The sequence below is a fragment of the Periophthalmus magnuspinnatus genome, chromosome 15 (genome assembly GCF_009829125.3).
Source record: "Periophthalmus magnuspinnatus isolate fPerMag1 chromosome 15, fPerMag1.2.pri, whole genome shotgun sequence".
Taxonomy (NCBI): Eukaryota; Metazoa; Chordata; class Actinopteri; order Gobiiformes; family Gobiidae; genus Periophthalmus; species Periophthalmus magnuspinnatus.
The window spans coordinates 8526112-8648995 of NC_047140.1; the positions used below are offsets into that span (position 1 = coordinate 8526112).

The 122884-nt window shown below is 40.5% G+C and overlaps 3 protein-coding genes across 3 annotated transcripts; 2 read left to right on the forward strand and 1 right to left on the reverse strand.

Annotated features, from left to right (window-relative positions):
- Positions 1-20602: 20602 nt before the first annotated feature.
- On the reverse strand, positions 20603-71340 carry slc30a6 (solute carrier family 30 member 6). The gene is made up of 15 exons (XM_033979959.2): positions 71132-71340; positions 68391-68440; positions 67091-67177; positions 60488-60572; positions 44654-44696; positions 43662-43727; positions 40224-40304; positions 38715-38750; positions 36864-36958; positions 33081-33129; positions 25217-25336; positions 24669-24771; positions 24535-24582; positions 23373-23441; positions 20603-21601 (listed from the first exon to the last, which is right to left on the reverse strand). The coding sequence occupies exons 1-15, from the start codon at positions 71322-71324 to the stop codon at positions 21014-21016; spliced, it is 1713 nt and encodes a 570-aa protein (XP_033835850.1). The 5' UTR covers positions 71325-71340; the 3' UTR covers positions 20603-21013.
- Positions 71341-81066: 9726 nt separating this feature from the next.
- Positions 81067-95147, forward strand: sult6b1 (sulfotransferase family, cytosolic, 6b, member 1). The gene is made up of 7 exons (XM_033980233.2): positions 81067-81262; positions 86100-86212; positions 88915-89004; positions 89609-89735; positions 93169-93263; positions 93338-93494; positions 94051-95147. The coding sequence occupies exons 1-7, from the start codon at positions 81067-81069 to the stop codon at positions 94176-94178; spliced, it is 906 nt and encodes a 301-aa protein (XP_033836124.1). The 3' UTR covers positions 94179-95147.
- A 3531-nt stretch (positions 95148-98678) lies between these two features.
- LOC117382897 (protein ZNF365) lies at positions 98679-105200 on the forward strand. The gene is made up of 7 exons (XM_033980138.1): positions 98679-98911; positions 100044-100136; positions 100814-101064; positions 102010-102319; positions 102546-102717; positions 102796-102845; positions 104978-105200. Exons 1-7 carry the CDS (start codon positions 98679-98681, stop codon positions 105198-105200), a joined length of 1332 nt encoding a protein of 443 aa, XP_033836029.1.
- The last annotated feature ends 17684 nt before the right edge of the window (positions 105201-122884 follow it).

Sequence of the window (122884 nt, forward strand, 5' to 3'; positions counted from 1 at the left end):
CTCACCCTGACAGACTCTGCTCTCACTTGACCCTGCCTTTAACCTGACTGTATTGCTGTAATCGACAATAAAAATCTACGGAACGATCCCCGTACCTCTGCACCTGTTCTTCATGCAACAGAACAGAAACCGACAGTACGCAAAAAGCATAATGTGTATGTACCGTCCACACAGCACACATAAGCCCGGCGTGTGTGTGTGGATTACTCTCTTGTTGAAGTGTGAGGGCCGACCTAATCCTCAGGTCTTTGTCAACACATGCAATGATCCAGGCGCTCTGCACACGGCGCGCACACACACAACGCAAACACACCAAACGCTGATTCTCCATGCTTTTTGGGGACATTACATTGACTTAAATTCATTTCCTGGAGACTGATCTTAACTTTCACCATAGGCACTACTTGTCTTGTGTTACTAGAGCCTTAACCTGCAGATAGAAAACACATAGTCACAAGTGTGTCTCATCCTCATGTGAAAGCTCAGAACCTCCAGAATTCACTCTCTGAGCTGCAGAGGCTGCACTAGAGCTAATTCATGCTTGGCTGCAGGTGCTGAGGTTTAAGTAGTGACCATTCAGATCAGAGAGTCATTTTAGGTTTAAACCAACTGGATTTCAGCATTCAACCTAAATGAGACTCATATGAGGTTCATTCTACTTTCTGATTGGATCGTCTTCAAACTAAAACTCCAAATTATAACAAACTTTCATCACGTGTGTGTTTTTGTAGTTAAGACTAAATCAGCATTAGAATTGTAACCTGTTAGAGCAATATTTGATGTGAACATATCTATCTTTCTCTTATATCTGAACTTTAAATCATATTGTTGATCTAATAATAATTTTTTTGTCCATATAAGAAATTTAGGTCCCTATGATCGGAATGTGTGTACAGACTTTAATCCCCACAATGCGATAAATACCCGCTCACACACACTGTACACACACTGCTCCCTCGTACATTATGGCCCTATATGTTTACATAGATATCATTAGCTTTGGCAGGCAGGCTATGCTCCACCCCCTCGTTTTTCTGCTCTACTTAATGCGGTGGAAGCAGACGCCACGACCTCATGCACCCTCCGACACGGCTGCCTGACCTCATCGCGCCGGAGCAGCAGATTACGCGGCACATGGCTCGTTGGATTCGGATTTGAGGTTATTTGGGAAAGACAAATTATGAGTGCGTGCCAACAGCGGTGAAAGTCTGGAAAAGAAGCAGGGTTTTTAAACAAAGAGAGTTCTGCTGTCACCTGCAGGACACAGGTTATAATTAAAGTGATGTGGTACAGGCCTGTGGGAGAGAGTACGAAAACATAATGTACTGTACAGCATTTACTAATTTAATTACATATTATATTACAGAGTGACTACAGCCTACGGTTTCTGTCTACAAGCACCACTCACTCCACAAGTATAAGAGGATGGCAAGAGTTCACAGTGGTTACAAAATGATATAGATGGTGTATGTTATCTTGAGAGGCTTTGTCAAGGCAATGGACTCCAGCCTTTTTTCAGCTGTGGCTATTCAAAAACAGAAGTTGTAGATGTAACTAAGTTCTATGAGTCTCTGTACTGACCACTGACGCTGGGTGTACACTGACTGCAAGTGTTGTGCGGTTTGGGACTGACACAGGTCCTGCAAGATTTAGAAAGTCATTCAAATTAATGCACCTTACCACACTGACCTCTGAACTCTACAGCCTGCCACAAGAAGTCTATTTTTCCCGGACACCACAGTCTGGTGGTTTTCAGGGTATTTTATGTGTTACTGTCTTGGTCAGGTGCGTACTGCAGAACAATGTAGTTAGTGTAACAGACAATCTGTAAGTAACCCGCTCAAAGTACATGCAAAACCCGCCCCCAACAGTTAATGTGCTCTGGGTGGGATTTGTGCACAGATTACACAGCCTCTACCAAATTAGTTTTGTAACAATCATGTGGGGTCAGCACTAATGCCACTGCACACCCAGCGCTGGACTTGGAAATGCCAGGGGACCGTTTGGAAGATTATAGCCGTGAGGGGCCAGAGGACTTCTTTGATTGTTTAAAATGTCACCCCAAAGCCAGTGCACTAAAACACTGGGGTGATTATTCTCTGCGAACATACAAAAGGGCATTTTTATGATCAGGCACTTAAAGATGCTGTACATGATTTTGACTGTCTTAAAAAATGTGAAAAACAGAACTAGTTCATTTTAAACTGTTCGCAGTGGTCCAAAGATATTTCTCCCTTACCTTATACACTGCCTGGCCCAAAAAAAAGCCTGGATTTCAATAAGCAAATATGTCCGAGCCTCCTGCAGCTTGTCAGCTCTAGTTTCAGTCTGCGCTCAAAGAATGAGGTCAGCTGACACCTGAATATACTGAATGACCAGGTTATTCCATCAACGGATTTTTCCTTCCCTGATGGAATGGGCATATTCCAAGATCACACTGCCAGGATTCATCGGGCTCAAACTGTGAGAGTGGTTCAGGAGCATGAGACGTCATTTTCACACATGGATTGTCCACCACAGAGTCCAGACCTTAACCCCATTGAGAATCTTTGGGATGTGCTGGAGAAGCTTTGTGCAGAGGTCAGACTCTAACATCATCAATGCAACATCTTGGTGAAAAATTAATGTAACACTGAATGGAAAAAAATCTTGAGTGAGCCGCAATCAGAATCAGAAGAATCAAAGCTAAAGGTGGTCCAACAAAATATTAGAGTGTATGACCTTTTTTTTGGTGGCAACTTTATTTTTTGGTGTATAATTAGAGCATAATTATTCACCACGATGAGTTGCTTATCACTTTTCACAAATGTCAAAGGCCAGTGTGGAGTTTGGCAGTAACAATAAAGCAGAAAAATTCATGCTAATGCGCCCTTCCTGACTGTTGGACAATGAAACAAGGAGAATGGACCTGTATATTAGGTGCATTATTGCTTTGTTTGGAATTCCGTAGTATGGCATTACAGCTTGCAATATTGTAAAATTTCATTATTTCTAAAAAAAAAAAAAAAAAAAAAAAAAAAAAAAATATATATATATATATATATATATATATATATATATATATATATATATATATATATATATATATATATATATATATATATATATATATATATATATATATATATTCCCGACTGTGAGCAGAGTATCCTCTCCACAGATTTGACCTATACTGTAGGTCATGTCAGGACATGCAAAAAAAAAAAAAAAAAATGATATTATGTCCCAGCCCAAACCCCTACAGGAATTCGGCCATATTGGATCAAACCAGGAATGAACAAAATCACTCATCATAATCTTTGGACATCTCCTTTAACAGTTTCCATCAAAAACACTTTAAATCTGGCCAAAAGACACAAAATACTTGTGCAATAAAAGGTTATAAATTACATTTTAAATAAAATGTTGGCCATGGTCAAGGTGATTTTTCAAAAAAGTTTTTTTTTTTTCAAACTTTATCTTAAAATATTCATGAAAGCCAATCTATTTCACCTACACTTGTGAAAGAATTTAGATAGAGGTTCTTCATGAAGGGGAACAATGTGAATAAAGTGACATCATTCTAACTTTTAGCATTTGAGCATAAAAAAAAAGGAATTCCTTTCCGCTAAGTAAATTGTTCCTGAGAGAAAGAAAAAAAATGCTCAACAATTCTTGAAAATCAGCACAAAATTAAAGATTGACACAAATTGAATGTACATAACGTTGTCAAGAATCTACATTGCAAGACGGCTCAGTGGTGCCCCCTGGAAAATGTAAACACATTACGAGCTAGGAGGGGGTGGAGCCTGTTTTTTCATTATGGGCACATAAAACTTGGCAGATAGAGCATCCCGAGATAGACAAAAAAGTATATTATTAAACCAGCATTTGTGTGTTCTGATGATATTGACATAATGAAATTAAACTTGTATCTTAGCAAAGTTAAAATGGGAAGGAAGAATTTAGTTTGTCGTAGGCTAATGAAATTTGGTACACAAACAGTTTAAGTTATTCTGAATATCCACATTCGCATGACCACACCTCGAAAAAATCAATGAGAAGTGGAAAAAATGAATTGTAATCTAATGAAAATGGGTACATGCATTGTTTATCTGACCCTGAGCAAAAAGGTCTATGGGGACCACATCCATCTTCCGCTTTATCCGGGGCCGGGTCGCGGAGGCAGCAGTTTCAGCAGGGAGCCCCAGACTTCTCTCTCCACACACACACGCTTCCTCCTGCTTTTCCGGGAGGATCCCGAGGCGTTCCCAGGCCACCCGAGAGACATAGTCCCTCCAGCGTGAGCCTTGCCACCGAGGAGCTTGCCAACCACCTCAGTGACTTCAGCCAGGGTGATGGACGAGTCCGCCTCTGGGTCCTCAAACTCTGTTTCCTCCTCGGAAGACGTGACAGTGGGATTGAGGAGATCCTCAAAGTATTCTTTCCACTGCCCAACAGCGTCCCCAGTTGAGGAAAGCAGCTCTCCACCCGCACTGTAAACAGTGTTGGTGAAGCACTGCTTCCCCCTCCTGAGGCGTTGGACGGTTTGCCAGAATTTCTTTGAGGCCGGCCGATAGTCCTCCTCCATGGCCTCCCCGAACTCCTCCGAGCCCCGTGTTTTTGCCTCTGCGACTGCATGGGCTGCGGCACACTTGGCCTGACGGTACCTGTCGGCCCATGCTGGCGTTGAAGTCCCCCAGTAGAACAATGGAGTCCCCAGTAGGTGCACTGTCTAGTACCCCTCCCAGGGACTCTAAGAAGGCCGGGTACTCTGCACTGCTGTTTGGCCCGTAGGCCGACACAACAGTGAGAGACCTGTCCCCGACCCGAAGGCGCAGGGACGCCACCCTCTCGTTCACCAGGGTGATCTCCAACACGTGACAGCTGAGCTGAGGTGTGGGCTTGCTCATTGCTGTGGGGCAATGAGCAAGCCCACACCAGCTCGCCGCCTCTCCCAATGGGCAACACCAGAGAAGTGGAGGGTCCAACCCCTCTCAAGGAGTTGGGTACTGTGAGATCAATGTTTTATGTAACATGATATTATTATACTTGATATATTATACTTTGACCTGTATGTTTTTGTGGGAGCCAGTGTGGCACGATGATGTCATAATGTACTTGGAACATACATGGACGTGGAAGTGCTATGTGCATTTTTGTACCAAGACGTGCAAGACGTGTGTTTCTTAAGAAAGACCAGATCAGCATGCTGACTTTGTCTTCATTGAACCCAGATAACATGTACATGTCTGTATATTCTAAGATAATCATTAAGAGAATGTGACGTGTGCTACTAGTATATAGAGCCCACTCTGGAGATGTAAAATTAGGAGAGATCGTGTCGAATCAGTTTGAATGATGCCTCTGCCGAAATAAAGAACCTGGTTTATGGATCTACTTGAGCCTACTGGACTTTTGTTTGTGGTGTGCCTCCGGGAAAAGCTGACAGTACCAGAGCCAAGCTGTGCGTGGAGGTGAGCCCAACTATATCTCACTGGTACCTCTCAACCTCCTGCACAAGCTCAGGTTCCTTCCCCCTCTAGCGAGGTGACATTCCACGTCGCTACAGCCAGATGCTGTGTCCGTGGACCACATCTTATCTTTAATATGAATTTTGAATCAAAATGTGCAGATGGACAAAATGTAGCCCTCGTACATTAATGAAGTTGTCCAAGGTTTTTATCTGACAGACTTCTACCTAAGGACATATCTAGGATCAAAAGTTATTAAAACAATTGACATAAGTCTCAGGGTGTGGTCATGATAAGCTCTTAACGAAGCAGCCATTTTGAAAACATAAGAATTCTTGTAACTTTTGCAAACATCATTGGTTTATCACTGCTTGCAGCTTCAATATTATTATTCTTTCCGCCAAGTAAACTGTTCCTGAGAGAAAGAAGAAATGCTCAAAAGCTCAGCAAAAAATTAGAGATCAATTTTAAATTTATTTTACATTATTCAATTCAATTCATTTAATTTTGTAACGCCCAAAATCACAGGATTTTGGGCATTACAAAAATAAATGTAACGCCCAAAAAGCACAGTTGTCTCGAAGGGCGTTCATGTTTTGGTTGATGGGGGAAACCGGAGTACCCGGAGGAAACCCATCCAGACACGGGGAGAAACATGAAAAACTCCACACAGAAAGGCCTGGGCGACCCGGGGATCGAACCAAACCCTCTTGCTGTGAGGCATGAGTGTTGCCACTCAGCCACCGTGCTGCCTACACACAAAAACAAAACAACAGGAAAATCAGACAAAACAAATGTCGCCAAGAATCTACGGTGCAGGATGTATGTACCTGTATATTAAGTATATACAGGTACATACATCCTACATGTGGCGGCCACATGTGGTCCCCGCAACAAGTGAAACCTGAATAGCACAGAACTGCTATTCGTGTTCCACATAAACTCAGTTACATTAGCCAGATCCTACGACGTGACCTGCACCTCCTACAATCACAAGCGGATGTGGCAGGCTGATTTAAAACCCCACAAAGAACAAAATCAGGGTACCGGTAATTACAAAGAACAAGACGACGTAGAACAAATACTTGTACGATAATAACCTGTAGGTTGTACGTGAGATTCTAGCCTTCAGCGAAGCCCAAAATAATCTCCATCTGAATGGTGGTCGGAAGTCAGCATCAAAGTAGTCCTCTGCAGTGGGCATGTAGAAATGCCTTGGAGGATCCTCGTCTGATGTTTGGGGCTCAGGAACGCCAAATGATGAGGAGGATGACGAGGATGATGAAGATGGAGATGCCTTCCAGTAAGGTTCATAAAAATAACCTGGAGCTTCATCACCTCTGTGAACTGTGTCCTCTGCAGGTTCATGAGAGGAGGGAGGAAGTTCACTTTTCTTTTTAGATTTCTTAGATTTTTTAAAGAATTTCCATATTGAACTAAATCTACTTCTGCTGGAATTACTCTCAGCAAGTGGAGATTTTCTGTCAAGTCTGTCGTTGTCCATACTGTCCTCTGTGAAGTACTCAATAAGAACTATTCTAACAAGTTTTGTGAATATTGCGTTTCAGCTCAAGTATTTCTGTTATTTGTAGCTTTTTGCTGTGGTATATATCTTATGCCTCTGTGGGCAGCACCCCTTACAATCTTTTTGATCAATTGTCTATATGACATCACAAAGAAAATGGTAACCATGGTAACAATGTGCTTTGTCATGGAGTAGTTAAGTGATGATGTCACTTCCTGGTCCAACTGGCTGATTTCTAGCATTATAGCTTTGTTTACTTTTAAACATTTTTTGCTACAATTCTGCCTGCCTTGGACCCGGAAGTGACAATGCATTTTCAATGGGAAACATCACAAACTATGAATAAACAGGGCTAGTTTGGCGACTCCACCACACGAGAGTAACACCAGAGCCTTGTTTGGAAAACATCACTGCATGCAGCGCTGTTTTACTTAGATAATGAATGTTAGCGGATAGCCAAAATGATCATAAGTGCTAACGACCACGTAATAAACATTTCTTCATAACAGTTTGACAATAAAATGTTACTTCTATTTCATCAAGCACCACAAATCCTACAATTAGTGAATTTTTGAAAAATGGAGCTGGACGTTTGATATTGACTGTTATTACTCGATGCCAAATCTAACAAACATATAAGCAACATGCACTGGTCTGCGTTGCTAACAAATGTTTTACTTTCAGTGATTCGGCCGCCTCACACTCGTGCGAGAGGCCTACTCTATTTGTACAATTTTGAGGAAAATGGCAAAAAGCAGAGAACAATAATGTATAGACAATTAAGTGGTAGAGAAAATTTGAGTTTAGTGAGTTCTAATTTTGAGTGAAGTCCCTGAGAGAAAATTTTGAAGGATGATTCAGTAGCGCCACCTCAAAAATGTATTTGTATTGCCCCTATGAGGGGCCGGCCCAGAAAAATGTCATTGAAGACAAATGAAACTTGGCATCAAAAATAAGTCATGTCAGGAAATGCAAAAAAATTTGATATTATGCCTCCACCCTAAAGCCTACAGCAGGGATCGGCAACCTTTAGCACCCAAAGAGCCATTTGGACCCGGTTTCCTCAGCAAAAAACACTGGGAGCCACAAATACATTTTGATATCTAAAATGGAGGTAACACTATATATGTCTATATTTATTTGTTTTAACTTTACGCTTTCTTTAAACAACAATAGTGTGTTTCTTATAAAATTCATGAAGCGCTACAGAGACTTCTGTTCCTGAACTTTTACCAACAGCATCTGCAAATCAGGGCTGTATCTTTACGCAAGACTGTAAGCTGTCGTCTGTGAGGCATGACTGCTGTTTTTTTGTGTGTGTGTTTTTACATGAGAGTGTGATGCTTATTTTGAGTAACGAAAAGTAATAAAACATAATTAGATTTTATATTTCAAGATCACAATAATCTTCCAATTTAAACTAACATTTAAAAAAGAACTAACACAAATAAAATATACTTCGATTAAATACTTATAATTTATTTTCCCAAGCTATGCGGAGCCGCATATAAGAATGAAAGAGCCGCGGGTCGCCGACCGCCGCCCTACAGGAATTCAGCCATATTGGATCAAACCAGAAATTGACAAAATCACTCGTCATAATCTTTTGATATCTACTTTAACAGTTTTTATCTAAAACACTTTAAACTTGGCCAAATGACACAAAATCCATGTGCAATAAAAGGTTATGAATTACATTTTAAATAAAATGTGTCAGGAGCACCACATCAAAAATCGAGTTACATTGCCCCTGTGGGAGCCTATGTCTATGGGGACCACATCCTATCCCTAATATGAATTTTGAATCTAAATATGCAGATGGACAAAATGTAGCCCTCGTACATTAATGAAGTTGTCCAAGGTTTTTATCTGACAGACTTCTACCTAAGGACATATCTAGGATCAAAAGTTATTAAAACAATTGACATAAGTCTCAGGGTGTGGTCATGATAAGCTCTTAACGAAGCAGCCATTTTGAAAACATAAGAATTCTTGTAACTTTTGCAAACATCATTGGTTTATCACTGCTTGCAGCTTCAATATTATTATTCTTTCCGCCAAGTAAACTGTTCCTGAGAGAAAGAAGAAATGCTCAAAAGCTCAGCAAAAAATTAGAGATCAATTTTAAATTTATTTTACATTATTCAATTCAATTCATTTAATTTTGTAATGCCCAAAATCACAGGATTTTGGGCATTACAAAAATAAATGTAACGCCCAAAATCACAGTTGTCTCGAAGGGCGTTCATGTTTTGGTTGATGGGGGAAACCGGAGTACCCGGAGGAAACCCATCCAGACATGGGGAGAAACATGAAAAACTCCACACAGAAAGGCCTGGGCGACCCGGGGATCGAACCAAACCCTCTTGCTGTGAGGCATGAGTGTTGCCACTGAGCCACCGTGCTGCCTACACACAAAAACAAAACAACAGGAAAATCAGACAAAACAAATGTCGCCAAGAATCTACGGTGCAGGATGTATGTACCTGTATATTAAGTATATACAGGTACATACATCCTACATGTGGCGGCCACATGTGGCCCCCGCAACAAGTGAAACCTGAATAGCACAGAACTGCTATTCGTGTTCCACATAAACTCAGTTACATTAGCCAGATCCTACGACGTGACCTGCACCTCCTACAATCACAAGTGGATGTGGCAGGCTGATTTACATCCCCACAAAGATGAGGAAAATCAGGGTACCGGAAATTCCAAAGAACAAGACGATGTAGAACACCCACTTGTCGTACCAGAGCCATAACCTGTGGCCTGTACGCAAGATTTTAGCCTTCAGCCAAGCCCAAGGTGATCTCCATCTGAATGGTGGTAGGCCGTCATCATCAAAGTAGTCCTCTGCAGTGGGCATGTAGAAATGCCTTGGAGGATCCTCGTCTGATGTTTGGGGCTCAGGAACGCCAAATGATGAGGAGGATGACGAGGATGATGAAGATGGAGATGCCTTCCAGTAAGGTTCATAAAAATAACCTGGAGCTTCATCACCTCTGTGAACTGTGTCCTCTGCAGGTTCATGAGAGGAGGGAGGAAGTTCACTTTTCTTTTTAGATTTCTTAGATTTTTTAAAGAATTTCCATATTGAACTAAATCTACTTCTGCTGGAATTACTCTCAGCAAGTGGAGATTTTCTGTCAAGTCTGTCGTTGTCCATACTGTCCTCTGTGAAGTACTCAATAAGAACTATTCTAACAAGTTTTGTGAATATTGCGTTTCAGCTCAAGTATTTCAGTTATTTCTAGCTTTTTGCTGTGGTATATATCTTATGCCTCTGTGGGCAGCACCCCTTACAATCTTTTTGATCAATTGTCTATATGACATCACAAAGAAAATGGTAACCATGGTAACAATGTGCTTTGTCATGGAGTAGTTAAGTGATGATGTCACTTCCTGGTCCAACTGGCTGATTTCTAGCATTATAGCTTTGTTTACTTTTAAACATTTTTTGCTACAATTCTGCCTGCCTTGGACCCAGAAGTAACAATGCATTTTCAATGGGAAACATCACAAACTATGAATAAACAGGGCTAGTTTGGCGACTCCACCACACGAGAGTAACACCAGAGCCTTGTTTGGAAAACATCACTGCATGCAGCGCTGTTTTACTTAGATAATGAATGTTAGCGGATAGCCAAAATGATCATAAGTGCTAACGACCACGTAATAAACATTTCTTCATAACAGTTTGACAATAAAATGTTACTTCTATTTCATCAAGCACCACAAATCCTACAATTAGTGAATTTTTGAAAAATGGAGCTGGACGTTTGATATTGACTGTTATTACTCGATGCCAAATCTAACAAACATATAAGCAACATGCACTGGTCTGCGTTGCTAACAAATGTTTTACTTTCAGTGATTCGGCCGCCTCACACTCGTGCGAGAGGCCTACTCTATTTGTACAATTTTGAGGAAAATGGCAAAAAGCAGAGAACAATAATGTATAGACAATTAAGTGGTAGAGAAAATTTGAGTTTAGTGAGTTCTAATTTTGAGTGAAGTCCCTGAGAGAAAATTTTGAAGGATGATTCAGTAGCGCCACCTCAAAAATGTATTTGTATTGCCCCTATGAGGGGCCGGCCCAGAAAAATGTCATTGAAGACAAATGAAACTTGGCATCAAAAATAAGTCATGTCAGGAAATGCAAAAAAATTTGATATTATGCCTCCACCCTAAAGCCTACAGCAGAGATCGGCAACCTTTAGCACCCAAAGAGCCATTTGGACCCGGTTTCCTCAGCAAAAAACACTGGGAGCCACAAATACATTTTGATATCTAAAATGGAGGTAACACTATATATGTCTATATTTATTTGTTTTAACTTTACGCTTTCTTTAAACAACAATAGTGTGTTTCTTATAAAATTCATGAAGCGCTACAGAGACTTCTGCTCCTGAACTTTTACCAACAGCATCTGCAAATCAGGGCTGTATCTTTACGCAAGACTGTAAGCTGTCGTCTGTGAGGCATGACTGCTGTTTTTTTGTGTGTGTGTTTTTACATGAGAGTGTGATGCTTATTTTGAGTAACGAAAAGTAATAAAACATAATTAGATTTTATATTTCAAGATCACAATAATCTTCCAATTTAAACTAACATTTAAAAAAGAACTAACACAAATAAAATATACTTTGATTAAATACTTATAATTTATTTTCCCAAGCTATGCGGAGCCGCATATAAGAATGAAAGAGCCGCGGGTCGCCGACCGCCGCCCTACAGGAATTCAGCCATATTGGATCAAACCAGAAATTGACAAAATCACTCATCATAATCTTTTGATATCTACTTTAACAGTTTTTATCTAAAACACTTTAAACTTGGCCAAATGACACAAAATCCATGTGCAATAAAAGGTTATGAATTACATTTTAAATAAAATGTGTCAGGAGCACCACATATAAAATCGAGTTACATTGCCCCTGTGGGAGCCTATGTCTATGGGGACCACATCCTATCCCTAATATGAATTTTGAATCAAAATATGCAGATGGACAAAATGTAGCCCTCGTACATTAATGAAGTTGTCCAAGGTTTTTATCTGACAGACTTCTACCTAAGGACATATCTAGGATCAAAAGTTATTAAAACAATTGACATAAGTCTCAGGGTGTGGTCATGATAAGCTCTTAACGAAGCAGCCATTTTGAAAACATAAGAATTCTTGTAACTTTTGCAAACATCATTGGTTTATCACTGCTTGCAGCTTCAATATTATTATTCTTTCCGCCAAGTAAACTGTTCCTGAGAGAAAGAAGAAATGCTCAAAAGCTCAGCAAAAAATTAGAGATCAATTTTAAATTTATTTTACATTATTCAATTCAATTCATTTAATTTTGTAATGCCCAAAATCACAAGATTTTGGGCGTCACAAAAATAAATGTAACTTCCAAAATCACAGTTGTCTCGAAGGGCGTTCATGTTTTGGTTGATGGGGGAAACCGGAGTACCCGGAGGAAACCCATCCAGACACGGGGAGAAACATGAAAAACTCCACACAGAAAGGCCTGGGCGACCCGGGGATCGAACCAAACCCTCTTGCTGTGAGGCATGAGTGTTGCCACTCAGCCACCGTGCTGCCTACACACAAAAACAAAACAACAGGAAAATCAGACAAAACAAATGTCGCCAAGAATCTACGGTGCAGGATGTATGTACCTGTATATTAAGTATATACAGGTACATACATCCTACATGTGGCGGCCACATGTGGCCCCCGCAACAAGTGAAACCTGAATAGCACAGAACTGCTATTCGTGTTCCACATAAACTCAGTTACATTAGCCAGATCCTACGACGTGACCTGCACCTCCTACAATCACAAGTGGATGTGGCAGGCTGATTTACATCCCCACAAAGATGAGGAAAATCAGGGTACCGGAAATTCCAAAGAACAAGACGATGTAGAACACCCACTTGTCGTACCAGAGCCATAACCTGTGGCCTGTACGCAAGATTTTAGCCTTCAGCCAAGCCCAAGGTGATCTCCATCTGAATGGTGGTAGGCCGTCATCATCAAAGTAGTCCTCTGCAGTGGGCATGTAGAAATGCCTTGGAGGATCCTCGTCTGATGTTTGGGGCTCAGGAACGCCAAATGATGAGGAGGATGACGAGGATGATGAAGATGGAGATGCCTTCCAGTAAGGTTCATAAAAATAACCTGGAGCTTCATCACCTCTGTGAACTGTGTCCTCTGCAGGTTCATGAGAGGAGGGAGGAAGTTCACTTTTCTTTTTAGATTTCTTAGATTTTTTAAAGAATTTCCATATTGAACTAAATCTACTTCTGCTGGAATTACTCTCAGCAAGTGGAGATTTTCTGTCAAGTCTGTCGTTGTCCATACTGTCCTCTGTGAAGTACTCAATAAGAACTATTCTAACAAGTTTTGTGAATATTGCGTTTCAGCTCAAGTATTTCAGTTATTTCTAGCTTTTTGCTGTGGTATATATCTTATGCCTCTGTGGGCAGCACCCCTTACAATCTTTTTGATCAATTGTCTATATGACATCACAAAGAAAATGGTAACCATGGTAACAATGTGCTTTGTCATGGAGTAGTTAAGTGATGATGTCACTTCCTGGTCCAACTGGCTGATTTCTAGCATTATAGCTTTGTTTACTTTTAAACATTTTTTGCTACAATTCTGCCTGCCTTGGACCCGGAAGTGACAATGCATTTTCAATGGGAAACATCACAAACTATGAATAAACAGGGCTAGTTTGGCGACTCCACCACACGAGAGTAACACCAGAGCCTTGTTTGGAAAACATCACTGCATGCAGCGCTGTTTTACTTAGATAATGAATGTTAGCGGATAGCCAAAATGATCATAAGTGCTAACGACCACGTAATAAACATTTCTTCATAACAGTTTGACAATAAAATGTTACTTCTATTTCATCAAGCACCACAAATCCTACAATTAGTGAATTTTTGAAAAATGGAGCTGGACGTTTGATATTGACTGTTATTACTCGATGCCAAATCTAACAAACATATAAGCAACATGCACTGGTCTGCGTTGCTAACAAATGTTTTACTTTCAGTGATTCGGCCGCCTCACACTCGTGCGAGAGGCCTACTCTATTTGTACAATTTTGAGGAAAATGGCAAAAAGCAGAGAACAATAATGTATAGACAATTAAGTGGTAGAGAAAATTTGAGTTTAGTGAGTTCTAATTTTGAGTGAAGTCCCTGAGAGAAAATTTTGAAGGATGATTCAGTAGGGCCACCTCAAAAATGTATTTGTATTGCCCCTATGAGGGGCCGGCCCAGAAAAATGTCATTGAAGACAAATGAAACTTGGCATCAAAAATAAGTCATGTCAGGAAATGCAAAAAAATTTGATATTATGCCTCCACCCTAAAGCCTACAGCAGAGATCGGCAACCTTTAGCACCCAAAGAGCCATTTGGACCCGGTTTCCTCAGCAAAAAACACTGGGAGCCACAAATACATTTTGATATCTAAAATGGAGGTAACACTATATATGTCTATATTTATTTGTTTTAACTTTACGCTTTCTTTAAACAACAATAGTGTGTTTCTTATAAAATTCATGAAGCGCTACAGAGACTTCTGTTCCTGAACTTTTACCAACAGCATCTGCAAATCAGGGCTGTATCTTTACGCAAGACTGTAAGCTGTCGTCTGTGAGGCATGACTGCTGTTTTTTTGTGTGTGTGTTTTTACATGAGAGTGTGATGCTTATTTTGAGTAACGAAAAGTAATAAAACATAATTAGATTTTATATTTCAAGATCACAATAATCTTCCAATTTAAACTAACATTTAAAAAAGAACTAACACAAATAAAATATACTTCGATTAAATACTTATAATTTATTTTCCCAAGCTATGCGGAGCCGCATATAAGAATGAAAGAGCCGCGGGTCGCCGACCGCCGCCCTACAGGAATTCAGCCATATTGGATCAAACCAGAAATTGACAAAATCACTCATCATAATCTTTTGATATCTACTTTAACAGTTTTTATCTAAAACACTTTAAACTTGGCCAAATGACACAAAATCCATGTGCAATAAAAGGTTATGAATTACATTTTAAATAAAATGTGTCAGGAGCACCACATCAAAAATCGAGTTACATTGCCCCTGTGGGAGCCTATGTCTATGGGGACCACATCCTATCCCTAATATGAATTTTGAATCTAAATATGCAGATGGACAAAATGTAGCCCTCGTACATTAATGAAGTTGTCCAAGGTTTTTATCTGACAGACTTCTACCTAAGGACATATCTAGGATCAAAAGTTATTAAAACAATTGACATAAGTCTCAGGGTGTGGTCATGATAAGCTCTTAACGAAGCAGCCATTTTGAAAACATAAGAATTCTTGTAACTTTTGCAAACATCATTGGTTTATCACTGCTTGCAGCTTCAATATTATTATTCTTTCCGCCAAGTAAACTGTTCCTGAGAGAAAGAAGAAATGCTCAAAAGCTCAGCAAAAAATTAGAGATCAATTTTAAATTTATTTTACATTATTCAATTCAATTCAATTCATTTAATTTTGTAACGCCCAAAATCACAGGATTTTGGGCATTACAAAAATAAATGTAACGCCCAAAAAGCACAGTTGTCTCGGAGGGCGTTCATGTTTTGGTTGATGGGGGAAACCGGAGTACCCGGAGGAAACCCATCCAGACACGGGGAGAAACATGAAAAACTCCACACAGAAAGGCCTGGGCGACCCGGGGATCGAACCAAACCCTCTTGCTGTGAGGCATGAGTGTTGCCACTCAGCCACCGTGCTGCCTACACACAAAAACAAAACAACAGGAAAATCAGACAAAACAAATGTCGCCAAGAATCTACGGTGCAGGATGTATGTACCTGTATATTAAGTATATACAGGTACATACATCCTACATGTGGCGGCCACATGTGGCCCCCGCAACAAGTGAAACCTGAATAGCACAGAACTGCTATTCGTGTTCCACATAAACTCAGTTACATTAGCCAGATCCTACGACGTGACCTGCACCTCCTACAATCACAAGCGGATGTGGCAGGCTGATTTAAAACCCCACAAAGAACAAAATCAGGGTACCGGTAATTACAAAGAACAAGACGACGTAGAACAAATACTTGTACGATAATAACCTGTAGGTTGTACGTGAGATTCTAGCCTTCAGCGAAGCCCAAAATAATCTCCATCTGAATGGTGGTCGGAAGTCAGCATCAAAGTAGTCCTCTGCAGTGGGCATGTAGAAATGCCTTGGAGGATCCTCGTCTGATGTTTGGGGCTCAGGAACGCCAAATGATGAGGAGGATGACGAGGATGATGAAGATGGAGATGCCTTCCAGTAAGGTTCATAAAAATAACCTGGAGCTTCATCACCTCTGTGAACTGTGTCCTCTGCAGGTTCATGAGAGGAGGGAGGAAGTTCACTTTTCTTTTTAGATTTCTTAGATTTCTTAAAGAATTTCCATATTGAACTAAATCTACTTCTGCTGGAATTACTCTCAGCAAGTGGAGATTTTCGGTCAAGTCTGTCGTTGTCCATACTGTCCTCTGTGAAGTACTCAATAAGAACTATTCTAACAAGTTTTGTGAATATTGCGTTTCAGCTCAAGTATTTCAGTTATTTCTAGCTTTTTTCTGTGGTATATATCTTATGCCTCCGTGGGCAGCACCCCTTACAATCTTTTTGATCAATTGTCTATATGACATCACAAAGAAAATGGTAACCATGGTAACAATGTGCGTTGTCATGGAGTAGTTAAGTGATGATGTCCCTTCCTGGTCCAACTGGCTGATTTCTAGCATTATAGCTTTGTTTACTTTTAAACATTTTTTGCTACAATTCTGCCTGCCTTGGACCCGGAAGTGACAATGCATTTTCAATGGGAAACATCACAAACTATGAATAAACAGGGCTAGTTTGGCGACTCCACCACACGAGAGTAACACCAGAGCCTTGTTTGGAAAACATCACTGCATGCAGCGCTGTTTTACTTAGATAATGAATGTTAGCGGATAGCCAAAATGATCATAAGTGCTAACGACCACGTAATAAACATTTCTTCATAACAGTTTGACAATAAAATGTTACTTCTATTTCATCAAGCACCACAAATCCTACAATTAGTGAATTTTTGAAAAATGGAGCTGGACGTTTGATATTGACTGTTATTACTCGATGCCAAATCTAACAAATATATAAGCAACATGCACTGGTCTGCGTTGCTAACAAATGTTTTACTTTCAGTGATTCGGCCGCCTCACACTCGTGCGAGAGGCCTACTCTATTTGTACAATTTTGAGGAAAATGGCAAAAAGCAGAGAACAATAATGTATAGACAATTAAGTGGTAGAGAAAATTTGAGTTTAGTTCAATTAAATTAAATTAAATTAAATTCATTTATTTTTGTAACGCCCAAAATCACAACAACAGTTGTCTCGAAGGGCGTTCATGTTTTGGTTGATGGGGGAAACCGGAGTACCCGGAGGAAACCCATCCAGACACGGGGAGAAACATGAAAAACTCCACACAGAAAGGCCTGGGCGACCCGGGGATCGAACCAAACCCTCTTGCTGTGAGGCATGAGTGTTGCCACTCAGCCACCGTGCTGCCTACACACAAAAACAGGTTTAGTGAGTTCTAATTTTGAGTGAAGACCCTGAGAGAAAATTTTGAAGCCTAAAAAAATCTATTTGCATTGCCCCAATGGGAGGCCGGCCCAGAAAACTGTCATTGAAGACAAATGAAACTTAGCATCTATAATACACCGTGTTCCAAATTATTATGCAAATCGTGTTTAAGTGTCATAAAGGTAAATTTTTTCGCTTTTCACTGAAACTCATGGATGGTTTTGTGTGTCAGGGCTCTTTGGGTCATTGAAATCAGTCTCAGACACCTGTTCCAATTTGTTTGCCAGGTAAGTCCAATTAAAGGAAAAACTACTTAAGGACGTTACTACATTATTAAGCAGAAAGAGAAAATGATTTCTCCAGTGCCAAAAAGCGTGAAATAGCTGAATACCTTGGACAAGATATGAAAATCTTAGATATTTCACGAAAATGTAAGCATGAGCATTGTACTATTGAGAGATTTGTAGCCGATTCAGATAAAGGCACAATGAGGAAGGTTTGTGCCAGACAAATTCATTGGATTAAGAGAGCAGCTGCTAAAATGGCATTGCAAAGTAGCAAACAGGTATTTGAAGCTGCTGGTGTCTCTTGAGTCCCATGAACATCAAGGTGTAGGTTCCTCCAGGGGCTTACAGTTATGCATAAACCTTCTATTTGGCCCTTAACCAAAGCTCACAAGCAGAAACAGCTCCAGCGGGCCCTGGAATACATGAAGACTAATTTTCAAACAGTCTTGTTCACCGAGTGCTGTGAAACCCTGTATGGTCCAGATAGATGGAGCGTTGGATAGTTAGTGAATGGCCACCATGTCCCAACATCAGCAAGGAGGTGAAACTAATGGTGTGGCCCTCATCCTCTTCTGACCTCAACCCCATTGAGAAAGGTTCTCAATAGGATCCATCCTCAATTGAAAGATCTATGAGGGCAGGAGGCAGTTCACATCCAAACTGCAATTTTTTTGCAGGATGTCAGGAGGCTATTCTAACATCCTGCAAAGAAATTCAAGCAGAATCTCTCCACAAACTCACAAGTTCAATGAATGCAAGAATGGTGAAGTTCCTCGCAAATAAGGGGTCCCATGTTAAAATGTAACTTGACCTGTTAAGATATTTTGATTGAAATAGCTTTTGATTTCAGTAATATGCTAATGCTTCTAACTGAAAAATAAACAACTGGCCATTTTCAGTTCTTTACAACAATAACATGGTTTGAAACTCTGTTTATAATAATTTGGAACAGTGCATTTTACGTTTTTTATGTTTGAAAAAATACTGTTTTCATTGGGAGGTTTGTTCAATAACATTCAAATTGTACTCTAAAAGTTGATGACTTGAAAATTATGATAACTGTCATTTATACTGACAATTTGGCAAAATCAGAAAAATATCATTAGCAAAATGTGAATGAAATTATGCTTTTATTTTTTATCATTAATGAATTGTATGCTTATATTGTGTTACGGGACTAACCAGGTGTGATGGAAAACTACACTGGGATGTTGTTCTATGGCAGAAGAAGACCTCATGTGCTCCTTCCCTCTGATCCTCTCTGATCAGAGTAAGAGAAAGTCTTAATACCTGTTTTCAGTCTTTTTTGGTAAAACAGCGCTTCGAGAACAGTTTTCTTGACACAAAATTTGGAACGCAGTGTAGTGGTCATCTGTCTCAAATGAGTTGCTGTGGCAGATCCTCCACCAGGAAAGTTATAAAGAATATTCATATGTATCAGGACAACACATACCTGATGGTTTGTTTTATTCAAAAGAGTTTAAACCGAGAAGTGTTTCATAATAGATATATTGAAAGCATCTCTTAAGTTTAAAAATGAAATAGTGTGTTGTCAGCATCCAATTATGATGCATTTTGTTGTCCGCAAACCAGGAAGTGCATGTTAGTCGTTGTTAGCATTACAGTTAAAAGAACAACTCTGATGCAGTGAAGGCAAACTGGGAATAACATGGGCACACAGAGGCACACAGTGGGGCAGCTTACCGGCGCTATATATCAGGGATTTCTTTTGTTGATACCACAGACTTTATAAAGATGTGGACTGAGGGACTGTGACGTCACCCACAGAGTTCTCCATCAGCCAAATGAAGCTAATTGAGGCTAGCAATTATACCAGCTAATTTGGGGAAACAAAAATTAAAAAATCAATATTTAGAATTCTGAGTGGGTGTATCATAGCAACCAAAGAGCCAATCAGGAGCAAGGTTGTTGAAGGTACCCGCAACTTCCTGCCCCTTCCTGGGGTTGACAACACTATTAATCTAAACCTTTTCCTAATGTTCAAAGAGAGAAGGCACCCAATTATTCTGTTATTAATGTTCATATCCTGAATTATGGAAAAATAGTGAAATAATAAAACCAGGATCATGTAGAGCAGGTTAAAACAAACATTTTAAGACCAAAATGAGAAGTCTCTCCCTTGGTCAGACTCAAAGTTCCCATGAGCAGTGTCTTTAGCTGCGCAGGCGTTAGCTCTGGTGTGGGGCTCAGCAGTCTGTTAGCCTTCCAACACATCCATGTCCTGTCTGCTCCTGTCAGTGTCTCCACGCACTGGAGGACTAAAGGGGAGAGTGAGGGGAGAGGAAGGGCAGGGTCTGGAGGACTAAAGGGGAGGGTGTGAGAGGGAGGAGGGCCAAAGACTGGAGAACTAAAGGAGAGACGTTAGGGACAAGAGGGATGAGGTTTGGAAGACTAAAGGAGAAAGAAAGGGTGAGAAGCTGTGGGCTTTGGAGGACTAAAGAGGAGTGTGAGAGGATGGGTGGGGTCTGGAGGACTAAAGGGGAGAGGACGGGCGGGGGTTTGGTGTCATTTTGCTGTGTATACTATTTTGATTGGTTTATGACCTGAACCAATGCTTAAAAATCACCGCTTAATCAAAATCCTTCATTTGAGTTTGCAGTGAAGCTATGACATAATAACTATTACTCTGTACCAGACAAGCTGAACGTATGGAGTAGGTTATACATAACAAGACTATTATGCCAGAGTTTAGAGAAAAAGTTTTACTTACAATAAAAACATGTGATGTGCACATTGTAATGCATTTAAAACCATAGGTACATGTCTCTCTATAACAAGAGGAGTAGTGTGTGCCGCTTCATATTTTGGTCACAAAGCCCTGTTTTAGTGAAGCAGGTGATATTCAAACGAGATGGAATGATTGTATAGAGTATAAAGAGGAATACAGGGGAATGTAGCGCCTCACTTAAAAATAGATTCCTTTATAACAAAGCTATGTCAGACCTCACACTGAGATCAGCTCGCAACATCCCGGTAAAAAAAAAGACAAAAAGCATTGAACAATCCATACACAGGTCTTTTCAGGTCCCCCTTGCACCCAAATAAATAGCACTAAGTCCACTGTGTGTCCATTAGAAACACTAGAGTCCATGTTCAAGGTCTGTATGGTCTGTATGGAGCCTGTGGGCCCAGAGGAGCAGAGCCGCTGAACCTAAGAGGAGCAGTGGGCCCTCCATAAGCAGTTCTGTAGCTCTGAGAGGTGGCCCCCAGCCCAAAACCCATGCCTCCAGTGCCCCCAGTGCCCAGAGAGCCCATAGTGCCCAGTGGGCGGGTGAGGCCCTGTCCCAGGGCCCCTGTGTAGGAGGAGCCTGTGTAGCCCAAGCCCACACTGTAGGGCCGCTGTAGGTGGTGTCCAGGGGCTGGCAGCACCACAGGCTGGACATTTTTGCCCGGGGTGTTGAAGGAGAACTCTGGAGGGGGGCTGGTGGGTTTGGCTGGGGTGGAGGTCAGAGGGTCCAGCTCCAGAGAGGTGACAGAGGGCAGGGGGCCGTACCCCTCCGTGAGCCCAAGAGGAGACATAGAGGGAGAGGACAGAGCCCCAGAGAGCAGGGGTCGGCTCCAGTCATCTTTAAAGATCTGCACTGTCAAAGTGGACACCAGCGGCATCAGGCGGTTGGTAACATGGGCTAGGACCAGCTGCTCGTTGGCATCACGGCGAATGCGGACGTGGGCGGAGCCAGCCTGAAGGAGAGGGAGGGTAACAAGGACAGACATAAATATCAGATTTTATGCATTCAAGTTACTTTTCCTGGTATGAAATAGGAGAACAAGGATGGTCAATTTGTTTAAAGCTCTAGGTAGTATATAATGCTAATGTTAATGTTTGGAGAACTAAAGTTTTCTGGGAATCAACCTTGAAATTTTTTAATGGTATAAAAATCAGTGAAGTTTAGCTAGTACCACTCCATCTGCCTGAGCTGAATACACAGTGTGATATAAAATGTACCAGACTCCTCTCTTTACACTCCCCTCCCCTCTCCGCCTTTTAAACGTGCTGGCTCGGGGTCAGACAGGGTTAAAGCAGCCTGCTCTCTCTGCACTGTGGAGCAGTGTGGGGGAGCATGGAAGAGTGTGGAGGGGAGAGGGCTGGCTGCTCTCAGAGCTCCCCAGGGCCATGGTGCAGTCATCGGGTCAGATCAGTTTGGACAGCCCTCCCACAATGGGCCAACAACCAACACTGTGCCAGTACAACAACAACAGAGGCTGCACTGATACCAAAGCAACAACAGGTCACGCAGGCAGAGGGCAGGGGACAGGCAGAGCGCCACCTTCAGGCAGCTGCACAGTTCATGTAGAATGCATGCATTCTTTGTAGTAATTCAGGGAAAACAGTCATGTTGTCTAAAAATAGCACAGTAGAAATCAATAACTACACATATGTCTGTATTTTTATTCCAGCACTGATCACACAAGTGTGAACAATGTACGCAATACATTTGGACTGGGCCGATCTCAAACCAAACGATGGGAAATGAAAATAACATCAGTAAGTCATTTCTATTCCACTTATACTATATAAAGACATTTTCAAGTTATAATGCTTTTGTGTCTGGCTGTTAATTTCAAATGAACTTTGAAATCATCACTTGATATGTTTGATTTAATTAAACTGGTCACATACTAGATGAGGAGTAATTAGTTTAGTTCTGGTGTCAGTTGTGAAGAATTGTTTATTTTGCTTCTGTTTATTTAAGATTTTCAGGCTTTTTCAGACATGGGACAGATGCAGTGCAAAATGGGGAGAGAATGGGTGGAGACATTCGGCAAATAATTATGACTCCTTGTTGCATTGTTATGATCACTGTTTTAGTAATAAATGAAGCAAAGTGACTAACTAAAGACATGATTATGAAACTAGGTCCTTTGTTCTTGAATGGAAATTTAGTGGCTGTAGATAAGTGCTTGAATGATTTGCTCTGTGTGTCCATGTGAACGAGCAGACAGAAAACAGGAGATGCTCTGACTCAGGCCAGTGGGGATCAGAGGGTCCAGCCCAAACAGCCTCTCTGTGTATAGATTTTAGTCCCCACTCTGTGATGACTTACTTCCTCACGTTGTGCTTTGAAGGGACCAAAAATCAGCTAAAAACTTCTATATTGAACCAACATGATTTAAAGTTAAAGGGGCTGTACGCATTTTTTCCTGTTTTGCCACAGTACAGATCAATTGTAAAAGTAGCTCTTAGTGTCCAAATGAGACCACGATCAGCGTTGTTAGCATGCTAGTTGTTAGCATTAGCATGATGGCAAAGTGAATAATTAGGATGTTAGGAATAACTCTGGACCACTTCAAACCCTTTAAAATTAAATAGTTCTGTTTTTCATGGTTTTAAGAGAGTTAAAATCTGATTCAGTCTAAGTAATAATTATAGTAAAGGTCTCCAGGAAAAGAATGAAAGTCAATGTAATGTTCCTACAAAGCATGAAATCCCTGTATGTGTGTGTGAATTTACCAAAGAGCCAAAGCCAACAGTCCAGAAGTGTTCGTTCCTGACCTCCAGTACCCCATCCAGAGTCGACACCTGATCGGATACAGACAGATACATAACGTAAACCTTAGACAGACAATACAATGTGGTGATGTCCCTCTGTCAAATGGGGACAAGTAATCCTGTATTACTCTGATGGTATTTTAATAGGAAACCTGTATTCCCTCTTCTGTGTCGTGGCATATCAAGCAGTTTGGCTGAAATATCTTTCCTCTCAAACTTGAAAAAAAGCCTGTATATGTAATCACTTGTTCTCTCTCTGGCTCTGACCCGGGGCAGCTCTGTGCGCGTGCGGCTGGAGCAGGGGGCGGAGCCATGGAATCAGTGTACTTTGGTCTTCTAATTATCTGATTGAATTATCGGTAAAAATTATTGTAATTATCGGTTTGACATCATAAATGCTATTATTGACCAATATTTATAGGTGACTAATATTATCGTGCCTCCCAAGTGAAAAGGGCCACAGACCTAAATTTATCCAAACACTGATTCAGCCTCCCAAATCTATTAAACATTATGAGCAGAACATGGTTTGTACTTTCACATTTAAAGAGGGGCTATTACACTTTCATGGGGTCTTAATTGTTAACACATAACATATTTAAAGCACCGTTTCATTTTTGACCGGTGTGCCTCCCGCTAATGAAACTACTGCATCACATCAGGTTTGTGAAGTTGCAGTGTAATATTTTTGATCATGCTTTTGTATATTTATGAAAAAAACTACTGTGGGAGCATGGGTGATGTGGGCTGAACATTGGACAGGATTGTACTGGAGGGTTCGAATAGGGCCCGGGAGAGAACGCAAGATCTAAAACCTCTTCAGGCATATTTCTGATGAGCGAACAACCCTATAACATGCTAGAAAACAAAACCCCCTCTTTAACCAACATGGTCAGCTGTAGGTTCACGATTGTATGAGTTGTGGGGTTTTTTGCTTGTTTTTTCCCCAAAGTTGACTTAAAGATACATAAATGAAACAACTCCAACTATGTTTTAATAAAGTCATAACTTTATAACACATTTAAATCTTAAAATTGCAGATTATACAGATTGACTGATGTATATAGATTGTAGATGCATTTAAACAGTGGTCTAAGGCTAGTGAAGAGTATTGATAACTCACCTCTCTGAGCAGTTTGTCCAGCTGTCCAATGATGTGCGAGGGCGTGGTCTGAAGAAGAGGATACAGAAATACTCAGTACTTTATATTTTATAGTAGAACACTGATATATAGATACAGGTTATTGTAGGTCCCACCTGTAGCAGTACTTTTCCACTATACACACTCATAGGATACATGGTCCCAAAGGTCATGAGAGCGATGGCCATGGCTGACGCTGTGTCCACGGCGTTGTAGTTACTGAACAAACACAAACACACTTGAGACGAGTAAAAAAAAAAAAAAAATCTAATTGTGCAAAAATGACTTATGCCATGACAATTGTTTTAAACCTTTTAACTTAGAGCTGTTAAAGCGGTGTTCGTTTAGAGAGGACATAAAATTAGTGCTGAGTACTTTTCATTTTTATATAGCACTTAAATACGTATTTCGTGGTTAGCTGAATATATTCGAAGTGTTCATAGTGTTCACATCAGGTACCAACGACAATAACTATTCATAAATGTAATGAATTCATAAAAAAAAAAAAATGAAGGTGTTGGGGGAAACCAGTCAGCTGTCTCTGGAGATATACAAACTTGACCACATAGTAAAATATACATAACACATATTTAACAAGACCCAGGCGTCCTTAAAATGATTTCTTTGGCTTATCGTCTAGGCCTGCAGGTCAAAAAGTCCTTACTTGATCTCTATGAGCATGTAGGTGATGCAGAGGGACAGCGCTCCGGCCATGTTGATCAGGACAAAAGGGTTCATGCGAGGCAGCAGCACACTGCTCAGACCTGGGATGATGCCGCACAAACTGAGAAAGACAAAAACACACAACTTCAGAATCAGGAAATATAGTTCCTAGACTGGAAGTTTGTTGGGTGCAAAGAGAAAGTGGGAAACCATTAAAAGGATCATAGTGCTTTGACTGTAGAGGTGGGATAATTTTCAAAAAGTAGATTATATTGTAAATGTTGTTTTAAAGAAATGTAAATTTTACATCAGAACCTCCAGAATTCACTCACTGAGCTGCAGAGGCTGCACTAGCACCGATTCATGATTGTCTACAGGTGCTGGGCTTTAGGTAGTGACCATTCAGATCAGAGAGGGGCATTTAGGTTCAAACAGACTAGATTTCTGCATTCAAACTGTCTAGTCAGAAAGCAGAATGAGTGTCTCATTTGGTTTGCCAATCGTTTTGAGAAGCAAAACAACAAATTATAACAAATAAATGCTGCATCATGTCCAATGTTTTTGTAATTAAGAATAAATCATCATTACAGTTGTTATGTTTAACTCGTATCTGGGGACAGGTTTATGATATTTTAAATCTAAATATTTCAGTTCTTTCAAACCTCTAATACATTCAAAGACATTTTTCTTGGACTGATCCATTATTATACCGTTTGAACTACTCCACATGAACACTGATATTCAGTTTTGTCAATATCGCCCCCTATCTCCCTACTGGACTGACAGGTTCACAGTTTTCTACTTCCATAGAACTGAGCGCTGGTTAACGACTGAGTGCGTATAGCCCTGGCGGCGGATCCTTCCTCCCCACTGTGTGTCAGATTGAATTTCCAACATGTGGAGGGCCACACACACGCGCACACATTCACAAGCACACACATGAGCACACACACAGGAACACTCACACACACAAAAGCACCCATACGAGTAAGGGGAGAGAGGAGATTGGAGAGGGCCAGGGCCTGGAGCTGTTGTCATAGGATAATGTTCAGAAGGTAAACACAAGCAAACATGTCAGGCAAATCAGGTCAAACGCATCATTCATACTACAGCAAATTACAACTACGGCTAACAACCATTTTGTTACGTTATCAGAGAGATCGAGACAATATGTCACGAAATAAGGCTGCAAAAAGAATCACAAATGAAATTTTACATTTTGGTCTTGTATTTAGATAATCCTCCCAAATTGTTCAACTTTATTGGAAAAAAGAACCAAATATTGCATATTTACCATCGCAACAACTGATATAAGGTTGGTTTTATTAAAGAGGGGTATTTTACTTCAATGGGGTATAAACTGCTAACACAATATGTTATCTTTTAGTGTGGCTATATGCTATATTCACCAAAAAACAATGAATTAACATTGTTAATACGTTTTGACGGTAACTAGGAAGTGCATATTAGTATGCTAGTTGTTGTTAGCTTTACCATGATGACAAAACACCACTCTGGTGTCTCTTTGAAAGCTGTAAAAAGGGATTACAAGTTAAAGTTAAGGTACATTTTACTGTCCCTGAAGGGAAATTTGTCCTCTGTATTTGACCCATCCTTCAATGCAGTTTATAAACTCATTTGAGTGAATAATTAGGATGGTCAAATGCATAAGGTAAGAGAGGAATAATTTTGTTCATTTTAAATATTTTGGAGTGGTTCAAAATGCACTGTCACAAAAACAAGTTTTGAAGGACGATATATTGCTACAGATAAATACTGCGATAAATGATAGTATTGAAACTACCTTATGGCACTGACACAGCAAAATAATCCCAGGTTTATTTGAATAAACCTGGGATTATAATTCAAAAGGCATGAGCTGCAACCATCGTCTGTATAAAGCAGTGGACTAAGTGAGTGTGATGTCACCCACAGCGTTCAACTCCAGTCAAATGAAGCTCATCGAGACCAGAGCAGTTATAGGGGCCAATTTGGAGCAGAGTTCTGACCACGAGACTCATAGCAACCAAAGCGAGACTGTTGAAGGCAATGCCCCGTCCCGTCTGCACCGCTGGTTTAGCAAGAAGCGGGTGCTTAGCAACACTGCCACTCAAATCTGTTGCTAATGCTAGCGGGAGCGACCTCAGGGAAAGACGGTGCCTGATTTGTGTGTTATTAATATAGTGCATGCATATCTTGATTTACAAACACAATAGGAAAATAAAAACACCAAGAGAATGTAGAGTGGATTAATACAAACATTTTAAGACCAAAATGATGAGCCTGACAGAAAGAGGGCCGACAGTTTTCCAATGTAAAATGAATTGGAGTCGATGGAGCTGGAAGCACGTCCATGTTCACTTCCTATGTGAAACGCAGCAGCTAGCAGGTTAGCTATGTCCATTTATATATACAGTCTATGGTTGAAACATATAAATAATAGCATTAATCAAAAGTTAGCCATTGAAGTGTCTTATTCAACTCTCCATGGCTCAAATCTTATCGTATTGCAACAAAAATAACAACAACAAAAACCTAAAGAAAAGAAATTATATATATATGATAAATATTGCGCCCAAAAATAGATTGTTCCAGCTTTCATATATTAAAAAAAACAATTTGAATTATTGTGACGGTCCAGGTACAGCAGCTTTAATGTCTGTATCACATGTCTCTGTGTTTTCCAGTATGGTCCAGCCCTGTTATTGGTGTCTCTTCTACAGGGCCAGAATCAAAGGGAACACTGTGAACTCAAACACAAAGCGCCCTGGGTGTAATAGAAAGTGGAATGACCTCTCAGCCAGAAGTTCAGCCAAATCTTTTCACAGCTCATTTGCTAGTGCCCAGTCAAACCAGCAAACTGCAACATAGAGACTGTCAACAAAGATCTGATAAAATCCACACAAAACCAAGCGTCTCTGGCATGGGAAAGGCACAGACACGGAGGGGGGCAATACTGACAAAAGGGTTGATATTTTCCAGATAATTTCATTTAGATAATATATTAAGAGTGCCTCAAAAATGTGTTAAAATGTGTCCCTTATAAATGTATTCGTTGAGGTTTAAGCGTGAGATTCACTCTACACCCGGTCGTGGTAAACTACTACTGTAGTCACAGCTGCCCTAGGGTAGACTTATGAAAGCAAGTCTGCCAATCGGCACCATCGGCCCCTTCCACCACCACCAACACTCACACACACCACTTCCATACAAGACAAAGTGGGTCAAGTGTCTTGCTTAAGAACACAATGACCTACTGTGGCTCCTGGTATTTTCAGTGGTCTCCCATCCATGTACTAACCAGGCCCGGCCCTGCTGAGCTTCTGAGATCTGACGAGATCAGGCTTTGACAAGGAGTTTTTTTCAACTTATTCAAGTGCCGATATTATTATTATTACTTTATTTTATATTTCTTCAAATCAGGTTCTTTGTTTTCAAATGTTTACTGCTGCACAATAAAATAAAATAAAAAAAGGCAGAATTGTGTTTTTTCTGACAGATATTATGATTGTGACTAAATTTGCAACATATGTTTAAACAGTAGGATTCTGTTCAGAGCGCACACTGTAAACAACTTATTATTATTATTATTATTATTATTATTATTATATTACTATTACATTCAACACTAGCGTTAATATTTGAAAGACTGAAACATGACAAGAACGAACACGAATCCCATGCATTTAAGAACATGTGTGTAAAGGTCTAAGCTACACGACAGAGGACATTCTATGTATAGTAGTTGCACCAACACAATGTTCAATACAGATTTTGATCCCCAGATGATCAATTTAAAAACTTTTTTTAGACAATATTGTAATTTTCAACACAAAATAAGTAGTATTTGTTTATTACACCATGGGGTTTTACATCAGCTCTGATGAAACTCCAATTGGTCTTATTTGATCCAGTTTTTCAGCGCCAGTACTAACAAAAATGAGTATCAAAAATACATACTCATTTGAGCATCATTTAATATTTGATTTTCAATTCTTTTGATGACCCAACAACATCCACATTATTATCAGTGTTTTCCATAATCTACCAACGTCTACATCAGGCAGAAGCATTTTTGTGGAAGATATTTCAATTTGGCCAACATGCTGGACTTGGGTGCCAAACAGTCTAATCCATGCACTGGTAGACAAAAGGCTGTCCACATGGTGTGTGCTGGAGCTGTGTGTGGGAGCTAGTGTCTGGTGAAGCAGCTTTATATAACCCCGCTGCCCCCATATCGCAGGAGGTTAAGTGGGGACGCGCACACACACACGCACAATTAAAACGTGCACTCTTACACAAACGTTCTGCTCTCTCTCTCACACACACACACACACCCCCCCCCCACCCACACACACACACACACACCGAGAAACTAGGCTGGGACGTCCTGTTCGTCTCGTCTCCCTCGGCCAATCAGAGCGCAGTAATGCAGTGGAGGTCTCTGTGCTGTCGCCCCGAGTAACCGACCCCGCCTGACTGCTGACTCCGAGCCCGAGTGTGCATACAGTGTGTGTTTTTGCGTACAAGTGTGTATAATGTGTGTGTAGTGTGTGTTATACTGGTGAGTGTAGATGTGGGATTACACAGAGGATGTAATATTCATCGGCAGACACGACGTGGTCTGCTTTGTATCACATATTCACCTCTAGATAACACACAGTATCACAAACTCTGGTGTGGTGCTATATATACGAGTGTATTAACAAGTGCATAATCCTTCAGTGCAACAATAACACAAATGCTTTTATAAAGTACTTTTACCAGCACAAATATGACTGAGATGTTAAAATGGGAGCTCACGATGCACAAAAGTGGGTCATTCCATCTGAACTGTTATGTGTGATCAAAATGAACCTTGCACTGTGGCTGAACTAACAAGAATCCATCTTGTACAACTCCTGCTGATCTGTTTCCAGTCACAACTTTTGGTGCAGAGCAGAATGAGTTTTTCCGACAAAAAGCAACAATAAGCAAAGGCATGTTACTACATTTATTTATTTCGCTGAAAACTATATAAATTCACATATGATGCATTCTTGTGGCTTTAATTCCCTTAGGAAAAGTATTTCACATTTTCCAAGTTAAGCTAAGGTTAAGGGAAACATGATTTTTAAACTACACCTTTGTTTCCAATTAGACATTTAGGCATTGGAGCTCCCCCTGCTGTCAGCAAGGGGAAAGTAAATTTGTTTCCTTTCCCCTTGCTGACAGCAAAGGGAGCTCCCCTGTGAATGCTAATAGACCCCTACAGAGCATTAAAACAGATCTATTAAAGTAACTGGATAGCTTAGAGCTGTCTTAAGTTGGATTAGTGGCCACTCATCGGTACTACAGTGAAAAAATCCCTCCTGCCCAGAAAGAAATTTTCTCATAGTGCACAATTTATTCACAAAGTGGTCATGTTCGGCTGACATGGACCTACAGCTTTCAAAAAGATCAGATTTTGTGTACATTTTGACCTATTTTCAGTTCATAAACTTTTTCACAGTTCAGTCCTTCATTTGTCTTAAAAACTACTTTTTAATCGTTTTCTTCAACTTGAGGTACTCCACTCTACTGCCGATCTAGCAACTCACGCTCTCAACTCACGACTGGTCAGTACGGTCATGTGGTACATGAGACTGTGCTCCTGAAGTGTGCTCACATGGGAGAAGATCACTACTGCTGGTCAATGGGCAAGAGAGACACCAGACGCACCTAGCCACTAAAGGTTAATCTAGAGACATTCACTTTAGGCCTTGGGGCTTGCCACAGGGCCATGGTTTGCCACAGTTTGACCACAGAATGAGTCCGGTGATATCTATGATGCAACAAAACTGGCAATATGCAAACAAACCATTTCTGAGTGCTCAGTGATTTTGAAATAAGTATGAATGAAACAAAAATACAATTTCAGGTATGTTTTTGATGAGGGGACAATGATATAACATGGGTAAAAGGTCCAAAAAAGTCAATTTAGCATAATACGTGTTATAAATATAGTAGCATATCATTGCTCAACTCAAAACAGCCCCTACTTTTCTTTCAGCTTCTTCCAACATTAATCCAACTTAAAAAAAAAATAAAGCAATCTAGGGTTAGAAATGTACCAATTTAAAAGTTATAGTTTGAATGACATAGAAATCACTTTACTGGAACATCATAGTGAAGTTGGTTCACTTGTTAAACACATTAATCCTGCAGTAAAACCAGATGATCACATTCACTTTCACTTTTGATTTGTGGTTTGTCAGGAAAACTGTTTTGCGAGATATTCATTTCGACACGACTGATTTGGGAGCAAAGTTTCATCTTACAACCGCGCAGATCCAATACCCACAAAGCACTTAGCTCTGGTAGCACTAAAGTTGCACTTATAGTATCACATCATCAGGAAGTCACACATCCACAGACAGCCACTGACCTATGACCTTTGAACCCATTTCTAGTCCACAGTTAGTAAAATAGAGGAGCAGAATGAGGAGGGTGGAGGAGGAGGAAGTGGAAGAAAGGTGGTGGAGGAGAAGGAAGAGGAAGAAGAGCAGCATGAAAAGGAGTAGAGAGACAAGGAGGAGGAGGTCCAGAAGGGAGAAGAGGAGGAAGAGAAGGAGGAGAAAAGGAGGAGGAGAAAGGGGAGGAACAAAAGGAAGAGGAAGAAAGAAGAGCAGGAAGGAATTTTAAAACCCACACATATCCAATACCCACAAAAGACTTATATGGATGTGATGATGTGATACCATATCTCCTACAGGCCACATGCTACTGACCTATGACCTTTAAACCCAGTGTGAGAAGTTCTCAGACTTTTGGTCCACAGTTAGTAAAATGCATGAGGAGGGAGGAGGAAGAGGATGACCACAAAGAGGAGGAAGAAGGAAGAAGGGGAGAGGGAAGAGTAAGAAGGAAAGAAAGAGGATGGAAAGGAGGAAGAGGAGATGGAAGTGTAAGAAGAGGAGAAAGAGGAACAAGAGGAGGGAGAAGAGGACGAAGAGGAAGGAGAAATGGAGGAAGAGGACCAGGAGGAGGGGGAAGAGAGGGGCAGGAGAAAAAAAAGGAGAGGAAGGGAGGAAAAAGACAGGGAAGAGTAAGAAGACAAAAGGGGGGACCAGGAAGAGGAGGAGGAGGGCAAGGAGGAGGGAGAGAAGCTTGAGGAGGAGGAGGAAGAACTTTAATCTTACCACTTCCAATATCCGATCTCCACAAAGCACTTAGCACTGTTAGCACTGAAGTAGCACATTCAGTATCGCATCATCAGGGAAGTGCTGGTCCTACTGAGGGCACTGATCTATGACCTTTGAACCCAGTGAGAAAAGTCTCCCGATTTCTAGCCCACATTTAGTAAACCAATCTCAAATCTGTTTCCAAGAAAGTGGATCAATATGGCAATGTGCTAAGGCTAAAGTGTGGCTAGGTGACCTGCGATGAACTTTGACCTCTGCGGTAGGGTAAGGGAAGTTAGGGGAGGGGCTGCTGACAGAGGAGACAGTTTGGCCCGTGCAGTGTCAGTGAGTCTGTGTGTGTTGACTCAGGGTAAGTGGATCCTCACTGCAGATGTGCTGATGACCACGGAGGAGAAGTAGGAGGGGGAGGAAGATGAAGGGGAGGGAGGAGGAGGTTGATATGGAGGAAGGATGTGGAGGTGGAGGACCAGGGAGAGGGGAAGAAAGGAGAGGAGAAGGAGAAGGGAGAGGAGGAGGAGCAAGAGGAAGGAGAGGAGGAAGGAGGAGGAAAGGTGAAGGACAAGGAAGAGGAGAAGGATGGGGAGGAGGAAGGGTAAGGAAGGAAGAGGAGGAATAGAAGAGAGAAGAAGAGAGAAGAAGAAGAGGAAAAAGAGGAGTACCAGGAGAAGGAAGAGGAGGAGGAGAACGAGGGAGATCTCTTACCTTCTGCTCAGATCAGCAACATGCTCCTGGAGCCAACTGCTGCTGGCCGCTGCACAAACACAAACACAACAATGTTATTTAATATATTAGAGTCAACACAAATGATCAAATGATCACAAGTGTCTGACAACTGAATATATGGAACAATTTCATTGTTCAGATTTCTATAATAAGAGAGTTGTTCTTTTGTTTTTATACTGGGGGTGTGTTGCAGTAAAGTTTCAAACCATGCCTGTAATTTAAAAGTTTTTGGTATTTTACTCCTCCTGCTGTATTTCTATAGAACTGCACCATTCATGTACGCTGAATGAAGCGGTAATGATACTATTGTGAGATGTAAATATACTATTTAGTTCTATTGATTAAAACAAACAAATTAATCAGTTACTAATAAATCTGTCAAATAAGACTGAACCAAGACAAAAGACACATCAGGACTAAACAGATATGAAGGTTTAAGATTCTGCATAATCTAGATGCAATAGAACTGTAAGTGCTAAAAGGCTGAATTTGTGAGATTTCACTTGTCATAGTGTCAGTAATGGTGAATTTGTCTTTCTTCTCTCACTCAAAGGCATCTTTGAGTGTCAAAAACGCTTGTAAAACTTTGTAATTATCATTATTTGTAACACTAAAACTTTACATTGTGATGTCCCTACTTGAAAATATAAGTCACTAAATGTTTTATTTTAAGCTCAATGAGGAAAAACTTATTTAAAATGAAATACCTTAAGCTGGTCTTACATGGTGTGATTTTTAGGCTGATGTTGACATGAATTTTAGTTACACAACTTTAAAAATGGGGCTGACTTTCAGCTCCTCTGTGCATCTGTATTGTGCCTGCATGTCTTCTGCACACATCACCACACGCACACACGCACACGCACAAACACACACACACACGACAGCCAGGAAATTTGTGAGATTCCTACAATCAAATTCAATTTTGGAATGTAAACTTTTTTTTACTGATACATATTTGCTCAAAGTCAGAAAATGATCTGGGCCAATGGCACAGATTGGCAGCCTTGCTTCTGTCAGTCTATCCCAGGACAGTTCAGGCTATAATAGTATCTCACCACCGGAGTGGAGTGAATAAGCGACTTTGAGTGTCCTTTGAGTGTCCAAAAAAACACTATATAAATCCAAAGCATTATTATTATTATCATTATTATTATTATTTTGGAACATCTTAAAAATGGTACCTAACCCAGACTTGACAAACATTTGAACCTCATTTAAAGCATTATTTTTTCTACTTTGTCCTTTAACACATTCCCCGGCAAACATCCCATCTTCCACAAAGCCCCCCTCTCTCCCTCAGCCCACGCAGTATTATCTGACAGTGTTGTACAATATTTGGTGACCCGTGCTGGAATTAAACTGTGGAGAGCAGACTTTTTTGGTTTTATAACAAAATCCTCTGCTGTGTGGCGTATGTGAGTCTAACGCGCATGGACGTGGGGGGCGCCCGCGGGCTGGGTGTCAAATGGGTCAAAGGCTCGGCACGTCCCCGCACTCTCTCCGACCTGCGCGTGTGTGTACGTGTGTCTGTGTTTGTTTTGCTAGCAGGCTGAGTCAATCCAAACAAACATTTTAATGGACTGACTTATTTATGATGTGTGTGTGTGTGGTGAGGGGGCATGTCAGTGTGCCCGCCTGGCCCCGTTGGCACACTACATTACCGCTGTCTGGAACATGGTTGCGTAATGCACTTTTGGAGAGAGAGAAGGAAAGGGGAGAGAGGGGGCAGAAAGAAAGAAGGAGAGGGAGAAGAGAGAGGAGTGAGAGAAGGAGAATGCAGGAAGAGAGAAGGAGAGGGGGATAATAATACTAATAATATATTTTATTTATATTGCACTTTACATTACAACAATAGCATAATTAAAGATACAAGATCATACAGAAATATAGAAAATATTAAAAGGGTAATAAAAAAAATACTAATGAGCCTTTTGGAAGAAAAAAAAAGTTTTTTTTAAGAAGGAAACGAGCAAAAGAGGGAAAGAGAGCGTTAGAGAAAAAGAGGGAGAGTAGAGAGTGAGAAAGAAATAAAGGGAGAAAAAGAGAGTTTTAGGGAGAAAGGAGGAGAGACACAGAAAGACAGAGAGTGAGAGGGAGAGACAGAGAGCCAGAGAGAGAGAAAGAGAGAGCGAGAGAGTGTAATGAGCAAGAGGGATGTGTGTTGTACCAAAAGCTAAGTGCCTGTGCTTCTCATCCCTCTCTCTCTCTCTCTCTCTCTTTCTCTTCCACTCTCCCCCCTCTGTTCCAAAATGTCAGATGTTAAGTGATGTTGGGACTGTGCTGAACGCTACAGCAGACAGCCAAGCGCAAACACACACATGCACGAGCGCACACACACGCGCGCACACACACAGACAGACAAACTAGCTATGTGAGGACTCCCGCTATATTCATACATACAAATAATACAACACAAGACTGAATATATTTTTGAAGTGCTAATAACAACACGGAGAGCATGGTGGCTTAGAGCATGAAAGTCCTGGGTTCGATCCCCGGGTTCGATGGCCTGTTTGTGTGGAGTCTGCAATAAAATGTATTGTAAAAATGGGGTATTATGCTGAATAGGTTTTTTGAGCTTTCTCCCATGTTATAACATTCTTCCCTCAACAAAAACATGTCTGTAGAGGCTTTAGGTGTCATCCATTCATGTTTAAGTGTTTTAATGATCTCTCCCGGGCACTATTCAAACCCTCCTTATGGTTTAGCTATAAGATTCTGTACAATGCTTCGCCCACAGGCCTACATCACCCATGCTTCCACACAACAATTCTCCATAAATATACAAAAGCATGGTACAAAACTGTACACAGCAACTTGACAAACCTGATGCAATGTGCAGTAGTTTCATTATTACGATTATCAGACTTCCCAAAAAGGAAAGTGAAGCTTATAAAACATGTTAATACGTCGTTTTCGGCAAATAGCATTTCCATTACAATAAAAGGTAACATGGTGATCTCCATGGTGATCCACCATCGGCTTCTCCATCCACCACAAACACTCAGTAAAAACAATGCAACTTAAGTCGACTAAAACTAGACTAACCTCCTATGTAAGAGGGCTGGTTTAGTGACACACGCTGAAGTGACTGCTCCTGTACACAGTGACTCAGAGACCACACTCTCCCCAAACATACACTGTCGGAGGTCCTCTGTAAGCCAGCGTCATTCTCAAACATCACACACAAATACACGTGCATTTTATCAACATTTGAAATCTTTGTATATGCATTTTCTGATTACACTGATGTGAAATCATTAACCAGAGATGTGAAATATCTTGGTTCCAGTATTGGTATCGGGCGATATTGATACAGATTCTTATCAGCTGATATCGCCATTCAATACTGATCATTTTTTGCATTGCCTCATTCTCTGTGTGGCCTTTTTGAACTGACTGAGTCAAAATAGAATAGAATAGAAGTGCGTTATATGGCTGTATTTTACACAAACATGTAAGAAATTATTTTATATGCCAGATAAAGATTTTTTTTTTTTAATTATTTTTACAAAAATGAGAAGTTCATTTGTTTATTTCTACTTTCTACGAAAGATAAATTTGTGGGTTTCGTCATGGATTTTAAGCAGCACAGCAGCAGGTTATGTAAATGTGCTATATAAATAAAGTGGATATGTATTTTGTGTTTGTGTATTTATCTGTGGGACAGATTTTTTGTTGAATCATTTATTCATTCTATTGACTATTTTGTTCTACAGTGCGTGCATGACTCCCCCTGCCTTTGTTTTAATGCATTACCTTCAGAGACGTAGACAAACGGCTTGTTCCTGACAGACAGCAGTGTCAACAAGTTAAAGAAGAGTGCCACGAACGTGCCCACCAACAGACGCCCCCTGTGGACACACAAAGGAAGTACAGTCACAAAGTAAAAGAAAAAATCAGTTTTGTCAACTGTACAAAAGGTTTTTTGAGTGAAAATGTTTCTTTTGTTCCGATCAGATTGCTAGTGGACACTGCCTTATATCAGTCTGAAGGGAGGAGCCAACTACACTGAAACTAACACACCTGTTTGTTTACAGTTTCTGTAACTAAGAAGTGCAGCATGTGCAGTTCAAAGGACACAAATAAGGGTCTATTAAATTGTGTGAAATAAGCCATTTGTTTTTCCTGTATCCATGGAGACCATGTAAGACGCTAGATAAGGAACTAGCTATGGACCTTACAGATGCTGCAGGTTCTTTACACCAAATGTGGTAACAAATGTGGCAGAAGACCTTCCAGACGAAATGCTTCGTGCAAATGACCCATTTCGTCACCAACCACCACAACAGAGTGGAGTGAGAGTGAGCCTTAGAAAAGGGACATTTTTGTCCGCTGGAGTGTTGCACTGAGACCTCTGACCGAGACATAAAGGTGACTGAGAAGTGCAGTACGTTGCTGCAGCTTACCCTGAATTTCCTTCTGAATCTACCTACCTATTTGAAATTATGACATCATCAAATTGTAAAAAACCCTCTGGTTTTGTGCCATCTCAAAGTAATAGCATTAGCGTCAGTTGGCTTTGTTCCATGTTTTAACTCATGTTTTTGCTTTTCCCTTCCACTCTCCACCATAAACAGCTGTACCACGTTCTAATCACAGTGGGAATCCATTTAGGGGCCTACAGAAATGAGTGCAAACAATCAGCAGGAGGCTAAAGGTGACTCAACCTTGAGCTGGAATAAACAGGATGATAAACAACAGCCCTCCATCCCAAAAACACGGATTATCCACAGTCTGTCTGCCTGTCTGTGTGTCCGGCCAACACCTGTCTCACTGCAGCGTCCAATCACATATGTTCAGAGAGGACTGGGGGCAGGGCTCTTTGTGCTGGGAGTAAGCACCTCACTAGAAAGACTTCCAAATCAGTTTTGTACTGGAGGTGTTTACAGTAGAGATAGACCCATTTATTGGTTGGCCAGTATATTGGATCAATGTTTGCCCTTTCACATATCACCTGTCGGCCCAAAAGTTCCCTTTGTGGTGCAAATGTTTATGCTCCATAGACTGTATATATAAACAGAGGTAGCTAACACACTTGCCACCGCCTTCCAAATAGGAAGTGACCATATGCGCACTTCCAACTCCATGGCTCCAATTCATTTTAGACTGAAAAATTGTCACCCCTCCCTCTGTAACTGCTGCAGTGGGCGTTATCATTTTGGTCTTAAGATGTTCTTATTAACCCACTCTACATGATCCTGGTGTTTCTACTTCACTATTTTGTTCATAAATCCAAATCAAGATTAATAGCAGACAAATCAGGTGCCTTTTTTCCGCTCCTGCTAGCATTAGCAACAGGTCTGATTGACTGTATTGTTAAACACCTGCTAACTGCTAAACCAGCTGTGTGGGCGGGAAGGGGCGTTATCTTCAACAGCCTTGATTCATATCGATTCTTTGGTTGTTACGATACTCGTGTTCAGAATTTCAAAACTCGATGAACTTCATTTGACTGTGGTGTAAATGATTCTGTCGATATTTGTCAGTGGCTTCTATGTATGGATCTGTGAGAGTGGGCTGACCCAAATATTGTCGTCGCCCTGACAACAGCAGGCAGTGTGTGCACATGTCTGTAAAGAGTGTGTGTGTGTCGCTGTATGTACTTACGTGTGGACCTCGGGCTGCTCCATGAAGCGCTCCACACTGCAAAAACAAACACTGTCAACAACAACAGGCCTGCTGGGACTCCTCCTCGCACTCACCTCAGCTGCTCATGCACAGGGAGAACACTCAGAACACTATAAAGCACGCTGCTTCCATTCATACAGCAAGACGATGCTAAAGGTGCTGTAATCCATTTTTTCTGTGCAATAAAGTAATACAGTTTTGCCCTAGAACACGTATATTTTAAAAGCGGCTCAAAATTACATCAACCGTGAACCAAGTAGTAATGCAGGTGCCTGTTAGCATGCTAGTTGTCATTGGCACAATAGTGATGGCAAATACCACTCTGGCCTTGGAAAATTGTGAAACACGCTTAGAAACACATTGTGGTGAAATAATTAGAATGCTCGGAAAGTATAAGGTAAGTGAGGAATAACTTTGGACGACTGCAAACCGTTTAAAATGAACTAGTTCTGTTTTTCACATTTTTAAGACAGTAAAAATCCTAAAGACTCATTTTAACTGGATAGAATTAATACTGGAGTTTTCCATGGAGAGAAAGGATAGTCTGATGAAGCAAAGAATCTACTACCTCCTCCTCCTGCTACTGCTACTGTTACTGATCCTCCTCTTACTACTACTGCTGCTGCTACTACCAATACCTCTTACCCTAGTACTATAACACATGTGCAATCATGGCACACTGACTGTTTGACCTCCCTTTCCCTGAGAAGTGACCGCAGGACAACCCCACACCGCCGCCTCCGGCTCTGTGTGTGCGCGCTTGTATATATGTGTGTGTGTGTGTGTGTGTAAATCTGTATGATGGACAGGCCAAGACACTGCCTTTCCCACAGTCACTCCCCTTTAAGAGCAGAGCCGTCAGCGCCCCTTTAAGTCCCCCGGATAGCAGCAGACAAGGCTGTTCACAGATTGTAGTGGACGGACACATAAACAGGCAGGTGTTGGTAAAGCAACTTTCTAGGAGAACTCGACTCAAACTCATTCTTAAACAACAAGTGATACACCAGGGACCAAACTTATTCTATTGAAGGGAGTAAGTAAGATTTAGTTTTTAATTTCCGTAACCTTATCTGTGTCCATTAAATATGAGCTAACATGTTCAAATCAAATATAGCTTTTACTGAAAACAATTGTAATGCTGACTTATTCTTGGACAAGATGGTCTATTTATTTATATTAAAATTTAGTGTTTTGATTCTCAAGACGGTTATCCAATCAGAAAGCAGAGGAGAAGAAAGTCTCATGAGTCTCTCATTTGGGTTGCCAGTTTGAAATCCTGTTGGTTTAAACCTAAAAGGACTCTCTCTGAATGGTCACTACCTAAACTCCAGCATCTGCAGCCAATCATGAATCAGTGCTAGTGCAGCCTCTGCAGCTCAGTGAGTGAATTCTGGAGGTTCTACACTTCACATGAGGCCTGGCCTGTCCACTTTGGAATTTGACATTTTGTGTGTATTTAATGGTAATGATTAAAAGTCTGTGGCTCACCTCTCCTTTAAGATGAACAGCGCCCCCAGCTGGACCAGCACTGTGGAGGCAAACACTGCCAGGACCTCCAGTCGCTCAAACCTGCAGGCACACAGTAACATACAAGCTTAAGAGAGGGACATAAGGGACACCGGGGACACAAGACTTTTGTCCAAGTCTGGAACAATGACTCTTCTAAATTAAAACACAGATAGGAACATTTGAGAGAAAGCAGAAGTATGAACTAATTAACTAATTAAAAAATCCCATGCATTTCAGAACATGTTTGTAGAGGGTTTTTCTTCAAAAGGTCCAGATATTTTACCATCTAAATTGCAGCCTTTGCAATTTGATAATTGTGATCTGGATGTGATTGCATTGCGCTATCCTAGTTCACAGAGCACATTTTAGTCACATCCAGGAGCATTCACATTTGACAGAAGATTGAAATATGAGCTATAGTGCCCACTATCTCCACAACAACCTTTGAAACATTGTGCCTGTTACGTTATATCTTCTCTAATAAACTGCTAAACTAATACAAGAACCCCATGCATTTCAGGACATATCTGCAGTGGGTTTGCCAATGTTTTTTGTTGTTGTTTTTAAGACCGGAGGACATTTTGTTGTTTGTAAAGAACATTCCGCTTGTTAAATTATTTCGATTCGACAGCAGTTATATAGCCCTAAAACAAGAGTCTGATTTTCAAGTGCATTTCTATGACCCAATATGACCTTTAATCTCTTTTGGCTTTCACCTTTAACCTTCCAGAAACAGAGCTAATCCAAAACATTTAGCTCCCACACAAACATGCTAGCTAGCTCCAGAATGTTTATGTTTCGGGCTATAGTGGCGTGCTGGTGGATGGTTGGGACTGTATCTGACCCCATGACCTGGCACAGGGGTTATGGGGTCACGGGGTCGGAGGTGTGAGTGGTGTTAGTGGCTCACTGCTCATATAGAGGTTAGTCCTGATGTGTGCTGTCAGTGATCTGATGGACCACATAATGCTGTGTGCAGGACTCAGTCAAGTGCATTATGGATTAGTGCTAATGAGATGTGCTCACATGCATATGCACATGCCATCAGCTCTATAGGGACGCCGGACCACCTGTTATATGGACTCAACAGCAACATCAAAATGGCTGCGCGTCTCTACCAAGTTACAGGTCAGATCAGTGGAGATGGGACCTCAATGCAAGAATACATGTTTCCGAGGCATTTTTAACCAATAAAATACATCTAATTGAATGAATACTAATGCAATGCTATAGTGTGGAACATTCCAAGCAAAGCAATAATCTCCATGGAAAGACAAGCAGGTGGCAGAGCTTCAGAAAAGTTACATAGTGCACTTCTAAAGAAGATGTATTGTGCTTGTGTCTGTTCTATAGTTATAATCTATGACACCTGTGAATCATTATGTTATAATTTAGTAATGTTAAGCCACAATATTAATCTAAAACAATTTACTAAAAGTAACAAGTCAGCTGACTTGTGGGATGGAAAATTGTGAAATCCAACAGGAGCTGACACGGAATAAACATCATCACAACGATCCACTCTACAGGACCATGTTCTGCAGATGACACTAGTGAGCAGCTCAGAGAATAAAGATTACTCAAAAATGCATAAATCACTCTAAATACAGTTTAGAGAGGGTAAATGATAAGAGAAAGCTTTTGTGGAGCTTTGCAGAATAGACCTCTTTAAATTCATTTTTAAAATTCTATGTATAATTATATAAATACTAGAAGAGTTTGTCATGGTTGCGGCGGTAATTCGGTTAAATCCCTGGTGTTACAGAGAGTTTATTGGGGCACACTCGCTCCACTGATCTCATTGGCCATACTGTCCATGCGGCGCTTTCTGGCCAACTGAAGCTAAACAAGAGATTTGCACTGGCTCATCGCAGCTCCACGCCTCGGGGTCGGAGGTCAAAAACAAATACACTGTTGGCCAGTTGTATCCCTCTCAGCGCACACAGGCAGGCGGGCTCAGGGAGGAGGCCGGACCACTGAGATACAGTTTAGATGGTGCTACAATTTCTCAAAAGGAAAAATGTATAATGTATTTATACATTAAATGAAGGCTTTGTTAGTGTGTTATCCTAGGTATGAACATTTGAGAGAAAGAAAAAATGCTAAATATATGTTCATTAATTATTTTTTTAGGACCTGTACAAAAGCCTACAACATCACCCTCTTATTCTGCATACAGAGCTAAATAAATTCAAGACAGAAGTTTAAAGCCATACTACAAAACATTCTCAGGCAAAGCAATAAGATCTTCATGGAGGCAAGGACACATACCCTCCACCAGAAAGTTACATAATGCATCTTTAAAGGGCCTATATCTGATTTTTAACCATGAGTGAGGAGCATTATTTATTTAAAACTTTTAGCCCCACCCACTTAGTCCTTTGTGTTGTTGTGATATTGCACCATGACACAGAGACAACTGTCTGGGTTAGTGTCATGCAGTTGTTGCCACATAGTTCTCATCAGTCAATCTTTTAAGTGTCATTTTCTCACTTGCAGACACACCATGACAGAACCATGTGTGACACAGGGTCAGGTGAGTGTTTCCCATGATTCTTGGCAAAAAGTGTTCCTGAATGGATGTCAGTAGTATTTCAATAACTTACAACCATAGACTGTATATGTAATACATAGCTAACCTGCAAGCCACCTCATTCCAAATAAGAAGTGAGCATGGCCCTCCAACTCTGATTCCAATCCACTTTCTATTGAAAAACTGTGTCCCCTCTCTCTTAACTGTTGCCATCAGGCTCGTCATTTTGGCGTGATCGTGGTGTTTTATGTGGCTATTTTGATCATAAACCAAGATATGAACATTAATAACAGAGCAATGAGGCCTCTTCTTTCCCCGAGGTTGCTCCCATTAGCGTTAGTAAAATGATTTGATTGACAGCAATAACAAGTACCCGCCTCCTACTAAACCAGTGGTCCGGGCAGGAAGGGGCCAGCCTCACTCTGGATTGGCTCTTTGGTTGCTATGATACTCTCGATCGGAATTCCAAATATGGAACTCTGTTCCAAATTCGCCCTTATAACCGCTTATAACCGCTAGCCTCGATGAGCTTCATTTGACTGAAGCCGAACGCTGTGGGTGACGTCACACTCATTTAATCTACTTCTCTATACAGTCTTCTATTACCCTACAAGACGCTTCGTAAAATGTTTTGTAAAAAATAGGCAATGTCTTTTTCTCATCATAACCAGAATTTTTTAAAAATCAGGTACAGGCCCTTTAAAGATGTCTAGTAATCTCAAGTCAAAGGTCCAAAATGTCATTGGACAGTGATTTTAAGAGAATTTTATAAAAGCTTAATTTTAGCTAATAAGTGATAAATAAGTGGTAGTATCTGCAGCATTGTGGCCATTCGAGGACAGCTGAGATGTTTACCCCATGTCCCAGTGTGACAGGACACTCACCCAAAGGAGTAGACCTGACTGGGCTTCTTCATGGAGACCCAGGAGCTGATGAGACAGGTGATCAAACTGTGGGGCGCGGACGCAGGTGTGGACAGGGCCGCGGCAGGTGCAGACGGGTGCGGACAGGGTGCAGACAGGGTGCAGACAGGGGCAGATGGACAGGGGGCAGAGAGGAGGAGATCCGTGAGTGACAGCGGGCCATCAGGAACACAAACATCACAAGGTCAGATACAGTTCAACGACTGAAGCACACATTCAAGGAAATTTATACTATACTCATGTGTATTCAGTTACTACTAAGCTAAGGTTGTAAAAAAAAAAAAAAAAAAAAAATCAAAATAGTAAAAAATATGAGGCTAATATCCAAACTAGATACTCATATGAAAACGTAGGGGTCTCGAAATTTGATACAAGGCAATAGTAGCACTGATCCAAAAATTGGCAGTTCAAATCCCTCTTCCATTCACACAAGGCAAGGCAGGTTTATTTGTATAGCACTATTCGTACACAAGCTAATTCAAAGTGCTTTACAGAATTAGAAAGAAATTAAAATCACAATACAACAAATAAATAATCATCATAAAATTAACACTAAAGGAAAAAAGTGCAGAATAAAACCCTTTCAATCATATGCACAGATAAACAGACCTCTACTTTGACAATGTTTAAATCTAGGCTCCAAGTGGTTCTGTTTCACACACGCATATTTTTACACTGGTGTCTTGCCCAAGGGCAGCTCAGAGGATCTGACCGCTCAACCAGAGAGACTGGAGTTTATGTCGGAAGCTGGATTCAAACTTCCAAATTCGGACCAATTGAGCTACTGCTGTATGCTGAGATACATATCGTGATAATATTGTATTGTGGGATTTGGATCATTACATTACATCCACATTTCACATTACATCCCATTACAAATCTTGATGAAACTTGACCTTGATCAAAAGATTGATTTCACTGTGTCATGTAGACTGGGCCGAGCACGTACTCACCTGAACAGGTCGAAGATGGTGAGGTATGTGTAGGCTGTTAAGGCTGTGGAGACATCAAGAACACAAAGAAATATCACCAAACAAGTAAAAAAAGTGACAAAAATAAACATCAGTGTGGACGTATTTTAGTAAACATTTGTTCTGTAGTTATGGCTGTATTGTATTGTAAAAATATTAAATTGAGGAAGTTGACTAAAACATAATGAGCAAAGCCTGTTAGATTAAACTTAAGAAATGCTCTTGGCTCAACAGATATAGTCTTAGAGGGGCTGTGCAACTAATCAAATCAGCTTGAGGTCTACAGCCAATCCTCTGTCAGTAAAAAGATCTGGTTTGGAGCAGACTCTGGAGGAGGAAATTTGACTATCTTTGGTGCTAACTGGCAAAAATAAATAAATAAATTGTGATCAATAAGAAAGAAAAAATAATGTGGCTGAACTTTTGGTTGAGTCGCTGAGCCCAGTGTCTTAGTGTTGTAGAAAGTCGATGGAAGTCAATTCTGCAAATAAACAGCCAAAGTCTTATTTTGTCACTGTTAAGAATCACGGTTTAATTTAGTCCCTCTACAAATGGAGTGTCAGAGAATGAACGTTTAAAGCCATGAACCATTGCCAAACAGTGTCTTTAGTTTAATTACATCTCATGTGCAGATGAGCCAAAGGCTGGGTCATTGGGTCATTTTGGCTTGTTACTTCATCTGTGTGGCTTTCACTCAGCAATAATCTCTATCTTGCTGTTATGGCCAATAACGTACCTGGGACCCAAAACACACACCACTCTAATACTTTTCAAAGAGTAAAGTAGAGAGTAGAGTAGTTAGAAGAGTCTAATCACTGGGACTGAAAAACATGGCAGATTTTTGCAGAATCAATGAGCAAAGCACTAAACTGTGTTATTCTGAGGTGAGAGACATCTCATTTAGTCTGTCAATCATAGGTGACCAATGAGCTCCACCATTTCACTTGAGTCGCTGAAAAAAACAAAACAAAAAAAAACACTGATTGGATGATCATGTTTGGCTCTACCTTGAGACATGACAAAGGAAGTGTTGACCAGACTGATGTCATCTGCATAAAAAATACAGAGAGATCATTCTGGATTTGCCAGACCAAGAGACTGGGCAGCTTTGAATGATATGCATTAATGATATGCTGGTATAATGGATTAAAAAAAATCATGTACTGTAGTACACGTAGTACTACTCAAATGTGTATACATTTGTGCGTTAAATGCCAGTGATGTAAAGTCTATTTTTCTGTTCATTAAATTAATGCTGAATGATGTTTTTATTAGTTTTTATTAAGACACAAAAAATCAAATTCAAATCATGATCAAATAATACCAGAAAAAAAATACAGCCCTGACCTTTAACCCAACATAAGTTTCTAAACTGGTCTGCGGTGGCACAGTGAACCCGTCTACCTGTCTGTCTGTGTGTGTGTGAGCCCCAGGCACCGGAGCAACTTTCAGTAATCAGCCTGTGGCCTGGGGGCGAGCTGAGCGGATTAGTGTGGCTTTGTGCTCAGAGGAACATTTTGTTTCCCCAGCAGCCTGCTCCGTGTTGGCCAACCTAACGCTGTGTAATCCTAACAACGCGGAGAGAAAAAGAGGGGAGGAGGGACAGAGCTAAGCGAGTGATGTGGACAAACCCGCATGAGTGAGATGGCACCTGACGACGAGACATACGGGTGCAGTGGACAGGACAGGGAGTGAATGACACCCGCCATCAAAGGCAGCAAAGACGTAGGTCTTTATTCATAGAGAGAGGTTGTAAAGTAAACCCTGCCTTTCCAAAAAGAAGTATCAATACTCTACATCAACCCATTCAAATAATGCTAGGGATGTGCCAAAAATTGAAAGATCAATAAATCGCAAACTAAACTTTAGCTGATCTCGATGATAAGGCACGCACATTTTAATGGACAGGTCTCCAGCGAGTCCTGTGACAGTAAGAGCGTGTGGTGCTCAAGAGTCATCGCTCTCTTGTTTAGGGGAAAGCTGTGTGTGTAGTACCATAAGCCACTACTGTAGCCACAGCTGCCCTGGCAGACTGATAGAAGCAAGGTTTCCAATCTGAGACATCCAACCACTACACACATCCTTATACTGGGCAAGATGGGGTGAAGTGCCTTATCTCAAAATACAACAAAAGTAGAGTAGATCAGTAGAGCTATCCCCCCTCTATGGTGCCGGGTATTCCTAGCAGTACTAAGCAGGTCCAACCCTACTTAGCTTCTGAGATCAGACAAGATCAGCCATTCTCAGTATAGTATGTGCGTAATGACTGCATCTCCAAAAGGTCACCAAAAATATCACTTAAAGCGGGTAATGACGGGTTAGACTATCCATTTTACTAAAACACACCTGAGATTATTTTATTTTATTAGATTTTACTACTAAAAACATTTTTCCTGGTGGGAATTCATGACATCATAGGGAGTTAGAGAATTATATTACTGTTTCCTAGCAACCATGTAGTACACTGAACCAAAACTCCTCTAATATCAGAAATTAGTATCTGTCAAATACAATTATGAAAACACCCTAATTTTGTTTAAATCATGTTCAAAGCATCAGAAAAATTGATTTCTTTTGCAAACTGTACCAAACTCTTGGATAGAATTCTCCCCAGTGTGTCGTCATCAGTATGAACTACTCTACAATTTTTAATATATTTTTCAACTTTTTCTCGCAAACTGCTTCTTGATTCGTACAAAACATCATTTATATTTACAAAAGGCATTATACCGCCAAAATAAGACAAAATTTGAAAAGGTTAAAATCTGTCATACACACAAAAAAAACATCAGAATGTGAAGGAGGTCGTGTCCGTGTAAAGTTTGCATCTTCTCCCTGTGAATGTCTCCAGGTACTCAGATTTTCTCATTCATAGTAAATTATGTAAAACACACTTCTCAGACAGGTCAGCTGAAGATATATTTGTCCATAAACTGATGCCATCCTAAACGGCTCCTGTTTTCATAGCAGACTGCCTCCAATCAGAGCGTTTGATCGGGAGAGGACTGTTGTTTGGATGTTTGTTCTGGTCTAGGCTGGAGTTATTTTGATCCGCGGCGGCTCGTCTTCCCGTGCGATCGATGCGGTTTGATGTCACGGTGTTGTGTCGAATTAAAAGCTGCAGACAATAAAAGCAATAATAATACAAACGCTGACATCACAGTGACCCCGGGGCGAGCTAGCTAGCGAGCATGAGGCCGGACGCGATCGATGGGCGGGCTGAAATTTCCCCTAGCTGAGCGCGGATACGTTTACACGTGCACCGCGGTAGAACACACACACAGGCACACGCAGACACACACACAGAGTATAGTGAAGTTAGCAGCAGCAGTGAGATGGCTTCAGAAATGTGCTGCTTACAAAACACTGACACCCAGAGGACGAGTGCATGTGATACGGGCCTGGGCCAGGGCCATCAGTCATGTCTGCAGTACAACACTGCACCTGATACCAGCGCAAACATGGGACAATACAGGAGGCAGACTGAGCGGGGACAAAACCAAACACACTACAGTCTATAAACACCTTCCAAATGCATTTAAAATGTTCTGTAAAAGTTTGGGTGTGAATTAAAAAGTAGAAAAGTAGTCCTCAAAAGTAGTCTCACCTACCACGTACAGCTTCTGTGATGTCACCACACAGAGCCTGATAGTCTCGCCAACAACCTTTGGACATAGCCAGGACTGATCATGTGATTTAAATTCCTCACATTGTGTCATCGTGGGACATTCAATAACCTTATAAGACGAACAAATGGTGCAGTGAACCCCAGGCTTGATGTCTTATGCTCTAGAGCTCTGACGGGCAGACACAGTAACATCTTGAATGAATGAGGTGCTGGAGAACAACCGCTCATAGAAGAGAAGTGTCCTGCACACAGGCTCGATGAAGCAGATGAGCAGTGAGAGGTGAACAAAGTTGAGAGTACAAGTTCACATGCACATTTAACAGGGTTTAGGAGGGGCCGTGCAGGCGGGCAGGCAGGGCACAGCAGTGGAGACAGATGAGACAGGGGAATATGAGAGGAACATCCATTATTCATGCTGTCTGCAGAGGAGCAGCCCCAACACCAGCCCCAACACCAGCCCCACTTCAGCTTCACTTCAGCGCTGCACGGACAGCATTTCACAGACTTTGCTACGGACAAACTTGGAACACGAAGCTTCTTATAAAACCGTGGGAAACTATTTTGAGTATTGAGTATTGAGTATTTTTTACAGTTACCATGTTTTCAGTCTGGGTCTCCATGGTGACCGCATTACTCTGGCTGTACTGACAGTGTGGGAGAAGTGTTAGGCTCAGGGGCACAACAACACTAGGTTTTTGAGTACGAGTTTAACTGGCTATCAGCTGGTTCTGCCTCCATGCCACCACAAGCTATTATGTATAGAGAGTATCATTGTGACAGTCAAGTTTTTAGGTAATTTCAGTGTTTTTCTGGTCATTTAAGTCACCTTACTTTACTTTGTCATTCAGATGTATTTCATTCACCATTTCATAAACGTGGTCACATCCCAGAGGGATGGGAATTCGCTTGATTTGGAGATTTTTATCGGCCACAGCAGCAAGAAAATAAAACTGATATTTTGTGATACTGATATCATAGCAAGGCCCAGAAGAGAAAAAAAATTTAGAAAAAGTATCACATTAAAAATCTACTTAAGTAAAAATATTTAAGTACCTGTTTAAAAATGTACTTAGAGTAAAAACTAAAAGTATTTGTGCTAAATTTTGTTCAACAGAAATGACTGAACTGATAGCGTTTCTTGTAGACAATTTAAAGGTGTATACGTTTGTTTGCTCAAATTATGAACGTGTTAAAAATAAACCCTGAGCCTTTTAAGCAGGTCTCAAATTATAATAAAAAAATACTTTAAACTTTTCAGTCCTGTTCAAAAATGTAATGGAGCAGAAAGTACAGATATCTGCTCTAAAATGTAGTGAAGTAAAAGTAAAAATATCTATGTTAAAACGTACTTCAGTAAAGTACAGATCGCTAAAAATTGTACAAAAATACAGCACTTCACTACTTTTAATACATTATGTTCCACCACTGGTCAAAATAATAACGCATTTGTCTGGGATATAAAATCATTTGTTCATCATAAAATACAGCCATATTGTTAGCCTGACTCCACCATTTCCATTTTGACTCTTGAGTCTGCTCAAAAAGACAAATCTGAGGAATTAAGGATTGTCTGGGAATGACATATGGACACAGTGAATGGGGCAGTAAACAAAAATATTGGCAGAGAAAAAAAAAAAAAAAAAAAATCAGCAAATACTGATATCTTGGAAACTCTCCGACATTCCTGATGCCGATATTGGGACCGATAAGTCACCCAACCCTATTTGTAGAACAGTATTTGACCTGAAGTAAGTGAAAAATCTGCTTTGTTTTGTATGTGGAAGGATGTGTTTGACAGCCATCTTGGATATTCTGTTCTGACAATTAATGATCAGTAATATTAGAAAACATCGGGTGGGTAGTTTGGCTGCTCTAGTGTTTCAGAGCAAAGTGTGTGCACATAAACACATCTATACGAGGACGTGCTGACCGCAGCAGGCAGCAGCTTGGTGTGGTTCCGGTAAAAGGGAAAGCGAACCTGAGACCAGACACACACACACACGTGGGTTTACATCCTTATTGGGGACATTACATTGACTTCCATTCATTTCCTGGAGACTGATCTTAACCTTTAACCATAGTCACTACTTACCTAACCTCAACCTAAACCACATTCTTAAGGGGCTGTATCTTTAAATGTGAAAAACAGTTCATTTTAAACAGTTTACAGAGATCCAAAGTTATTTCTCACTTACTTTTTGCATTCAGAGCATCTTAATTACTCACCCTGATGAGTTTATATGCATTTTTCACAACCTTCAGAGACTAGTGCAGAGTTTTGCCGTAACGGTAAAGCTAGCAACAGCGTGTTAACATGCTAACATGCTATCCCTGATTATCAGATAATAAAATGCTTTATAATTAGATGCAGACAGCACGGAGCAGACTTATTATGACCCCAAGAGCTGCTTATACACTATATCTGTACTGGGGTAACACACATTTAACCTATATCTGTATTTCTGATCATGTTGCTGATAAAGGAATTATGTTACGGGGGTCTGATTTTGTCCCCAAAAGGAAGGTAGGTGTGTATACAAATTTTAGTCCCCACAATGTGATAAATACTCGAGACCACACACATATCGGTCTGCTATGTCACATGTAAACTAAAAGCTTGTATCGAACGCCTCAACTGCTGCGGTGAGAGGGGTCCCATGGGTGCAGGACAGGCAGGAGGAGTAGGGCTAAGGTGTCCCCAGATCTGTCTCCTCTGAGCCCACCGACAAAAAGACTGATGAAGAGGAGGAGGAGGAGGCAACTCGAGCCAGGAGCAGAGGGACCACACCGAAACACACTAAAAGCATATGGACACAAGTAATCACAACAGCGTTCATTAATAAGGCATGGGAGGCTAAACCCTAAACACTACTATATGGAGTCAATATACAGATCACTGCTCATCATAAAATGGGACTTCTACAATTAGAGATGGGTACTGTTCAACGGTAACACTGCAGTACTGATGCACAAGTTGGTACTACCGACCAAAGATTTTTTTTATTTTTTGTTTTATTGTTTTTATTATTACAGGGAGAAAATAAAGTCACATTACTATTCTGGTTTGTAGTTTTCCAGATATCAGCACCAAAAAATAAAAATATATAGTTTCTAAACTGGTAGGGGGGTCCCCAGAGGTTTGTCTGATCAGAGGACCAGATAAAAGTAATCATTTCTGTGAATTAAATAGGAAAAATCCCAAATCCCCAAACCCAAATAAATGATTACAAAATGGACACATAGGAACATTAACACTGGATTGGCACTTACAATCTGTCAATCCAGATTGTAAATTGAATCTTTCAATTCCAAAAACATTGTCCAGATTGAACCACTGCTGGCCAAATGAGGAATTACACCAACTTGATTATTAAGTAAAGCAAAAATTGTGACTGATCAACATGAGAAAAATATATATATAATTTTTAATATATTAATATATTTTTTGGTCATATTGCACCATGTACCAAAAATAAGGTAAACTGCCTTATGTATAACCCTGCTCAACATGCTGGACAATTGTTGGGGAAAGACAAAATTCTTACAGTTACATCCACAGAGCGAATATAGAAATGCACATAGCTAACCTGCTAGTTGCCACATTCCAAATAGGAAGTGAGCATGGGCTGTGCTTTTGGCTCTATCGACTCTTATTGTGTCCATATTAACCTGCGCTACATTATCCTGGTATTTTTATTTCACTATCTATGTCCGTAAATCAAGATATGAACATCAATAACAGACAAATTATGCACCTTCGTTCCCTGAGGTAGATCCCGCTAGCGTTAGCAACAGGTTTAATTGACAGCGTTGCTAAGCGCCCATTCCCTGCTACACCAGCGGTGCCTTCAACAGCCTCAGTCCGGATTGGCTCTTTGGTTGCTATTATACATCCAAATATGGAACTCGATGAGCTTCATTTGACAGGAGCTAAATGTTATGGGTGACGTCACACTCACTTAGTTCACTTCTTTGTTAAGGTTAAATCGTGAAAACTGCTTAGCCGAAAATACAAACTGCAAAAAGAGGCAGGTGAGGCAAACACAACAGCCCAATTTAAACCGCTTTACTCGTCCATACGTCACACAAAACAAATCAGGAGCTGCTTTTACTTATATACAATAGATTACAGATTATATTAGCTATGCAATGTGACACCTAAACTAATCTATCTAACCTAGTTCAAACTGCTGAATGTTGCCATATACAGGACAATAATTACTGCTTGAGTAGACCTCCAATCAATGCTATCAGTGTAATCCAAACACATTATGCCCTAGTTACAAATTCATGAGTATTTGAAAGAAAGTGTAGTAAACGTAATGTAATATTTCAAGTAAATGAAGTGTGGGCCTGTTTGTTATCATGATCCGTGTGTAGACCACACACACATAGCTGTATAAGTCTGTCGGTTTAACCAGAGCACTTTCCCTGTAGACATCTTGTCATCTTCACATAGGACAGGCTTGGTCCATATGAAACCAGACTAAAGTGCTGTGGGGCCATGTGGGAGTGGGCCATGTTAAACCATCCTCAGCCCATCACGGTGGTCTCAGATCCTGACCCCTGAGCTCAAACGCACAGGGAATCAATGGACATCATCTGGTCCCTTATATCTGCTACTATGGCCCCTCAGAGCTAAAAAAATAAATAAAAATACCTTTGAAACACTTGTTTCTATGCCTTATACATGTACAAACCTCTTGCAAGGGTGCAAGGAGGTGCAGCTGTTAAAATCAGGATAAGAATAGTGGATGATAAAATTCAAATCAAGTTTGTTTAAGTTAAGGATTTTTTTTTTTCCCCTGCCGCTTTATATTGAAATATAACATATGTAGATCATCATTTTAGTGTGTTCATTAATGGCTTACTAAATGGGACAAGTTAAAGGTTCTATATTACACAAAATGGATTCTTGTGAGCTTTAAGCCATGTTATAATGCAGTTGTCTCATTAAAAACATACCTGGAGTTGTGTTTTGTTTCTTTCACGGATGTTTGAGTAACTGTTTATTATCAGTCTGTTCCACCTTGTGATGTCATGAAGCGGTAGTTATTTTAGTTACTTTTAGTTCAATAGAGGCAATTTGGTGAAATTTTCCAACTGATTCTAGAGAAGGTGTATAGAATTTAAAAACACAATGGAGCTCTTCCTGTGTTACCTGTTCCTGTGAGGGTTTTCTGTTTGAGAGAAGAACTCAGCCTAAATATGCAGGGTGTGTGTGTTTAACATGTGTGAATGAAACAAAACACAACTCCAGGTCTGTTTATGATGAGATTGGGCCCTTTAAGTTCAGAGCAGTGGGCAGAGGTGGTGAAAAAGTGAAAATTTCTGAGAAAAATATGGGATTACCAAGAACTGAAATTATTAGGGGTGCACTGATAGCAATACTAGTATGGAATATTGGCGCCGATCCAGGAAAATTTGCTATCGGCTCCAAAATATTGGTTTGGCAGATATCTGGGTTGGGCGTGATGTAAGAGACAATTTACTGGCTGGTGTTTATCCAGAACATCTCATGTTTGAGATACAAAGCTGCTAGGGCGACGGAGCTCAGTTAGCAGAGTGATCCGAAGGCTGGCGGTTCAAATCCCGCTCTCAACATAAACACCATTGCTAGAGGAAGACCGATCCACTGACCCACAGGTTTGCGTACACTGGTGTATAATGTGTGTGAATCAGTGAGTGGTTCCTTGATATAAAGTGCCTTGAAGGTGGAAAAGCGCTTTATAAAAATGTGACCATTTACAATGACTATGTGACCTGCTCTGTAGTTACTTGCAGGATAAGCAACAGCTACAACGCATTTGGTTCCGTGATACATTATTTTAAAAATAAATGCTATTTGTAGTCTCTGTAGTGGTATCTACTGATATGGGGTATTTTCAGATACTTAAAGTTTAGGTCACAAAATTGGTATTGGATCTGAAAAAGCTGCATCGGTGCATCACTAGCAATGATTATAATCAATTTGGTGAAGGTGAATGGACAGAGGAGCACTGGTGTTACTTAAATTGAAATCCATCTTTCTTATGGATTTGATAACATTATAACATGGCATTATATCTCACATCTTGGTTCAAATGCATCTTTATGTCACAGTGAAATGGTAAAGGTCATTGTATTACCCAGTGTCCATTTCAGAGTGCACTAAAGGCTTGTTAAGACATTAGCATCTAGACAAACATCCCACTCAAATGGAAATGCTAGAACACAGTGACACTTGGATATCATTAGCTAAGTGTGTGTTTGGATGAGAGTTACACATGTGGTGGCTGTTTAGAGTGTACGTGTGTGTTTGCTCTGTACCAAAGACCCCGTGGGAGGAGGAGCTTCACCAGCTGTGTTCTGACGTACAGGACACCAAGGGCCTGGGGACTACACACACACCATAGCACACACACACAGGCACAGAAACGTGCGCACACACACATAGGCCTATATCCAAATGAGAGAATCACTCCGGCTCACAAACAGGAGCACATCTGGACTCAAATTGACATCTAGAGCTTTTGTGCTACAGAATGTATGGGAAAAGTCGCACAAATGGGACAGACTTGACCTGGTTTATGAGAGAACCACAGCTGGAGACTTGAGATGCCGACAAAGTTGATTGGCCCATTTTTTTGTCTGTTTGAAATTAGCAAATACATGATTAATGGAATAATTATCCTGTATTTGCCAAGTAAAGACTAAAAACATGCTCTGCTGATCGATTAGTTGATTAAAAAAGGATCTCCATGAATCTGAGCCGAAACTGCACTCACAAGACCACACCTGCAGGAGGAATTCAGGCCAAAACAACATATACTGACTGATTAATCGATTAAATGACTACCTACTGCTCTAGCTAGTTGTAACCGTAGTCATATCAATTGGGGTTTGGATGAGAACCAATTCCCACAAGACGAAACAAAACAAGATGATTTTGATGATCTATAATGCATAAATGAATTGTTCAGTTTATATTTATGACCTAAATTTCCCAAATTCTATGTGTTAAGATTAAGGTGCACTCTGCATTTGATGAAGCAAGATCTTGTGGCATAATATACTAATACTAATTTACTTGTGTTTACAAGACCATGCCGTGCTGGTAGCGCTAGTTTTGTCAACATTTTCCCTTTATGCAAAACAAAAAAAAAAGTCTGATTAAAACAGAATGAACAGCAATATGAAGTGTGAAGTACATTCTTGAATACATTAAGAAAAAAGAACTTTGTAGGTGACATTTGGGTTGACATCAGTTATATCTGTGCAAAATAAAACCAGCTTCAGTTCACAAGTAACCAACCTCACTTAAGAATGTTAAGCAGTCCAAACAGCATGAATACTTGAATACAGCATGAATACTTCAGAATAGAGCTGTAAAGCACAGGTCAGAGGACAGTGCCCAGATGCTAGTGAGATGGACAGGGCTAACAGAGGGTGTGTTTAGCTCCAAAGACAAAGAGCTGATGTCTTTAGTTTGTTAAAAGGTGAAAGCTGATCCACTGGTCCACTGCACAATTTGATCCAGGAGCCGCGGCCTGACTGAGCACCCTGCTCTTCTGTGGAATCATCACAGGCTTCAGTTACACCAACAACTACTAATGTGCTTAAGCAGCACCACTCCAGCACCACTCTCATGTCAATACACTGCTCCCTCTGAAGGATCACGGGGGAGCCAGTGGAATGGCTCTGTTTTCTACAGTGTGAGTTATCCAAGGTCAAAGATGCCCAAAAGCTTGTGCCCTAGCCTCATCCAGAAGGTCCCGGATTTGAGCTGCCCCTGTGTCTGGGTGGGTTTTAGCCCAGTGCTCCAGTTTCCCCCATACATTTAAAACATCTGTAATAGTATAATCATCCATCATAGGTACTCCTGACCAAAGCTCAACATCTGGAATTCAGAGTCAGAGTTCATATTATCTGATGTAAATGTAGGATAATAGTCATATTACTCACTTAGAGCAGTGCAAGGATTCACATTTTAAATGAATTTAATTTAGTAGTAATCAATCACATGGTTCAATATCCTGTCGCTGTCACAATAGCAGATTTTGAAGCACAATATATCTCTAGAGAGAATGATAAACGATATTATTGAAGCTACTTTAAACCACTGGCACAATATAAAACAGGATAATCCCAGTAAAGCATTTTTAAACCCCAGCTGCAACAAATTAATAGCAGAATTGAGCAGTGTTTATTCATAGTAGTTAGTTATTCAACTCTTTACACCTCAGATCTTATCATATCACAACAAAAAAGCCAAAAATCTCCCCATTATTGCAAAGAAAATGTACATATGATAACTACTGAGCCCAAAAATATAATGCTCCAGCTTTCATAGACTGAATGAGAAGATAATAACTATGACAGGCTTACGCAAGGTTTGAGAATTCATCTTGTACGGCTCCGGCTGATCAGTCCACACGAGTTATACAACTTCTATTGAGGAGCAGCAAGTATATTTTCTGACAAAAGCATTTTTAGTACTTGTCATCATGGAATCATGTGTATAGAATCAGTAGTTATGATACACTTTTATTTAGCTAAAACAGTTTTTAACTGTAGATGGAAGACTTTGCAGGAAGAAGTTTGTCATTTATGTATGTGTTAATCTCCTTTATGTTTATTCAGTTATAATAGAAACAATATTTGTTTTTAATAAGAAAAGAAACGCCATATTGCCCATTTAATTATTACCCTTCCCATCCCTACAGTGAGTACTTTTCACCCTGCCATCTTGAGTGCATCCTGATTACTATAAAGCCTTCAGTGAGCACATTAGATTGTATGTGGTCAGTGTACGCTGCATTGACCTGAGCGCATATACACAAACTGCAGCATATAGAGTCATGTTCTCATGTTGCCTTGAGTGAGTGCCTTCACTTCACACACGTGTACACACATGAAATGAGATCAGGAACAGGCTCGGGATAAGCGCCGCTTTGATTATCTTCCCCTGGGGTCGACTGGGGGTAAAACATGTTCGTATGTATGTGCATGTGTGTGTATGTGTGTGCGTGTTTGCAAACAGGCTTGGCGCGCTTTAGTTTGGCAGATTGCAGTGTGTAGCATGTTCGTTAAGCCGTTAGTCATGAGCTAATGGGGCCATAGGAAGACTGTGTGTGTGTGTGTGTGCGTTTGCGGGGAGTTAGCGAGTGTGTGTGTGTGTATGGTCATGCGTGTGTTCCAGCAGGCATGTACAGTTGGTGCATAGGAGACTTTGCGCTGGCTTGGGAACATGGTATTATAGGCTCGCACAGAGGGTCAGAGGTTGTGTGTGCTGTGAGTATATAGACTGGCTTCTATGTGGGTTACGCTTCAGTTGAATTAAAAGGCACAAATACACTGGAGGCGTTAGATGTACACGGAGCTTCCAACTGACCGACGTGCAGTTCAAACTTAGCCCAAGTCGCCGTGGTCTAACGAGAACAGTCAAAAGCTCATTTACTCATCGTCAATGTAAAGACATCACCAGCAGGTCGTCAGGCAGAGGAACTGGGATAATGATGACTAATCCTGCTTTTGCTTAAGCCAAGTTAATGTTCGCTGATCCCACAGGACAGTTCAGCGTGCCCCAATATACATTAACAAAAAGTACTGACCTGCGTAAAATTGCAACAAATCCATTTTCTGAACAGTTTTAAAGACAAATGAAGCCCTAGACAAATGAAGCTCATCGAGGCTAATAGTAATACGGGCCAATTTGGAGCCGAGTTTCATAGTTGGAATTCCGACCGAGAGCAACCAAAGAGCCAATCTGGAGCGAGGCTGTTGAATGTAACCAGAAGGCCCACACCGCTGGTTTAGCAGGAAGAGTGTGCTTAGCAACGCTGTCAATCAAACCTGTTGTTAATGCTAACGGTAGGGACATCGGGGAAGGATGTCAGCTGGTTTGTCTCTTATTAATGTTCAAATCTTGAGTTATGGAAACAATAGCAAAATTTTTATTTTATAACCCATAACAGGATCACGTAGGGCGGGTCAATACGAACATTTTAAGACCAAATCACGAGGCTGACTGCAGTATTTAAGGCGAGAGGGATGACAATTTCGAGTCGATGGAGCCGGAAGTGCAACCCATGATCACTTCCTATTTGGAACGCAGCAGCTAGCAGGTTAACTATGTCCATTTATATATATAGTCTTTTGGATGTATCCAATGTTTTTCATGTAATAAATCAAAAATGGTTTCACCTCAGCAGATAATATATGGTAAAAAACAGCTCTCAGGATCATAATAAGCAGGGATGTAACTTTAGCTATATTTGTTGGCCTTGCGATATCGGTTCTCAGCCAGAGCAGCAGTCCAAATATCAGATATCGGTAGCAGCTCAAAAAACCCCAAAAAAACATATCACATTGAGGTCTTTGGCCCACAGCTCCTCATGCTACCCACATATGAACACAGCAAGCGAGAGTCTAGTATCAAAACATGGGCTCTTGACGCTGCTGGACATGTTTGGAAACTTTGGTTTAGAAGAGACAATAGCAGCTCTATATAACTCCTCTGGTTTCATCTTACACAGTGTGGGCCTGTACTGCAGCCTGCCACTCATACTTATGTTTATTGAACTACAGTGGTGAAGTCATCCCATATTACACTATTTTCTGATCTATGTTTTAATGTTGTTTCCTCATCACAAACAGACCTGGAGTTGTGTTTTGTTTCAACAATGTTTTAAAAATCGCTTCCGTTTTTGCCATTCCCCCCTTCAAACCACTTCAGGCATGTTTTGATAAGGAAACAACATTATAACATGGTAGAAAGCTCCAAAAAAGTCGACTTTGCACGATACCCCCTTCCTTTAACGTCGCCCTCCCTTTCGGTGAATCTGTGACATTGTCCTCATGCGCTGCTTTATGGGCGTGTGGGTGCCAGTATAAGACAGGCTCAGTATTGACGGAGGTGTAGCCTTCCCCTGGCGGTTCGATGGCTGTCCAGCGCTTCCTGTCTGTGCGACACCCGATGCCCGCGCAGGAGGGTGGGGTGGCTTGTTGCCCTCTTCCTGAGTGATGGGTCCCTGAGAGGATTTCATGTTGGTGGCAGACACAAGCCGCAGCGACCATAAACAATCTGAGCTGCATGTGTCTGGCCAAACCTCAGCACTTCATTTGGGGCAGACACAGTAACAGTCAGAATGCTGTTTATACACTGGGAGCTATGGAAACTGGACATAGTGACACAGCTGCAGGTCCACTGTCACATGCACTATGAGGACACTTTCCCATCAAACCAAACGCAACAGAAAGGAGGACGGAGAAACCTGACACATGTCCATAGTAGGGTTGGCAAAAGCATCGAAATCAGATACAAATCAATACAATAACTAGATCCTCACTTGAGCAGATATCAACACATAAGGAGCCACGTTCACTGGACAGAAATGAACTTTTCCTGAACAGCTTTAGAGTGATCTTGAGCTGTATCAGAACAAGTATGAGACGCATAGACTAGTATACACCCATGGACCACTATGAACCTACCTGGAAAAGAAAGTACTACGATTTTATGTTGAAAATGATATCGTCGTGGTATCAGAATCGGTAGTGACTATTTATTACATTGTGGGGACCAAAATCTGTATACACACTCACATCATGAAGACAAAAGTCAGGTCCCCGTGACATAAATCCTTTACATATTAGGTCAATAACATGGTTTAATGTTATTGATCTGATTTACTGTCTTAAAAAAACATGAAAAACATAACTTTTTTTTTTTCATTTTAAACCATTTGCAGTGGTCCCAAGTTACTCCCCACTTAACTTATGCATTACAAACATTCTTATTATTCACTGAAATCAGTTTATAAGAGCTTTTCACAAGTTTCAGAGACCAGAGCAGAGTTTCGCCATGACGTACCAACGTGCACTTCCTGATTATTGAACAATAAAATGCTTTAGAATTAAACGCAGACAGAACACAGCGGACACATTTTGACCTTAACAGCTTAACAGCTTCTACAAAATATCTGTACGGGACAAGACTAATTTTGCTCAAATATATAGGGAGAAAATGTGTACAGGGCTTTTAATTTTCAGATATTGGTTACAGTAGGTTAAAGTTAAAGTAGTGACTATGGTTAAAGTTAGGGTCACACTGCAGGAAATAAACAAGTCAATATAATGTCCCGAGAAACATGGAAACTCAGCATGTGTATGTGTGTTTGCGTCTGCGTATGTATGTGTGAGCTCACCCATGCTGTTGGTGGAGCTGCACCACATCAGCAGACAGCCGGTACACAGCAGGTTGAGCGCTCCGAACACCAGGATCCTCCACGACTGAAAAACACAACACAAAACATGACGCTAGGGCTCAACGATTTGGGAACATATATCCGATTGCAATTTTTATAAGAAGCATTAGGACTGTGATTTGATTTCAGATGTATCTTTTAATAATAGGATTGTGTTCAAAGGTCACATTTTGACAAACTAATACAAGAATCACATTTCAGAACGTGTTTGTATAGATCTAAACGACAGGGTTAGCAGTTTTTAAGACAGGAGATTTTGTTATTTGTGGAGGAACCTCGAAAACTGCAGCCGTTGCGATTTGCTAATTGTCCATTGTTTGATTTGATTGTGATGAATCCTGCAGTTCTACATGATGCATAGATTACATAAGCTTTGGGGACATAGGGATTCAGGACCAAGGACAGCTCCCCATCGGTTCAGGCTGGATGTAGAGTCTTACATATGTTTTGTATAGTATTGTAATAATCTGATATTTTGTGTTTGGTACAGTATTAACTCCTTCTGTTGTTCTTGTAACTGTTTATGTGCTGTTAATGTAACTGCTTTCGTATGTGACACTTGGTTGCTATGCCGACAACTTGACGTGAAGGCTCTTGCTCTTGTTTTGGCGTGGGTTACGGCCTACAGGAGCCCTTGCGCTCAAAAAATAAACAACCAGGAGAAATTTGTCCAGACGCTACAGTGTTTTGGAGACAGGGACACTGGGATGTGATGTGTTTTGTGTTTCAGAATGCCTCACTACAGTGTGATTCAGCTCTGCTCTGGGGAAGGTCATACAAATCCACCATTTTGATATTCTCTCATAAACACACAACATTTATTACATATATTTACATTGTGTTCATTACTGTTATTGCACTGTTTATGGAGACCTATTGAGCAAAAATCGACTTTTCAGAGCTTTTAACCGTATTATAATCGTTTCTTTTCCCATTTACCCACTCAAAGTCGTATTTGGAGTGATTCATGCATGTTTCAGTAATCTTTATTCTCCTAAATACTTTTACATCAATATTGCAATTGGTACAAATAATCCACAGGTGTCATAGATTATAGTTAACAAAAGCAACATATGTAGGGATGTAGTGACACCGATACTGGGATCAGATATTGGCGGTGACCCAGGAAAATTTGCTGTATTGACATCAATTTCGTCATGCTGGCTCAGTCAATATCCTCAATTGTTCTTTAATTTAATATAATTTGATTTTACTGGTTAAGGTGGGCCCTAAACGTCTGAACTTTTATTTGTGCAAAAACCTGTTCTGTAATTGCAGAGTAAATAACAGTTACATACACACTTTGTATCCAGTTTGTAATGAGTCAACTGTTTTGAGGGACAAAAATGCCATTTTCAGTCTCTACTGGTATCGGCTAATTTCTTTTTTTATTCTGTATTTGTCAGGGACCATTTACAAATTCCAAATTGGTCCCTGGCTAGATGAATGCACATTAAAAATACACGTCAAAAAGTACATATCTGGTATAGACAGATTAAGGATGTACGGAAATCTGCGGCGATACTGAAAAAAGTTCTGCTAGATGCAATATCGGCTTCCAACTATCAGTTCAGTCGATATCCTGGTTGGACATAAAAATTGATGTAATATGGCTATTTACTGGTTGTAGTTGGCCCAGAAAGTTTCATAATGTTTGAAGTTTTATTTATACAAAGTTGTTCTGTAGTTACTTGAAAGATACATAACAGCTACTTAACACACTTAGATTTTTTTTAATTTTATTTTATGTGTATTTAAATGCTGTTTTCAGTCTCTACAGTAGTATCGGTTCACAGCAGGTATCGTCCGGTGTCGGAATCTATATCAGAACTGAAAAAACTGGATCAGTGCAAGGACTGTGTGTGTGTGTTAGATGAAGGACTGAAGGACTGCCGGGGTGGGTGTGTGTGTGTGTGCGTGTGTGTGCGTGCGGGGGGGTGTGCGTGTGTGTGTGTATGTTGAGGAGTTCGATGAAGGACTGAAGGACTGTAGGATTTTGTGTGTGTGTGTCTGGCTTGTCACTTGTGCTTGAGCTCAGATCCTGCTGCTGTGAAATCCACAATTACTGTGGTGTGCCGTGTTATGACAGCGCTGGTCGGCTAAGGACCTTCTCTGCGAGTGTGCACGAGGGACAGGGGCGTGCACGTGAGGCTGAGAATGTGAGTGAACGGTGGAGAGGAGCGCGCACGTAGGTTTACATTGTGGGCACTAGCGCTTAAGCGAGATTCATTCATGCAGTTATTTATAATGGTCAGAGATCAGCTTGGATCTTTTTAATGAAGAGCTCTACAGTCAACCCCCTGTCAGTAAAAAGCATGTGGTTTGGAGGAAGAAATTAGGCTATTTTTTGGGTTGAGCTTCACTGATTAAAACTTTGTCTTGTTTATGTTTAGGAACTCAATACTGAAGCCATTTTTATTTTAATTTTTGAAAAGAAAATCTAATCAAAATGTGGTAAACCCTTTATTATTAGATAAACAGCATGGTTTAAAGTTCAGATATGAGTTAGTTTAGGTTAGATTAGGCAAGTAGTGACTGATCATTGTAATGTCCCCAAAAAGCATGGAAAACAACATGAATGAGAGGATAGAGGAGAGGAGCGTGCACGTGATTCAGTGTGAGTGTGTGAGTGGACAGAGAGCATGCACGTGAATGGGTGTGTGCAAACAGACACAGAACACAGGAACCAAAACATCCCGCTCCCCTCCAGCTCAGAAACAGAGAGCTGAGGGAGCGCAGGCCTCTGCTGCCCCCTACAGGACGACTGATGAGGATGAGAAATGTGTAGTGGGGCAGGGGATGGAGTCAAGAGGAAGGAGGGAAGAAGGGAAGAAACTGAGCACTAAAAACACAACACAAGAACATGTTGTAGTCCTCAGGGTTGTGAGGAATACTTAGTGTCACTTCAATCAGTCTGCCCCAGATTTGAACTCTAGACGGTGAACTTCTATTACTTGTTATCAACACAAATAAGAGTTTGATTTGAGATGCGAAATGATTGTAGCTCATGTTTTACAGTTTTAGAAAGCGTTTTGTGGGGGATTATGTTGCATTAGGGTTATTGCGTAAGTGGCATAAAGTACTTTTAATATTATCGTTTATCATATTTCCTGTATTAATATCGCGTTTCAAAATGTGTTGTTGTGACGTCCCTTTATTACATCTTTCTTACATAAGCTGGAGTAGCCCAAACCATGACGTTCCTCGGTTCAGCTCCTCGTTTCACTGACCCATGGAGTCGTACCACAGAGCTGCAGCCTCTCTGGTCTGGTCTAGTGTGTGGTCTAGTGTGTGGTCTAGAGTGTGGTCTAGTGTGTGTCTGCTCTGCTCTTCCATGTGAATGAGGTTATCCAGGCTGTGTCTCTAGGGCGCCCATGTCTCCCTCCCAAAATAAAGCCTTACATAATGGAGCACGGCCCGCTGACACTGGGGCACACTTTAGGACTTCTACTCAGCACAAAAGCACACACTGTTTAAGACCAAACTGGATAACATGTGCTTACAAGAAGACTATGGGGATGACATCGATACTGCTCCTTATCTAGATTTCTTGTTTTTTGGGGCAAATAGTTGAACATAAACAGTGTTGCGCATAGACTGTATATATAAATGGACATAGCTAACCTGCTAGTCACTGCGTTCCAAATAAAAAGTGATCATGGGCACACTACCGGCTCCATCCACTCTGACTCTAATTTATTTTTTGAAAAATTGTCCCCCCTCTCTCTGTAACTTCTGCTGTGAGCCTCGTCATTTTAGTCTTAAAATGTTCAAATTAACCTGCTCTACGTGTTCCAGGTATTTTTATTTCACCACTGTGTCCATAAATCAAGACATGGACATTAGCAACAGATGAATCAGGCGCCTTCTTTCCCAGAGGGTCACTCCTGCTAGTGTTAGCAACAGGTCTGATTGACAGCATTGCTAAGCACCCGCTCCATGTTAAACCAGCAGTGTGGGCGGAAAGGGGCGTGACCTTCATCACCCTCGCTCTGGATTGGCTCATTGGTTGCTATGATACTCTCAGCTTCAAATTCCTCCCTATAACCAAACGCTAAGGGTGATGTCACTCTCCCTTAGTCCACTTCTTTATAGAGTCTACGGTGCTATGCCAAAAAACTCACCACAAGGCAAATAGCATAGTTGGACAGGGACTGCAGAATATGTTATGAGGTCAGAATGAGGTCAGAATGAGGTCAGAATGAGGTCAGAATGAGGTCAGAATGAGGTCAGAATGAGGTCAGAATGAGGTCAGAATGAGGTCAGAATGAGGTCAGCTGACTGCCTTTAGTCGATTCAGTCTTAGTCAACCATAATATGTATTACTCAACTAATCATTTTATTTACATTATAGATCATAAGGTACTGTTATGTTTGTGACTGTCCATGTTAAGTCTGTGATTTATAAAACGACAAATCTAACTGAGCGATTCAGTCCAAAAAGTCTGAATTTTGCATAGGCCAATATATCACTACAATGATATATTGCATTAAACGATAATATTGAAACTACCGTCATGGTACTGACACAAAAACAAAGCAGGATTTATATATCGCAGCAACATTAATAGGCCTGAGCAGCAAGAACTAAACAGCAGAATGAACCAATAATGAGCCATAGAAGTGACTTTTTCAACCCTCTACAGCACAAATCTTACATGAAAAATAAAAAAAATCTCACCACTATTGCAAAGAAAATGTAGAGACGATAAACATTGAGCCCCAAAATATAATGATCTAGCCTTCATATACTGAACGATAAGTTGATAAAGTGATTATTGTGACAGACTTAACTTTGAGCTCTGATCTACTTCTTCCTCTCAGAGGAAGCCCAGAGAGATGAGATATGAGCGAGGAAGTTTATGGAAGTTTATGGAAGTTTGGATTTTGTCAGTACATAACTGTCAAAATTCTATGTAAAGTTTTATAAATGAGACCCCAGAGGTTAACCCCAACATGAGCAAACTACGGCCCGGGGCCACACACGGCCCTTTGGGCTTATTAATTGGGCCCACCGAACGTGACCAAATTGTATTAAAATAGGTGAGGGTGAACCATGCTCAAAGTTTTTCTGCTCTGTTTATTTAACTTAAATTTAATAAATTATTTATTAATTGAATTAAAACATTTGGAAAACAATTTGTACAATGAGCCTTGCATATTCATGCTTTGCTACATGTTTAAGGCCAAATATCTAATGTAATATATACATATATATGTCCTGGCCCGGCCCCTCTGTCAAATTTTAGAACCCATTGTGGCCCATGTGTCATAAAGTTTGCCCACCCCTGGGTTAACCTGGTTGGTGGAGAAGACTTTGTGTCGTACTCCTTCTCCTCCTCCACCTCCTCCTCATCATCATCATTATTATTATCAGATATTGTAACTTTGCAGAATCTCATTGAAAAACACCACAGCAAATGCTAATACTGTGCATGTTGTTGACCAAGCACTGTGTTCTACTTTAGTGCGTTTGGTGAGATTATTCCTGAGTGTTCAGCAAAATGCCTGGATCAAGTTAACGTGATCTAAATCAGACAAGGCAAAACATTCAGATTTGATTTCATTGCACGCTGCAGAAACATCTTTTCTCAAATTCCTCTGATATTTAATCCACAATTGTGTAGGCAAATTGTAATGTAACCCAGGATCCTGCATGTTCTGTTCCACTGAAGAATGGCCACAAACACACAGATAATGAAGGTCACATGCCAACGGGGCTGTTCATACACAAGTAGTAACCACAAGTAGTTTAAGTGGAAATGAACACTAAATCAAGTTTTTTGCTATTAAGCTGTATACATGGTGTTAGAATATTATGGTGTGCTGTTCCTATTTGGCAATGTTAGTGCAAACTAAGTACATTTGCAGCTTTGTGGTCAAAAACTATGAAAACCTGAGTGTGTGCTGCCTCCAGTGGCCTCTGCAGCTTCAAGTACTATGTGACATCATGCAGGACTGCCCTGATTACACCCAGGTGTTTCTGATTACAAACATCTAGCTGCATGGGTGGAGTTTGAAGTGTGGATACCCGTTAGCCCAATTACACCGTTCTTTATACCCACAGACCCGACGCTTCTTCCCCCTCACTCTCTTTAGTCCTCAAGGTAAGGCCCAGTTTAGCAGCTTTATTTGAACTGTAGTTGTGGGCAGAGTTTGGGTGTTTAGTCCCACTTTCCACTGGAGCAGTTACATACTGCACCTCTATGTAGAGTCTGCCACCTGCTTTTCTCTATGCAGATGTTATTCCTTTGCCTGGAATGTTCCACATTACGACATTCCACTTCTCTATATCTGGAGATAAGCAGGTCATGACAGCAAGTCAAGTTACAGATCAAATCTGTGGACAGGCAAGCTTGCTGCTAGTAAGAATGTCCATTATCAAGATATTACAAAGCAATAAAACAAGAAATGCAATACAGATGGGTTTAAAAAGTGAGCAACGTCTCCATGGACATAAGCAGAAAAGTTACATGGTACATCTTTAACAGTGAAAATAATAAAGGAGTGGGCAGACTAAGTATGTTTACGTTGGCAACTCACCCGTCTATCTGAGGCCACGAGGCTGAACTCCTGTGTCAGTTTCCCAAATATGGACCTGTGGGTTTTCCTGAAGGGATGGATGGTGCCCTGCGGGGGACAATCAAAAGAATAAACTCATTAGAATTCTACAATTACACATTTTTACAACTTTCTGTATTCCAGACATAAAACATCATATATTACTTACAAAGTCAAAATAGAAAACAGGACTAACTTATGATTAGTCTATGTTACCTTCAATTTGTTGTGTTACGTCACCATCTAGTGGTAGCTCAAACCAATTACAGTACCGAGAGTACCAAAACTACAAATTTCTTGTAGTCAGATTTAGAGCTGATCTGTTCATTTCACCCATTGAGACTGTGAGGTTTGTGGAACTACTATTGTTCTCAAAGTTTCAATGGAAAGCCAAACCATCAGGAATCAAGAATTAATAAATTAATAAAATATGTTTTTATATTTAGGCCTGCAACTTCAACTAATAAATATTTTAGTAGTTGACTAGACAGTGCTTACTTTTTAAATAAGGTCTGTGCACAGTAGCATGCTAGCTAGCTCACTGTGTACCAAAGCCAATAGTCACTTTTATTAAAATAAAAAAATCTAAAATAAACAACCAATTAAAATTTGAATTAATTATTTAAAGACTACACAATTATTTTATATGTACAATACTACAGTTTGTGTTGTTTTAATATTTATTATGCCTCAAAATCACTATTAGCGTTAGCATTGAGACATAAACATCTTTCTAAACACAGAAGTGTCCTTCAGTGAAATATTAATTTTATTTGTGTAGTGCTTAGCATGTCGTCAGGGACATCCACCCACTGTCCACTGCTTTATCTTTAAATATTTATTCATTTTAACGTGACTCGGAAAAAGCCCCATAGAGATCAAATTGGATAGGAAGTAGTGTTGTTAACAGTGAGGCTGCTGGAGACTGTTGTGCACAGAGATTATTAGTCAAACAATTATTTCTATTGTACTTTCATTGTTTTATTAAATTAAATTTGGTTGCAAAATGATAACTGAAGGCATTAGAATATTTACAAATTAAGTATATTATTGCAGAAAATCTGAAATTGTTTGTTTCTTTTTTGTCATCATCAGCATACCAATCATGATCATTTCAGTAGTCAACTTGCCATGATTATCCTGGTTAATCGTTACATATCAATTATTTTGGGGGTCCCAGGATGTGAAAACCCCAAGTTAAAGGATGAATTGATGCATCTTAACCCACAGGAGATTTTCTAAAGACTTTTTACTGAATCCAATGGGAGGCATATTTACTCACCAGAACATATGTATCATGCTCATGCTTCTTCCTGTGCACATTTGGGACATCTGTGAACAAAGCACAAACATTGAATTACAGCTATCAAATCTGAAGTTCAAATTGATTTGTTTGGAAGAAAATCACACTTCCCACTTTCTTGTTAAATAAGGTGAATACAATCTTCTCAGTTTTGACCATTTTCTGTAATTTGCAGAACACTTTTAGCGGAGAGAGGGTCCTGCAGCAATGATATCTTTGATGGAGTAACATGATGCGCTTTAACACCTCTCCATGTGGATTACCCATAGCATGGTCAGACTGTGCAAACTTATGGGCCCAGTTATGGCTCAGGCTTTGGTGCTGATCTGCTCAGACCAGCGTGGCCACATTCTTCACATGAGGATTCTCCTTTCACTTTCAAATGGGTTTAACAACAATGTTTTAATGTGCTATCCCCATGCTTTTGTCCACATGATAAAAATGAAGACTAGAAGTATAGAGTAGGAGTAAAGCATTGACAAGACCCAAAAACGAATCATCTGTTAAAGGAAAGTGATTTTGGAATGTTACCACAATTGACTAAATACTTAATATTTAATCAAACTATTATCTTTATTTATCCACCAATATCACGCACAGCAGTCAGCACAGCATGATGCTGTCAGCGCCATATTGTTGTTTTTTTTTACAGATTTAACAGGAAGAGATGGTTATTAATTTAACAACAGAAAGCTCAATATTACCTAAAATGATTTATCTCATCACAGATATTTGGGCAGCTAATTTATTTACATTAGCAACTACGACGACGTGTAGGAGCAGCGGCTCTACTCCGAGCTCCTCCCGTGTGACCGAGCTCCTCACCCTATCCCTAAGGGTGCACCCGGCCACCCTACGGAGGAAACCCATTTCAGCCACTTGTATCCGTGACCTTGTCCTTTCGGTCATTACCCAGAGCTCATTACCATAGGTGAGGGTAGGAACGTAGATTGACCGGTAAATCGAGAGCTTTGCCTCCCGGCTCAGCCCCTTCTTCACCACAAAAGACCGATACAGCGACCGCATCACTGCAGACGCTGCACCAATCCGCCTGTCAATCTCACACTCCATCCTTCCCTCACTCGTGAACAAGACCCTAAGATACTTGAACTCCTTCACTTGAGGCAGAGAGTAGAGCCGCTGCTCCCACACGTTGAGAGGAGCTGGAAGACGTGTCCGGAGTGAGGGAAGTCTGGGAGTCCCTGCTTAGACTGCCGCCCCCGCGACCCGGCCCCGGATAAGCGGAAGAAAATGGATGGATGGATGGATAGCAACTACGAACCAATATCGCAGGAGGGCAAAAACCATGCACTATATAACCTTTTTGATGGAGGTTCAGCCATCAGCTCATCTCTATGTTGCTGTTATTTTTTTGTCTAGAATGCTCCACACTATGGCATTAAGCTTATCAGTTTCCATGGAGATGCCATCAGGCCAAGTTAAAAGTCCAATCTGTATTAGGGCGACCCACTCACAATAAGAATACATGATTTTAAGATATTTTTGAGCAATAAAAACAACTGTAATTGAATAAATGTATGATATATACATTTAATACCATACAGTGGAACATCTCTGCCAGGTAATGGTCAATGTAGAGGCGACAGTGGCTCAGTGGTTAGAGTGTTGGTCCCCCAACCTGAAGGTCAGAGGATTGAGTTCTGTTGTTGTGTATTTAGGCAAGGCACTTCACCCACATTACCTAGTATGAAAGTGTGTGCGCGAATGATTGGTGGTGGTCGGAGGGGCCGATGGCGCAGATTGGCAGCCTCGCTTCTGTCAGTCTGCCCCAGGGCAGCTGTGGCTACAACAGTAGCTTACCATCACCAAGTGTGGAAATTAATGAATAATGAATATAGTGTAGCGCTTTGAGAGACTTTGACAAGCCTGTAAAACGCATTACAAGTGTAAGGCATTATTATTATTATTATCATTGTTATTATTATTATTATTAATGCACTCAAAAGCACCAAAAATGTTTACATCGAGAGCAGGATTTGAACCGTCAACCTTCAGATCAGTGGATAAACTCTGAGCCAACTGAACTACTGTCACCCAGAATAAGGCAATAAGATCTCCATGAAGACAAACAGGTGGCATACCATACATCAGAAAAGTTACACAGTGCACTTTTAAGCTTTGATTGCCACAGCTGTTTGTGCTAAGTGCTAACATTTGCACAAGATGACAGCTAAAGCACGGGTATTCTTGCATTCTTTCTTTACAAATAAAACCGTATATATTTATGAAACGTATTTAAACCGGTGTAAATGTGTAAATGCCCTCAGATAACCAGCTGACAGTAGTTACTAGTTCTATGATTTGGTAAGACTTGGATGGTTGGATATGACAAACTAAAGCTGTTATTTAGATTTTTCAAATCGATACAGTATGCTAGTGTCTATTATATATTCATTAGCGTTAATTAGCTGTATTTATCCCACAAAAGACACCATCATCCATGATTTGGATACTGCAAATATGGTTAGCAACAAATCTCATCTTCATTATATTACAAGACAAGACTATATTTCTAAAAGTTGACATTATATTTATAAATTGGACAGGAGGACAAACCACTACATGCATCAGGAACTCTACAACCAAAAATGACTGTCATCCTACAAACAGAAAGCACCTTTACAGCACTGAACGTGTGTGTTAGCCGGGTCTTAGATGTTAGCAACGTTAGCACAATTAGCTCGGTTAGCATAACAAACCTGACTCCGGAATGTTGATCACGTCCACCGCCACCATGTCAGGCTTGTCCATCGGGCCCACCTTCCTCTCCGTGACCCCCGAGGGCACCACGTCCGGCTTGGGCCCGAACTTACGCGGGTAATAGTCCCCGACATTATGATAAGCTAAAGTCGAGGACGTGGACATCATCCCCCCGTGACCGTCCATTACCATATGCACTTCCTCTAGCCACAAGAAGCTAGCAGCCCGGCGAAGACTGCGCATGCGTGTGAGCGCTGTCCACATCATCGTTTTTGAAGCTTGTTTATTAAAAAAAACAAAAAAACAAAACATGAATAATCCCCAAAAAGGTAGTCAAATTATAGTATATTTATATAGAGATTAAACTATGTTAAATGTATTATTTCTGGGCCAAAATGAATATACATTTAAATATGCCTATGTATCATGTTATCTGTATATTTATATGCTTTTTTCTTTTGTTTTGTTTAATTTTATGTGATGCGCTTTGGTCAGCTGAAGTTGTTTCAAATATGCTATATAAATACAATCCAACTGAATTGAATTACAGGTCAAGTTTGGGCCATACAGTGTATGTGTTTTGGTATTTTATTATCCCCTCAAACTGAATATAGCAGTCCTTGTTTTATTATTATTATTGAACTAGATGTGGATATTTTGTGTGAACCTAAATTGAGCTAAAAGTGGTGTAGCCTTGTGTACCTATGGCCCTGCAAAAAAATGTGTTCTGCAAAAAAATGAAGTTGAAAAGCTCTAAAGCCTGTTATATATAATGTTAACAAAGATTAATCATATCAGCGGTCAGCTGTGTGGTTTGAGTGAGTCGTGTGAAGTGGGTTAGTAGTGTTTAAGGGAAGCTTCTCATTGGTTTGGACATGTGCAGTAGAGGTGTAATGAGAGTAACACATGTATCACTGCAGGTTACAACTGCCTGATATAAAACCATAGTCGTGAGTTCAGGTGTGAGAGCAGAAGAGAGAGATGGTCGAGAACAGTCACATGATACACTGAAGAGAAAAGTGCTGACTGGATTTGATTTGTATTTGATTTGTATTTGTTTTTATATTGTGTTTTTGAGTCCTGCCAACACAAATGCTTTTAGATGTGTAAAACATCAAAACATGTCAGTTTTAGTCACAATATTAATTAGAAGCTCCACACTACAGCTTTTGGCTAATACACAAGAAGAAAAATAAGGTTGGTAGTTTAACCCCAACTCAGACCAGAACTGTTGTTATGTCCTTGGGTAAGACATTTTACCCAGTGATAGGCGGTGGTGGGAGAGGCTGGTGCCATGCATGTGACAGTCAGCCTTGGGGCAGTTGTTGCTATAGCATCAGTGTGAGCAGTGAATGAACAGTTGCTGTTACCTCCTGTACTGTATTCCACAAAAAAGTTTCTTTAAACTTTTATTTTATTTGTGTCCAACTAAAAACAAAGTAACCTACTGTAATGCTGAAGATGTAAAAGGCAGACTCCATATATATTTGGCAGTTTCCTGACACCTGGTGGCCAGACAGAGGACTGCAATGACGCAAATGAATTAAATTATGCATTTTACCCATTTTATCTCACCTTCTCCTTATCTCATCTTATCTTTTTTTCTCTTGTGGAATGCTTTGGAAACCAGAGGCAACTCCTGGGGACAACTCAGCATCAGCTGCTCCCACTGTCTGTAACTGTAACTGTGAAGTATTTTTGTCAGAGCGTCAGCCTGTTTTAACACAGCAAAACAAATCTACCTATGGATAACAATAATGTCACCTGAACCTGAGCCAAGCCTTTTCAAAAACTTCAGTTGTGAATTGGTGCAACTTCCTTCCTCTATGAGAACAAAACAAAACAGCACCACAGACTGAACCAAGGAGAACTTTACTTTATGTCATTGCCCCTACACAACCCTTAGATTAGTATGGATGGGACAGTTGGGTGAAAAGTCAGTCTGTGGGGTATGCGACTATACTCAAACAGCTCTGAATGGGTATTTTGTTCTCTGTATAGTTCATCAAGGGGCATAGAGGGGCCCCATTCTATCTGAGGGGCCCCAAGTCTGAAATCTATACATTGAGAGGGGGAGGAATGACAACATATGGCCCGACACGGAGAGGGAGACATAGTCAGAAGCTGTTTTAGTAAATGTCTCTCTCCCATCTGGTCACAGTCTGGTTTTTGGGAGTCTAGGTCTCGTTTGCCACATGTGCAGGGGCCTTACTAGAATACAGAAGTGGAGTTTTGGAGAGGACGATAACATGAGACATATGTTTGAGAATAACTGGACTTTGTATGTGCTTAGAAGTAGGAGTTTGGTTATAGAGACGTATAGATACATTGTGACGTAGACCAGTGTAGTATTTGACATTTGAACAGATTCACGAGGCGTTACACATTTGGAGGTGGAGGATAGCTCAGTAGCTCAGATGGTACAGTATTTGTCCACTGATCTGAAGGTTGGCGATTTAAATCCTGCTCTCAACATAAACATTGTTGGTTTAGCAGTCTGATCCACTGACCCACAGTTTGGCCGTGTGATTCCAACTCCCACAGAAGAATACTGTTGTTGTGTCCTTGGGCAAGACACTTGCCTACAGTTCTGCATAGCCTGCTGTATGTATGCTTGTGAATGGGTGAGCGCTTCTTTGATGTAAAGTGCTTTGAGTGCCCTGAACGTGGAAATAAAAATGTGACCATTTACCATTTACCAATCCTATAGTAAACTAACCCTAACCCTAACTGCAGATTCACTGATCTGGTTTATGGTAAATATCTGTATAATTACTGGTCTTTTCTATCAGTACAACTGAATTTCAGGATTGAAACGCATGTGAGGCTCATTCTGCTTTCTGACCGGGTAATCATCTTAAGCACCAAAACACCAAATTATAACATAAACAATTTGGCCAGCCTGTTAAATGTGTTTGTAATTAATGTGGGATTAAACACCTAAACTCCACCTTTAAGAATACATCAGCATTATAGTTGTTATCAGTAAAAGCTATATTTTATTTGAACGTGTTTATCTTGTATCTGGGGACAGAGTAAGATCAAATTTATGGAATTTAAAATCACAACCTTATATACAGCATTATAGCATCTCCATTGTTTTAACCTTTGGCTCACTAAAAACTCTCTGAGGCGTGACAACACAAACACAGGCTGGATGAAATATGAAATGCAAATAAAAGAGTTGATTTGGCACAATAATGAGGTTGTATAATGTACAGACCCACCTGATGTGAACATAATCCAGGCACAATAACCGCACAAACAAAGGATGGGTTTCGCTCATGAGTCATGTTAACATAGGCACAATATGAACCTGTTAAACACCATGACTGCAGCTCTCATGTGTCTTTTGGTGTGAAAGACTTTTATGACTTTCAGTCATATCACTGTTATCAGCCTCTGAAGTGCACAAACTTTGTGTCAAAAATGCACGTTTGACACAGGTCCATATTTTGGTTTACGCCTTGTGCAGCATTTCAGATAATGATTTAAACCTTTGTGTTTGGTATCATTTTAAAGAAAACTGTCTCATCTTTTATTTAAACACAACTGTGACAGTTGCAGACAGTTACCATGGTAACCACAGCTTTTCAAACTGTTACGTGAGAACATTTTTTCACCAGTTTGACCTGAATTTTTTTACAATGTTAAACCCTCCAGAAACATGATAGACACACATATGTGATATTAAATGACTCTGTGGAGTCTGAGGATTCAGAAAATGTATAATATTTTTTAAGTGTTTCAAAGTGGCTCCTGACAGTGAGCCACAAACACAAGAAGAATTCTCACAGAAGCACATCTCCCACAGAACTAAGACTATATCTACTGTTCCAGGTTCTAATGGCTGCTGGAGCCTTCTGCTCAGGAAAAGTTCATAAGAAACATAGGCCTGAGTAAATCCACCAGTAATCTGACCAGAACTGAAGAAGTGGCTTGGATGAGAGTCTTCACTCCTTCAGCGTTTTGTCTAGTTGACACATTTTATATTTTTCTTTTGCTGTAAGTAAGCTTAAATTGGGTCACACCACTCACATAATGCTCATTAGAACTATCACTACTGTACAAAGGTTTGTCTGAAACTGAAATGGAACAATTCAATAATAATTGGAGCTGTGTAAGTGTGAACAGCTGTAGTCATGGCCCTACAGCACAAATGAACACAAACACACAGACAGATGATCATATTTGGGACAAGAATCACATTTATGGTCATAGTCATAAATAGTGTGTGATACCACTATATTTCACCAAAATATAAAGCTTAGATATGGAACTTTTCAAAAATCACTGATAGCCCTTTTCACCACAGCAAGTTTTGTGTGACCCATGGACTAAACTCTACTATTATAATCTCACTCTACCTCCTCTCTCTCTCTCTGTCTCTCTCTCTCCTCCTCCTCTTTGGGACCTCATCCCTCCTGTTTCCTCTCTCTCCCCTTCCCTCTTTCTCTGTCTCTCCTTGTCTCTCTCTCCCTCTCTCCTCCACTCCAGGGCATCACTCTTGGCCCCACATCTCCCTCTCTCTCGTCCTCTCTCTCACTCGTGGTAAATGGCAAAACATCACATTTTTCTATAGCACCTTTCTATCTTCAAGTCACTCAAAGCGCTTTACATCAAGGAACCACTGACACATTCACTCACACATTCATACACCAGCATACACAGACAACACCAACCTGTGGACAAACTCTACCAACTGAGCCACTGTGGCCCCCGTCCCTCCTGCTCCCCGACACTCACTCAGCCTCTGTGTGGTTGTGGTCAGTCCCGTCACCACCTCAGGACTTATCCACTTTAAACAGCAGGCTCTTGTAATGAGCAATGTGTCAGCCAATGTGTCCCCCATCTGGAGCGTCACACCTCCACACACATCCTGCTCTATATGTAGACCTAAAACATCAAAATAAAAAGCATGCGTCATTTTTGTCTCTTTTATGGCAAAAAAGTTACACAGTGGGGCTTTAAATACATTTAACTTGTGATACTTTGTACTTGTACCTTGCATCAAGGTTTACTCTACTATCTACCCCACACCATATTTTTTAACTGGATGGATTTTTTTCATACAATTCTTAATCAAGAACACTAATAATGGCACTTAACACTTACAGGAGCACAGTGTATATGTATGTTTTCAGGTAGAAGGTCTTGGAGATGTTATTTCGAGGCCTGTCACCATAATTACTATGTCGACTTATCGTTTTATATATGACAGCTTTAGAACAATGTATCTTCGGCTCAATATTTATCATGTGAACAATTTCTTTGCAGAAACAGGGAGGTTTTGGGGTATTTTTGTTGTAATAGGAAAACATTTGAGCTGAAAAAGATTGAACAAGTGACTTCTGTGCATAGACTGTATATATAAAGGGACATCGCCAACGTGCTAGCGACTGCATGTCCTCTTCTTTACAGTCTATGCTTCTGTGGCTAATTATTGCCTCATTCTGTTGTTTATTTGTTGCAGCTCATGTTTCTTAATGATACAGTCTTTTAAAAAATACTTTACTGGGATTATCTTGCATTATTGTTATTGTGTCAGTGACATAAAGTAGTTTCAATATTATTGTTTATCAGAGTATTTCTCTGTAGCGATATATCGTGCTTCATAATGTGTTCTCATTGCAGGTCCGGTTGTTTGCTCTGTTCTCCTGACTGCTTGCCCTCCTCACATGTCCTGCTCGTCTGCCTGCTCTGCCAGCACAACAGCTTTATTAGGGTTTTGTTTGTACAGTCTATGTGCAGATTGATTGCAACAACAGCATTCATCTGCGGGGCTGGAATCGCACCATCAACCTGTGGGTCAGTGGATCTGACCACTCAATCAATGATATTTATGTATTTGAACCACCAACCTTTGGACCACCTGAGCTACTGTACTTACAGTATAATATGTAACTTTCTGGAGGTGGCACACCTGCATGGTTCTGTGAAAACAGAAAGTTAAAATCATACATTCTCCATGGAGACAGTAAGTCTTATGCCATAGTGTGGAAGATTATAGTCAAAGACAAAACATTTCTACAGAAATGGGGGCCCTTCTCTAGGTCAAATAAGAGTCAGGTTTGTGGAGATACAAGCCCGTTTTGCAAGTTTTTCATTGTTTTTTAGTGCAATAAAACATTCATAATGAAAAAATATCTTTTTATATGTTATAGTTTTGTTTCCTCCTCAAAAACATACTTGGAGTTGTGTTTTGTTTCATTCACTCATTCATTCATTGTTTGAGTAACCCTTTATGTCTACATCTCGAAACCTGAAAATGCTCTCTTCCACCTTGTGATGTCATGGAGCAGTAGTTATTATGTTAACAACTACCTTTTACGTCATGGTCAGTAGAGATTAGCAATTCCAGTGTAGTAGTGAAATTTAAAAACACAGAGCAGACACGAACTCAGCCTAAATATGCAGGGTTTGTGTGAATGAAACAAAACACAACTCCAGGTCTGTATGTGAACATTATAACATAGATCAGAAAACAGTGATTATAGGCCCTTTAAATGTGAAGAGAAATGCTGAGTTTGGAAAAATCCTGTTTTTTCAAGAACAGAAAGTGGCACCACATGTCAGCCATGGTGCAGAACAGGAACAGAAAGCACAGGGGTTGGGGTCAGTGTTGCCAGATTTGTAGTAATGTAGTTTCCTCATCACAAACAGACCTGGAGCTGTTTCATTCACACATGTTTAACACACAAACCCCACATATTTAGGCTGTGTTCTTCTCCCAAACTGAAAACACTCTGTTCCACCTTGTGATGTCATGTGGTGATACAGGAAGTGCTCCACTGTGTTTTTAAACTCCACACACCTTCAGTAGAATCGTTTGGATCATTTTAGCCCCAGAATTTCCAAATCTCTACTGAACTAAAGGTAAGAAGTAGTTGTAAACTTGAAAAACACAACTCCAGGTATGTTTTTGCGGAGGTAAAAAGATTATAACATGGAATAAATCTCACAAGAGTTCATTTTGTGTAACATAGGAGCTTTAAGCAGTCTCGTGTGTGTACTTACTTGCTCTTATGTCATTAATTTCACTTTGGTGACAACATTGAGTACAACTTGACTACTGCTGTCTGCTCCTCAATATTAACTCTCTCCCTCCACTCCCTCTTTCACACTTCTTCCCTCCCCCTCTCCCTCTCTTTTGCTCTCTCCCTTTCTCGCTCTCTCTGCCTCTCACTAACGCCCCCCCACGTGCTCTCTTCCTCCCCTCTCTATCTTATGCTCTCCCTTTCTCTTACTCTCTCCCTCTCTCGCATCTTTCTCCATCTCTCGCCCCTCTCCCTCCCTCTCCCTCTCTCTTACTCTGCCTCTCTTTGTCAGTGTAGATGTTCTCTCTCTCTCTCTCTTACCCTCTCTTCCTCTCTCTCATTTCCTCTTTGTAGATGTCTATCCCCTCTCCCTTTTACTCTCCCTCTGTTTCTCAGTGTAGATGTTCTCTCTGTCTCTCTTTCTCAGTGTAGATGTTCTCTCCTTCCCTCTCTCTCTTTCTCTCTTACTCTCCCTCTCTTTTTCTCTTTGTAAATGTTCTCTCCCTCTCTTTCTCTCCCTCTTTCTCTTATTCTCTCTCCTTTTCTCTTTGTAGATGTTCTCTCTCTTACTCTTCTCTCCCTCTTTCTCTCTCCCTTTCTGTTCCTCTCCCTCTTCCCCCTCTCTCTCCCTCTCTCTGTCAGTGTTCTCTGTGACGCTTGCTCGGCTTGGTCAGTGTAGATGTTCTCTCTTCCCCTCTCTCTCTCTCTTCTTTTTCTCTCCCTCTTTCTCTCCCTCTCTCTTCTCTTCCCCTCTCCCTCTCTCTGTCAGTGTTCTCTGTGGCGCTTGCTCCTTCTCTTTCTCTCTTTGTCAGTGTTCTCTCTTTCCCTCTCTCTTCTCTTCCTCTCCCTCCCTCTCTCTTCTCTTCCTCTCCCTCTCTCCCGTGGGTCAGTGTAGATTTTCTCTCTTCTCTTCCTCCCTCCCTCTCTCCTGTGGGTCAGCGTAGATGTTCTCTCTTCTCTTCCTCCCTCTCTCCTGTGGGTCAGTATAGATGTTCTCTCTTCTCCTCCTCCCTCCCTCTCCTGTGGGTCAGTGTAGATGTTCTCTCTTCTCCTCCTTCCTCCTTCTCCTGTGGGTCAGTGTAGATGTTCTCTCTTCTCCTCCTCCCTCCCTCTCCTGTGGGTCAGTGTAGATGTTCTCTCTTCTCCTCCTCCCTCCCTCTCCTGTGGGTCAGTGTAGATGTTCTCTCTTCTCCTCCTCCCTCCTTCTCCTGTGGGTCAGTGTAGATGTTCTCTCTTCTCTCCCTCTTCCTCTCCTGTGGGTCAGTGTAGATGTTCTCTCTTCTCCTCCTCCCTCCCTCTCCTGTGGGTCAGTGTAGATGTTCTCTCTTCTCCTCCTCCCTCCCTCTCCTGTGGGTCAGTGTAGATGTTCTCTCTTCTCCTCCTCCCTCCCTCCCTCCCTCCCTCTCCTGTGGGTCAGTGTAGATGTTCCCTCTTCTCCTCCTCCTTCCTTCTTCTGTGGGTCAGTGTATATGTTCTCTCTTCTCCTCTCTTCTCCTCCTCCCTCCCTCTCCTGTGGGTCAGTGTAGATGTTCTCTCTTCTCCTCTCTTCTCCTCCTCCCTCCCTCTCCTGTGGGTCAGTGTAGATGTTCTCTCTTCTCCTCCTCCCTCCCTCTCCTGTGGGTCAGTGTAGATGTTCTCTCTTCTCCTCCTCCCTCCCTCTCCTGTGGGTCAGTGTAGATGTTCTCTCTTCTCCTCCTCCCTCCCTCTCCTGTGGGTCAGTGTAGATGTTCTCTCTTCTCCTCCTCCCTCCCTCTCTCCTGTGGGTCAGTGTAGATGTTCTCTCTTCTCCTCCTCCCTCCCTCTCCTGTGGGTCAGTGTAGATGTTCTCTCTTCTCCTCCTCCCTCCCTCTCCTGTGGGTCAGTGTAGATGTTCTCTCTTCTCCTCCTCCCTCCCTCTCCTGTGGGTCAGCGTAGATGTTCTCTCTTCTCCTCCTCCCTCCCTCTCCTGTGGGTCAGCGTAGATGTTCTCTCTTCTCCTCCTCCCTCCCTCTCTCCTGTGGGTCAGCGTAGATGTTCTCTCTTCTCCTCCTCCCTCCCTCTCCTGTGGGTCAGTGTAGATGTTCTCTCTTCTCCTCCTCCCTCCCTCTCCTGTGGGTCAGTGTAGATGTTCTCTCTTCTCCTCCTCCCTCCCTCTCCTGTGGGTCAGTGTAGATGTTCTCTCTCCTCCTCCTCCCTCCCTCTCTCCTGTGGGCCAGTGTAGATGTTCTCTCTTCTCCTCCTCCCTCCCTCTCCTGTGGGTCAGTGTAGATGTTCTCTCTTCTCCTCCTCCCTCCCTCTCTCCTGTGGGTCAGTGTAGATGTTCTCTCTTCTCCTCCTCCCTCCCTCTCTCCTGTGGGTCAGTGTAGATGTTCTCTCTTCTCCTCCTCCCTCCCTCTCCTGTGGGTCAGTGTAGATGTTCTCTCTTCTCCTCCTCCCTCCCTCTCTCCTGTGGGTCAGTGTAGATGTTCTCTCTTCTCCTCCTCCCTCCCTCTCTCCTGTGGGTCAGTGTAGATGTTCTCTCTTCTCCTCCTCCCTCCCTCTCCTGTGGGTCAGTGTAGATGTTCTCTCTTCTCCTCCTCCCTCCCTCTCCTGTGGGTCAGTGTAGATGTTCTCTCTTCTCCTCCTCCCTCCCTCTCCTGTGGGTCAGTGTAGATGTTCTCTCTTCTCCTCCTCCCTCCCTCTCCTGTGGGTCAGTGTAGATGTTCTCTCTTCTCCTCCTCCCTCCCTCTCCTGTGGGTCAGTGTAGATGTTCTCTCTTCTCCTCCTCCCTCCCTCTCCTGTGGGTCAGTGTAGATGTTCTCTCTTCTCCTCCTCCCTCCCTCTCCTGTGGGTCAGTGGGCCGTGCCGTTGCGCGCTGCCACACCTCGTCTCTCTGGCGTTTATAAAAGCGCTCGGAGCTGCGTCACTTTTTCTTTACGATGAGCGGGAAGCAGCTCGTGGACAGAATGCAGTCGCGCGTGGAGCAGGCCAAAGGCATGCGGGATGAGGAGAAGCTGTACCGCTACAAAGGCGTGCTGTACCCCTGCATTATGTGTCCGGAGGAGAACCTGAAGGCGCTGGACAGCATCAGCGCCAGAGCGGACGACATCATGCTGGTGGCGTACCCCAAGTGCGGTGAGTGGAGTGTGCACAGGCTGGAGTGTGGTGTGGAGCGACGCGAATGAGCAGCAGAGGAAGAAGTACTCGATTCTGTTACTTAAGTAGTAAGTAAGTGTAGGAGCAAAAAAATACTTAAGTAAAAGTATTAAAGTAGCCTACCAGTTGAAAAATTTACTTAAAGAGTAAAAAGTTAAAGAATTTTGCAGATTTTCAGATCTAATAAAGCTTCAGATACTGATTTTGATGAAGATTTGTGCAGAATTTTGTTGATCTGAAACAGTGTAATTTTTCTTTTTCTAGTTGCAGCCTTTTCAGCAGCTCTTCAGTCAGCAAATCAAACAACTATAAACAACAAACAATAACCTTTTCTGTTAAGTAAAGTCTACAGATACTGGTTTTCAAATGTTTAAAGTACAGATAGTACTCTCAAATGTAGTGAAGTAAAAGTAAAAAGTATCAAAGAATATATAAGAATTGTATTTAAGATGTATCTAAGAATATTAGTTATGTTCCATAGCTGATAATGATGTACTTGTTTGTGTTTATTGCATTGAAAAACATATAAAAACACACATCTTTATTCTGAGCTTGCATCTCCACAAACCTGACTCTTATTTGGCTTGGAGAAGAGCTGTTGCTTGTTTCCTTAGAAATGTTGTTCGTTTGGCTATAATATTCCACAGTATGGCCTTAATATGGTTTCAATTCGGTTGGAGTCATAAAGGTGACAGAAAGTTACACACTGTAGCTTTATATGACTGTTTACTTTTTAGCCGTGCAGTCATTTGTTTCCGTGGATACTCTTAATGACCATGTTTAGGCTTATATGGATTTATCTTCAATATCTCTCGTGCTTTAGAAATGTTCTTTAATACTTTATTTATGTTTGTATAATGTAAATCATTAAAAACAGGAGCAGGTGTGAGTATAAATGTTAAAGTATAAAAAATAACCAAAAGCCTTTTTCCTAATTTCATTTCTAGCACAGACAGTTTTTATACTTATACTACAGTCATGAGATCTTTTAATAAAAATTTCCGTATCAAAGTTCAACAAACAAATGAGATATTGAGTGAGTCTGTCATCGTAGTCCCTTTTAAATACATTTTATACATTTGTTTACTGTTTTGCTATTGTTTCTACGGCAACACCCAAAAATACAACCGTGTTTTTCAGTTAACCCATTGATAAACTTGTGTGTAAATATATCAGACTATTTTAAACATCATTTCAGGTCGTTTGTGTGATCCCTCAGTCATCCAGGTCTGATCTTTCGCAAAAAAAATAATAATTATTTTGTCAACTGAACAAACGTTTTTGAGCAAACTGAAGTCGCCTCTTGGACAAACGGCTTCACGCTAAAACTTTTGCAATAGATCATTTCAAGTCATTTTTGAGCAGATCAATGTCAATATCAATAAACCTTCATGTTTTTTACGTTATTTTAATAAGAAATAGAGCTCCTTGTATACTCACAATGCCTAAAATTCAATTCATATTTCCTTTTTAATGATTTGAAACTGTATAAACTAACATAACATACGTAACATAACTGTATTGTCTCACATATGAACTTTACCCTTGTAGACGGCGGTACACAGGCGTTAATGATTGAAGTGACTATTAGTCCTTTGAGGTCAGGGGTGAGCAGTAATCAACTAAAAGTGCTGCAATGGGTGTTTAGCCTACGTGTACTTTCTGTTTTACTAGTTTTTGTAAGTTTGAATTGCAGGAGTGGAATCTAAAACGCTGCAGAAGTTGTTAGTGCAGTACGTAACTTATCTGGCCACCTGCTCGTCTCCATGTAATGAATATGTATCTAGCTTTCTGCCATTTACTTGCTCAAAAATACATTGAATTGTTAGAGTGAGCGGTGCTGCTTCTCCACAGATCTGACCTGACACCTGGTGGTCTGCCTGTCACTGTGAATATAGATAAGTTTAAAGGTCCTATATTACACAAAATCAACTCTTTGAGGTTTAAGACATGTTATAATGTTGTTTCCTCCTCAAAATCAGACCTGGAGTTGTGTTTTGTTTCATTCACACATGTTTGAGTAACACTTTATTATTAGTCTGTCTACATCTCCAAAGGTCAAAATGCTCTGTTCCACCTTGTGATGTCATGAAGTGATAATTTTCAAGTTTACAGCTCCTTTAACCTTTAGTTCAGTAGAGATTGGCTGAAATCATCCCAATAATTCTAGTAAAGTTCTAGGGAGATAAAAGTGGAGCACACAGAGGAGCGCCTCCTGTATCACCTCATGACATCACAAGGTGGAACAGAGTGTTTTCTGCGTGAGAGATGAACTCCAACCTAAATATGCAGAGTTTGTTAAACCTTGTGAATGAAGCAAAACACAACTCCAGGTCTGTTTGTGATGAGGAAACAACATTATAACATAGATCAGAAAATAGAGTAATACGAGCCCTTTAATGCCATAATGTGGAACAATTCGAGCCAAGCAATAACATCTCCATGGAGACGAATAGGTGGCAGAATCTCCACCAGAAAAGTTGTGTAGTTCACCTTTAAGATAATAATAATTGGTTATTTAATCTTCTAATCTGACATTTAATCTGTGCTTAAATATATGTTTTACTTACTGTTTAAAACTGAACTTAAAAGCCCTGTACTGGATTTATTTCTATGTATTTGAGCAATATTTGTCTTGACCCAGTAAATATATCGAAGTATAAAGGTAAGTGAGGAATAACTTTGGACTACTGCAAACAGTTTAAAATGAAATAGATTGTATTTTTCCCATGTTTTTAAGACCTATTGAATGATTGTTACAGCAAATCAGGTACAGTCACTTTAATACTCACGGCAGAGTTCAGTGAAGAAATGCACCTCAGTCTGAAACGTGCCAGTCATTTTAATGCTGTTACTATAGAATGAATGAGTCAGATCAGGGCAAAGGTGAGGCGAGCCGGTGCCACCCACACGAGCACTTTGTTTCACTGGTTCATAATCAGAGGGCGAAGCTACTGTCAATATACTTATGTAGAATTATTTACAACGTATTTAAGTTTCGTGTTTATTGTGTTGCTCACTTCATGATCGTGTGGATTACGCCGTGACTCAGCATAATCCACATGTTTACAGACGTCTGCAGTCTTTCTTCGCACGGAAACATTTACAAAAGTGATACGATCTGATGAAGTTTATTCGTTCAACAAGAATATTTAAAAGTGTTGATAAAACACTTTTGAAGAATTCTTGCCCAATACATCCTGCCAGGGTCTGTTCTGTTTATTTAAAGGTGAGGTTGTTGCCAAACCTGCTTGTCATTGCTAAATCTGGTCAGATCTCAGAAGATAAGCAGGACCTGGTTAGTACTTGGATGGCAAACAGCTGAACATATCAAGTGCCACAGTGGGGCGCCAGTCATTGTGTCCTTAGGCAAGACACTTCACCCACATTGTCTAGTAAGAATATGGTGTTTTGTGAGTGTTGATGGTGGTCAGAGGGGCCAACGGTGCAGATTAGCAGCCTCTCTTCAGGGCAGCTGTGGCTACAATTGTATCTTACCACCATTAAGTGTAGAGTGAATGGATAATACTCTGTAAAGCGTTAGCATTAGCATTTAACAAAACATCTCATAAACAACAAATAACTGATCTTCAGCTAGCACTGTGGGTCTCGTCTGCCAATAGGGAGCATGTCAGGAGGACGTATTGTTTAATCTAAATGATACTCAGGAGAATATGAGGAGAACAGTCAAACTCTACACATTAAGGCTCCATACTGTCTGGGAATTGAACCTGTAACCACCTGATACAACTTCACCGATAGTATTTTCTGACGTGTTCCAGCATTCCTGTGTTCTGCTCATCTCTGTGTGTGTCCTCCTCAGTGCAAAAACACAACAGCAAAAGACAACATGTCACATTCCTTCTACGCACCATGAGTCAATCAGCTCTGTCCTCCTGTAGCTCCGCCCACCAAGATCCTCTGACACTGTGTTTGTTAGACTCAATAGGAGATTCAGTAGTAGATTCCTGCAGGCTGATGTCAGTGAACACATCGTAGGTACAGGCTGGTGCCAGGTATAGGCTGGTGTCAGTGAATGCACCATCAGTAGAGGAGAGAGAAAAGGGCTGAATCAGGCTAAACATGTTTTCTCAGCTTTAATGGTATAACTTTACATAATGTAATGTAACAGCACACTAATGTCTTGCCTAAGGACACAACAGCAACATGCTCCACTATATTCCCTGCTAATCTCAGGTGTCTCTTTACCCTGAGCTTCTGAGATCAGATGAGATCATTTTTAAAGGTCCTATATGACACGAAATTGACTCTTATGAGCTTTAAGCCATGTTATAATGTTACCTCATCAAAAACATATCTGGAGTTGTGTCTTGGTTCATTCACACATTTGATTAACCTGTTATTTTTAATATGTGTACATCTTCAATGCTCAAAATGCTCTGTTCACCTTGTGATGTCATGAAGTTGTAGTTTTCAAGTTAACAGCTCCTTTTACCTTTCGTTCAATAGAGATTGGCAATTTTAGGGGTGAAATTATCCAAATGATTCTAATGATGAAGTGTAGAGTTTAAAAACACAGTGGAGCACTTCCATTATTACCACATGACATCACAAGGTGGAAGTGAGTGTTTTCAGTTTGACAAAAGAACTAAACATGCAGGTTTTGTGTGTTAAACTTGTGTCAATGAAACAAAACACAACTCTATTCATGTTTGTGATCAGGAAACAACATTATAGCAGGGATCAGAAAAGTTATGACACCTGTAAGTTCCTTAGTTCTGCTTTAATGTGTTACGGCTCTTCTCTTGTCTAAAAATGAGCCTAAGTTTCCATCCCGGTGTTGTTCCCTGTGCAGGCTTTAACTGGATGGTGGGCGTGCTGCGTCAGATCATCGCACAGGCATCAGGAGTCAAAGAAGAGTCCAGGATGCCTCCGCTCATCGAGTTCTTTGGTCCAGAAGCCCTCACGGTACGACACGCTTACACACATTCATTCAACACTTATTCATTCAAACACATATTTAGATCGCGGTACCTTTTATAGTTTTGAAAATGCTGTATTCATCCAAAACAAAGTATTAAAATGTTTATTGTGTGTCATTGTGTGTATTGTGTGTGTGGAAATGGGGCGAGACCAACAGTGTGGATTACGAATTTGCATGCGGTCCAGTCTAAACAAGAGTTTTGGTGAGGTGCACCATAGACGCAGAGTGTTCTTATAGGAGTGTGTGGGTGTGTTTCATACGTTTCCAAAGGCGCTGGACTGGACCACATGGGCCTTCATAATCCACATTGTTGGTCTCGCCCCATTTCCAAACAGGCCTGGTTCATTAAATGGAGTCAAGAGAAGCAGAAAGCCAACAATCACAGAGAACTGAAGTGGGCCATTCTGCTCAAACCATAGACTGGATAAACATATAGTCTATGGTTAAAACAAAACCTCTGGGCTCGGGCAGATTTGGGCTCTGCAGATGTTACAACGTCAAGTGTTGTTCAGGGTAAATGATAAAATACATTTGAGCTATACATGTTTAATGGAGTACTATGTCAATGATAGAGACAGAGAGAGCGAAACAGAGAGAAGAGAGAAAGATAGATACAAAAGAGTGAGATAGAGAGCGAAACAGAGAGAGGGAGAGAGAGAGAGACATAGAGGGAGAGATTAAAAAGAGTGAGATAGAGAGTGAGACAGAGAGAGAAAGATAGATACAAAAGAGTGAGATAGAGAGCGAGACAGAGAGAGGGAGACAGAGAGAGACATAGAGAGAGAGAGAGATTAAAAAGAGTGAAATAGAGAGCGAAACAGAAAGAAGAGAGCAAGATAGATACAAAAGAGTGAGATAGAGAGTGAGACAGAGAGAGAGAGGAAGAGAGACATAGAGAGAGATTAAAAAGAGTGAGACAGAGATAAGAGAGAGAGATAAAAAAGTGAGATAGAGAGTGAAACAGTGAAAGAAAAACAGAGAGGGAGAGAAGAGAGAGATAAATAAAAAGAGTGAGATAGAAAGTGAGACAAGGCGAGGGAGACAGGGAGAGAGAAGAGAGACAGAGATAAAGAGTTATATAGAGAACAACAGAGAGAGAGACAGAGAGAGAGAGAGGAAGAGAAGAGAGAGAGAGAGATACAAAAGAGTGAGATAGAGTGAGAGACAGACAGAGAGAGGCATAGAGAGATTGAAAAGAGTGAGATAGGGAGCGAGACCGAGAGAAAGAGAGAGAAGAGAGAGAAGAGAGAGATAGACAGGGAGAGAGAAACAGAGAGAGATATAGAGAGAGGGAGAGAAGAGAGAGATAAAAAGAGTGAGATAGCGAGTGAAACAGACAGGGAGAGGGAGAGGAGAGAGATTGATACAAGAGAGTGAGATAGAGAGAGAGAAGAGAGAAAAAAGAGTTATATAAAGAGCAAGAGAGAGATACAGAGAGAGAGAGGGAGAGAAGATAGAGAGAGATACAAAAGAGTGAGATGGAGAGCGAGATAGAGAGAGCAACAGAGAGATAGAACGAGATAGACAGGGTACTTTTGGGTAGTTTTAGAATGATAGATACATAGATAGACAGCTAGAAAGCAATAGAGAATGAGAAAGAGAGAGAGAGAAACAGAAAGAGACATAATGATCCACAAGGGTCTCAGGTTATATAGCAGACACAAGCAATATGTCTTCTTTAGGTTAGGATCAGTCTCCAGGAAATGAATCTATATCAATAATGTGGGGGGGGGGGGGGGGGGGGGGGGTCTGTGTGTGTGTATGTGTGTGTGTCTGATGGATGGGGTGTTGAGTGGTACATCCCAGAGCTCACCTGACGACACAAGGCCTGTTCTGAGTTTTTTCCTTATGAAAAGAAAACATGTAGTAAGAGTATTATTGAAATGAATACTAGATTGTTACCCAAGAAATATGCTGTGGATCAGACCTGGATGACTGAGAGATTACACAGATACACAAGAAATATATCTGAAGTGTATTGGTTGCCACTGTTTTAAAGCTGCACTATGTAACTTTTTGGAAGCGTTATTGTTCTGGAACAAGGCAACGCCCAGTGAGAAAGCATTTTATGTCAAAGTGTTTTTAAACAACAACTGAAGAAATGTATAACATGTCGACATATGTGTATTGTCTCCATGACGACATCTTTCTATCAGAAGTGTAACATAATGCATCTTTAAGTGCCTTTTTGACATGGTTTGATTTATGTTTTTCCGTCTCCACCCACAAAGATCATAGTATTGTAACGATCTGATATTTTGTGTTTAGCTCAGGGTCGACACCTTTTGTTGTTCTTGTAAACTCATACGTGACACTTGGTTGCTATGCTGACAAGTTGATGTGAAGGTTTTATTCATGAGTTACTGGTCTGTTTTGGAGACTGGCTCTAGTGAGTTGACACTGCTGTTGTTTTGCTCTTGTTTTGGTCTTGTGTTCAGAAAATAAACATCCAGAAGAAATTTGGCGTGTTTCCTTACACCAGAACACTACATTATATTTACCAAAGTTTCGTATGGTGGGTAGAACAGCCAATAATCACTTAAAAAATACTAAAACTGAAGTACTGTTAATTGTAGTGTGTGATAAATGTACTCTAGAAGTTCACAGTGTTGTGTAACTGAGTAAATAGTAGACTCACTGTAGCCGTGTTTGGACCTGACTTTAAAATGTTTATCATTTTTCTTAGAATGTTGGAAACGCTCCTTCACCGAGATTCCTGGGCACACACATGCATCCAGACAACATCCCTGCCACCTTCTACCAAAATAAATCTAAGGTGAGTTAGTAGTGTGCAGCCAGAGATCCTTCATTAAAGAGCGCTATGGTTTTACAGTGTCATTAGCACAGTTTAAAGTTGATATAGTCTCAATTACAAAAATCATTAGACATGAACAAGTTGTTTGTGTTATCTTGCCATTTCCTCAAACTAGTTAGAAAGAAGGTTAGCAAAAGGCTGCAGGTTAAGGCTCTGGGCACACAGGTTCAGTTGGTATTGTAGTACTTTTTTATCAGAAAGACATGTTTTTATATTTGTTACATTATTTATGGTCCTGTGCTGAATTTTCTCCCATGTTTTTGAGAAAAATGTGTCTTACCCCAGTACAGATATATGTATAATCAGCTTTTTTAGCTTTACCGTGATAGCAAAGTCCGCCCTGGGCTCTGAAAGTCGTGTAAACCTCTTATAAACTCATCGTAGTGAATAATTAGGATGCTCAGAATGCATAAGGTAAGTGAGGGATAACTTTGGACCTTCAGTGCAAATCGTTTTAAATGAACTAGTTTTTAAGGAGGTAAAGATCAGATACAGCACCTTTAATTCCAGTATCCACAGTTTTGACGAGCTCACTGTTTATGTGATGTGTTATTTTGTCAAACAGATGCTAGTGATTTTCAGAAACCCCAAAGACACTGTGGTCTCCTATTACCATTTCTGCAACAACAACCCAGTACTGCCCTCTGTCAAGTCCTGGGACTCCTTCTTCCAAGACTTCATGTCTGGAGATGGTAAGATTACAAGTTATGAAGATGAGTGAGGTGACGTTTTACTGGTTTGCTGAAGGATACAGTTTGGCACTAATATTGTAAGGTGAAATATAACTAACTTGGTAAATGGTCATGGTCACATTTTTATATAGTGCTTTTCCACCTTCAAGACACTCAAAGTTCTTTACATCAAGGAACCACTCACCCATTCACACATACATTCATACATCAGTGTACAGAGATGGGTTAAGTGTCTTGCCCAAGGACACAATGACAGTATTCATCTGTGGCAGCGGGATTCAAACCGCCAACCTTCAGATCATTGTCCAAACACCCTACTAACTGAGCTACTGTCTCCCCTCATAAGACAAACTGAAGTTATTCATTTTAGCAATGAGAGATGTGTGTCCACAGTACTTTTATCTGTTTGTTGTTTGCAATAATCAAGTTACAATCTGAATTTATCCAAACACCATTAGGCCACAGGAGTACACTGTAAACAGGTCATTTCAACGCAAACAAGACGCAAAGTACCGCAAACACATCACGGAGGAATTCACTCCAAAATAAACAGAACATACAAAACAAAAAACATAAATATAGTTAGTCCACTCGCCCACGCTCTTCAGGTAGAAAATAACAGGACTGACCTAAACAAAGCTGTAACCTATAGCTGAAGGATAGCAGGTAGTGGTACGAACACTATAATAAACCAAAATAGAAACTGACCATGGCCTCAAATCAACTTCAATCAAACATATATACCCTTGGCGTCAACTTCCCACGCCCAGTCGTTCATTCAAAGGACTGCCGCAATCAAAACATTAACACAATCAGCTCATAAAAGTAATATTTACCAAGGTTGGCTCAGTCAAACAAACACGAGCGTGGGCCCAGCTCACACCCTGGCCACATACTGGAAACCAGCACTCGCCTGACAGCCATATTCCTACTGTAAGGAGTAGCACCCAGGGGCAGAGGTGACATTCAGAGGTGCCATACGGTTACACTATGGATTTGTTTGAGTAAATATCTCCACTGGGCTTCCAGGGAAAGGCAGGGAGAGAAAGTGCGTTTGGTTGAGAGAGTGATAGACAAAGTGAGTCCTACTGCTTGATTAATATTTTTTTAAACAGTGGGTATGGCACTGGTATGGGGTATTAACTCCTAACACATAACATATTTAGACCACCATGTTACCGTTTATTGTTTTGAAAATACTAAATTCACCGAAAACAACGTATTAACATGTTTAATAAGTTTATTTTTTGATGCTCTGAATCTCCCCATCCCTCTGCTCTCTGTGCTAATTCACTCCCCCCTCAAAGCACTATCACACTATCACTCATTTTTATTGTATTTATTTCTTTTTATTTATACAAGGGGAACCCAATGAGAGCGCATGGGCTTTCTTTTTCATGGATGCCCTGTTTATAATACAATAAAGGTTAAGGCCTATGGAGATTTAAATTATGTGTTAGCAATGAATACCCCATAAACGTGCAATATAACATCCACTAATCTTTTAAAATGGGATTACTTTTACTTGAGTACAATTTGTAAAGCACTAAATCTCGTCTCTACTTTTGAATCCCACCAGTCATTCCTCATATAAGCAAAGCAATATACTTCCAAGCAGAGTTCCTTCTGGGAGCGGTTACACTAAGTCCTGCACAAGCCCTTCATGATTTGTGTATTACTCAGATGATTGAGTCGTCCCAAAATAACAGATGTTCTTGATATTTCTGCAATACTCCACATCTGTATGGAGCCCAATTTAGAGGCACTTGTGGGCAAACGTAATTGCTAAAACCCAACCAGAAGTGAGTGTGCAGTGGCCGGCTTGCGCTGGAATTAGACAGCCTTGTAAATCGCAGAGGGGCCAAAAATACGAGCTTGTAAAGACTTCATTGTTCCCATAGAGTAAATGCATGTGCCTGTCTGACAACCCGGGCCCTCAGCACAACTCAAACGCAGCCACATAACACACGCTTTCTGGGCTTCTGTTAAATGAAATGAAGCGTTTTTACAGTGTTAGCTTAATGGTAAGATCACGGCTAAAGGCGAGACTAAGTACGCCTGTAAATCGTATTGTAAGGGAGTTTATGTAATAGCAGAACACCTATGGATGTAATGTGGTCTTTTCTGTGTAGTTTTTGGATTCATTTAATTTAGAAAAGGCCAAAAATGAATTTTTTATTTGGCCAAGACAGATCCCTGGGGAAGTACTTTGAGGATAGAGGAAAGTATGGAGTTTTTGTGGATACAGTGAGTTAATCCAGACCATACTGATGCTCCTTCCTACAGGATTTATACTACCATGTACTCAACTTTCTTTTCCTACTGACATAATTGAAGGGGCTGTTGTAGGCAATTTTTAACTGTAATAAAGAAAAATTGGTCTTGTCCCAGTATAGATATATTTGTAAAAGAGGCTCTTATGTCCTAAATGAGACCAGCGTGTTCTATCTGCAATTATAAAACATTTTTATTGTAAGCTTTTATGGTGCACTGTTTGTATGCTCGTTGTTGTTAGCATTACTGTCTGTTTTACATTCTCGTTCAGACTGCCCCCGGTGTAGCAGCGACTCCTGTGTAGGACCGGTTTAGTCGTGATGTGACTCTCACACTAGGTGCTCTGCTGTCACCGCCTTTGAAGCTGCACACACCAGACCAAGTGTTCACGCCAATACTTTTCATTTATTAAGGGAAAAGGCTGTGATCGGCTCTGGTGTTGGACAAAAATAGACTCCGAATGGAATTAATTCGGAGCACCGCAACACTAGCACCAGCAAGGAGTGCGGTCTGAGCTCCTCGTGTTACCTTTAATTATTTTTAAATACTGGAACTGCTCCGTGTGCAGTCTGAGCCCATGGTTAGCCTCTGAAAGTTGTATAAGTTCATTGTGGTTAATAATTTGGAATGTCTTTGGAAAATGGAAGTTTTTTCATTATGTTTTTTTTCACTATGATTGTGCTTTTATGCCAAATTATGATATAAAATCACTTAAAGATAGTACAAATCAGCACAGCACCATTAAACACATATTAAGGTAGCAGTTCAACTCAGCAAAACGATGTACCCACTTAACTTGATGTCTAAGTAAAAAGCTGCAAATCTTACGAGCATATTTTCACAGGCTGTAGAACATTATTGGATGTAAATGAACTGTTGCATGAAACATTAGTGTGGTCTGGATAAGCTCAATATGATGTGATGTAAAATTTCATACATCTTCAAAGGAGTGCCCCAGGGATCGCTCTTGGACTCATTCCATTTTGTTGTACGCCTATAGAGCAGTCCCTCAGGCTGCCATATGGTATTTTGCTCAACTGCTGCTCAAAAAAAAAAAATAATAATAATAATAAAGGTTAGGATCGGTCAGAAAATAAATGTAAGTCATTATAATGTCCTCCAAAAGTATGGAAAGCCAACATGTGTGTTTGTTTTTCAGTGCCATGGGGCTCTTACTTTACACATGCTTTGGCCTGGGAGAAGAAGATGGATGACCCCAATGTGATGATTGTAACCTATGAGGATCTCAAACAGGTCTGAGAAATGAAGTAACCCATTTCTATCATGAACTCTGGATATTGAAAGCATGTCCTCTTTCTCCTACATAGAATCTAAGTGAAGGAGTTCGTCAGATCTCCACGTTCTTTGGCTTTTCTCTGACTGAAGCTCAGGTGGAGCAGATCTCACAGGGGAGCACCTTCAGCGCCATGAAGGAGCGATCTGCGAACTCCCATGGCAACATGGGCAATGTCTTCTTCAGGAAAGGTTAGTGTTGAGTTCTTATGCAAAGGCGGTGGTAGTCACATCAGAGTACACTGTGGTCATGGGGGGTTGAGCAGGGGGTGTTGGGTTAGATCACTCCTTCGCCAACCTAAAGGTCTGAGGATTGATTCCAGCTTGGAACAAGTTCTGTCAATGTGTCCTTAGGCAAGAGTCTTCACCAACATTGCCTGATATGAATGTACGGTGTGTAAGTGATTATAAGTGTAAGTTTCATCTTTCATGTGGTGGTTTTCATAAAGAATGTTTAGTGGTATTTGATCACAATTTAGGCTTCAAACTGTACTTCTTTATATATGAGTGATAATGACTGGTCTGATTCATTCTTCCTGAAGTCAAAAACGTTTTGACTTCATCAATTTCGTTGACGCTAAAAATCTTAGCAAGAAAGCCTTAAGGACGAATTTTTTTAAATGTGTAATGAATGAAGCCCACTTCTGTGCTGCACTAAATATACTGCACAGTGGCTCAGGAGCTAGCACTCTCACCTCACAGCAACAACGTCTTTTGACTTTTTTTAGCATGACCCTTTTGTTTCCAGGTGAAGTTGGAGACTGGAAGAACCACTTCTCCCCTGAGCAGAGCCAGCAGATGGATGAGACCTTCAAAAATCGCCTGGAAGGAACCAGAATTGGAGCTCTGCTAAAGTACCAGCTGCACTGTCAGTAGGACTATAAGCAAGAAATGTTTTGAACAACTTTAGAATAACTACACATTAATTAGCCTTAAAAATGCAAAAGAGATATTTCACAATGAACAAGAAGTACATCAACACTGATTCAGGCTTAGAAACTACTTACTTAATACTCTTACCCCTAACTCCTCAGTACTTACTAAGCCTGAATCATTCTTAATGAACTAGGTTATATGTTCATTAAGAATAAAACCTGCATGAGTCCACGTTTCCATGGAAATAGAAAGTTAAAACATACCTCTGAACATTCTCCATGGAGATAGATGCATTTTATGCCTGTGGAATATTATAACCAGAAAAATAACATTTCCATGGAAACAAGCAGAGGAGACCCTCCTTCAGGCTCAGAGTCAGGCTTGTGGAGATGCAAGCCTGCTCAGAGTAAAGATGCTTTTTTTTAGTTTTTCAATGTAAAAAATAAAACCAAAATGAAAAAAAGCTATTATTTTGGTCTATTCTTTGGCTAAAAGTTATATCCTGTGGCTTTAAGGCTAATTATGGTGTAGTAATCCAGGTTCAGGTTAAAGTTTCACAATAAAATGAATTATATTTAGTTTTATAAATACCGTGTGTCAATCTTGAAAAAAACTTTAAGCGCCTTAATACATTTTGTGCCGTATGAAATCACCAGGGCAGCCATTCCCAAAATATATGAAGTGATTGTTTAAGATTTTCTCAGGTATTCACTGAAACATCGCAATTTCAATCAGTTCACCTAAACTGGTGAATATGATGGTCATGTTGAGTGGATTTTGGTAAAATCACATGAACTAATTTACAATGTGTTTTTACAAGTCTTTCAATAAAGTACTCTTCAGATCTTCAACTGTCAGGTTTTCCAATACTTGAACCAGCTTGACCGGCAGCTAGTGACCTCACTGTGTGTCGTTGGTTTGTGATGTGTGCATGTTACTCCCATAGCAATAAAGATTTTATGCTTTTTCTGGCTGAGTACTTTTTTATTTTATATTTTCTGATAATACTCACTAATAGGCTTACAGGCTTACCCTCCATCTTAAATAATGACATTATCAAATTTTTGAAAATGAAGTAACCAGTATTAAAGCAACACTGCATAACTTTCTCAGAGTACACATTACCTGCATGATTCCATGGAAACAGAAAGGTAAATATTCATACTTTGGAACATTCACTCTGTAGTCAAAGGTACAACACTTACTTGGCCCGCCACCAGGCCAAGTAAGGTCTAGGTTCATGGAGTCAGGTTTGTGGAGATGCAAGCCTACTCATGGAAAGTACACATGTTTGTATTATTTCACGAAAATAAAATAAATAAATAATGAAAAATAAATACACACAATAAATGAATACAAAAAACAGCTGGAAAACCAATATGCTGGGAAAAAAAAGATACATATACAGTACTTACAATGTATATTATTGTTTTTTATTTGATTTACTTATTTCATTTGAATTTATTTATTTAATTTACTTTTTTAAATTGTTTTTTTTAGCTTATAGCACCATGGTATGACAATTAAATAGCCAAATTAATAACGTTTTTCACAGCAAGAAAAACATTTTTATTTTTTAATTAACAGACATGCTTTTATTTCAGTTTATTTTCTGACTAAAAGTTACATGGTAAGGGCTTTAATTAAGGACTTTTTCCTCGCAGTATAATACTACTATAATACTGTTTTTTCGCTTGGTCTACTAACCGGAAGTCAATGTTGTCACGCCCCTGCCTTTATTTTGAAAATCACCGGAAACGCCCCGCAGTGCCGTTAGCTGCAGCTTCACGTGGTCCTGAGTCTGTGCTGAATGAATGACATCATGCGGACTGCTGCTGCTGATGTGTGAATCGTGTGTGAGCCGAGTGTGAGCCAAGCGTGAGCCGAGTGTGAGCCGAGTGTGAGCCGACCGTGTACCGTGTGTGTGCTCCGTGTGTGCGCCCGCCTCCAGCTGCGACATGCCCCTCTCACGGTGAGTCACTCCGGGCACGCACACCGAGCTCTGGCCGCTGACACGCGCACATGGGCCCGGGTCTGGTCCGTGCTGCGGATGAGCACGTACAGCCCGTGTGCAGGTCCCGCGGAGGAGGAGGAGGGCCAGCGCAGGCGGCTCGTACGCGCGGATGGACCTGTTACACCGTGGTTCTCCGCACATATAAAGCACGCGTTTAGGTTTTATGTGAAAGGCTCTATTCACGGGGCTGGTATGTTCAGTGGACAACGTGTTCGCGATACCTGGCGTGAGTCATACGTCCATTTGCCTGTTTCGTCTATTGTGGGATTATTGCATGATTATTTATGTAACGTTTACGGTTCTCCTGCAGAAAAGGTTATTGTTAGTAAAGCTGCTAACATACCTGTTATCTTTATAGGCTGGCATGGGCAAAATGGAGACGAGATTGTGTTCAGCTGCAATTAACACAATTATTGGCTGGATGTTTTTTTGTTTTTATTTTTTTGCTAGCTTTAGATGTCATTGGTTAATGTACAGGCCTAAGCTAGAGGACTGTTCCCTTCTGTTATTACTGTGCTAAATATGATCCAACGTGTGTCACAGGAGAGATGACCTTTGACCTGTTTATTAAACTGAACGTGTTTCCCATAAGGCTGTTGTTAATAATGGCATGTGTGGTGAACGTGCACATCTGGTCTGGCAACTGATCTCATGGAGGGTACACTGTGAACTGTTGCAGTGCATGTTATTAACCATTTCAATATCACTTCACTGTATTCACTGCATCACATTTAGACCTGCTAGTGTACAGGGCTCATACTACTGTTTAATGTACTTGATTGATTGACTGATTTAATATATGTATATACTAGCATATATTGAGAACATTTTATATATGTATATATATGTACATACTAGTATATATTGAAAAGATTTAATGTAAGTATATACTAGTCTTGTCAGGATAAACACATTTTGAAATGCAATATATCACTGAAGTAAATATAGCCTAGATGATAAATGATAATATTGTAACCAAATAAGGAAGCAGAAATCAGAAATTATCCCCCTAAAAAGTATTATAAATGTACAATATTGTTAAAAATATGAGCTACGACACTTTAGTAGTTAGTTTGTATCTATAATGAGTCATAGAAGTTCATAATCCAACCTACAGTTCACAGTTCAATTCTCATTGTAGTTTAGAAAAATATGCTAAATTTTCCCTGTAGTGCAAAGAAAAACTCCCCACGATAAATATTGACTTACCCCCCCAAAAAGTATTGTTCCATCTGTCATGTACTGAACGATAAGTTGATATAGTCATTATTGTGACAGGCCTAAAGTTTACATCATTTCTTTCATGTTGACTCAGTGACTGCACTGAAATAAATCATGGGCTTTGCTGTAACAAAAACAGCATATTTAGGTACTGAATTTAGCCCTTCATATTAATATCAAACAGTATATGACATTTGGATTGATTCCTTTGCATTTCTAAAAATGTAGATGCATATTACATATTAATACATCTAGTTATGGAAAAGTTGCTATATGTAAAAAGACATTAAAATCAAACATTTTCTTCTGAATTGTTTCATGTTTGGGTTTATATCTGCACTGAGCTTGTTCCACACGTTTACACAATTAATTTTTAAATTTTAGTTTTTTTTAATTGTTGTTAAATATTTATGAATTTGAAAATGTAAGTGATCCCTTAGTTTATATCTATCTCTTTCATATATTTTTTTTCCTTAAATTGTCTGATAATAGCATGATTCATTCATGTAAACTGTACAGAGCGGTACATAGCTTTGTATGTATTGTCCATAGACTGTATATATAAATAGACATAGCTAAATTGCTAGCCGCCACGTTCCAAATAGGAAGTGATCATGGGCGCACCTCTAGCTCCACCGACTCTGGCTCCAATTCACTTTATAATGAAAAACTGTGGCCCCTCTCTCTGTAACTGCTGCTGTGAGCCTTGTCATTTTGGTCTTAAAGTGTTTGTATTAAGGTGCTCTACATGATCCTGGTATTTGTGTTTGGCTATTTTGTCTATTTTTACCAAGATATGAACATTAATAACAAACAAATGAGGCGCCAATACAGTCTGTGGTATTGTCCCACACCAGTGCATGAGCAGAATAACTACATTATGATATTGCACTATTCACTTTGCATTATTCACTAACAAGACTATCTCAATGGGTTTTCTGCCCTTTAGAAAGTTCATAAAGAGGGACATTCAGGTTCTTATGGTTTAGTCCTGATTCATACTAACGAGACGTGACAGTTGTATGATGGTCGTCATAACAAATATTAGTACATATTTGCTGTATCATTGTGTCTTTTAAGTTAGCATATATACTTAATATAAAAGTTAAAGCTCTCTATATATCTTTCTGTCTTAATATATTCTGACCTAGAAACCAGCCTAACATTTCCAAAAATAACTTGATCTATTCTTAGACAAAGAACTGCTATAAAAAGACTTATGTTGTAGTAATGGAGCACTCTCTCCTCTCCTCAGTTGAGCGGTGATGCAGCCGGAATTGTGTTCCCGTGGCACCGGCTCCTTGTTCCAGGAGAGGACGGGGTCGGCTGCCTCCGACCCGACCGCCAACCCGCCCTCCCAGCCTGCCCCACCGCACTACCACCCCTCCTGCTCCTCCCACGTGTCCTCTCTGAGCAACTTCAGTATCACAGGAACGCTCCCAGACCCCAGCACCACTGCAGCCATCCCCTGGTACGACATGAGCCTCCCCACACGCAGGTAAGATGTTCATTGGTTTAAGATGGAGCTGATGGGTTATGGGGTTTAAAACATATAACCACAGCTTTTTGGATCATAATTGAAATGATTTGAAACAATAGGCTATCATGTAGGGTAGCACAAATCAGCTCCCCTGTTGTAGTTCCAACTAAGTCAGGTCTTTTCTGGTCAGATTACCTCCAGCTAGGATCACACCTCCTCATCGGTGATTGCCCACACCAGTTCCAGAAGTAACTTTTCCATACATTTTCCTTATAGACTTTTCCAAAAATTAAAATATTAAGTGTTCAAAGGCAAGCCAAGTTATATTTTGAGACTGTCCTGTTGATTTAAACATAGTCTATTTGTTTTCACTGGTGCTAACTTAAATGATAAATACTGTTAGTTTCTTCTGTTGATGGCTCTTGTCTTCAAGCCATATTGTTGTTGATATTTGTGTAACTACGGTGTGTATACTACATATATGTAATTTCAAGTACTGGTTGTGGAAATCATAATAAAGAGCAGTACATGAAAATATATTTGTATATTGTCAAGTTCAGTGTTATTTTCATGTACCCGATTTTCCTTTGTAAAATACATGTAACAGAAGTGACTGCAAATAACTGTGTAATTACTACAACATAACTCTGCAGGGTCATAAGCCAGAAGGAGCTTGGTTCAGTATAAACTGAACAGTTTACAGTCAGTCCAGAGAAGTCATTACTCAAGCTGAGCTGTTTTATCTGTGTTCACAGAAATTAATGCCAATGCCATTCATAGTTAATTTTACATAAAGCCCTGAGATTGTGGATTTGTGAGTGCAGTTTGGGTCAGACACATGGCCTGATTTGATCAATTTTCCAGTGCTATGCCATTTTACAACAAATTGATTCACAGATTTGGATTCATGGATTACAATAGGCTCTGTGGTCTTTAAATATTTATTCATTTTAGCATGACTCTGCAAAAACCTCATAGAGATACAATTGTACAGGAAGTAGTGACACTAATAGTGAGGTTGCTGGGCTCTGTTGTGCACAGAGCTAATTATGCATACTTTGTAAATACTGTAGATAGACAGTCAAATATCTAATATCCACGCTTAGGTAAATCGTCATATATCTGACTATGAACTGGCCTCTCTCCACAGGGGTCCAGCAGGCTGCACCGGGCGCCCCCCTCACATTCGCTCCCTCAGTGACAGCAGGGACAGCGGGTACCCACACTCTTATGCCTCGGTCAGGTATGCAGGCTGAGATTAGTCAATAATAAACATTTTTAGAAGTTGGAGGAGGGGGGGGGGGGGTTGATGGTATCTTAATCGATATGGGACAATAGCAACAACTGGAGGTATGTAATGAGTTGGCTGAAGATTTGGAGGTGAATCATGAGTGTCATCTGCATCTTTGCATAAAAATACAGTTTCCTAGGCCTTTTCAGCATAAATAGTTGTTTTTGCATGAACTCCCATGCAGTTGTAGTTTTGTGAGTGCTGTTTGGGAGATGCTTAATAGTTTTGGGAGATTTCCTGTCACATTCCCTGCATCCTAAGTATTCACTGTGAAGTTAGAAGTCATAATTTTACAACTTTGAGAGGCCAGAGTAAAGTTTTGCCTTCATGCCACTGCTAACAACTAAGATGCCAACAGCACACTTGCTGGTTCACGTACTATTAAAATACTTTATGATTAGATGCAGACTCATTTTGATCATAAGGGCTGCTTTAAAATTTGTCTTGGGGCAGGACAAATTTAGTTTGATCTGCAAAATGCTGTTCATGTCACAGAGCCAAAGAAAGTAATTCAGTTCTGAAAGGTTGATTTCATAAAGCTCGGGTCGACAACATATGTGAAAAATTATGGCAGTCAAAAAATTGCAAATATTGTTTTCATAATCCTTCTCCAATCGGCAATCTGGCAGGAGGAGAACACAGAGCGTGGGGGTGGGTACGCACGCTGACGAGGAGGAGGAAGAGGATGATGACGAAGAAGAGGACGGAGGTTCAGAGGAGGAAGGTGCAGAGGAGGAGGACGACACGGAGGACAGGGACAGGCATAAGAAGTCTGCAGCAGGACACCACCATCATCACTATAACCACCGGCACTTCCTCTACCCCCCTCCCTCTCCCCTGGGACCCCCGCCCGACCCTGAACACGACCTGGACCTCATCGGTGGGTACATTTGTGCACACATAAGTCATGTTTGTGTAATTGTGTGTTATTGTTGAGACCAGGGGCAGGAAACCATTTTTATTTTTTGGAACTGAGGGTTGACTGTTGTTTATCTGGGTAGTTTTTCACCCTCTCCCCAAAGAACCAAAGGAAGGGTCATCTCTAGCATTTTACAGCTCAATAAAAGGAAGACAGTTTCATGGAACCTACACAGTGAAACCTCTGTCATTGTATGAAATACTGTATTGTATCATATGGTGATTTGATTTTGGTCTTAAAATGGTTGTATTAACCTGCTCTGCATGATTCTGATGTTTTTATTTCCCTATTGTGTCCGTAACTCAAGATATGAACGTTAATCTCAGACAAATCAGGCTTTATTTCCCCGAGGTTGCTCCCGCTAGTATTAGCAACAGGTTTGATTCACAGCGTTGCTAAGCGCCGGCTCTGTGCTAAACCATCTGTGTGGCCAGGAAGGGGCTTTACCTTCAACAACTTAGCTCCTGATTGGCTCTTTAGTTACTATGATACTCGCTATTGGAGTTTCGAATATGGAATTCGGCTACAAATTCGTCCCTATAACTGCTCTAGCCTCGATGAGCTTCATTTGACTTCTTTCTATGTCTATGATTGTGACAAACAGGCTTGAGGTGAACATTAATATTTAGTTGATACCAATTCAATAATGGCACTTTTTATACAAATTAAAATGCAAATGAGTATATTTATTTTTAACTAACATATTAAATGCATAATGATCCATTTGTAGTCACATTAGAGAAGCCTACATAATGTATTAATATTATAATTTAATATATAATTATAATAATATAGTTCAGTAGTATATTAACATGGTCTTCCTGTGCTGTAAAGTGTCCCTGCATCAGCTCTGCGAGTCCCCTCAGACGTTTATGTTACAGAGGCTGTCCTCTGTGTCCTCCTCAGACCAGAGCTCATACTGCGGTGTGGAGACTGCCGCGGCCTCAGCAGCGGTGCGCAGGCGTTTGGCTCACTTCCTGCGTGCGGCGGACAGCAGTATGCAGAGACGCCTCGCCAAAGTGAGCACAGAGCTGGCCCAGACAGATACGGAGCTCTTGTGTGAACGTGCACACTCCCAACACCTGGCCCAAGAGCGGCGTGAGGTGGCCCAGAGGCAACGCTCCCTCAGCAGGCAGGTGGATGTGGCTGTCATGGTCATCGCTGCACTGAGGGAGCAGATCAACGCCTCGGAGAATGAGCTCGAGCGGAGAGAGAGGTAAACACTTAAAGGGGCAATATGTTGGCTTTCTGGTAACATTGCTCTGCCTACAATGTTCAACAGTAAGGCATTAAAGGTGCACCATGAAACTTTTCTGGATGTGCTGCTTGTCCTCTCCATCCTCTGCTCTATCTGAACCTCTCCTCTGCATCCTCTGTTCCATCTCACCCTCTCCTCTCCATCCTCTGCTCCATCTGACCGCTCATTCTTCTTGTATTCCCAGAGAGGTGATTACCATACAGAAGTTCTTGGAGGCAGCAGCAAGGCAAGAGACGAGCGGCAAAGTCCGAATACAGCACTTTATTGAGAACTTGCTAAGTCGCATTGCTCTGGCAGAGAAACTAGTGGAGTATTACCAGGTGAACGGCAGCCCTCCGCAGTACAACCACTACCAGGTACACACACATATGCATCAGGGCATAATGTGTTTCAGACAGGCTTTCATCATTTCACTGTTTATATGTCCCTCTCAGCAGCACCAACCGGCAACCAGTAATGGACCTCACAGAATCACTAAAAGCAAGTAAGTGTCAATTTAGTGTTCAGTGCAAACTGAAAGAACACATTTTAAATGTAATAAAGTCAAAAAACGTACTTAACAAAGGCAAATTAATATTAATATTATAAATTATATTAACAAAAAGCTGCTGTCAACCTGACCTGACAAAATTAACCCAACCAGACAAGAAAAGGTGTGTTTAAGTACAAAAGGACTAACCCAAAATGAACACAAGAGGTAGTACACTAAAAGATAAAATAAAACTACTAACTATGCAAGTAACAATAAGGCAAATAATTATAACTACACAGACAATGACTAAATTTAAGCAAACTAGTCTTGGTCCAGGTGGGCTCTGGACTTCCCTCCTCCTGTCTCCTGTCTTTTGTATGGTAAATTTAGACAGATACTGACTAAAATGTTTGCACCCAAAATTTGAAAATGTACTTCTAAATAAGGGAATTAAATTAAATTATGTGTATTTCAATTTAATGAATATGTGCAATGTGAAATGTAAAAGAAATTAAACAAAAATACTGACACTATGGAGTGGTGGCAGAGGTAACCATCACAAGCACTCTAAGTGTCACAACACAACTAAATGGACTCGGCACTGGAGTCGCAGCTGCACCGGGGGCAGTCTGAGTAATTATCTTCTGTGTGACCTGCTTGGGGACAACAGATGGAAATTAGCACCTCATGTTTACACTGTAACTGTAACTGATGTTCATTCATATGCGGGAGGAGGGTAAATTCAGTGACATATTTATATTGTGTAGAATTTTTGAATGCAGGAGGGATACTTGGGTGTGTATAGAATGTCCTTTTGGTGTTCTTCAGTAGGCAAGGCAAGTTTATTTGTATAGCACAATTGGTACACAAAGTAATGTGTAAAGTGCTTTACAGAATAAGAAAGATATTAAAATCACAATACAACAAATCAAAATGTAAGTAATCACAAATAATCATCATAAAAACAACCTTAAAGGAGAAAAGTGTAGAATAAAAACCTTTCAGTCATGTGCACAGCTAAACAGAACTGTCTTGAGCTTGGAATTAAACATTCAAAAGTAAAGTAGAGGCCTGTCTAATGTCTTCAGAAAGACTGTTCAGGTTTTAGCTGCATAAAACTGAAACGCTGATTCCCTGTGTTTAGTCCTGACTCTGAGCACCAACAGGAGGCTGGGACTAATCCAGAACTAAACCAAGTTTAAATGAGGTCTAAAACAGGACTAAACCAGAACAACAGCAGGAGGCCGTCCCCTGAAGTCCTCAGAGTGTGAGATGGTTCATGTGGCTCTAACATGTGAGAGATGTACTTTGCTGCTGGTCCATGGAGAGACTTGTACATAAGCAGAGCTGCTTCAAAGTCTATTCTCTGAGCCACAGGAGCCAGTGCAGAGACCTGAGCACAGGACACATGTGTGAAGTACTTCCTGGTTGTAGTCAGGACCCGAGCAGCAGTGTTCTGGATTTACTGCAGCTGTCTTAAGGCTCGTTTGGAGAGGCCAGTGAGCAGGACGTTACTACTGGAGACAAATGCATGGATAAATCTCTCCAAGTCTGGTTTTGACAGTAAACCTTTGATTTTTGCAGTGTTTTTTAGATGGTAAAAACCTGCAGATGTTATAAAGTACAGGGACCAGGCTTAAATACGAAACTTAAAAACAACTGAGGCACTCAAAAAGTATAACATTATTAAAAGCCTTTATTACCACATTGCAGATAAAGTTATAATCTATAACTCATAGAAGTTATATTTTGGACATTGTAATTCCCAGTATTAATCTAAAACAAACCCACTGACTTCTTGTTGAAAACTGCGTTGATTATGTCACTGCAAACATCATCAAAGCAAAGTGCCATGCTGCTGGATTACTATACAGTAGCCTAAATTGGTTCTTATTGCTGCTGAATCCTCTGTGTTTCGCTGTTTAAGAAAAAAAGGAAGTACAAAGCAGTGTGTTTGAATTTCTGGAGCAATGGCATCTGGCTGTGGAACAATAAAGATAACTCAAACATGCATGAATCTCTAAATACAACTTTGAGAGGGTGGATGAAAAGGAAAACAATTGTAGCATGATTAAAAGCTTAAAAGTCAATTATGCAGAATCTGTCTCCTTGAAATATAAATAACTGTGAATAACTGTGTGCAGGTCTGCCGGGGGCCCTCTGTCCTCAGGGTTCCCTGACAACAGGAGCCATTGCCCAGGCCATATGTGCAGGGGGCCCGGGCTGCCTAAAGCCTGTGTGGAGCGGGACCTGGAGAGGGAGCACCGCGAGAGGCTAGCCCACTCCTCCAGGCTCTTCTGCAGACCTGAGCACAGGGACGGCATCTGGAACTACCAGAGGAGGCGCTCTGCGGGCTATGAGGCATAGAGCTGCACATGGGACTGATCTGTGCCGTGAGTACCTGGCACATGCTCCGGTTTGGCCTGGTTTGGTCCAGTTTGGTTTGGTCTGGGTCTGCCGGCCATTGTGGTCCTGTCCACACAAACTCTGTCTGCACTTTCAAATCTGTCATCTGTCTAAAGGATGTCTCTGTGATAGGTAGGAGTTTAGGGTTTGAGTGGAACTGGTGTCTTGAATATCTCTGCAAAAACATTAAATAACAGTCTAGGTTTGTTGATGATTGAACCAGAGGATGATGTGTAGAAATACAACTAGAGATGCACGATAATATCGCTCACCGATAATTATCAATGATAATAGCAATTATGATGTCACACAGATAATTCAGAAATTTTATTCATAATTTAATCACAAGTCCAAAATGCACTGATTCTGTTGCTTTTCCTCTGAAGTTTTCTCCTTCAGAGCTCGCTGAGCCCGCCCCCTGATCCGTACACACAAAGAGCAGCTCTGGATCAGAGGCAGAGCGCAGAAGACACATGTTTATATATATGGGCGTCTTTTACATTTGGAGGAAAGATATGACACAGGAGAGGGGACAAGTCATCTAAAGGTTTTCACTGCAATGATGAGTGAAAACAGGAGACAGTCGATATAGATGCTCTGGAGCTGAAGGGCTTGGACTATGTGAGGATCTAGTTGTATTTTAGTTCTCAATCAAACGAGAGGAAGGGTGGTGCAGTGAGAGGTGTTTGTCTGTTTGAGCTTCTGCTGTGATCATGTGACTGTGCTACATGTGCAGGCCAGAACACTTGTGTCACACAGACATGTTTTCCTAAACAGCTCAGTGCAGACAGACTGTGTGCAGGACTGTCTGCATCTGCCTCTCTCTGCTGACTTTTTATTCACATTACATAGTGTGAACAGTGCCATGTTAAAGGAGCAGACCTGGTGCTGTGAGTCTGCTTCATAATTCAGGTTAATTTAAAATGTATTATTGGTTTTACTTTATCAGCTATCAGTGATCCACATCTTCAAATTATCAGTTATCGGTAAAATTCCATTATCGTGCATCACTAAATACAACCAGCAAAATATCACAAAACAGGGTCAACTAAGAGTCAAGTAAGAGGTGAAAAAATACAAGCTTTTGAGTTAAGGACTGATGAAGGTCCAGGTATACTGTATGGGAGGCCAGGCTTACAGTTTTAAATTATGAGCTGCTAATTGAGACTTTTCAGTGGCAACACGTTTGGGGGATAGCATGTATGCCTATAGTGGTCTATGGAGAAATGTTCAGCAAATGTTTACCATGGTGGCACTATGTACACATTAGCAAACACCACCTAGCAAACAAAACTATAGAATTTTCAGACAACTGAAAAAGATATTTACACATTTATTTAAACACCACATTTTTAGGAGCATCAATACAAACTTTCATGGTCCCATTTAGGTGTTACTAACTGACTAACTGAAAAACTGTTGGCTAATGTTAGTCAGCTTGTTATTTATATTATTTGTGAGGGACTTGTTTAACAACACAAATCAGCTCACCTGTTGTACTTCCAGCTAAGTCAGTTATTATGGTCACGTTAAATAAAGCTCAGATTAAAGTCTAACTTGAGCAACAGAGTTTCAGACAGAACAATTCCTCTAGTTGGGTCCACCCTATAGGGAATGATGATGACAACATCAGCTGTAAAGTATCATCAGGGTTACATAAAAAAGTAAACAAAACATCTAATTGTGATTTGACAGTTCCATTTGTGATTTTTGTTTTCAAATTAAGATTCAGTCCCCAGTGCATAGGTCAATTTGAGAGAAGATGTTAAGCTTCCCCATGCATTTCAGAATGTGTTTGTAGAGGTGTAAACTGGAAATTTTGTTGTCTGTAGAGGAAATTAATTGTAGCCTTTGTGATTTCATACATATGAAGCTTTGTTTACTTGGGAAAAAAAATTGGTAACGATACATACTCCTCTGCAAATACCATGAAAAACATATCCTGAAGAATCATATGATAAACACCTAATGCATTTGTAAGCACAGACAGAGATGGTAGTACTCAGACCTGGATCCAGCCCAGACTGCTCCTACTTTCGCTTTAGGATGAGCTGAAAGAGCCACTGGAGGGCTACTGGACCTTGTAAATAATAAATAATATAACTATGGCTATACTGGTTTTACTATCACTTTTAGGTATTCTATTATCGTCAGCTGTCTTAAAAGCAGGCAACACCTAAAAACAAGCCTGTCACAACAAATGTCTACATCATATTATCATTTTGGGGTCATGAAACAAAAACTAACACAAAGTTCTATGTCTTCTAAGTCAGTTTTTTATAGCTTCCAAAAGTGGTGATATCATTCAGTCACAAAGATGTAATTAGTGACATATAAAAAAGACTTTAAGCCTTAATTTTAATATGTCAAGTTTGTGGGACCAATCAAAACATTATAAGGTTGTATTTTTGTTGGATATTTCTTTCAAAAATAGTGAATCACCAATAGAGTTATAGGCCCCTGCCGTCCACCAGAAATGATGCATCATATTCTAAAATCTATGACTCATTATGAATAATAACTGCTTAAAGGTGCACTGTGTAACTTTTTTGGAGGGGGTATCCACCACCTGATGTTATCACTTTGCCTGGAATGTTCCACTGTATGACATTAAACTTATCTTATCGATCTGGTATTTATTTAATTACAGGTGTTTTCATTGCTCAAAAATGGCTTTAAAAAACATTCCCACTTGCCTTTCCACAGATCTGACTCAGTCAGACTGCCCCTGGTCCAGCTGCGACTCCTGTGTCATTTTAGTTGTGGTGTAACACTCAAACTCAGAGTGGTGCTCTGCTGTTGTGTCACGACCTTTGAAGTTGCGCTCACAAGACCAAGTGTTCAACTGCTCATTTATTAAGGTAAAATGCTCTGGAATTAATTCAGAGCACCGTGGCACCTCCGCCCGCACCTCCAGACGGCACTGTGTACGGTCTGGACTCCTATCGCTACTTTTAATTATACTGAATACTTGTGGCCACTGGGGCCTGGGGTAAAAGGCCTGGTTGAGTCACTTGCATGGAGAAAAGTTAAGGCCATATTAAGGAACATTCCAGTCAAAGTGATCACATCTCCATAGAGACAAGCAGAAAACTTACAGAGTGTATCTAGTGCATAATACACTCTCCCATTGTGCTAGTTAATGTTTCAAGCTAATGTTTTATTTAAGATACTGCTCATTTAGAAAGGTTTACAGGAATTTTGCAGTTTTAGGTCATCTGTGGCATGAATTAATCCTTTGTTTTTTTCACAAATTCCATAGTAATATTTCTTTTCAAAATGAGTTCTCGTGACAGGCCTTGTAAACAGTCCAGGCGTGACCCAGGTCTGACCCTCTTATAGAATGTACTCTGAGACACCACTTGCTCCGTCGTGGTTGTCACGGACACAAAAACGGGTGGAGCTTCTGCAGTAGACTCCTCATCTTTGCACTCATCCCCGATCTGAATGTACATGTAAGCAGCGGTACTAGTTTTACAGTGTAACCCAGTGTTGTTGGCTTAGGTTTGTGGACAGTGTGAATAGATATTTTGTATACAAATCTATGCTGTGTAAATGTCACGTGGAAGTAGTAGCAACATTCTCTTTTTGTCATAAATGTTCAAAAAATTATTTGAATTACATTTTAACAATTTTCAGATGAGCAAGGCACACTGAAAAAGCATGGTACTAGAGCGGGCTGCAATCATTAACAGGAACAATTTACTACTAAAATACTCTTTACTTATTTTAAAGGCGCTGTACCAGATTTTTAGTGTCTTAGAAATGATTTGCAATCATCCAAACTCACTTATTACGCATTCTGAGCATCCTAATTGCTCACCATGATGAGTTTATAAGAGCTTTTTACTGTCACAGAACAGAGTTTTGCTGTCATGAAAATGCTAACAACTAGCATGCTAACTGTGCCCTAGCCTTACTTCCTGTCAAGACAAATTTTACATTATTACATGACAGAAAATTGGGTACAGCCCCTTTAATATCATCATCGACTTAAGTCAACTTAAATTATTGTTAGTTGCAGCTTTACATGATTTAAATTTTTTCATAATAATTTGGTAAAAATATTTTGATAGTAGTTTAAAAAACATGTACACATTTACATTACAAACATGTACACATTTACATTACAAACATGTACACATTTCCGGCCCCATTGACTCCAATTCACTTTACATTGGAAAACTGTCATCCTGCTCTCTGTAGCTGTCAGACTCATCATTATGGTCTTAAAATGTTCATACTAACCCGGTCTACATGATCTTGCTATTTTTATTTTGCTATTGTGTCCGTAACTCAAGATAAGAATATTAATAACAGACAGACAGCGCCTTCTTTCCCTGAGGTCACTCCCACTAGCGTTAGCAACAGGTTTGATTGACAGCGTTGCAAAGCGCCCACTCCATGCTAATCCGGAGATGCAGCCTCGCTCCAGATTGGCTCTTTGGTTGCTATGATACTCACAGTCGAAATTCTACCTAATTAGCAACTTGGCTCCACATTGGCCTCTATAACTGCTCTAGCCTCGGTAAGCTTCATTTGACTGGAGCTGAACACTAAGGCTGACATCACTCTCTGTGGTTTGCACAAGAGGAGAAAGACCTGAGGAGCACTGAGTTTGCAAAATTACAGTTGCACAATTACATTTTTTTTCTCTTCTACTGTGGTCTGGGTCATTGAGGAAAAATCCAGAGGTCTACAGTAGAATTTGGCTCATTTGGTTCACATCTGGCATCTCAGACCAAAACTGATCTCTAGCCTTGGTAAAACTGCATTTCTTTTTCGGTCTCTCTAGAGGACCACTCGCCTCTGTTGACTCAGGTTTTGATGTTTACTGAGATACTGGAGTTACTTCATCTGGGATTTCAGCATAGAACCAAACAGTTGGCTTTGTCTTTTGAGGCTCAGAAGCCTGATGTTTACAGGTTCCACATCATTGGCCAGAGTGGCTCTTAGTTGGACGAGGTTTTGCCTATAACCGTAAAGTCTGCTTCTTCCTTGTGCTTTGTTTTTTCTTTTTTAGAATACACTAATATTGAGTGCCTTGTCTGATCCTTGTTCGTTGACTGACCCCTCCTCTGGCTCAGTTCACTCCTCTGGCTCAGGTTTTGGTGTTGGGACCTGGGTTTCTGGAAGTACCTGAACGTTAGATGTAATGTTTCCGAAACATGGCTGTCTTTCCTGACTTCAGTAGTGGCCATGTGATCACCAGCAAATTCCCCTTTGCTATCAATGCTAGGAGAACACAGCATTTTCACTTTTTATATCCACAGGTGGTGTCTGGTCAGCTGTCTGCTCAGACTCACCTGGTCAGGGTTTATATTGCTGGTTTCTTCCATTCCCAGGAGCAGGCGGTGTGTCTGTGTGATAGCATGTACGGCAGTAGGCATTTATAGTCAAAGTCATGTCCACTTGGGGTTCGTTGGCTGCTTGCTCAACCCTACCCTGTTTGCAATTCCACGTTTCCTCTCATGTGGAACCCAGTTTTGTGAAAGATGGGCCATTTTGTGCTTGCAATTTCTGGTGATGGGTGGCGTAGTACCCCATGTGTCCACCGGGGGCCTGTCAGGTCTATATCCACCCATTCTAGTAGGTGGAACATAGTTTCCTGGAGTGTGCCAGGTTCTAGGCGTAGCCATCACAGTAAGAACTAGTACTGCCAGGTAAGAACAGACGACAAAATGTGACACAGAGACATGGATTTGGCTTGGCCTGTGTGGACTCACAAGTGAGCCACTGTCATTTATTGAGATTACACCCCAGTGTGTGGCCACGCCCACACCTGAGAGTGGGTCACAGGGTCAGTTAGGGACAGACACAAATATTCAGCACAATTGTTTTGATACTTGGGTCTTTTCATTGGGGTTGTAGAATCCAGTCTCTATAGTCCCGTGGTCATGGATGTACTTAGACCCACTTTGTCTTTTGGTGAAGGGGACTCTTGCATCCCTGGGTCTGGGGTTGAATGTTGATCCCCTTGGTGCAGGAGGGTCCTGAGCAGGTTGTACATTGTCCTGCATTTTTGTGTCTCATCTGTCTTCCTATGTTTCCCAAACCTCGTCCATGTCCTCATTTGGGACGCTCTCAACACCTCAGCTGTACTTGAGGTAGAAGTGTCTGAAGATTCTGCGGCTGTCAGAGATTGAACAGTACAAGTCTCCTGGTGATCCTTCAACTGTCTCAGGGCACGTGACCCTGTTTCAGGTTAACTAACCAGCACAGATGTTTCTATTTAGGCCTTCGTTCATTTTATCAGGACTTCGGTCTACAACAGCCTCAACAGGCATTTTGTGCTCTTCACTCAGCTCAGCTGTGCTTCCTTTCTGGTTCTTTCTCTTATGGTTTCTGGCTATTTCAGTATTTTTGATAATAGAAATTATAGTGTTAGCTGTTGGTTGTGTTTAAAAAGTGGTTAACAGCTGTGATTTCTGCTTCTGTTCTCATCTCTGTGCTGCAAATATTAAATGACTGATCTCTGCTCTTGTGTTCTCCTCACAGAAAAACCTGGTGAATGTGAGTGACCGTCCAATCAGATTAGTTTATATAAGTGGCGCATGTAAAACAAAGGAGCTCATTGGTCACCCATAATTTACAAACAAAATGACACTTCTCGCACCTCAGATAAACAGAGTTTAGTGCTTCACTCACTGATTCTGTAGAAATACGCAATGTTTCCTTTCCTTTCATTTCTTTTTTCCTTGTAAGCAGTCACATTTGTCTACTGTCTACTGTGTTGTTCTCAGGATCTCAGGATTTCAGCCCAAAATACTGTCAATTTTTGAAAATAACTCTTAAAAAGTACCAAGATATTGCAGCTTTTTTAAACATCCAAGTGTGCCCTGCTCTTAGTTTGTCTGTTTATCATACACATGTAAAAAATGCAATCCTACCACCACCACCAGTACTACTACTTCTACTGCATACTGTATGTAACTATTGTGTTACTGTGGAAGCATGCTTCATGTAGCAAATATACTCTCCTGTTCTCTTGTACTCCTGCGTGTACTTCTGTAGCAGAGGGAAGACTTGTACAGGTAGTGGGGGACATGCACTAGAGATCAGAGCACTTTTGAAGTTTGAAGTAACACAAGTACGAGTGGACAATCAGTTTGAAATGTGATTCTCAGAAGATATTTGAGTGTTCAGGTGTCACCAGGACTGAACCAGGACTGAACCGGGACTAAGCAGGGTCAAAAACAGAAATGAGGTCTCCAATAGGACTAATCAGGGTCTAGAACAGGACACAAATGTTCCTCTGAAACTGGTACTTTAAGGTTTCAGAATGATGATCAATTGGGACTGTTGCCATAGCGATTAACAATTTTAAATTAAATATTATATATTTTGAATGGAAAAAAGTCCATAAAATATTGCACAAAATGAAGCTGAAACCCATGAATAAAACTGGCAGAATGAAGGTATAACCGAGACTAAATAAAGCCTGGATACAGGACCAACACTTTTCAGACTTTTCTCAGCCTGCGCTCTTACCCATTTAAGGGGGGTAGACTATTAGAATCACATGTGAACCTGTGTGTCCAGAGCCTTAACCTGCACATAGAGACACATACAAGTTTTTCTCAGTAAATGGACAGGTCTCATGTGAAAGTTCAGAGCCTCACTCATTGAGCTGCAGAGGCTGCACTAGCACTGATTCATTACTCTCTGAATGGTCACTACCTAAACCCCAGCATCTGCAGCCATTAAGTGCTGGTTCAGCCTCTGCAGCTCATTCAGTGAATTCCAGAGATACTGAGCTTTTGCATGAGGCCTGTCCATAAACTGAGAATGAGACACACTTGTATTTGTCTCTATCTGCAGGTTAAGGCTCTGGACAAACAGGGTATTTTTTTTTTTACTGTAAGAGCACAGGCTATAGATAGTTCCCTTAACCAGTTCTAAAGTAGGACTAAACAAGGACTAGATGAAGACTAAACCTATATACAGTTGGACAAGAACATGAACACAATTTGTACAAAATGTATATTCAAAGCGTAACTTGACTGCACCACCAGAGGGCGCCCATGAACCCCAGTTTGAGTCCATAGTTATTAAAGATGTGTCTTCTGTGACTGTTGCAGTGTAGGCGTGAGTGCGTAGAGGAGCGTTCAGATTTCTCTTGTGTTTTTGCTGTGTTCTCTCTCTCTTCTCATGTTTGTCTGTTAGGTTCAAAGGTCATCTGGAGTTTGGTGCCTTCACTTTAAACTGGTCATCTGTTTAACACTGTGCAAAATGCAAAACTGTGTGAACGCAGTGACATTAAACATCTCATGAGCTGTACTCTTGTTCTGATGTGGTTTGTGCTTCTGTTCATTGAATGCATTTTACAGGTACACTATGCAACTTTTCTGGTGGATAGTATGCTGTTAACTCCATGGAGATGTTTTTGTTTTTCCTGAAATGTTGCACAGTATGGCATTAAATTGATGTACCTCATATTATTCAATTGCAGATGTTTTTATTGCTCAAAAATACCTTGGAAACCACAACATTTTCTTGCTACGTTCTAACTGTGTGTGCTCACCTTTCCACATATCACTAGCTCAGGGGCGACAGTAGCTAGTAGAGTGTTGGTCCACTGATCCGAAGGATGGCAGTTCAAATCCCACTCTCGACATAAATGTCATAGAGTAGTCAGATCCACAGATGAATATGATGTGATAATGTTGTTGAGTCCTTAGGCAAGACACTTAATCCATCTCACCTCACATGTCTGTGTACACTGGTGTGTGAATGTGTGAGTGGTTTGTTGATGTAAAGTGCTTTGAAGGTGGGAAAGTGCTATATAAAAATGTGACTTGTCTAACATCTGACCTGTAATTTAGCTTGGTGCTGTTTAATGCCATAACATGGGAAATTCTAGGTAAAGCAATAACATCTCCATGGAGACAAACAGGTGGTTGGTGGTTGATTCTTGCAATTTACAAATGCACACATTTAAACGTTTTCTTTGTGTCAAAGGAGAGGAGTGGTAAATATATGACCTACACTCACTACAACGTAATGTCAAAACTGTTGATTTGAGTTTCTTGTGTATAAATCAAAGTTATATTTATACATCTCTTTGCTTCATTTTTCAGTACATTCAGTTTTGTGTAAAATTCAAAATAAATTTAAATATAATTCATTCACATTCATTTCAGATAAATGTATTAATTATCTCTGACATGGAAAAAAATGTGTACATATTGTTATATTTATTTCCATATTACAAAACTTTTAATGTTCTTTTAGCTAAGATAAAATTTATATAATGAAGTATTTGCCTATACGTTTAAATAATGTGCAGTTCAGTTGTGTTCAAATCGTAGCATAGTGGCGCAGTAACCACAGATAACCACTGGGTGTCGCTGTTGTCTTGTGAGTTGTTTCAGGTCCACACAGGCTCGGAGACAATTCCAGCAGCAGGCTGATATTCACAGAGGAAGTAACAGAATAGTTAATGCAATGCCATCAGTGTTCACTGTATAATTTATGTTTAAAAATATATCATCTTTACAAGGTGAATGAAGGAATTTGAGCTTAAAGGTCCTTATTATGGACAACTCTTAACTCTTGTGAACTTTAAGTCATAATGTTGTTTCTTCCTCAAAAACATACCTGGAGTCCTGTTTTGCTTCAGTCACATATGTTTGAGTAACACTTTATTGTTACACTGTCTACATCTCCAAAGCTTAAAATGCTCTGTTCCACCTTGTGATGTCATGAAGCAGTATTTTTCAAGTTAACAGCTCCTTTTATCTTTTTGTTCAGTAGACATTGGCAATTTCAAGGCTGAAATCATCAAAATGATTCTAGTGAAGGTGTGTGGGGTTTAAAAACACAGTGGAACACTTCCTGTATTACCACATGACATCACAAGGTGGAACGGAGTGTTTTCTGTTTGAGAGAAGCACGCAACCTAGGAAAACAGGGTTAGTGTGTTAAAAATGTGTAAATGAAACAAAATGCAACTTTATGTATGTTTGTGATGAAGAAACTATAACAAAATTATAACAGACCAGAAAATAGTGAAATATGGACCTTTTAAATGTCTTCACTAGCTTGATTAAAGATGCAATGTGTAACTTTTCTAGAAGAGAGTCTGTCTAAATGCACCAATAAAATGGCAGCTGATATATTTTCTTGACAAACTGACTGATATATGCGCATACTTGAAATTCAAAAACAAAGAACGGGTAATTTAGTCTTTCAGTTCGATTTTATGATTTATCGATTTCTGTGAGCTATGTAAAATAAAATAACAAGAAAAAGAAATCTAGTTAATTTCTTACCCAACCCTAGACAAAATTATAGCCAAACCTGTTATGGGTGTAATATGATAAACCTTTTTTTTTTTTTATCTTGACTTCAAAGTTCAAAATAAATGCAGTAAACATTTTAGATGACATTTACAATTGCCCAAACAGTTATTTTTATAGCAGCGTCTGACTTAGTGCTGTTATGTTGTGTAAGACTTCTGACATATGACAAAGATGACAACATTATTGTGCCATATTTTAACCTTGAGATAAAATGTTAAATTGCTGTCTCGTTATCAGGCTGACTAAAATGAGCCCTGGTTCAACCTGATTCTGTGTCTGAAATGTCTGGGCTCTTTGTGAAGCTGAGGCTCTGTGGTTTTGGCCTCTCTCTGATCTACTCTCATTATAAGTGGGAACCAGCTCTGCACAGAGGAACATCATATTTCAGATATAAGATTAGGTACAGCTGGTGTCTGGAGGGATCGTCACATAGAGGATAGATTATTTGTTGGGTTTTGACCATTCTCATGTCAAAGCTGAAGCATATCTCACTATACAATCAGATTCGTGGACTTCTAATTAGGTTTTTAAAAAGTCCAAGCGGAATTAATATAAAATGCCCAATTTTTTGGTTGTTTTTTTTTTTTGTGACTTTTAGGATCATTTTTGTATTTGTAGGTTCGGACTGTACAAGCTGGTCCAGATTAACCCCAGAATGTTTGATTTGGCTAAAAATAAGTGGGATACAGCTTTACATTCATTGTTGTGTTGTCAGTGGTGTTGTCACAATACTAAAATTTCTCAATACTCAATACTCAACACCGATTCTGATACCTTGGCCCATCAACAGAAATTTTGGCTTAGGGGCAAGAAGCCTCAGTTGGGCCCCCCTCTAAAATAAATTAATAGGGAGAGGGTCCAATACTGGGCCTCTAAGACTCTGGAGCTCCAGACAACAGACTCCCCTGTCCCCCTGTCCTCCCCTGTCAATTCCCCTGCCGATACTGCAAATATATTAAAAGCAGTCTTTGTTTAGACAGTAGAATGTGATTTTCAGCATTAAATGGTAGTAGTTTCTTTTATATTCCCATGTGTCCTTATATCTGTGTAATCCCTTGTTTGTCCAGTAGGTTCCATAGTGGTCCATGGTTGTATACTAGTCTATGTGTCTTATACTTGTTCTGATACAGCTCAAGATCATTCTAAAGATATTCAGGAAAGGTTCATTTCTGTCCTGTAAATGTGGCTTTTTTTTTTAGTATCGATACCTTCTCAAATTAGTATTCAATGTCTGATTTTTGATACTTTTCACAACCCAGTTCTTAAAAGGTTGAAGTGGACATGTGAAACTCCTAATCTCCTTTGCTGGTAATGTTAGTAGAGTCTGCCCTGTGGAATTTGGGGTCTTTTCAGTCTGTTCTAAAGTCATTTATAATAAAAGATAAGGATTTGCCAAAAATGCATGACTGAGCTGTATTCTTTGTAAACTCGCCTCAGTGGATAAGATCAAATATGGAATTGTACTGTAGTCCTTGTTTACATGTTTTATTTCACTTTACATATCTATAATCCCTCAGTCGTCCAGGTCCGATCCAGAAGCTGCTTCTTAAGTTCTGGAAGTGGCTTTGGATGAGCCAAACGTCTTCACTCCTACAACTTTTTCTCCAGTTGACAGATTTAACTTTGGCTTTTACGTTACATAGCGACTATGCATTTCACTAAACCATAGTTAACATCATTATATTCAAGATCTTATTAAAAAAATGCTTTTCATCCTGTCTCCACCTGTAGGAAAACAGCGTCAAGTCCTGTTTAAATCAGCTGATCGGACACATCACAGCCACATCATGTGATCACTCTGAGGAAGAGCGCTAGTGAGCAGTTCAAACTGTCAGGTATGAAAACAAACTAAACCTTGGTCTGAAAAAAAATCTATTAAAATAGGGGCTTAAAGTAGGGCTGAATTGCTTACAGTTCTTTCCTCACATTACACATCATTTCTTTTCGATCAAATATGATAGAAGTCCGTCTCCACACTGAGGTAAACCTGTGATATTGTACTCACTGACAGAGTGTGTCAGAGTTAAGAGCAGATGCCCAGAACAGCTTTAACCACCCACATCCCATAATACCACATCAGCAGTAGCCTGTTTGAATGGACATAAATCCTATTGTTTTATCCGCCCCTGTAAACAGTTGTAATAAAAAGTGATGGTTTCTCAGTAGAATTATAGATGATCGTGAGTCAGAACACTTTATGTTTATGATTATTGTAAAAGTATAAAGAGGCTATGAAAGTAGTGGGTGGAACTGCCCTAAACAGAGGAGGATAGTTAAATTAGTCAGATAGTAGTACTTTTTACACACTGTACTTTTATACTTGTATTTGAGTTAATTTGTGACAAAAGCTTTATATGCTCTCAGTTTTATTTATTTGTATGATTTCATCTGTAAAAATACAAAAACTACTAGAACATTTTATGTGATAAAATCGGATCGGATCAGATTACATCAACACTAAAACATAAATAGATTTTCCATCACAAATGTTACTGTTGCCTCATTTACACAGACCACAACACGTCATATCCTCGAGAGCCCTTTGGGGGTTATTTTAGTCATACAATCTGGCAACTCAGTGAGGCGCTCATTCTGTTTGGTTAGTTCAATTGAGAACACTCAAAATGTTTACATTTTAGGACACAGTATTTACAAAAATACTTGCATATACTACTTTTAGAGGGGTGTTACACTTCTATGGGGTGTTAATTACAAACACATAACATATTTAGATCATCATGTTACCTTTTGTTCTTTTGAGCATGCTATATTCACCGAAAACAAGACAAACATGTTTAATAAGTTTCACTTTTTTTAGTTTTTGAGGCTCAGAGTCTCTCCTCCATTTGCTCTCCACGCTAAGTCACTGCCCCTTCAGACCACTATCACAACAGAATCAGCGTGAAGAGAAGTTGTAGCCCCTCTCTCTGTAATTGCTCATTTTGATCTTAAAATGTTCATATTAACTCGCTCTACAGCAAACCAGCAGTGCGGGTGGGAAAGGGCAACTGTCTCACTCCTGATTGGCTCTTTGGTTGCTATGATACTCGCGGACAGAATTCCAATTATAGAACTCACCTTCAAATTAGCCATTATAACTTTTAGCCTCATTTGACTGGAGACAAACTCTGTGGGTGACATTACACTCCCTACAGTCTTTGGTGCCACTTTGAGGTTTCTTTTAACAATAAAATACTGGATTGTGACTGGACTGGATACGAAATATTATTTGTAACTATATTATTGTCTGTATGATCTCACATTTGTTGCAAGGGTTGAACCAGGGCCCCCTTTAGAATGTTAAATGTTTTGTTATGTTGTGTTATGGTCCCCTGCCGCATCACACTAAGTCAACAAATAGTGCCTGCAGCGTGGACTTTTCACGGGCAGAGTAAACACAATAACACTACACTTTGACGTCACCCGCAAACACAGCGCGACCACACTGCTGTTCTGACGTCGGCCATTTTGTAAGGCGCCGCGCGATCTCACTATCACAAATATCTCCATTCTCTTTGCCTGGGCTCACAGAATGGGTTAGCAGGGGTAGGCACGCACCGGGCAGGGAGACTAGAGACGAGACCTTTGGAGCGGTTCAGCATGCTAACTGTATGCTAGGGCTATGTTCAGATTTTTAACGGAATAATTGTTTTGCCCCAGTCCAGTTATATTGTATAAGTCAAAATAAGTTTGCTGTGTACTGTCTTCATTATAAACCGTTTTATTTTTTGAGAAACAGGAAGTGTACCTTTGCATGCTAGTTGTTGTTAGCTTTACCTTGACGGCAAAACTCTGCTTAGCTTCTGAGATTAGACGAGATTAGATTTAGATTTAGTGTTGATGAGACCAGTTTGAACCAGTGACTGTCCAGCTGGTGCATGGGCATACGCTTACAGCAACAATATATAACTTTTTGCAGATTGCACGTCTTCATGGAAAGAAAAAAGTTCAAACCAGACTGTGGTGTGACAGTGTTGAACCCTACATGCATGACCAACTGTCCAAAGTTTTAATAATTGCAAATTTGAGAGAGCAGAACTGTGGGTAAGGTGAAAACAAGGTGAAACAATGGAATACAACTCTGACTCAGATCACGGCGTAGGAAATCCTTTATATATAGAATTACATTTTATATAATATGTCCCTGCCCCCACTGCACCACTGGCACTCAATGTCAGGTTTATGGAAATGAAAACTAAAGAAAAGAAAAACAGAAAAAAAAAATCTGGCTATATCTCTTCAGATTTGTCAAGAGTTCTAAGTACATTTGCTTAGACTATAATTATTCACTAGCAAATATTTGTGTTGGACTTTCCCCTAAGCTTAAGCATGTTATGTTTCCTCTTTCCAAAACATCAACAAATACCCCTCATTTTACAGCCCATGTGAGACCGCCGAGCCTCGTCCACCTTTTGCATGGTTTCCACGCTGCAGGGTCCAGCCGCTGGCCCTCTGCGCTGGACCAGCTAGTGTGAGCTCTGCCTCCCCTTCTCCTCAAAGCCTCCATGACTTTGAGTGGATCCAAGTGTTTTTCGTGACAGAGGTCCACAGGGTATAGACAGGAAACTAGGCAGAGGCCGAGGTCCCAGTGGGGAGGTTCACACGCAGCCCCGAGTCCAGTTATCAGAGCAGAAAACCCCACAAAAAATACAAGTAGTACCCCCATTCAGTCACTAGGGGTTTTAATGTTGTTTACATCTATAAATATAATAATCTGGAGTTCAAAAATAGTATTGCTCAAAAGAGTGGTCCAAGAAATCACACAAGACTGCAAAAGTATTTGTGATGTAATCTAACTGGAAGGAGAAAACTTTAAAGCAACAATATGTAATGTTCGGGAAGTGGCACGTCACCTGCCTGACTCCATGGAAATAGAAAGTTAAAACCAAACTTTAGAACATTCTCCATGGAAGATTATTGTCAAAGGAACAGCACTTCCATGAAAACAAGCAGGAGGAGGCCCTGCTCCAGGTCAAATGAGAGTCAGGTCTGTGGAGATGCAAGCCCGCTCACAGTAAGACCCTTTCCAAAACCACTTCCTCCTTCCTTTTCCTAAGCACTAATCCTCATTTTACGGGTTTCCATGAAGGAGCCGCCACGTTAAGTGCCAAATGAAGTGAGCAGTGAGGGGGAGGGGCTTATCAACTCCTTCACATGGAGTCAGTGCATCGGAGCTGAGTAAACAGGTGTGTGTAACAGCTTTAGTTCCATGTTTATTTAGACACACACAGACTTTTATTACTGCAGTAAATCGAAAACAGCAATGAGATCAAGTGCGAGTGGGGAGTGCATCTGAAAGCTGAGGCTCCAAGCGTTCTAAGCTCCACTCTGCTGTGAAGAAGTCTGTGAGGAGTTAGTAGAAGTGTGTAGCAAGAAAACTGGGAGAAACTGGTTTCAGAAAAGGCCAAAGGACACATATTTTTCTGTTTTCAGCGGAATAAACAAAATATGCTTTTATTTGAGTCTATTTTTAAGATCAAAAGTTGTGTAATGGGGCTTTAAATAATGCATGTTTGTTTTAAAGTATGTTCTGAATCTGAAGGGCCAGTGTAAGAAAGACAAATGTGTACTTCACATCATTTCATAATGTCAACACAAAACACTTGTAGACGAAGGGACGAGGAACCACAACTTCAAAGTACGGTGACTACTCCAAGACGTTCAGCTTTTCCTCTTCAGCAAGTATTACAATTTTAACAGCAATTATAGATAAGCTAACTATTCCAAGAACATGTATTTAGAGGTCTAAACTACAGGGTTGATTACGTTTGTGTAATAGTATGTGTAAACCTGCTAATCATTCATATCTTGTTGTTTACTCTATTAAGTAAACAAGTGCTGCCTTTGTGATTTTGACTCAATAACAGTTCATCTATCTGAAACTTTGACTGCTCTTGTTGGATAAAACCAGCACTCAAGTTTAAAATGTACATGTATGTCCCCTTTTATTTGCCACATACAGATCCCATGTTATTGCTGTCCTCATTATCTGCAGCCTTTATTTACAAAATTCATCAAGTTTCATCGTACAGATTTATGGGGGTTACAAACTCACACTAGTGTCCAGCTTTAGGCTATGGCCACCCATCAACTCTGTAAATAGTGCACTGATCCTTCAACAGGCTTCTCCTGGATGCAGGGAGTATCTTCTACAAGAACCCAGATGGAGTACTGTCATTTTTTCATGCTAATTTTAAACATAGTGGTCCAAAGTTATTCCTCACTTATATAAAGCATTCCGGGCATCGTAATTATTCACTTTGATCAGTTTGTAAGCGCTTTTCACAACTTTCGGAGACGCTTGCTATTGGTGCACTTCCTGTTTTCGTGGAGAATAAAGCTCTATTAGATGCAGACTGCAGACATTGGTCTCATTTTTACTGTAAGTGCTGCTTTTATAATATATTTCTACTATGGCAAAACAGATTTGACTTAAAAGAAACAGTATGTAACTTTACTGAGGTCACCTGCATGATTCCAATGAAATAGAAAGTTAAAATTCTGGAACATTCTTTATGAACACAGATACGTTTTATGCCATAGTGTGACATTACAGCCAAAGGAACATTTCCATAGAAACAAGCAGGAAGAGGCCCTTATGCGGGCCAAACAGTAGTCAGGTTTGTGGAGATGCAAGCCCACTCAGAGTAAGGCCATGTGTTTTTCTGTTTTTCAGTCTAATACAAATATATAATGAATAAAACATGCTTTTATTCTAATGTATTACTTGGTTAAAAATGTTACACACAGCTGTAATTACATAAAAAGCACCCCTTAAAAGCATTTCTAAAACTTCAAAACGAGAACAACTAAAAGAAGTAATAATAATGTTGTTAGGGGAAAGGTTACACAATGTTGCTTTAAATAACCAAACTTATTAACTGCTAAATGGAGTGGGAGTTTGGAGACGGCACATTGGAGCAGCTCACGTACTGAAATAGCTGTAATCCTCCCACATGTACAGAGACAGATATTATTTACCATGAATTAACAGCACAACACTATATTGACTGATATCTGTGAAGTGAAGACCAGAAACGTGCGGTCCAATATGTTTAACACAACCAGCATGTGTCACCAGATGGAGCACAGTATTCCTCTAGAGCAGAGGTACTTGTGTCAGTTTATTATTTATATACATCTGTTCAGTGTCTACAGATGCACAGTATATACATGGACTAAAAGTAGTTTTTAGATTCTATGATGTGATGATAGGGGCAAGAGACAGTTTTTCCTATTGATAACATTGTACTTTGCCATGAAATATCCAAAATATAAATTCACAAATGTTGAACCTGATCATTTCTGTCACTGACTAGATCCAAGAACTCACTGTATTTT

What these genes read in the sequence shown, in the direction of transcription:
- slc30a6 (XM_033979959.2), bottom strand. Translation starts at nt 71,324, where the DNA reads ATGGTAATGGACGGTCACGGGGGGATGATGTCCACGTCCTCGACTTTA. An exon ending in AGCATGATACATATGTTCTG is followed by an intron (nt 67,178 to 68,390) that starts GTGAGTAAATAT and finishes TGTCCCCCGCAG; the next exon opens with GGCACCATCCATCCCTTCAG. An exon ending in GTTGCTGATCTGAGCAGAAG is followed by an intron (nt 25,337 to 33,080) that starts GTAAGAGATCTC and finishes TGTCTTTCTCAG; the next exon opens with TTTGTGCGGCATCATCCCAG.
- LOC117382897 (XM_033980138.1), top strand. Translation starts at nt 98,679, where the DNA reads ATGCAGCCGGAATTGTGTTCCCGTGGCACCGGCTCCTTGTTCCAGGAG. An exon ending in ATGAGCCTCCCCACACGCAG is followed by an intron (nt 98,912 to 100,043) that starts GTAAGATGTTCA and finishes CTCTCTCCACAG; the next exon opens with GGGTCCAGCAGGCTGCACCG. An exon ending in ACACGACCTGGACCTCATCG is followed by an intron (nt 101,065 to 102,009) that starts GTGGGTACATTT and finishes TGTCCTCCTCAG; the next exon opens with ACCAGAGCTCATACTGCGGT.
- sult6b1 (XM_033980233.2), top strand. Translation starts at nt 81,067, where the DNA reads ATGAGCGGGAAGCAGCTCGTGGACAGAATGCAGTCGCGCGTGGAGCAG. An exon ending in CCTATGAGGATCTCAAACAG is followed by an intron (nt 93,264 to 93,337) that starts GTCTGAGAAATG and finishes TCTCCTACATAG; the next exon opens with AATCTAAGTGAAGGAGTTCG. An exon ending in CAATGTCTTCTTCAGGAAAG is followed by an intron (nt 93,495 to 94,050) that starts GTTAGTGTTGAG and finishes TTTTGTTTCCAG; the next exon opens with GTGAAGTTGGAGACTGGAAG.